At 42.7% G+C, this 135,173-nt stretch overlaps 3 protein-coding genes across 7 annotated transcripts; 1 reads left to right on the forward strand and 2 right to left on the reverse strand.

Moving 5' to 3' along the window:
* Positions 1 to 16,824: 16,824 nt before the first annotated feature.
* HADHB (hydroxyacyl-CoA dehydrogenase trifunctional multienzyme complex subunit beta) lies at positions 16,825 to 54,870 on the reverse strand. Of its 5 annotated transcripts, none has more exons than XM_081254989.1 (16): positions 54,197 to 54,266; positions 48,843 to 48,917; positions 48,691 to 48,735; positions 40,105 to 40,204; positions 35,756 to 35,800; positions 31,373 to 31,472; positions 28,189 to 28,276; positions 26,881 to 27,068; positions 26,359 to 26,539; positions 25,040 to 25,161; positions 22,958 to 23,037; positions 22,831 to 22,878; positions 22,040 to 22,127; positions 21,639 to 21,713; positions 20,403 to 20,567; positions 16,825 to 17,592 (listed from the first exon to the last, which is right to left on the reverse strand). In XM_081254989.1, exons 1-16 carry the CDS (start codon positions 54,204 to 54,206, stop codon positions 17,557 to 17,559), a joined length of 1,446 nt encoding a protein of 481 aa, XP_081111115.1. In that variant the 5' UTR covers positions 54,207 to 54,266; the 3' UTR covers positions 16,825 to 17,556. The 5 variants fall into 5 exon arrangements, with proteins under 5 accessions (XP_081111115.1, XP_081111112.1, XP_081111114.1 ...); XM_081254986.1 differs by lacking the exons at positions 16,825 to 17,592; positions 54,197 to 54,266 and adding exons at positions 51,642 to 51,739; positions 54,765 to 54,869 and having other exon boundaries at positions 20,304 to 20,567; XM_081254988.1 differs by lacking the exon at positions 16,825 to 17,592 and adding an exon at positions 51,642 to 51,739 and having other exon boundaries at positions 20,304 to 20,567; positions 54,197 to 54,282.
* A 180-nt stretch (positions 54,871 to 55,050) lies between these two features.
* Positions 55,051 to 96,893, forward strand: HADHA (hydroxyacyl-CoA dehydrogenase trifunctional multienzyme complex subunit alpha). The gene is made up of 20 exons (XM_081254984.1): positions 55,051 to 55,240; positions 60,286 to 60,327; positions 60,421 to 60,491; positions 62,219 to 62,352; positions 64,870 to 65,008; positions 65,998 to 66,117; positions 68,500 to 68,602; positions 76,279 to 76,401; positions 76,857 to 76,975; positions 78,938 to 78,994; positions 80,668 to 80,777; positions 84,627 to 84,761; positions 86,832 to 87,003; positions 90,233 to 90,319; positions 93,049 to 93,189; positions 93,604 to 93,672; positions 94,463 to 94,658; positions 95,364 to 95,478; positions 96,035 to 96,180; positions 96,265 to 96,893. Exons 1-20 carry the CDS (start codon positions 55,174 to 55,176, stop codon positions 96,408 to 96,410), a joined length of 2,292 nt encoding a protein of 763 aa, XP_081111110.1. The 5' UTR covers positions 55,051 to 55,173; the 3' UTR covers positions 96,411 to 96,893.
* Positions 96,894 to 99,485: 2,592 nt separating this feature from the next.
* On the reverse strand, positions 99,486 to 112,575 carry GAREM2 (GRB2 associated regulator of MAPK1 subtype 2; the record flags this gene model as incomplete). The annotated part of the gene is made up of 6 exons (XM_081254414.1): positions 99,486 to 100,525; positions 101,055 to 101,224; positions 102,223 to 103,272; positions 103,996 to 104,126; positions 109,319 to 109,459; positions 112,464 to 112,575. 6 exons carry the CDS (start codon positions 112,573 to 112,575, stop codon positions 99,496 to 99,498), a joined length of 2,634 nt encoding a protein of 877 aa, XP_081110540.1. The 3' UTR covers positions 99,486 to 99,495.
* Between the last annotated feature and the right edge of the window lie 22,598 nt (positions 112,576 to 135,173).

Below are 135,173 nucleotides of genomic sequence, written 5' to 3' on the forward strand. Positions count from 1 at the left end.
ACCGGAAGATGTAGGGTAGGAGCTGGTACCAGCGGGAGGGATGTACTCTGCCCTTAATGACTCTTGGGTTTTTACTTTAGAATGGAGATGCTGGGGAGAGACATGCACACATTACGAAACAGACCAGATGCATTAGAGTTTAGCATAAATCAGCCACTGTGAATGGAGAGGAGGGTGGGCTGGCAGCAGCGTCGAACACCGGATGGGACTGTGGGGGACAGAGCAGGAGCTCATTTCCTATGTGCGTTTTGGCTGTTAGACCTCTGTGCATGTGTTTAAAAAAAAATAGTAGAAAAATAATAGAAAAAAATAGTCAGCACTCACTTTTTGTCTTTAAATATTAAAATGATTCAAACTGGAAGAAAAAAAGACATTTATGTGGGGGTTTTTTTTTGACACCTATGTGTTTTTAAAGACATATCGTATATTGCATCATATATTTATATATAATATATATACATATATTTTAGCAGAAAAAGCATAAGGATGAATCAAATGCTGTCTTAACAGTCAAGGTCAAGACCAGGAAAGGTTCCTCATCCCTCTATCTAGCATCATCATCTTCATCATTATCCATCTTAACTATCACATATAGAAAGGAATATACTTGATATCCATATACCCACCACCAGTAACTAAGAGATGTTAATCTTTTGCCATATGGGCTTCATAGCTTTTTAAAAACTGTTTCAGGGGGCTTCCCTGGTGGCGCAGTGGCTGAGAGTCCGCCTGCCGATGCAGGGGACACGGGTTCATGCCCCGGTCCGGGAGGATCCCACATGCCACAGAGCGGCTGGGCCCGTAAGCCATGGCTGCTGAGCCTGCGCGTCCGGAGCCTGTGCTCCGCAACGGGAGAGGCCACCACAGTGAGAGGCCCGCGTACCGCGCAAGAAAAACAAAAAAAAAAACAGTTAAAAAAAAAAAACTGTTTCAGCTAAAGCTCCAGCTCTGCAACATCTCTTTCCCACTTGTTCCCAGAGTTAGCCACTATCTTGTTGTTTATTATTCCTATTCCTGTTTTATACTTCTATTACATATGTTCATATCCTGATTCAATATAGTACTGTTTTGTGCTTGTGTGTGTGTGTGTGTGTACTTAAATACTATCCCGCTGTTCCTAACCTCTTACAATATTTTTTACACTCAATATTGTTTTGAGGTTGATCTATATCAATACATATAGATCTAGTTCATTTTAATTTCTGTATGGTTTTAAAGTATGGAAGTAAAGCTATCTACAGTTTGTTTATCCATTCTACTACTGATGGATATGAGGTTGTTTTCACTTCTTGGGCCATTCTTTAATACATTTCCTGTCTAAAATTTTGTTTGAATTCACGGACTCTCAAGAAAAAAAATCTGAGAACCACTTTCAAGTAAAAAACAAATTCTTTGCATATTTCTTTTTGTGTGTATATTTAAGAGCAACAAGAAAAGTTGAGGTCATTTCATTTTTTTAAAAAAAAAGAGATCTAACACTTTTTTGGTAAACAACTCAAAAGCAAGGTATATAGTTTTGTTCATTTTATGACCAGAAAGGGAGCCATAAGTACTTTCAGTCTCTAAATTACACATTTCTCAATTGTTTTAGGTTTTTTTTGACAAGCCAGCATTGCTCTGATAATCCAAAATCAGAGCCACTTTAATTTTCTTACGTTGTTCGTTTGCTTACTTTCATATACATACATACATATATATATATATATTTTGGCCATGCTGTGCTGCTTGCAGGATCTTAGTACCCTGACCAGGGATCAAACCTGGGTCCACAGCAGTGAAAGCATAGAGCCCTAACCACTGGACTGCCAGGGAATTCCCTTACTTTCATATATATTTTAAAAATTTATTTATTATTTATTTTTGGCTGCATTGGGTCTTTGTTGCTGTGCGCAATCTTTCTCTAGTTGGGGCGAACAGGGGCTACTCTTCGTTGTGGTGCGTGGGCTTCTCATTGCGGTGTCTTGTCTTTGTTGCAGAGCACGGGCTCTAGGCCCGTGGGCTTCAGTAGTTTTAGCATGCAGGCTCAGTAGTTGTGGCTCGTGGGCTCTAGAGCGCAGGCTTTGTAGTTGTGGTGCACAGTCTTAGTTGCTCCGCGGCATGTGGGATCTTCCTGGACCAGGGCTCGACCCCGTGTCTCCTGCATTGGCAGGTGGATTCTTAACCACTACGCCACCAGGGAAGCCCTACTTTCATATTTTTAATGTAGATATTCTGTTGTTGCCCAAACACAGTAGGCTCTTAATTGAATACAAAATCCTATTTGGTAGGATTTTTCTTGAGCTCTGAGATAAAGGTCCAAACTAATTCTACCCAAGATACAAGGAGAGAGAGTGGTACCCAACCTCACTTTTATTTGACTTGGGTATTGTGTGGTTAATTTACTTCCCACTGGCAACTGTGACCCATGAAGTGGCCTCCACCTATCTCATTAAACCAATTAGACTTGAGGAGGCTGGATTTTATCCTGTAAAGAATATTTTAAAAGGGAATAACTTGAGTGTTCTAAGAATACTTGAGAATATTCTTAAACTGCTCTGTGATGCATTTAGAGAAGTGCTTTTTAAAACTGTAATAATAATGGTTAATGAGTGCTACCCACATGCTACAAAGAGAACAGTGTTTTGTTTTTGGTTTTGTTTTTTGTTTTTGTTTTATTTTAACATCTTTATTGGAGTATTAGTGTGTTAGTTTCTGCTTTATAACAAAGTGATCAGTTATACATATACATATGTTCCCATATCTCTTCCCTCTTGCGCCTCCCTCCCTCCCACCCTCCCTATCCCACCCCTCTAGGTGGTCACAGACCACCGAGCTGATGTCCCTGTGCTATGCGGCTGCTTCCCACTAGCTATCTATTTCACGTTTGGTAGTGTATATATGTCCATGTCACTCTCTCACTTTGCCACAGCTTACCCTTTCCCCTCCCCATATCCTCAAGTCCATTCTCTAGTAGGTCTGTGTCTTTATTCCCGTCTTACCCCTATGTTCGAGAACAGTGTTTTGAAGGAATGGATGTGGTTGCCATTCTCTAATTCATTTAAAGAAATGTTTAAAAACACATGTAATAAAGATGGATATAAGTGTGTTATGTGCATGCTACTTTGACAAGAGTATTATTTCAAGGGAACTCGAGTAACTTGAGAGAGAAGGAATTCAGGAAGATGACTCATAGAGTTTTATGAAGTCCTGGGAGCTCTCCCAGTTGTACGTGCACAGATTTGACCTTAAACAGCATACCATAAGCTTTGAGAACTGCACTAAGACATAGACCATCACCCAGGTCCCAGACTGGCCACTGGGTGGCACATATATGCAGTAGATCTGAATAGCATCACAAGGCTTTGAAAAAAGAACTGGTATTGAAAATACAGTCCACAGTAGATTGGTCAGAACTTGTGACCTGAACAAAACTAGGTCAATTACTTGCTGCGTCCTCCCTCTTTTGGAGTGGCCAGTCCTCCAGACTCATTCTCAGCTCCCCCATCCCCACAAGGGAGACCTGCAGATGCCCGGCTATGTCAATGACTGGGTAAGTAAATTCCGTTCAAGGAGGAGGTATTGGGAAGTGCATCTGGCTCACATCCAAACCACCATCTCCTACTCAGCTTTTCCAGTAATGAAGCTAATTTTGATCTCTAGTTGTCTGACTCCTATGTCTGCTTTTCCATTAGTTACCTCTTTGCAAACCTTAACATGTAGTTGTTCACTCAGAGAAAATTATTCTTCTTTCATGGAGTAATATTACCATCTTGGAGCCTTTTGTGATTTATATAAGACACCTCATATTTTTCACATTCAAATTGGTCATCTTGTCCTATATGGTTTTAGGATTTCATTTCATGCTTAGGAAGGCCATCTATACCTCCAAGTTATAAAATGATGCTCATAGATGGGTCTAAATAGATAGGGCATGTGCTTAATAGATAGTTAAATTTATTAACATTTTGATATCCTGAATTATACATTAAAATCAGCAGGCTCCTAACTTAGAGGATTTGAAATTTTTTTATCTTTAGAAGAAAAATTCTGTTCCACTCCAATGTCATAGTCCTCCCCATAGGTTTCTTCACACACGCACACACACACACACACACACACACATGTCAGCATAAAACTTCTCAGAAGCCTTGTAGGGCTCAAAGGTAGCATTGGAAATGCCACGAGTTTCTTCAGCTTCTTTAAGTTGTGCCCTTGAGCAAATACTTTAACACAAATGCTGAAGCAGGGTTTTCTGAACTATCCCAGACAGCAAGTATGGGATCTCATTCTAGGATCTAAAGTTAGATGCTTAAATCATAGGAGATCTGAAATTCTCACTACTCTCTCTAAGTCACTTTATACCAACCACTTCTTAAAATTTTTTGACATCAGAAATATCCTTAGTTTTTATGAAGACATATATAGCACCTGGCTTTTTTGTTAAAATACTTCTTATTGTCATATATTTCACAGGTCATACATTTTATGGCATCAAACAATTTTAAACATACACTTTCTGTATTAGAGCTTTCTGCCTCAGCCAAGAATTAGCTGATTAGCTCTTACTGAAACTGTACTGCATCAAGATTTCCAATTGGGTAAATAGCTGTACATTTTCCCCTCTGCACACTGTCCCATGACATGCCCTGACACTGACCAAGGCTTGGTGGCAACCAGAAAAAATACTATATTCCATAATAACTGTCATAGTCTTTGTGCCCAAATCTTATTTTGGCAAATGCACCAAGACACATGTAGTCCACAACACCACTGAATCTCTAGGAACTCGCATAGCATCTGACATCAGTGCTTAGTAAGTATTCATTTAATGGACATATGAGCGAATGGATTCACAACAGAATTTCTTTAAATTTTCTGTACTCCTATGACATTGAAAATATAGTTTGATTTATTAAATGGGAGTTATACTATTTGTAAGGAACACATCCACAGACCCATAATCATGGCAGTTTCCCAAACTTAATTTCTGGACTACAAATTTGCCTCCAGACTAAGGTTTCAAATTCTTAATTGTGGTCTTCATGGCCCTTCACAATCTGACCCGTTCCTACCTTTCCAGCCTCATTGATCATTATATTCCTTCAAGAAACCTTCCCAGAAAAGCCAAGTTTAAATGTCCCTCTTGGTGCTTTGTATCACCATGTTGCATATCCCTTATATTAATAATGTAAAATTTGACTTTTTTGTGTATAGTTTGAGACGGGGCCAAACAGGTTTTTTTGCATGTGGATATCCGGTTGTGCTATTCTCCCATTAAATTGTCTTGGCACCATTGTCAAAAATCAATTGACCATAAATGTGAGAGTTTATGTCTGGACTCTCAGTTCTATTATATTGATCTACATTTCTATCCTTATGCAAACACCGTCTTCATTATTATAGCTTTGTAGTAAGTTTTGAAATTGGAAAGTCTAATTCCTCCAACTTCTTCATTTTCAATATTATTTTGGCTATTCTGAGTTCTTTGCATTTCCATATAAATTTTAGAATCAGCTTGTCAATTTCTGTGAAAAAAGCCAGCTGGGATTTTGATATGGAGATTGTGTTGAATCCATAGTTAATTGGGGGAGTATTGCCATCTTAACAGTATTAAGTCTTCTGTTCCACCAACATGGAATGTCTTTCCACATATTTAAATTTTCTTTAATGTCTTTCAACAATATTTTCTTTTTTAGTTTTCAGTGTACAAATCTTGCACTTTTGTGTAATTTATTCCTAAATATTTTATTCTTTTCGATGCTACTGTGAATTGTTTTCTTAATTTCATTTTCAGATTGTTCACTGCTCCTGTATAGAAATACAATTGATTTTTGTGTGTGTGTGTGTGTGGTACGCGGGCCTCTCCCTGCTGTGGCCTCTCCCGTTGTGGAGCACAGGCTCCGGATGCACAGGCTCAGCGGCCATGGCTCACGGGCCCAGCCGCTCCATGGCATGTGGGATCCTCCCGGACCGGGGCACGAACCCGCGTCCCCTGCATCAGCAGGCGGATCCTCAACCACTGCGCCACCAGGGAAGCCCTACAATTGATTTTTGTATGTTGATCTTGTATCCTGCGACTTTACCGAACTTGTTTAACTAGCTCTAATAGTTTTTTAGTGGATTCCTTAGGATTTTCTAGATATAAGATCATGCTCTCTGTGAATAAAGATAATTTTACTTTTCCTTTCCAATCTAGATGTCTTTTAGTTCTTCTCTTGCTAATGGCCCCAGCTAGAACCACCAGTACAATATCTCTATGATCTCTTTTGGCTGCTCATAGGCCTTCTTTAGTTCCTTGTAAATCTCAGCTGTGTTCCAAATAGTCACATTTGCTGAATTAAGGACCTCTAGATAAGTAAGGTAGTCATGAGCTGGCTTTCCAAAGGACTGCTTGATTCTTATGCACGTACTTTCCACAAACACCTATTTTCACGTTATATGCATTTCCTCTCCTCCTCAGGAAAAGAAACATCCTTGAAGAACTGTCTTCCTTGTGGAATCAAATTCTATCTTATATTATTTTTAATTTATTTTTTTAGGCAGAAGTTCCTATTATTCTATATTTAAATTGACCTATCTTTTCCTCTCTACCTAGATTCCCTAGATTCAGGGTCAGAAGACCTGGCTTTAAGCTTCAGCTCTGCCATCAACTAGCTGTGTGATCTTTGGCAAATGATTTTCCCCTTTGGCTCCTTTTCCTCTTCTGTAAAGTGAGAGTTGAAGTGGATGATATATGAATTCAGGTCCCTTCCCATTCTAATAACCTACCATTTAATAGTTCTAATAATTTAGTGCCATGTCAGGTGGAAAGAGAACAAAAAATGAGGATTCAATTACTCAGCCATGAAAAGAAACTAAATTGAGCTATTTAAATGAGGTGGATGGACCTAGGGTCTGTCATACAGAGTTAAGTAAGTCAGAAAGAGAAAAACATATACCGCATGCTAACATATATATATGGAATCTAAAAAAAAAAAAGGTTCTGATGAACCTAGGGGCAGGACAGGAATAAAGACACATGTAGAGAATGGACTTGAGGACACGGGGAGGGGGAAGGGTAAGCTGGGACGAAGTGAGAGAGTGGCATGGACATATATACACTACGAAATGTAAAAAAGATAGCTAGTGGGAAGCAGCTGCATCACACAGCAGATCAGCTCGGTGATTTGTGACCACCTAGAGGGGTTGGGATAGGGAGGGGGGGGAGGGAGGGAGAATCAAGAGGGAGGGGATATGGGGACATATGTATATATATAGCTGATTCACTTTGTCATACAGCAGAAACTAACACAACATTGTAAAGCAATTATACTCCAATAAAGATTTTAAAAAGGGCTTCCCTAAGACCTAAATAGACATTTCTCCAAAGAAGAGATACAGATGTCCAAAAAGCACATGAAAAGCTGCTCAACATCACTAATTATTAGAGAAATGCAAATCAAAACTACAATGAGGTATCACCTCACACTAGTTAGAATGGGCATCTTCGGAAAATCTACAAACAACAAATGCTGGAGAGGGTGTGGAGAAAACGGAACCCTCTTGTACTGTTGGTGGGAATGTAACTTGATAGAGCCACTATGGAGAACAGTATGGAGGTTCCTTAAAAAACTAAAAATAGAATTACCATATGACCCAGCAATCCCAATATTGGGCATATACCCAGAGAAAACCATAATTCAAAAAGACACATGCACCCCAATGTTCATTGCAGCACTATTTACAATAACCAGGTCATGGAAGCAAACTAAATGCCCACTGACAGACGAATGGATAAAGAAGATGTGATACATATATACAATGGAATATTACTCAGCCATGAAAAGGAATGGAATCGGGTCATTTGTAGAGACATGGGTGGATCTAGAGACTGTAATACAGAGTGAAGTAAGTCAGAAAGAGAAAAACAAATATCGTATATTAACGCATGTATGTGGAACCTAGAAAAATGGTACAGATGAACCAGTTTGCAGGGCAGAAATAGAGACACAGATGTAGAGAACAAACGTATGAACACCAAGGGGGGAAAGTGGCAGAGGTGGTGGTGGTGGTGTGATGAATTGAGAGATTGGGATTGACACGTATGCACTAATATGTATAAAATGGATAACTAATAAGAACCTGCTGTATAAAATAAATAAAATTCCAAAAGTTTTTTCAAAAATTCAAAAAAAAAAAAAAGGGGCTTCCCTGGTGGTGCAGCAGTTAAGAATCCACCTGCCGGGCTTCCCTGGTGGCGCAGTGATTGAGGGTCTGCCTGCCGATGCAGGGGACACGGGTTCGTGCCCCGGTCCGGGAAGATCCCACGTGCCGCGCAGAGGCTGGGCCCATGAGCCATGGCCGCTAAGCCTGCGCGTCCGGAGCCTGTGCTCCACAATGAGAGAGGCCACAACAGTGAGAGGCCTGCGTACCGCAAAAAAAAAAAAAAAAAAAAAAAGACAGGATCAAGCTAAGAGTAGATATAGAGAAGAAATATTTAAGAAAAGCCTTTAGAGGACATCAAGATATCTAGCTGAATTATCTTACGGAATCCACAAGAGGATGCTGACAGGACTCTGAAAAATTTTTAAACTAAATAAATGAAAAAAAATCTGACGAATGTTTGTTAATTTAAAAATTCATGGATATTTTTATAAAGTGGAATGAGGATGTTTTCTTTCGAAATAAAAAAGTGATATGCTGGGGCTTCCCTGGTGGCGCAGTGGTTGAGAATCTGCCTGCCAATGCAGGGGACATGGGTTCGAGCCCTGGTCTGGGAAGATCCCACATGCCGCGGAGCAACTGGGCCCGTGAGCCACAATTACTGAGCCTGCGCGTCTGGAGCCTGTGCTCCGCAACAAGAGAGGCCAAAATAGTGAGAGGCCCGCACACCACAATGAAGAGTGGCCCCCGCTTGCCACAACTAGAGAAAGCCCTCGCACAGAAACAAAGACCCAACACAGCCATAAATAAATTAATTAAATAAATTTGAAAAAAAAAAAAAAGTGATATGCTAACCACATGCCATTGAAAATATTTTTCTTACATACACTATATCTCCACTTAAGGATTTGTGTGAATATTTTAATTGTGTATAAACCAGCTCAAGTATTTCTCTAAATGGATTCAATCATTCTTTCAAATAGAACATACCAACTCACCAGGACAACTGCAATGTCTCTGTGCCTCATACTTGTTCCAGCCCTCACAGGAAGCAGCAGCTACTGGAATCCCGTGGGGGCTTTGCCTTACTAGTTTCCCTGGCAACAGAGTCAGGTCTTAATGCCACTTTCACTTTTTTTAATATTTATTTATTTTTAAATTAAATTAAATTTATTTTTTATACAGCAGGTTCTTATTATCTATTTTATACATATTAGTGTATATATATACTTTCACTTTATTAACAATTTACAGTCTTGTTTTCATTATAAATTTTTTTTTGAAAAATTCAAGTAATATAGAATAGAAACAGCAGATTCCTTTCCTGAGTATGCTTCTGTAGATATGTGTGTTCTCATTTTCCTTCTCAAATGATTGCACATACTCAGTGCATGCTCTGCTGCTAAAAGCACACTTGAGAATGGATAAATGAAATGACATTAAGCCTTTGTTCACTTGGCTCTCACCATAAAAAAAAAAAGGAACGAAAAAGAATGCTCTGGAGGTAAACACAAGAAGGTGAGATATAGCAGCAATTCCATTTCTAAAAAGAAGGCTTAAAGAAATAAGTAAACAAGTGAACAGATAAATGTTCAAAGGGTGTGCACTCTAGCATGTTTACATCCTCAAAAAAGAGGCACTTGGTAAAACAAATTAGGATATATCCATACAAAGGAATGCTATGTGGTCATTAAAAATGATGACATATAGCTACACCCACTAATATGAAAAAATGCTACATAGCTAAGTAAAACAAAGGGGTTCCAGAACACCATTATACCAGGCAATTATGTTCTATATGTCCACATAAATATGTACACATTAAAAAGGAGAGATATCAAAATATAAACAGTGGGTATCTCTACTTGATTTTTCATTTTCTTCTTCTACTCTATATTGTTTGAATTTTTTACGATGAGCATGTATTTTTATATTGGAAAAAAATAGTTTTCAAAAAGTTTTCCTAGGGGCTTCCCTGGCGGCACAGTGGTTAAGAATCTGCCTGCCAACACAGGGGACACAGGTTCGAGCCCTGGTCTAGGACGATTCCACATGCCACGGAGCAACTAAGCCCATGCGCCACAACTACTGAGCCTGCGAGCCACAACTACTGAGCCTGAGTGCCACAACTACTGAAGCCAGTGCACCTAGAGCCCGTGCTCCACAAGAGAAACTACCGCAATGAGAAGCCCATGCACCACAATGAAGAGTAGCCCCGGCTCGACGCAACTAGAGAAAGCCCGTGCACAGCAATGAAGACCCAACGCAGCCAAAAATAAAATAAATTTATTAAAAAAAATTTTTTTCCTAAACATTTTGCATATTTAAAAATAGAATCTTGACAAGCAAAGAAACACAAGCAAAATACGCCCTGGAATTTAAGTTTGTACAGAAGGATAGACTATATTAGGGGTTCCTGGGGAAGCTGTGAACTCCCTATTTGGAGTTCTGCTTTGGGAATCAGTTGATCACTGACGGTTCTTTAAGTGTGGAAGGGAAAAGGGCTCCAATTTGAGTACGACATTGAGTACAAACACTGCCAACATGTCTAAGTGCTTCTTCTCTTTCACAATAATCTATTTATTTTCAGAATAATATGTCTACTCACTATTTTTGTCCTCCAATCCCCACATTCTCCCATTTCCTCTCCATCAATGATCCCTCTTCATTGAGGAAGCACAATAAACCAGTTCAGAGTCCCCCAAAACCACAGCGGATATAGGCAGAGGGACTCTGAGTCATCCAATAAAATCTGAGAAAGCCCGGGAGACCCTGCTACCGCCTTTTACTTCTCAAGAAAGACCGGAACTTCAGAGGCCTGGAGAAATAAGCAAAACTGAGAAAGGATGGGGGAGAAGACAGGCGGAGAAGCAAACAGCTAGGGGCAGGGAAGAGTGGTGGGGAGAGGGTGGGGAGAAGCTGGGGAGCTGACCTTCTGAAATTTGAATGAAAGAAGAGGGCAAATAAAGGCTCCACTCTCAATTGGTTATTTGGTGGAACAGAGGGTCTAATTAAAGTTTTACATGAAAAGAGAGACACTTTTAAGTTGGGATCTTTAAAAACATAATCAGTTTAAGATATTTAAGAACAAACATCAAGAAGGTGGCTATAATCACCACAGCCAAGGATGATCTTTTGTAGCAGTCACGGTAATGAAAATAACGTGGCTCTCTCTATACATATAAAATGTTTTGAAATAGTACATAACTTTAACCTGTGTGCTCCTCTCCAATCCAATTCCACTGCCCCCTACCTAGAGATAACTTCTGTTCTGAATGTTTTCCCTTACCTTAAAAAAATTTTTTTAATTGTGGTAAAATACACATAAAATGTTATCATTTTAATGATTTTTAAGTATACAGTTCAGTAGTGTTAAGTATATTCACATTGTAGTGCAACCAATCTTCAGAATTATTTTCATCTTCCAAAACAGAAATCCTATACCCATTAAACAACCCCTCATCCCCCCTCCCCCAAGCCCTGGCAACCACCATTCTACTGTCTTTATTAATTTGACTGTTTTAAATACCTGGGACAAGTAGAATCAGACAGTATTTGTCTTTTTGTGACTGGCTTGTTTTACTTAGCATAATATCCTCAAGCTTCATCCATGTTGTAGCATGTGACAGGATTGCCTTCCTTTTTAAGGCCACATAGTATTCTATTGCATGTATATACACATTTTGTTTATCCATTGGTCCATCAGTGAACACCTGAGTTGTTTCCCAGTTATTGTGAATAATGCTGTTATGATCATTGGTGTATAAATATTTCTGAGACCCTGCTTTCAATGCTTTTGTATATATACTAGACCTGGAATTGCTGGATCATAAGGTAATTCTATTGGGTTGGCCAAAATGTGCCTTTGGTTTTTAAGTAAAAATAAAAGACACATTTTTCCTTTTCACCAAGAACTTTATTGAGCAATGTATTCACCCTTTTATTCCATTACCTTCTGCCACTTTTCAGGCAACTTCATAATTCCATCTCCCCAAAACTTTTTATGTTTTTGAGCAAAGAACTGTTCCAGGTGCCTTTTACAGTCTTCCAGGGAATTGAAATTTTTTCCATTAAGAGAATTTTGTAAAGACTGAAATAAACGGAAATCCGAAGGTTCAATGTCTGGTGAATACAGCGGATGAATCAGAACTTCCCAGCCAAGCTGTTAACAGTTTTCGCCTGGTCATCAAAGAAACATACGGTCTTGCATTACCCTGACGGATGATTATGCGTTTTCTGTTGACTAATTCTGGACGCTTTTTGTCAAGTGCTGTTTTCAGTTGGTCTAAATGGGAGAAGTACTTGTTGGAATTAATCGTTTGGTTTTCCGGAAGGAGCTCATAATAGAGGACTCTCTTCCAATCCCACCGTAAAAACAACATCTCATTCTTTGGATGAAGACTGGCCTTTGGTGTGGTTGGTGGTAGTTCATTTCGGTTACTCGACAATCTCTTCCGTTCCTTCTGTTCCATATTTTTGTACAGTATCCACTTTTCATAACTCGTCACAATTTGTTTTATTGATGAAAACAGAACGTTTTCATTACGTTAAGTAGAAAATCCCATGCGGAAATATGGTCAAGAAGGTCTTTCTCGCTTAACCTATGTGACACCCAAACATCAAAGTGATTAACATAATCAAGCTTGTGCAAATGATTTTCAACGCTTGATTTGGATATTTTGAGTATGTCGGCTGGCTCCCGCGTGGTATTATGTTGATTGTTCTCAATTAATTTCTCGATTTAATTAATGTCTCAATTTGATCGCTATCAACTTCAACTGGTCTACCGACCATGGAGCATCATCCAGCAAGAAATCTCCCGCACGAAACTTCTCAAACCACTTTTGACATGTTTGATCAGTCACGGCACCTTCTCCATACACTGCACAAATCTTTTTTTTTTTTTTTTTTTTTTTTTGCATTTCGGTTGTGTTTTTACCTTTCCTGAAATAAGCATAATATGCCGAAAATGTTGTTTTCTTCCATCTTCAATACTAAAATGGCTACACAAAAATTCACCAATTTTGATTCTTTAAAAAATGCACGCTGATGTGACAGCTGTCACGTACAATCTAACAAAACTGTTTTGAATGAAGTTAAAGACAACTAAGTGCTACTAGAGCCATCTTACGGAAAAAAACCAAACGAACCTTTTGGCCAACCCAATGCCTTTAATTTTTTGAGGACCTGCTATACTATTTCCCATAGCATCTGCACAATTTTACATTCCCATCAACAGTGCACAAAGGTTTCAATTTCTCCATATCCTCACCGACACCTGTCATTTTCAGGTTTTGTAATAGCAGCCATCCTATTGGGCGTGAAGTAGCAGCTCATTGTAGTTTTTTTTTTTTTTTTTTTGCGGTACGCGGGCCTCTCACTGTTGTGGCCTCTCCCGTTGCGGAGCACAGGCTCCGGACGTGCAGGTTCAGCGGCCATGGCTCACAGGCCCAGCCACTCTGCGGCACATGGGATCTTCCCGGGCCGGGGCACGAACCCGTATCCCCTGCATCGGCAGGCGGACTCTCAACCACTGCGCCACCAGGGAAGCCCCTCATTGTAGTTTTGATTTACATTTCCTCAACAGTCAGTGACGCTGAACATCTCTTCATGTGCTCATTGTACATCTTCTTTAGAGAAATATCTATTCAAATTATTTGCTCATTTTTAAAATAAATTTATTGTTTCAGGCTGCGTTGGGTCTTAGGTTGCTGCGCGCAGGCGTTTCTCTGGTTGCGGCGAGTGGGGGCCACTCTTCGTTGTGGTTCACGGGCTTCTCATTGTGGCAGCTCCTCTCGTTGTGGAGCACGGGGTCTAGGCGTGTGGGCCTCAGCAGCTGTGGCATGCAAACTCAGTAGTTGTGGCTCGGGGGCCCTAGAGCACAGGCTCAGCAGTTGCAGCGCATGGGCCTAGCTGCTCTGCAGCACGCGGGATCCTCCCGGACCAGGGATCGAACCCATGTCCCCTGCACTGGCAGGCGGACTCTCAACCACTGCGCCACCAGGGAAGCCCTTTTGCTCATTTTAAAATTGGGTTTTCTAGCTCCTGAGTTGTAGTTCTTTATATATTCTGGATATTAACCCCTTATCAGATATGATTTATATTTTCCCCCATTCCATAGGTTGCTTTTTCACTGTCCTTTGATGTACAGAAGTTTTTAATTTTTATGAACTCCAATTTTTTTCTCCTTCCTGTTCTTTTGGTGTCATATCCAAGAAATCATTGCCAAATCCAGTATCATGAAGCTTTCCGTTTCCTTCTAAGAGTTTTATAATTTTAGCTTTTATGTTTAGGTCTTTGATCTGTTTTAATTTCTGTATATGGTGTAATGAAGGGGTCCAAGTTCATTATTTTGCAGGTGGATATACAATTTTCCCAACACCATTTGTTGAAAAGACTGTCCTTACCCCACTAAATAGTCTTGGCACTCTCCTAGAAAATAATTTCACTATATGTGAATTTATATCTGGGCTCCTTTTTAAACTATTAACTAAACCCCAGATTTCACCAGTTTTTTTTTTTTTTTTTTTTTTTTTTTAGTGTCCTTATTGTTTTAGAATCCAACCCAGGATACTTTAGTTCTCATGTCTCTTTCGCCTCCTCTGGTCTGTGACAGTTTCTCAGTATTCTTTTATTTTTCATGAGTTTGATAGTTTTGAGTACTGGTGAAGAATTTTGTAGAATGTGCCTCAATTAAGTTTTGTCTGACGTTTTCTCATGAATCGACTAGGTTATGAGTACTTGGAAAGAATACCACTAAGGTGAAAGGCCCTTTTGATTACCTCATACCAGGAGGTCTGTGATATCCACATGACAGCACCGATAACAACCTTGGTCATTTGGTTAAACTAGTGTTTGCCAGTGTTTGCCACTGTTAAGGTTGCCTTGTTTTCTGCCTTCACACTCTACTTACTGGAATTGAGTCACTAAGTCCAGCCCACACTGAAGAGGGGAAGGGCATGATCCACCTCCTGGAGCCTGGGGTCTACATATATTATTTGGCATTCTTCTGTAAGATTTCTCTTTTTTCTTAACTGTTTTGGAAAATATTTTCACCTTGTACATAGGCATCCTAGAAATGTACTTAGTTTTGCTTATTTTTAAAACTTTGCTGTGGATGAACATTCGTTATTTACAATATTTTGCTATTAAAGAGAGATGCTGCTATCAACACTCTTGTACATGTCTCCTGGTATTCATGTACAAGTTTCTCCAGGAAATATACCCAAGAGTGGGAAAGCTGGATTATAAACCACGTGTCATATTCAAATGTACAAGATAATGCCAGGCTGTTTTCCAAAGTGGTTGTATCAATCTACATTCTCACCAGCAGTGTATAAAAAGTTCCTACTGTTCTACATCCTCACTAACGCTTGGTATTCTCAGTCCTGTTCATTTTTGTCAGTCTAGTAGGTATAAAATAATACCGCATCATGATCTTGGTTTGGTTTTTCTTGATTACTAATGAGCATCTTCTCATGTTTATTCTGCATTTGTACATTATTTTCTAAAAAAATACCTGTTAATATCTTTTGCCATATTTTACCATGTTATCTTTCTTCTTTTTTTTTTTTTTTTGGCCTCACCGCATGGCATGTGGGAGGGATCTTAGTTCCCCGACCAGGAACTGAACCCGAGCCCCCTGCAGTGGAAGCCCAGAGTCTTAACCACTGGATCACCAGGGAAGTCCCTATCTTTCTTCTTTTTGATTGACAGGAATTCTGTATACACCCTGGATCCTTTGTAAAATATATCTATATCATATATATCTTGTAAGGTATCTATCATATGTATGATATGATAGAGATATAAAAGATATATTTTTGATAAGATATATATGTACATATATATAAAAGATATATATATATATATATATATGCACATCCTTTGTAAGTTATATCTGTATCTTCACCCCATTTGTGGCTTGTCTTTCCACTCTATCATATAAAGAACAAAGGTTCTTATTTCAACATAGGCCAATTTATAGATCTTTTCGTTTATGATAACACTTTAAATGTCTTATTTAAGAAATTCTCCCCACCCCAACCTAGGGTCATAGTGGTATTTTTTTTCTAAATTTTAAAAAGTTTTTTTTTTTTTTTTTTTTTTGCGGTACGTGGGCCTCTCACTGTTGTGGCCTCTCCCGTTGCGGAGCACAGGCTCCGGATGCACAGGCTCAGCGGCCATGGCTCACGGGCCCAGCTGCTCCGCGGCATATGGGATCCTCCCGGACCGGGGCACGAACCCGTATCCCCTGCATCGGCAGGCGGACTCTCAACCACTGCGCCACCAGGGAGGCCCAAAAGTTTTTTATCTTTTATATTTAACTTATCTAGAGTTAATACTTGTGATATGTAAATATAATGGTTTGCAGTATTAAAAACTCACATTAGGTGGAATTCACCAATGAAATCATGGGGAAATAAAGCTGGGACTCTCAAATAACCTTTTAAGAGGTTAGCACTTGCTCCCTTGCCCAATCTGTCCCTAGAACTAGAGTATGGTTCTGATTGCCAGTAACTTTCATAGACCTAAATGAAATTCACATGAACGGTTGCAACTGAGACTTTTGCTTCTGCAATGCACTAGCATATATGTTATTTAATGCAGTTTGGTTGTCAAAAAACTGAGAGAATTTTTAGTATGTTGACCAAATTTTTGAAATTTCTTTACATTTCATTAAACCCAGCAAACAGAAACATCTCCAAATGATAAAATAAATTTATTTCAATTGGGCACTGGGGAAAAAATGGTGTTATTCTAAAGCAGGACCTTCTTTATGTTCCTAGTGGCTTCATGGTTGACTAAAATGGTTAGAAGTTACAAATGAGTAATCCAAGGCAAAATCTGTCCCTAAGCCAAGAGAACCACCTTTTACCTCTAATAAAACAATGCAAATGGTTCTCTGATACTTCTCTACTTTATTAAGGTTAACCAACATGGTATTTATATATCTAAACATTTACTGTAAATTTTCAGTGATGTTTAGATTCTGAATTACCTTTCCATAATTAAGTTAAATTCAGGCACATTGGTTTGTATTTTATAGAAAACATTTATCTTTAGGTCACAAATAGGAATGAGCTATAATTTGCGAATGTTACAAAGGTGATTCCAAATCTCGGCTAAATTCTTTGCAAAACTGCAACCACTCATTCAGTCTTTCATAAAAATAGAGACCAAACACAATTGCTTAAACTTATCACTGTTGAGAGATTCTGGTAACTAAGAAATTCCTGAAAGAGTAATAAGCCATGATTATTGGAAAGCTCAGAACACTGGCAAGGCTTAACTGCAAAGTACTTAACAGAAGGCCACAAATTTTGTTTTCCTAAGAGGAGCTAGGAACTATAGATGTCACTGAGTAGTGCATTGAAATGGCATTGCCTAGGGTGAGTGTTGCACAGAAACTCCAGGTCACCTCTTCTTGCTCTATTATTTTGGATAAGCTTCCACTATCATAGCATGGCCCTGTAAAGGAAAAAAAAGTTCAATTAGAGCAATCAAATGCACAATGAATCCAGCCAGTACAGAGGCAGCATAGAACAATGGGAAAAATATAGGCTTTGGAACTTAATCCTGGCTCTGCCATTCAAACACTGTGCGATCTTGGGAAAGTTATTAGCCATTCTGAACCTCAACTTCCTCTCTAAAATGGGGTTCATGGTGCCCACTTCAAAGTGTTTTTGTGAGCATTAAATTAGATAACATACAATGTATGTATACACACACACATATATACATGTATACACATGTGTATCAGAGTCTATCTAGAAGAGTCTGACTCCTAGTAGATGCTCCGTAAGTGGTTACTATTAAAATAAGCCAGAGGGGCTTTTTTAGCTGTATAAAAATAAACGCAATACAGTGAATCCAACAACAGGCTTCTCTCTCTCCTAGATAAGAAAACCGAGGCTTTGAGAGGTTAAGTTACTCATCCAAATCCACAAAGCTATTAAGTAACAGGGCCAGGACTTGAAACCAGATGATTCCAAAACCTGGTCTCTTCTTTACTACTCTATGCGGGTGAAGATGATGATCTGAGGTCCCACAAAGGTAAAAAGGTAGAAAATCCCTTTCCTAGTACTAGGCATAGTGCTATATCCAAGTTATCTCCCTAGTTTAAACCTAGTATAGAAACTAATGATTTCATGAGTCTAAATCCTATCTGATAGTCATTCTATCTTTTGGACGGCTATCAAACTAGTTAATAGCCTAACTAATCTCCCTGCTTCTAGATTCAATTCAATCCCCACAAATATTTATTAAGCAACTATTATTTATAAGGCACCAAGCTGAACACTGCGTGGGTACAAAGTTTTGCTACATGGTCTGTATCCTCAATCTAATATACACTGTAGTTCAAAACAAACTGCTAAATACCTTGATACAGGCACAAGCAAACAAAAGAACATGGATGGGAAGGTTTGACTGACTTGGGGTTGTCCTAGAAGGGCCCATAATAAGGTAGAATATTCCTTCTCCTGTTTTATTTCAACTGTGTTGTTTTCATGTTCCAAATCTTTTATATTGCACTAGATGAGTGGTTCTCAATGGCAGTGATCTTGCTCCCTCCCCTCCCCAGAGGACATTTAGCAATGTCTGGAGATATTTCTGGTTGTCCCAACTGTGTGTGTATGGCAGGGGGGCGGGGGGTGGTGGGGAGTGAGGGGGTGGTTTGCTACTGGTATCTAGTGGGTAGAGACCATGTTAAGCACCCTACAACACACAGCACAGTCCCCTCACCAGCAACAAAGAATTACCTGGCCCAAAATGTTACTAGTGCCAAAGCTGAGAAATCCTAATCCACAATGATGGATTCCTCCTTTGATCTAATCATGTTTGTAGCACTCATTTGGCTCTTGATGAAACAATGCCAAGTTTAATCTAGTTTCTAAGATGCATCATCTCCTTCTTCACTATACTGTAAACTTCTAGAGGTAAGTAATAATACTGGATATTATTCTTTGTTCATCCACAAAAGCATCTAGTATTGTGTTATTAATCCTCTATGTGCTAGATTAAAAAATTAGGGAACAAACACTCAAAACCAAAGGACATTCACCTATGTGGACTATGCACTATGTACAATGCTATGCACTAGTTACCTCCCTCATTTAAACTTGGCATAGAAAGATAAGAGGGAGGGCTCCAGTCCTGATTTACCATGGTTTTCTGTAAATGAAGTTACAACAGATTAGAAAATACTTCTGATTGTGAAGTCTAAAATATTCCAACCTAAAAATAACTGATCCCTTGCTTCTTCAAAGTCTCTGAGAAAAAGCCATAAATAAAGGCTTTTAAATGTAAGATGTTTAGGGCTTCCCTGGTGGCGCAGTGGTTGAGAGTCCGCCTGCCGATGCAGGGGACACGGGTTCGTGCCCCGGTCTGGGAGGATCCCACATGCCGCGGAGCGGCTGGGCCCGTGAGCCATGGCTGCTGAGCCTGCGCATCCGGAGCCTGTGCTCTGCAAGGGGAGAGGCCACAGCAGTGAGAGGCCCGCCTACCGCAAAAAAAAAAAAAAAAAAAAAAAAGTAAGATGTTTATACTTTTACATATCTTATTCATCTTGGTCGGCAACAGAAAGTTTCTGTTATCTGGAGAAAAATCAAATCTGTTTCCATCAGGGTTGGGGAAAAAAAAAGATTACAACCAGCCTTATTTTTGGATTTTATTCCCCAGTGAAATGCTATAGCAGGTAGGAAGTTTCGTCAGTAACACAAGTAAAGCAGATAGAAAAAAATCTGTAGAAAAACATAATTTTCCTCAGCTAAATAGCAATAGGTTATCCAGAGGCAAATTAATTCTGCATTAAGGTATAGTTCAGTTCTCAAGAAAGACTTGGAGAGATTTTATGGATAAGGTCTCATGGTGACTAAATGAATAAAATTTTATTATTAAAGAAGAAAATAAAGTGTGAATAATGGTAGTGTCTGATGAGGGGATTATTAGTGATTATAATTTTATTTTCTAAATACTTTTGTATTTTCATAATTTCCATAAGGAGCATATATAACTTTTATAAACAAAAAACATAAACATTATTTTAGGGAAAAAAAATAACTTGGATTTAAATAGATTTTTCCTTTCAAAGTACTATCAGAGTTAAAGTTGTACTACCTCCCCACAAAAATGGGCTGCTTTTTTCCCGGTGGTCTGTCATCAGAAAAATCGCTCTAAGACTGTTTCAAATTAAGCTAAATCAAACATTCTTGGATGAATTTGTTTTGTTTCCAAGAAAATGACTTTCTGGAAGCTCCTATGAAGCTTCTGTGACATACCTGCCCTCCAGCTGCACAGGCGGCAACTAACCCATACTGGCCTCCTTCCTTCTGCAATCTGTTGGCAGTTGCCATGACCAACCGACAGCCAGTGGCTCCAAACGGGTGCCCCAGGGAGAGTGATCCACCCCAGATGTTAAACTTCTCCAAAGGAGGCGATCCAACCTGGCTCCCACAAAAATAGACACAAATATAAAGATGAGTTTACTTAAGAATCAGGCCAGGCTTGTAGTTAACAGGTAGTAATGGCAATAAAGGGAAGTAACTAACTTAAGACAAATCACAAGTTATTTTACTGCAAAAGAAATTCTAAATCAATTCTGAAAGCCAAGGGCCCATTTATTTTTCATCTAACATGAGAATGGATGAACAAAGACAACTTAAAATTTTGCTTTTATTTTTTAACATCTTTATTGGAGTATAATTGCTTTACAATGGTGTGTTAGTTTCTGCTGTATAACAAAGTGAGTCAGCTCTGTGTATACATATATCCCCACATCTCCTCCCTCTTGCTTCTCCCTCCCACCCTCCCTATCCCACCCCTGTAGATGGTCACAAAGCACCGAGCTGATCTCCCTGTGCTATGCAGCTGTTTCCTACTAGCTATTTTATATTTGGTAGTGTATATATGTCAATGCCACTTTCTCACTTCGTCCCAGCTTACCCTTTCCCCTCCCTGTGTCCTCAAGTCCATTCTCTACGCCGGCATCTTTATTCCTGTCCTGCCCCTAGGTTCTTCAGAACCATTTTTTTTTTTAGATTCCATATGTATGTGTTAGCATATGATATTTGTTTTTCTCTTTCTGACTTACTTCACTCTGTATGACAGACTCTAGGTCCATCCACCTCACTACAAATAACTCAATTTTGTTTCTTTTTATGGCTGAGTAATATTCCATTGTATGTATGTGCCACATCTTCTTTATCCTTGCTTTTATTTTTTTCTAAAGAATTTCCAGGAGGTATTTTTCAACTAAGAAATAAATATATGTAATGAAACACAAAATTCTTCATAAGCAGCAGCTTTCCTCTTCATACTTTTATTAGCAGGCATTAAAGCTCCAAATATTAAAGTGCTTTGGAAATTCAAGCTTTTTTTGGCTATGCTGCATGGCATGCAGGATCTTAATTCCCCAACCAGGGATCGAACCTGTGCCCCCTGCAGTGGAAGCGCAGAGTCTTAACCACTGGACCGCCAGGGAAGTTCCTCGAGCATATTTTTAACCAGAAACTTACCTTGGCTTTTCTACCCATGTAGTTTTGTGCAAACCAGTCAGAATCCATGGCTTTCAAATTAGCCAAAATCTGACCCTAGAAAGGAAAGTAACTCAGTAAGGACCTTGTTAGTAATGTCCCTCAAGGCGTTCTTTGAGTTTGTCTAACTTTAAAGCTAAGCAAATCTTTAATAAATCAGTTTTCAGTGAATATTTCCTAAAGAAACAATCTGGTACTTTTGAAGGGCCTCAAAGTGATAGCTTCAAAAGGTATGTTTATCAGCACTGTGTGTGTAGCCCTGGATTCCTCCCATCATGCCCTTCCCAGCAGTGTAAGTCAGTATTTCAAATATAAAGCTCCACTCTTGTTTTACTCATATTAAATGATTATAGTCCTTTGATATGTGCTTTAAAGTGACTTACTGAGAAAGCTTCATGAAATTCAAAAGCATCAATATCATTCATTGTTAATCCTGCCTTTTCTAAAACTTTTGGAGTAGCATATGTTGGTCTGAAAAGAAAAAAATAAGTGATACAATATTAAAACTTTAATTTTTAACCTAAGAGCTCCTTCATATTCCCCAAACTGAGTCCTACATAATTATCAGAGTGTCTTCCACTCACTCACTGATTCTACTACACAAATATTAAGTGTTGGTGATACAATATTAAACTGAACAGACGTGGCCTCTGCCCTTTGCAGTTGATATTCTGGACTCAGAGAAATAGATAATAAGTAAACAATTAACGAGAAGGACAAATTAATAATGTGAAGAGCTAGAAGAACACAGAGTTCAAAGGGCAGAGCATCAGAAGGGGCGTGGCTAGTTAAAGGACATAATGGAGGCTAGTGAGGGTAGAGCCTCGTGATGGAGGGAGAGAGTCTAAACATTAGGAGGCTTTTATAAAAAGCTATTCTGAAGACTGTCGCAGAGTGTGTGGCAATATGAAAAAAATGCTTCTGACATCTTAATGTAAAACAAGAATACCAAATTGTATATATACTGTAATTATAAGTAGAAAAGTACAGGAAAAAGTGGAAAAGACTCCAAACTATAAAATGATAAAGCAACATAAAAGATTATTATTATTTAAAAAACCCAACTCACAAGCCAATTATGAACTCAGGGCTTAATGTACTTTAAAATCTATGTAAGAAACATTGGTAACCAAATATTTTTCATTATAATCCTAGGATATACACTGCTACCTACCCAAGTAAAAGCTGATCTTTTGGATCCTGAGACACGTACATGAAATCCCTAGGTAAAAAAATAGAGGAGTTAGCTCTAGTACTAAAATAAAGAAACCAGAGGCAATTTATTTGAACACTTACTTTACCTCAAATATGCCTTCGGCTTATAACCCATGGCCAGAGCCTTTTCCTCTGCCAAAATCAGCACTGCAGATGCACCATCGGTCTGAAATGTTGACCGGAGCAAAAATGTTAAATTCTGCAGCCTCTCTGGTGGTCTTTCTTCAGCCACCTTCTATGCCCTGTTCCTAAATCTACCAACCAGTGACACTTATACAGTACCTCTATATAATAAAACCTTTTCATTTTATCCACCGTTAACTCAATTCAAACACACACACCGACCCACTTTTGGAAGACGAGGGTACAAGAGCCTATTCAGAAAGTACCGTAATTATCAAAATGGATGAGGAGAATAGGTAACTCTAGAAATAGGTGTTCACGATAAACTAAAAGTTTTTTGCTTTTAGTGCAGAATATGAGGAATTTTATGAATTAAAACAACCTCCAAAAAAATCTCTTATTTACTGATTTATTTTTACATTTTCTGGACTGTTTCCCAGCTGCTTCCTGCCTGTGGCTTCGAGGTGATTTTCTTCTATTTATAGACTATAACAATGGGAGAAGAAGAAATAGCTGAGAACATAAGAACCATGGCCTTCCCTCTCTGGACCTACCCCACATGCTTTTTTCCAACTGACAACTGAGAAGTTGGGGGACAAAGAAGTACCACTCACAAAAGCCCTTTACCATTGCTTCAAAAGAAAGAGCTCAAAAAAAGAGAGAAAAATCCAAAATTCCAAAGGAAAGGAAACTACTCTCTAGAATTTGCCAAATCAAAACAATTTCTACCACATCAGACCATATTTTTATAACTCAGTAACTGTGAAGAGGCTATGTAGCCACTACTGATAGGCAGGCATAAAGTCTGGAAACACAGGTGGCTATACATAATGATATCACATCAATAATATATTCAATGTGCAGTTGTGCAAAATTGCAGTGACTGTGGCGCGTTAACAAACTCTCTGAAAATCCATGTATTTGTGATGCATTGCCTCTGATGATTCGTGTTTCTGATTTTTGATGAATAAACCTGAACCTTTTGCACACCCCACAGGTAATCAAGGGGGTTCAGATCTGCCAAGAGTGTAACCCATACCATACGGCCCTATCATCCAACTTGGTTTTGGAAATAATCACCTAACCAGCCCTTCACCACTCAGGCTTTACAGAGTGGTACACCATCCTGTTGGAACCACTTCAGGCACCCTTGCCCGAGCTCAAGAGCAGGCATTAAATCATCACTTACCAAAGTCAAATATGTCAAACATTTGCCTATGTTTCTAGACTGTATATCTGGGTAGAGGAGTTACACTGTAAAAGAAACATTGACCAGATGAACTATATCCAGAAGACTACACCCACGGTAGTAGGAGAAGGGAAACCACATCTCCCAAGCAGAAGCAGAATCAGCAGGGACATTCAGTTGAGGAGAAGAAAAAAAACCCAAGCAAGGACATGAAGCTACCTGCATATAAGTAAAATAACAACAACAGAAAACGAGGGTAGATTTATTCCATGATGCTTATAGGAAAGTAATTTGGAGGCTGTCTTATACGACTCCCTGAATTCATATCCTATGTTCCAACCAAGCTTTTCCCTAAAGAGGTCCTTGCTCTCTTAACTCCTGATTTTGCATTTGCTGTTCCTTTTGCCTAGAATGCCATCTATACACTACCTGAATTGGCTTGTACTCTTCCTTCGAGATTCTCTGAGCAAGGGTCACCTCCTCTAAGAAGCCTCTTTGACTCACCCATCTATGTATCTTCCCCAAGAGCCTATGCTTATAGTGTTCACAGCACTTTCTCACTACATTACAATAAACTGTTCTTTTTAGCTCCAGTGCCTAGCACAGGCAGTCAAAGTTTTTTGACTGCTGAAGTGCCTGAAGAGAACAGCTTTTTTGTATCAGAATGGTGACTGGGTCAGGAGACTTCTATGGCTTTAAAAACTATAATTCTCTTTTAATATTATCTTTGTAATGAAGAAGTACACTTTTAAGTCTCTATTCATAATACACACAAATAACTCTATTTCAGGCTTTTCTATTGAGAGTACACAAATATAAAAGATCACTAGTAAACACATATAGCACACATAGTTACCAGAAAAGAAGAATTTGCAGCTGTCACTGTGCCATAGGGCTTGATGAATGCAGGTTTTAGTTTGGCCATTTGCTCCAGGGAGGAAGGACGAATGCCATTATCTTGAGTAACTGTATCTTTTCCTATAAAAATATGAAGTTTTTAACTCTAAGGCACAGCAAGCATTATATATCTTCTCCAGAGAAATACACTTTAAAAATTATAAGAACAGGGGCTTCCCTGGTGGTGCAGTGGTTGAGAGTCCGCCTGCTGATGCAGGGGACACGGGTTCATGCCCCGGTCCGGGAAGATCCCACATACCGTGGAGCGGCTGGGCCCGTGAGCCATGGCTACTGAGCCTGCGCGTCCGGAGCCTGTGCTCCGCGGCAGGAGAGGCCACAACAGTGAGAGGCCCGCGTACCACAAAAAAAAAAAAAAAAAAAAAAATTACAAGAACAAATAAAATGTAAACCACAGATATTCACTAAAAGGAAGCCTTTTATAGTTATCAAGATATTACCAAATTTGAAAATAAATTCTTAAGACTTTTGGGAAATAATCTAAATGATTTAACGTTAGAAAGGATACCCTATTTTCTTAAGATATTCATTCACATTTGGCTCTTCTATACAGAAGAGCTATGAATGAAGAATTTTAAAAACAGGCATGCACATAAGAACTAAAACATATCTGCAAGATCTAAAGGAGACATAAAATTTTCTCTTTTTAAAAGTTTTACCAGGGACTTCCCTGGTGGTCAAGTGGTAAAGAATCCACCTTCTAATGCAGGGGACGCGCATTCCAGCCCTGGTCAGGGAACTAAGATCCCACATGCCTTGGGGCAACTAAGCCTGCGCACCACTACTGAGCTCGCACGCCTCAACGAGAGAGCATGTGTGCCACAAACTACGGGGCCCACGCGCTCTGGAACCCGCGCACCACAACTACAGAGCCCACACACCCTGGAGCCCATGCACTACAACTAGAGAGAAAAAAACCCGCACGCCACAACTAGAGATAAGCCTGCGCACCGCAACAAGGAGCCCGCATGCCTCAACGAAGGTCCCGCATGCTGCAACTAAGACCTGACAGAGCCAAAAATAAATACATAAATAATAAAATAAAATCTTAAAAAAAAATGTTTACCTACTGTTACAACAAGGATTGAAACTTGAGTCCATGTTTAAGAATAAAGGCTGAGTGTTTTGGAAAGAGAACCATCATATTTACTGGAAAGTCACTCGGGGTCTTTGGAGTTTTAGAAGAAATTCAGAACTCCCTAACAAATATCAAGAGCATTAAGAGCATTCTCCTCTACAAAGTTAAGCAAACTGTTTTACCTGGTACTTTGAAGGGCACGACATCAGAAAGGAGTCCTTCATCCTGTGCCTTTTTGGCCAGGCTGTGTGAGCGCAGTGCATACTCATCCTGTTCCAGCCGAGAAATAGCAAAGGCGGCAGCCAGTCGGTCTGCAGAGTGGCCCATGGTCTCACTGGTGGAGAACTCGGCCACTGCTGGAAGCTGGGAAAGGAGATATTCAGGACCAGGCACACTGTTAAACAGGTACTATACCACACCTAGGGTTATTTGGGAAAGTTAAAGTCTACTATCAATCAAGACCAAGACAAGGGAAGTTCTTTCTGAACAGGGCATCTCTAAAAAGGGCTTACAAATTCAAATCTTCAAACCACTATTTTTTTCTTTCTTTCCAACTTGACCAAATAATTAACCTTTCCCTGTAACTAACAGAATCTGCAACTGCTAGAGCATAACTGAACCCACGCTGTCTCCCCTAAGTCTAAATCTCTGCAATGGGATGCTTCGGCAACACAAGTCTTTCTGTAAGCGTTCACAAGTCTCACCTCGGGTGACAGGAAATTCAATCTGAATTTAGAGATTAAAGACAGTCGCTGACCCAGAGTCTTGGCCCTACTGAGATCCAGCATCATCTTCCTCATTTTCCTTGAGTGGCGAATAGGGACATCAGACATTAACTCTACACCACCTGCCACAACCACGTCACACTGGCCGGAAGCAATCAAGCTGACAGCTGCAGGGCACAGGGCACAGGTACATGAGCATCTCTTGTATAGATAAACAGGCCATTGGTAATTTAAGCTGCTTTTCCTTTTTTTAAATTTAGGCTTCTTGATTTAAAAATTGTATGATAGTTACTAGCCTTGTACAACATGTGTAATTAAGGTTTTTACCTCTTCAGAGGGATTAGGGTAAGTTTTTTAAATGACTAAAAATACATTCAACGCACTGGAGAAAAACCAAGTTTCATTCAGGCTGTATGGACATCAACTTCCGGAAGTATCCACTGGACCAACCTCAAACAAATCGTATTCTAAACCAGAACTTTTGGCATATTTTATACGCTCCCACTTTAGTTTCCATAATGACATTTTTCCTATAAAGAGAATTTCAGTTTCTACTAGAAGCTAGAGAAATTCTGGCTTTTAGATAGAAGGCAGCCCCTTTCCCTCTTTATGGCCACTGGCAAGTATTGTGTCGCTCTACCCAGAAGCGGTCCCATGCTGCGTGGAGTGGAGAACGCCCCCATCCCTTCCTCTGGCTTCACCCCCTGCACCCCTTAGGTGGCAACCTGGCCTTGATGTCACTAAGAGAGCACGATGACCATATCTTTCACGTTTCCTGTCTTTTCACAATAAGGGTTGATGCTACAAAATGTCCCACAGATTTGCTAAGTTTTTTAGGAGAATTTCTAACTAATTATAAAAATGCCTAGATGTGGGGAAAAAGTAGAGGAAAAGAGTTGTATCATCTAAAGCAGTGACTTACCACTGCGACAGTGGTAGAGGGAGGAAGGCCACAATCTTCGTGGGGGAGTATCATATTAGAATCACCTAACTAAAATCTAGCAGGTTATAAACTTCTCATGCCTTAAATCTAGAAGTATCCCTCCAATAAATAATCCCTGAGATAGCCAGCCACACTACTGATGGAGAAACTACAAGAATGGTTGTGGTCCTCAGGTACAGAGGGCAGGAAAAAGGGTTGAGAACTACTGTCAAAAATCAAAAAATTCAAACATTACCTTACTTTTTGAAACACACAGAGATCATTTATTTCTGTTAAGAGTAGTTTTTGTCTTATAAAAGACAAAGGAGAAACAACATGTACCTTCTGCAGTCAAAAAACCATACCTGTGGTCATGGCTTGGTTGGAAGAGATGCAAGCCATGGTGACAGTGTGAGCAGGAGTCCTGTCAGAGAAGCCAGCTCCGAGGGCAGCCTTCAGGAAACAGAGTGAATGAAAGGATCACTTATGAAGGCAGTGCTACATGTAAATGGTGCTTTAAGCAATACTTCACTGTATGGTAAATCAGGAAAGGATTTGAGTTCAATAACCCAGAGTAAAATTTAAAATAAAACTAAGCACATCACAGAAATGGTTTACTAATTTTTTGTCTAGTCATTAACTGACAAGCACTCTGCCAAGTTCCTTGTAGCCATCTTCTAGTGTGGTATACAAGCCTACAACAGTCTTGCAGTTCACCTAATTTCTTAGCAATGCTTTTCTCAGAGCTTTAAGGACATTAATATGTAATTTGATTTTAACTTGTTTAAATCTGCAAGTAAACCTAAAGTAAACCTGCTACATATAGTTGAGGGAATGATGACCTATATCATGGTGTGGGGTTCTCATGATCTATGTTCCTGCAGTTATAAGGCTTAGTAGTAACGGAAGTCATCAAACATGAAAGTCATTTCTGAAGAACTGACTCCTCATGAACAGATTCCCACACAGGTCCCTGCCTGCTTACACGCGTCTCTACTTTCACTGACTGCCTGATATTTCAGACAGCACGCCGTGATCCAACGCAAAGAGGAATTGGAAAACACGCCAAACATGCAAGAGTTCAAGTTGATGAAAGAAATTTTGGAAAACTGCCTGAGCCTCAAATGAGCCTCTGACAAATAAGGGTTAGACCAGTTAACAACTGGAAATGAGAAAACTGGTCAGGATGATGACACAAGAGGTGCTTCAAAAGAGAGTAACTTGAGGGGCCTTGAGAAAAACTGAGGCCCTCCTTTAATCTAAAAATGGACATGAGGACATCTATTATTTTATTATACTATTTATTGAGTAAATTATGCTGCCAAAAAAACAATGAATGCCTGATTCCATTTTTGTTTATGTAAAAAACTAATGCATAGGTGCAAAAATAAAATACTTACTTTTATAATATTAAATTTTCACTTTAAAAACAAAGCTCTCAACAGCTCATCTCCCCCACCACTATCATTTACTATGAAATTCTGGTTCCTATTAAGGGAATTAATTTTTAGTGGCCTTTTTCTCAAACTATTTATCCTCAGAATACAAGATTTTCTATAATTTGGTAAGGTTAACATGTTTCCAAAGCTGAGATTAAAGGGTTCTGTTTCTTAACTGATTTTTATCTTCATACTTATACTACCTATACTAGTTACCGCATTTACCACCATTCACCATAATCCACAGGGACAGAAATGTGCTACAGTAGTGTAACATGCAACATGACCTTGCTCTGGTCTTCCCAGTGAGGCCTGATACTAAGTGCCCAACACTCTGTTGAAAACTACCCGCTGGCAACTGCACCTCAGCCTCTCAGTGTAAACCAACCCAAAAGGAAGAGAGAGGCAAGTCTCCAAGGGGAAGGGGAGGAGAGCTTCCCAGTGGGGCAAGTGTAAAGGGCACTGAGGTTGTAATGGCCTGATCCTCACGTGGTCCTTTCTAGCCTGTGTCACACCCTTGGCCCCAGATGACTCTCAAGACTGAAGGAACTTTAAATAGAAGTGGCTGCTGGTGAACCTTGTCCACATGTTTCTATTTAAAGTCTGAATAGCTCTCAAGGCAAGCTTAGGCTCTAGACAGTACAATGAGGGGAAAGGAGGAAAATGCCTCTTAGTTAAGCTGGAGAGCAGGGAAGTATGCTGAGGCCTTTCAGTGAAGTCAGGTTCATGGGAACTCAGCAGCAGAAGCCTTTCAGGATTTCATTATTACACTATTAATACAGACAACAGGTGCTTAAAGTTTTCTAGCTGGAAGTCACAGTAGCCTTTAGGTTACAGAACAACTATAGAGAGACATACTTATAATATATCCCCTCAATTTAGCCTTTAGTATTAGTACAGGGCTGGGAGAGGGAATCTACCACATGTCAATCAATAGCTGAGATTTGCATATGGATATAAAATTTCCAGAAAAAAATTTAGAAAAGCATTATGGCTTTAGTGTTGGGATAGAATAGAAATATAGAGAAAACTGAAACAGATTTAATATTTACTTTTTAAATGCTCTTTTAAGAGTCACTTTGATTTTTTCAGAATATAGAAGTTGAAAATGTTGACATACTCATGAGGTTATCATATTTGATACATTTAGGAAGTGTGAAGGTCCAGGGAACAACAAAAAAATAAGGATGGGAAAAAAAACCCTCTTCCTGTTCTTAATTCTTTCCTGCCTCCCTTAGAATATACAGTAGCTGATTACGGCAGACTTCGGTAACACCAGGCCTTCAGCAGTCTTAACATATACTGATGAGTAAAAAGGGGGGACAAAACAAATACTTTCAGTCCTGCTCATTTCCCCTTCTCTTGGCTGACAGTGGTGAAAGTTACTGACCTTCCAACTATACTGAACACAATAATATGGCAAGCACAAACCAGAAATAAAGAAAATGCTTAGCATACTGAAATGTACTTTGGAGCCAACTTTACCCAAATAGCCACTTTTGAATTGAAACAAAGCCCAGAAAATGTTTTTGGACTATTCATTATGAAATGCCTGTAGAACATGCTGCAGAAGTTCCAAGGCCTGTCATATCTCAGCTGCCCAATAAACACTACATGGAGCTGTGCCAACTAGGGTAAAAGTAAACACCTGTGAAATAGTTAAAAAAGAAACTGACCTATGTGTCATCTAGTCAAAGGGAACAAATGAATAAGCAAGGCTACCTCCAACAAAAACCGTGTTATGAAATAAGTTCTTTGTAAAATGTTGAAATTTTAAGTTAGAGGCCACAATATCTAGCATTACTAAAAGTCACATCAGCCATACTTTGCCATAATCTCTATTTTCCTAAGAGAAAACAAACTAAAATATCCCAAACCAGCTCAAATAATTGATTTGATGTATAGTATAAATATATTTTAGTATAGTGTATGTCATTTGATTTATACAATAATTCTTTTAAATATAAAATAATTCAAGTAGTAAAATCACATTTAAGTCAAATATAACTTTAATGAATTTTAAAAACTTTTAAAGAGTAAATTCTATTAATTAAAACTCAAATTGATTCTCCTATCAATCTTTAAACAATATAAAGTTTGTTTTACTCACCTCTCTAGCCACATTGCTTGTTTTCACTTCCTGTATAACTGTGCCGAAGATGATATAATCAACAACATCCTTTGGGACACTGGTGCGATGCAACAAACCCCTGCCAGCAGAAGTCCAAAGCAAAGAAACATTTCATACATTCAAGATAGTGCCATAGATCATCACATAAGGCACTACAGTTAACTTTGGTTAAAAGGTTAACTTTGGATTTAAGAGTAGAGACTGTATCTTTTCCTTAATTTGACAAGCATGTGGCACCTTATCAAAGAAATTAAAGTCTAATTTAAAGAGTCAACCTCTGGGGCTTCCCTGGTGGCGCAGTGGTTGAGAGTCCGTCTGCCGATGCAGGGGACACGGGTTCGTGCCCGGGTCCGGGAAGATCCCACATGCCGCGGAGCAGCTGGGCCCGTGAGCCATAGCCGCTGAGCCTGCGCGTCCGGAGCCTGTGCTCCGCAACGGGAGAGGCCACAGCAGTGAGAGCCCCGCGTACCGCAAAAAAAAAAAAAAAAAAGTCAACCTCTGATGCTCAATTGGCAATGAGAAGTTAAATGGGAAGAATCATAAATAATTCGGAATATAATCTATAAAAATTTTAAATCACTATGTTGTATGCCTGAAACTAATATAAGATTATAAATCAACTATACCCTAATTAAAAAATTTTAAAGAAATAATTTGAAATAGGATAAAACATACATAAACCAAAGTTTTCAGTCAAAAATCAAAGAGGGGGCTTCCCTGGTAGTGCAGTGGTTAGGACTCCGAGCTCCCAATGCAGTGGGCCCAGGGTTCGATCCTTGGTCAAGGAACTAGATCCCACATGTGTGCTGCAACCAAGAGTTCGCATGCAACAACTAAGGAGCCCACCTGCTGCAACTAAGACCTGGTGCAACCAAATAAATAAATAAATAAATATTTTAAAAAAGAAGAAAAGAGAAACAAATAGAAAATTAAAGAGTAAAATCCCAGTTATGTTAAATTTGAAGTATCAATATAAACACAATTTAAATAACATATATTTTTCTAGTTCTGATCACTGATAGAGACTAGAAGCAATAACACTCCAGTAGGAATGAGCACATCTTGAACTCAGACTTGGTTTCTAAATGCCATTTACTAGCAAAGGTATTAACTTTTCTTTTTTAAATTAATTACTTAATTAATTAATTTTGGTTGCATTGGGTCTCCGTTGCTGTGTGCGGGCTTTCTCCAGTTGCGGCGAGCGGGGGCTACTCTTCGTTGCGGTGCGCAGGCTTCTCACTGCGGTGGCTTCTCTTGTTGCAGAGCACGGGCTCTAGGTGCACGGGCTTCAGTAGTTGTGGCTCGCAGGCTCTAGAGTGCAGACTCAGTAGTTGTGGCCCACAAGCCTTGTTGCTCCACAGCATGTGGGATCTTCCCGGACCAGGGCTCGAACCCGTGTCTCCTGCATTGGCAGGCGGGTTCTCAACCACTGTGCCACCATGGAAGCCTTAAAGGTATTAACTTTTTTTTTTTTTTTTTTTTTTTTTTGCGGTACGCGGGCCTCTCACTGTTGTGGCCTCTCCCGTTGCGGAGCGCAGGCTCCGAATGCGCAGGCTCAGCAGCCATGGCTCACGGGCCCAGCCGCTCCGTGGCATGTGGGATCTTCCCAGACCGGGGCACGAACCCGTATCCCCTGCATCGGCAGGCGGACTCTCAACCACTGCGCCACCAGGGAAGCCCAGGTATTAACTTTTTAAAAAATGACTGAGGCCAGGTCTAAGGCAAGAAAAGTACAAAGTGAACCTCTCTGATCTTTTTTGTGCCAAAAATAAGAAAGCACTCAAAGATTAATGGGACCATAGCAAAAACAGGAACAAGGGTGTACACATTTGACAAAATTCATAAAACTATATACTTAAAAATATGTGCATTTTATTGTATGCAAATTACACTCAAAAAACAATATTATACTAAAAAACAAAAGGGCCATAGGAGCCAACCTGAAGGAACTCCCACAGATAAACTATGGGATAATCTGAGCTTCAAAAAGAACAGTGACCAAGCTTGGCTTTAACACAATTAATAAATAAAAATTTACAAGTCCACATCACTTAAAAAAAAAAAAAAGAAAAGCTGTTCTTTACAGAAAAATACCAACCAATAAATATAGGAGGAATAAAAGAATGATCAAAGTCATAATTTTGTAATCTCTAATGTAATAACTAATCTAGGCAAAAATTATCAATGAATGCTAAGACCATTTGGTCCAAGGTTGTTGGGGAACAAGATGTTTACATGGTGTTAAGATATCACTTTACAGGTGACTTACTAATTGCAAAGGAAAAAATACACCTTTATAATCAAGAGATCTAGTGGTCTGATCACCATGACCGTGTGGTTAGATTTAACATTACACATCATGCGCCTCTTAACATGATGCAATACCCATGCACTTTACCTATGAAGCATTCTTACCAAAAAATGTTTAACCTGAATCTAATCAAGCTTAGAGATCTAACTTCCAGTTTATAGGAAATTCAGAGGAAAGTTAAATATTACTACGAAGAAACATCCAGAATGTGGGACATTCTACAGGCCAGCTGGCCTGGCCTTTTCAAAAAGTCACTCTCATGGGGGGTGGAGTGGAGGGATATCCTAAATTAAAAGAGACCGAAGAGACATGTTCATTTGTAATATGAACTTTGACCAGGTCCTGGTTTGGAAAAAAAAAAAATTAAAAGAAAGGACATTCTTGGAACAAGTGAGGGGGATTTGACTATGAACTGGATATTAGAAGTTATCATACAATCATTATCATCTTAGCTATGGTAATGGTATTGTGGATAACAGAGAAGGTCCTCATTCTTAGGAGTACTAGCTGAAGAATTTAAGGCTGAAGTTATCAAGATGCCTGAAACAATGTCAAATGCTTCAAACCATATAGCTATAGAAAACATGGCAAAATAATAACACTTATTAATGCTAAGTGAGGGGTATTTAGGTGTTCACTTTCAATTTTATTGTATAGTTGACATTTTTTAAGACAGAAAGTTGAGGAAAAACCTGTAAATCTCCAGCCTGGGACCATAATCAGAAATAGCACCATTATCAGGAATGGGAAAGTAAGCTGGCTTCAGGGAAAAGATAATTTTTATTTTTTACATGCTGAGCTTGAGATACCTAAGAAAAGAGGTCAAGTTTAGAGATCTGGAAGTCCTCTACATAAAAAAATAAAGATTAAGTAGATGAGATTTTTAGGGAAAAGCATGCATACAGAGAAATGCAAAGTTCTAAGGACTAAAACTTACAAAATACCTTTAAAAAAGAGACAGAAGAAGGGATCCAGTTTTTTAAGAAGTAGAAAAGAATCAGTCAGAAAATGGAAGGAAAACCGTAATGGCCTAACACGAAGTCCAAGGAAGACAGTTTCAAGTAGAGCCGACAGTGTCAAATGCTATAGAAGACAAAGCCATTGAGGTCTGAGCAAAAATTGGTGCGCTTAGTGATTACACAGTCATTATTAAGAGACGCTTCCAAAGTATATTACTGTAGAGCAATGGGGATGGAAGCAGCTATGGGATTAAGCAGAATGAATGGACAGTAAGAAAAGAAAAGCAACTGCTGCTTTCATTTATGCTTAAAGGCTGGCAGGAAGAGAGCAAACAGAACAAGATGGGCAGAAAGGTGCAAAGAAGGGTTTTTTCAGACTATGAAAGACCTGTAGCTGCTTAAAGACACAAAGGCAAAGCATCAATGAATGATAATGCCTTACATGTTGACTCTCATCAAATTATTCTTCCATCTCAATCTCATGCAACCACATCTAATTTTACATTTTTATTTGGTTTGCCCAGGAACCTTCAGGTCTCATTCTAGGCTTTTTTCTAGATAAATAACCACATCCCCATCCCACCAGGGATACCAAAATCTGAGGATGCTCATGTCCGTTAAATAAAATGGCATAGTACAGTTGGTCCTCTGTATACACAGGTTCTGCATCTGTATTTGCATTATTTGTTCAGCTATCCTCGTACAGTATGAAGTTTCTAAGATAATCATCAAATATATGTATTGTATTTAGCCTGATCAATGTAGGACTAGCCTGATCAATCTAGCCCTAAATTGTTTACAACCGGCAGCTAGCTACAGTACTCATTAAGGAATACTGTCATGCCAAGAAAGAGTCACGCCTACAAAATAAAGGTCGCTGACATTCACCAGCTGCTTGAATTTGTGTAGCACATATGGCTAAAATGAAGAATAAATGAATCTTGTAAAATCTACTAAGTGTTTTTTCTCACCACATAAAAGTTAACATATCTTAGATACGGAAATTCCATTAAACATGCTATTTCAAGTGTAAAAACTGGAGAAAAGTACTTTTAATGAAGTAAGAACTAAAATGAAACTGCATTTACTCACGAAAGCGCCGCTCTAGCCAAATCATGTGGCATCAGGTCTTTATATCTGGGGAAAGAAAATAATTTAAACCAAAAGCCTAGAGCTTTAATAAAAAATGTTTTTCATTCTGTCTGAAATAACTAAAGAAATAATCTAACATATGATGCTATAAATGCACTTAACATCATTCCAAATGAAGAAATAGTGTGACTTTGCTATTTGTCATCCTTAAAAATCTGGCAAGCCTTGACTCCTTTTGAGCTGGCTAAGAATCGAACAAGAATCTTGCCCACTGTCTTATTGTTCAGCATGACACATGTTAAATATTTAACATTTAATATTTTATTTAATACAATATTTTTATTTAAACCCCACCTTTTAAGTTCTCCTTTATTTTATTTTTAAAACATTCATTATTTTGTGATGTCTCAAGGGACACGAGCAATATATTGGACTTTTAAGAAAATTTTGTTTTGAAGTAATTTGAGGTTTACAAAGAATTGGAAAGACAGAACAGAGTTCCTGTATACCCTTTACCCTGCTTCCTCTAAAGCTAATCTTACATAACCATGATGTACTTGTCAAAACTAAGAAATTAATACTGGCACAATACAATTCACTAAGCTAACTTTATCTGGACCTCACCAGTTTTTCCACTAATGCCTTTTTACTGCTCTGTTCCAGTAAAAGGGCATTATGCATTTTGTTGTCATGCTCCCTTAATCTATGCATTTTGTTGTCATGCTTCCTTAATCTCCTCCAATCAGTGACAGTTCCTCAGTCTTTCCTTTTCTTTCTTGACCCTTGACACTTGGAAGACTGGGGTTATGGATATGAGGGAAGTGTATCACAGCGGTAAAGTGCCCTTCCCACTGCTTCTTATCAGAGTGTACGTGATAGCAACATGACTTATTACTGGTGATGTTAACTTGATCACTTGGTTAAAGTATGGTTTTCTTCACTATTTTTCCCTTTCTGAATTCAATTTGTTAGAAATGAGTCACTACTCTGGCCCTTACTCAAGGGGAGAAGAACTAAGCTCTACTTCCTAGTGGAAAAAGTAACAAAGAAATTATGGACACATGTTAAAATCATCACAGTAGTTAATAAATACTTGAGGGGAGAGAGTTGAGGCTATGCAAATATCTTGTTTCTTCTTAACATTTCTCACCCACTAATTTTAGCATTCATTCGTAGATCCTGGTTGCAGCAATTATTCCTATGGTGTTCTAATGTTGCCTTATTTATTTATTTTCCTCATTCCTTCTGTATTTATTAATTGAAATTCTTCTTTAAGAAAGACTTGTCCTTTCTCTTTTATTTTTTATTCTATCATTTATTTATATCAGATTGAACTCATAGATATCTGATGTATTCTTTGGGTTATGGTATAATACCATCATAACTTATTAATTAAATTGTTCCAGGTTTTGTCATTGAAAGGTATTTTAGGCTGGTCCTGTCTCTTTTTTTTTTTTTTGGCAGAGCCGCATGGCTTGCAGGATCTTAGTTGCCTGACCAGGGATTGAACCCAGGCCCCTGGCAACGGAAGCACCAAGTCCTAACCACTGGACTGCCATGGAATTCCCGGTCCTGTGTCCTATTGACATGCTCCATTTTTAAAAATTTATTTATTTATTTATATTTTTGGTTGTGTTGGGTCTTCGTTTCTGTGCGAGGGCTTTCTCTAGTTGTGGCAAGCGGGGGGCCACTCTTCATCGCGGTGCGCGGGCCTTTCACTATCGCGGCCTCTCTTGTTGCGGAGCACAGGCTCCGTAGTTGTGGCTCACGGGCCTAGCTGCTCCACGGCATGTGGGATCCTCCCAGACCAGGGCTCGAACCCGTGTCCCCTGCATTAGCAGGCAGACTCTCAACCACTGCGCCACCAGGGAAGCCCTATATTTTTAAGCACTTCTTTACTTTCTGGCACTCCAAACTGCTCCAGGTACATCTTGTATTTTTTTTTTTGGCCCAGACCTAGTCGTTCTTCTAGGAAGCCTGGTTCCTACTATTGAAGAATGGGTATTTAGAAACCAAGATGTGGATGTGAACTCTGTCTATTTAAATTTAAAAAATAAATTCCCTTTATTTTTAAGCCAGAGATTTAACCATTGGATTAAATAAGAATATTCATTCTTTAAATTCCTAAAAATTAAAGCCTAAAAAATCCAAAAATGTTTTTATTTTTACTCTGAATCACAGAAGAATCATCAGTAGTTTTAAAAATCTTTCATAGGTAAAACCAGTTCCCTCAAATTTAGAGCAGAATAACTTGGGAAAAAGTCGTGTGTCAATTTTAAAATATCTGAACCATAATTATTTAGCATTTTACAATCTTTATTCTCATGCTCCTATACCCCTCTCTACCGGGATGCCTGATAAGACTCCCAAATGTCACTGTTGCAGTGTACTCCTAGGGGTGCTTCCAACGTGCTTTCTACCTCTAAGAAAAACCTGGTCTTTCAAATATCACTCAAGTTGAAAGCAAAGCTTCTTCAAATTAAACAGAAAAAGATCTTTTTCTACCTAGAAAATGATCTTCTATTATAGAAGACTCATTTGTCACCTCAATCGTAAGATTAATAATATGACTTAACTATTTGTCTTCTTTATACGTTCTTCCTTCTATATTATTTTTTGGTCACTTTTGTGCTGTACATGAATATTACCTTAACATTTTTATTCTTTCTTCTCTATTAACTATATTTTCTTACGTTACTCAGTGCTCTTCTCTGTGTCGCTAAATCACTCATGAACTTTATCTTCTTTCTAAATTAGGATCCTAAATTAAACTAAAACACAATAATAAAACACAACAAAAGGAATAAACCCTATGCTAATGTGCTGAATATCTCAAACTTCACGCAAATACCAATTATCAAAGCAAATGTTTAAATAATGTAAGTAAATAATATAGTTGAGCGTGTTTGTATTTTTTTTAACAGCTAGTAAAACAGTTGGAATCAAAGTTCTACACAGTATACAAACAGCCCTTACAAAAAAATGGTCTTCCTAGCCAAGAACTTTCTTCTCTTGATGGAACTTTCTTTTCCTACCCTGTTACTGCTGAGTACAAGGAGGATCCCCTCTCATCACTTCCCTGTGGCTAAAGCTTCAGATTCTTACTCTTACTGCTGTTGTGTCAGTACACGAAAGTTATAATACTATATTGAGAGAAGAGGGTGAATGAAGAAACTTCACCAGCATTCACTTACATAAGAAAATACTCTCTAGGTTCTAAACCATCGTTTAAAAATGAACATTTATTGTTTGTGTATGTATGCGCGTGCACACACACACACACAGGTCTGTATCTTCCACAAATGGTGGCATTATACACACTGCTCTGAACCTTGCTTTTTACACCTAACATATCTTCAAGATCTTCCCACATTAGTACAGAAAGGTCTCGTTATTTTTAGCAGATGCCTGACATTCCCTATTTTTTGACATCTCCCTATTCCAATATTTTTAAGTTAGTAACTGCTAGTTCAAAATACAAACAATGAAACAATCTAAACAGAATAGAACCAATGTTTCATTTAGTTTGCACCTAGTTCTCAAAGTCCATCGTCAACTTTTGGACAGCCTGGGCCTCACTTGGGGACAAAAAAGGAGGAGAAAAGTCTACGGAGAACAGCAGTTTGGTTCTGGGGAACTTGGGGGCTGGTCTAGGATCATTCTTATTCCATATACTTGGGGTTGTGCTGTACCAGGGTTTGGACCAGTCCATCAACTCCAATTCTGATAATTTCCAGGAAACCAAAGCCAAAGATTAAAGGTCCTTCAGAATGCCCATAGGCCCACATTCTCCATATTCAAACTTCCGAAGAGGCATAGAAACAACGCACAGTACTTATCTTCAGATGAGGAAAGGATATCTCTGTTAGAAGCAAACTATCTGGTCCCACACTAGGTTTTTAAAATATGACTGGTTCAATCTAACACTACATGAGGCTTACTCAGGAGAATGGATAAAAAACAAATTTTGTCACATTATTTCACCACTGGCTTGACTTATTCTGTATTAGTTTCATGAAAATGTTTTTCATATATTAGCCCACTAGCAATAGTATTACCTACTGGGTTACACTGACAAAGATCCCTTTTGAAAGTGCCTTAAAAAAAGGAATAAATAAAGTACATGGGGTGATGGATGTGTTAATTAACTCGACTGTGGTAATCATTTCACAATGTATATACACATATATATACATATATATAAAATCATCACATTGAATGCCTTAAAAAAATCACTGTGTACAACCTAAATATATACAGTTTTTATTTGTTAACCACACCTCAATACAGCTGGAGAGAAAAAAGAAGACAGAAAGAAAGAATATGTAATAAAATCATTTCATACTTACGAAGTGCCTGACAGCAAAAATGGAGTGCGGACACCATCCACCACCACAACATTCCTTATGTTGGGTTTGGCTAAGGTTTGCTTCGATTTTGTCTGGACAGCTTTAGGAGAAAGTTCAAAGAACAATTAACTAAAATATATGAAGTCAGGGATTTCCCTGGCAGTCCAGTGATTAAGATTTCACCTTCCAATGCCAGGGGTGCGGATTCGATCCCTGTCAGGGAGCTACGATCCCACATGCCTCAGGGACCAAAAACAAAACAAAAACATAAAACAGAAGCAGTATTGTAACAAATTCGATAAACACTTTAAAAATGGTCCACATCAAAAAAATCTTAAAAAAAAAATAAAATATATGGAGTCAAATGACTTTTTACATTTTTAAAGACAGACATTCAATGCCAAGTTGCATTTGTCATTTACCAAACCACTTCAACTAAAAAAAAAAAAAAAAAAAGGATTAAGAAATTAACTAGCATTTACAAATTTCCAAAAAATATTTAAGGTAAACACAGAGATTATACCTAATGATAAGGTTGTTTATGCCATTAACAAATTGTTTTTTGGGTTTTTTAAAATCAAATGTTTGACAATCTATTCCACTGAAAGCAACCAATTAAGTCTGCCCTTAATATTAGAAGTTACAATGACTGATATCGTTTAGTCTTCATATAGCTTAATATTCTTGCTTTTCTATGTAGAAATAAAGGCATTTGGTTGGTGACTACTGCCATTCTACAAAAACCCAGAATGCTTCCTGAATTCTGGCTCAATTTGTCTAGTTATTTTCTAACATCAAAAGAGCAACCTTGGGGCTTCCCTGGTGGCACAGTGGTTAGGAATCCGCCTGCCAATGCAAGGGACACAGGTTCGAGCCCTGGTCCGGGAAGATCCCACATGCCACGAAGCAACTAAGCCCGTGCACCACAACTACTGAGCCCGTGCGCCTACAGCCCACGAGCCGCAACTACTGAAGTCCGTGCTCTGCAATAAGAAGCCCGTGCACCGCAACGAAGAGTAGCCCCCGCTCGTCACAACTAGAGAAAGCCCGTGTGCAGCAACAAAGACCCAACGCAGCCAAAAATAAATATATAAAATAAATTAAAAAAAAAAAGAGAGCAACCTTTCTCTAATGTTTTAATTAAAAAATAAAACATGAACATATCCTGGTGGTTAAAAGAAAAGAAAAATAAACGTAACTAAAATATGGAGAGTAAAACTGAAGTTCCCTCTTTATGTCCTCTGCTGCCATGTAATTTCCTTCCCAGAGGTAGATACTGCTAATTTGGTGTATATACTTTACCACTTTTTTTCTTTTTATGCATGTACATGCACACACTTGTGTATTATGTTTACTTTTCTGACTTAACAATATAGCTGGAAGATCTCTGTGTTTGTGTTATCTACATGTGTCTCATTCTTTTCTTATTGCTGTTAATGTTGAAATTCATCTCCTATCACCACTACTTCATTACCAGAGATAGAGAAAAATCCTAAGAATTGGGAATAAAATTTTAACAATCACCTTACCACACCCACTTATGTCATAGAGAGCTGTTTATGATAAATATCTACAACCAACTTTAAGAAAATAGTAGTGAAAGCTAAGAGTCATGATAAAATGGGGTACAAAGATTCTCCTTGCAGCTCTAATTGGTTGGTGAAAGAGATAAAGGCACATGGAGATTATCAAGGAGACTGTAGCAAAAACAAGCATGTGGTGCTAACGGCCAAAATAAAGGCAGTATCATTGTGAATGGAAAGGAAGGGACCAATACAAGAGATTTTATAAAGGAAGACTATGTATTTTGGTGGCCAATCAGATATGGAAAGAAAGGAAAACAGGATTATAAAGGAAGCTTAGAGACTAAGAAAACCTAGCTATTCTACACAGAGTACGAACTGGTTTTGGAAGAAAAGTGACCTCAATTTTAAACATGCTAACTTTGAGGTGATGGAGAGACACCCAGGTGGATATGTACATTTGACAGTGAGCTAGAAATGCAAAACTAAAGCTCCAAAGAGAAGTGAGGTGTAGCTGGGAGAGCCATGATACATATGCATTTTAGAACACAGAAGAGGCAGATGCCCCCTTGGTCTTGCCTGGCACTCCCTTAGGTTGTACTCAATAAATCTCGCTTTCTACCCTCACTTCTGGCTTAGTAAATTCTTTTACCACCCGTGTTGCCAGCCCCATCGCCGCACTCTGTGGGCATTTTGATGGCCAGTACAGGGACCAGACCGCTCTCTCCTCTCTCTGCCTTTTCTGATCCATCTTCCAACAGGTAGCGATCGGCCTGGTGACTCGGGGCAAATGGCCATGTCTACTCCTTGGTGGGACCCAAAGGCCTCCAGGACGAGACTCCCAACTTGCTGTCGCCCTAAGGGGTACATTCTGGAAATGGTCTTTTCTCCTCTTCAACACTGCCGATGGTCTGAGGTCCCTGGAGACCGGGGACTGTGTATCCTGGCCAAGGCAACTCTTCAGTGGACCTAAAACCCAGTCCCATACCGACCAACCGTCCCTGCCTAATCGGGTGGCAGTGTCCTTTGGCCCTAGCCTTGGTACTCCTCACTTCCAACGCCTGGTGCAGTCGGCAGCAGCGGCTTGGCAAATCCAGGCATGCTGCGAGATTCCCCTTCTCTTTCCATCCTCCCTTGAGGACCGTCCATCCTGATGCACCAACATTTCCAGGTACTTCAAGTGAGTCACTACAAAAATGATTTCATTTCATCAAGCTACAAATGGTGACAAGGATTCCAACCTCTAGAATCAATACAGCTGACTACTCTTGAAAAGGCCTCCCCAAATTTCTATTCACACTATCCCACAGCCCCATAGCTGATCAGCAAAGCCAACCGGGACCCCACATCGCCCCTTCTCAGTAGAAGTAGCATGAGATGATGTTGTCACCCAGATGTTAGTGATTTGACTTTGCTGATCTGTTGGGGGGAAATGTGGAGCTTAACAATAGAACAGCCATCTTAGGCTGGGGAGGTCCTTTCAAGATAAGACAATCACACCCTCCCCCAATGGAAATTACCAATGGTCGCAAGCAGTTGGTATACCAGGAAGATTGAGCTATGACAGACGCAGCCCTAACCACCATATGGGTAGAACATTAACCCAAGGGTGATCAAAAGGGACCAAAAAGAAGCCCAGTTTCTCTTCCCCCAGGGAAGACCCCCTCTTGGTCTCGCCCGCTGCTCCCTTGCAGTGTACTCAATAAATCTTGCTTTCTACCTTCAAAAAAAAAAAAAAAAACAGAAGAAAAGCAGAGACATGTTTTGCAGTGCCTGCTCACCCATAGCCCCCTCTAAATGGAGCTGCCCTGCTTAGAGTCCCTGCAAAGGGGCAATCATAGACGTCATGTCCCTAAGCCCACACCCAAAGCTGGTTAGATTCAGGGTGGGTACTACCTGACTACCTGAAGTCAATCCATAGAGTGGCCAACCAGTAACCCATGTCATCTACCTACAAGTGATAAGCTGCATCTGATTCTCTCTCACAGGAATCTAAGCAAAGCATGGAGAAAAATACCAATTAGTTGAAGCTGAAAAATGCCACGAGGAAGAACCAGGGTGATAATAAACTGAAATTATTTTTAAGTCAGAGTTATGGGGCAGCAAAAACCCTGAGTGAGCAAAGAAGCCAGCAAGAGTGAAGAAGAATATAAAGAGAAGCAGGAAGGCCAGGAAAGTGACACACCATGTGGCCAGGACTGAGACAAAGTGGCTGCCACTAGAGCTGCTTGGCTCCTAATACCTCCCTAGCTGTAGTACTCAAGCCCTCTTATCCTTAACTTGCGTGGGCCCCTTACTCACAATAAAAGACCCTTGGTTTTGTGATCTCCCCACATGTAGAGGGCAGAGAGAACATGTGGGACAGAGGGTAAACTTGAGAGGTAGTAGGCGACTGAGGAGAAAACAGTACATGAAAGCAAAGGCAGGAGAGTATCGAGGAGCAGAGGATGGTCGACTATTTCAACACTCAGGAGAACGGGGACTGAAGAAAGGCCACTAAGCTTGAAGATTTGCAGACTACTTGTGACTGACCTTAGAGAGAATAAAGTGATGAGAGGAAAAGTCAGATGACATACCTTCACATAATTCCACTTTTTAAGAACTGACCGCATGTTCCTTTTACACACTTTCAGATAAAATTCAAATTCCTAACTCTGCTAACAAATTCCTTGCTTTACTTGGTTCCAACTGAATGATCCGAAAACGTTCTCCACCACTGCTCAACATGTAGCAAGATGAGCAAGCCCCCAGGCCCTCACAGCCTTGCCTTCATTCATATACCCTCCCATCTGAGTGGCTCCTTTCTGTCCATCTAATCCTTACCTACCCTTAAGGCCTAGTTCACATTCCACCTCCTAAATAAAGCCTTCCCTGATAACTACAGCTACCTGTAGTTCCTGCCTCTTAACTTCTATGGCAACCTATGGGGCAAAAATTGGCCAAACAATTTAGCATATTATAAAGTAATTAAGGTAATACTAGAAGTCACATTTAAAAATAATATTCAGGGCTTCCCTGGTGGCGCAGTGGTTGAGAATCTGCCTGCCAATGCAGGGGACACGGGTTCGAGCCCTGGTCTGGGAAGATCCCACATGCCGCGGAGCAACTGGGCCCGTGAGCCACAATTACTGAGCCTGCGCGTCTGGAGCCTGTGCTCCGCAACAACAGAGGCCGCGATAGTGAGAGGCCTGTGCACCGCGATGAAGAGTGGCCCCCGCTTGCCACAACTAGAGAAAGCCCATGCACAGAAACGAAGACCCAACACAGCCAGAAATAAATAAATAAATACATTTTGTAAAAAAAGAAGAAATATTAAATAATAATAGTAATAATAATAATATTCATTATATATTGAACAGTCACCCAAGGACTCTAATTCTGTTTCATGTGCACACTGGCTCCTAATCACATCAGAATTTTCTCAAAGGCTTTTTCTTATATATTCCACAGTGCTATGGGCACTCAGTAGCAATGTAGTGTAAGAATCTGAACAGGGGGTTAAAATATCTGGGTTCTAGTCCCTGCTCTGCCAAAAATTTCTTATTTGCAAATATGGGAGCTAGATTAGATGACCTCAAGCACTCCTCCCAACTCCAAACCTAGTATTCTATGGCTGACATATACATTCTCTATTTCACATACACAATTAAAATCAAAGCAGAGGGCTTCCCTGGTGGCGCAGTGGTTAAGAATCCGCCTGCCAATGCAGGGGACACGGGTTCGAGCCCTGGTCCAGGAAGATCCCACATGCCACGGAGCAACTAAGCCCGTGCACCACAACTACTGAGCCTGCGCTTAGAGCCCGTGAGCCACAACTGTTGAGCCCGCATGCCACAACTACTGAAGCCCACGTGCCTAGAGCCCGTGCTCCGCAACGAGAAGCCACTGCAATAAGAAGCCCGCGCACCGCAACAAAGAGCAGCCCCGCTCACCGCAACTAGAGAAAGCCCGCGCACAGTAACAAAGACCCAATGCAGCCATAAATAAATAAATAAATAAATAAACAAAAAAACCTTTCATTAAAAAAAAAAAATTAATCAAAGCAGAGAGAAAACATGCCATGTATTATACCATTGTTTTATATATATGTATGTCTGTGGATATAGATATATAGATAAACAGATGGTCCTTGACTTTCCATGGTTCAACTTATGAATTTTTAACTTTAGGATGGTGCAAAAGCAATACACATCAGTAGAAACCATACTTTGTTTTTTGTTTTGTTTTGTTTTTGCAGTACACGGGCCTCTCACTGCTGTGGCCTCTCCCGTTGCGGAGCACAGGCTCCGGACGCGCAGGCTCAGCGGCCATGGCTCACGGACCCAGCCGCTCCGCGGCATGTGGGATCTTCCCAGACCGGGGCACGAACCCGTGTCCCCTGCATCGGTAGGCGGACTCTCAACCACTGCGCCACCAGAGAAGCCCAGAAACCATACTTTGAATTCTGAATTTTCATTTTTTTCCCAGGCTAGCAATAAGTGGTATGGTATGATACTCTCTCATGATACTGGGCAGCAGTGAGCCATAGCTCCCAGTCAGTCACACAATCACAGGGGTAAACAACCAATGCATTTACAACCATTCTATACTCATACAACCATTCTGTTTTTCACTTTCAGTACAATATTCAATAAATTACATGACATTCAATACTTTATTATAAAATAGGCCTGTGTTAGATGATTTTGCCCAATGTGTTCTGAGCACATTTAAGGTAGGCTAGGCTAAGCTATGATGTTTGATAGATTAGATGTACTAAATGCATTTTTGACTTACAATATATTCTTTTTTTTTTAACAAACTTATTTATTTATTTATTTATTTATTTATTTATGGCTGTATTGGGTCATCATTGCTGAGCATGGGCGTTTCTCTAGTTGTGACAAGCGGGGGCTATTCTTTGTTGTGGTGCGCAGGCTTCTCATTGCAGTGGCTTCTCTTGTTGCAGAGCACAGGCTCTAGGTGCATGGGCTTCAGTAGTTGTGGCAAGTGGGCTAGGTAGTTGTGGTTTGCAGGCTCTAGAGCGCAGGCTCAGTAGTTGTGGCGCACAGGCTTAGTTGCTCCGCGGCAGGTGGGATCTTCCCGGACCAAGGATCAAACCCGTGTCCCCTGCATTGGCAGGTGGATTCTTAACCACTGCGCCACCAAGGAAGTCCTGACTTACAATATTTTCAACTTATGATGGATTTGTCAGGATGTAACCCTATTGTAAGTCAAGGAAGATGCATAGTATATATACCCATTGAACAAGTCAAAATTTCCATCAGACACATTTCCAGTCAATCTGATGCCTGGAAACATCAATAAACCTGTATGCCTCTATTCTAATTCCTTCATCCTAATAGCACTGTCAAGCATATTCACATGCAATTCAAGATGAATTAGTTACAAAATTATTGCAACCTAAAACCTGTTCAGCATGGGTACATTCCCACTCCCTCCCCTCAAATCAGCTGGTCACATTCCTTTGTCTTATCATGTGCCCTCTTGCACCACTATTACCATCAACGTTAACATAAATCGCTAGGACAGTGTTAGACACCAGGGACTCTAAAAGGCTTAAGTCTCAGAAGGGCTCACAATATAGTTGGGGAGACAGAAACACAAAACACTTTAAGAGCAATATGAAGAAGAATACTCTATATGCCAGAAAAATGCCTTCCCTCTGTTGGTATTCAATGTGACCTTCCGGTTGGCAAAGAATCAGATCTATCTGTCTGACTGCAAAGTCCTGGGTGAACATTAGAATTAGGGAAAAGGTGAAATGAGATAGAAAGGAATTATTCTTTGTGAGCCTATACAAATCTATATTCTAATTAGAATTTAGAGGCCACAGAAAATATATTTGTGACATGACAACTTGAAACTTTTCTAGGTGAGATTAGGCAACAGACCCCTGATAATATACTTATGTAAAACAATATAAAAATATCATCTTGTACACACACACACACACACACACACACACACACACACATATATATATATATATATATATATATTTTTTTTTTTTGGCCGAGCCACGTGATATGCGGGATCTTAATTCCCCAACCAGAGATCGAACCCACAGAGTCCTAACCACTGGAAGCACAGAGTCCTAACCACTGGACCTCCAGGGAATTCCCATCTTGTACTTATATTGAGTTTACAGTTTTCAAAGTGCTGTGAGATATCTTCATAGCTACTTGAGGTTAACAAGACTAAAATTATTATTCTTTTTTAGATAAAGAAACTAAAGCACAGGGAAGTAAAGTGATCGGTTCAAGGCCAAACTGTCCAGAAAGAAGTAGAACTGGAACAGAGCAGAGGTCTTCTGAATCTTAGTAAGATGCTTTTTCTATTAAGCTATTATTCAAGCAGAAACACCATAATAAAACCAAAATCAGAAGTCATAGCCAATACAGGACCCAGGCAAGGAGAACCTGTCTGGGTATTTTTAGCACTGGCCAGTGAAGATACATACCTACAGTAGGTTCTGCAAAAGTATGTATTCAACAGTGAAGAAGTCTTTACCAAGGGTCTAAAAGACCATATAAAATCAACAAATTTCCTTCCTTTTTCATTTCATATTGACTAAACAACCTTCTGTTATTAACTGGTTCCACAGTCACACCTATTTCATGTATGCATCCTCCTGCACATGGACTAAGAAGATATTCATTAACAGAGAAGCCTGTCACTGAAAGTTTAAAAAGTTACCTTTTGGCTCCACAGCAGTCTCCAAAGTGTTTGTAAGCTAATCATCTCTAGGACTGACAGCCAGTAGCTGATTAAACTGACCAGTAAGATTCATGGAACCTCCGTGACTCCATCAGGCTCCACATCCCAGAACCTCCTGTCAATATCCTCGAGCCCACCCTACACCATGTACTATCGTTACTGATTGGTCCTATATTGTTTTAATTTAAAGGCAACAGTGATGTTCATGTTGCTCAATAAAAGGGAGAGTTAGCAAACTAGTTTTGGTTTTTATTCAAAATTCACAAATTTAGATTCTAGAATCTATCTCTAAATCAGACTATTTTTTTCCTTTTTTTTTTTTTTTTTTAACAAATTACTGTACCTGCGGCAGCTTGTAACTGGGAGGAACAGCTCAGAGGCCTCACAGCTGGAAGACAAAATAAAGTGTTTACAAAAAGCAGTACAATTCCATGTCTGTGCAAGATGCTTACACAACCAATCTAATCTTAAAAAGAAAGAACAAATGAAACTTACAAAATCTGAGGGCCCATTGTGATGTACTGGGAAGATTTTTTAAAGTGTAAGTCAAGAGGGAAGTCATTCTTAAATCTAAAAAGAGAAGAACAAAAGGACTTTCTGGGTTATTTGAACAATTTGTAGCTTATAGTGTAGTCTATGATCTCTGATATCTCATCCATGACTACTATAAAATACTTTAAAATTTACTCTGTTACCAACTACCCTTCCTCTATTAATAGCTACACTGACATAGTATGCAAACCACTAATCTAAGCATTAACCCATCTAATCCTCACAAGGACCTATGAAGTACGCATGATTATTACACCCTTCTTAAGAGATGAGAAACGGAGGCATACAGGGATTGAAAGACTAGTAAGAAGCAGAGCTGTGATTTGAAGCCAGATAGTCTAGCTCCAGAGTTTATGCCTTTCTCTAGGGCCAAAGGAGTAGAGCCTGCTGGACATGATCATGAAGCCACCAAGGTGAACTTCCTGATTTTGATGGTTGTATTGTGATTATGCAGAATGCCTTATGGAATGTATTTGAAGGGGATACACACTAAAGTATTCAGAGGTAGTGCAGTATCACATCTTAACTGCTATAAGAAAAAAAAGTTCGTACACTGCACTTGCTACTTTTTTATAAGCTTGATATTATTTCAAAATAATACAAATATAAACCCCTCTATATTAAAAAATATATTAAATACTTCCCTAAATTCCCAAAAATGAGTTCCTACAAATCAGTAAGAAAAAAATTGGCAAAGGATATGAACAAACTGGTCACAGAAATAGAAATATCAATACAAATGGTTCTCAGATACATGAAAAGATGTTCAATCTCATTCATAAGGGAAATACAAATTAAAACGGCACAGAGGTATAATATTTGACTTAAAGGTCTGATATTCATTATGTGGTAGTCTGCACACACACAGACTCTTTCATATACTGCTGCTGAGGGTGTAAACTGATGCACCTCCACAGATGCATCACTATGGAGAGCAATTTAGCAATTACTGTAACTGTCAAAAAACTGCAACTGCACCTAACTTTTGATCAGTAATTCCACTTCCCTGATTTTTATTTACATAGTTGGTCTGTGTAAACAAAAGAATACATCAGAAATGATGAGATGTCACTTTTGAGATTAGGCTGTTAAGAGATCCTGCAGCTCCCGTCTTGGTCTGTCTCTCAGATCACTCGGTCTAGGGGAAGCCAGCTGGCACCTCAGGAGCAGCCCGATGAAGAGGCTCTGGTGATGAGGAACTGACGCCTCCTGCCAACAGCCATGTGACTGAGCTTGGAAGTGAATCCTCTAGCACAGACAAGCTTTCAGATGACTACAGCCCTCTCCAGCATTCTGACTGCAACCTCATGAGAAAGTCAAAGTCAGAACGGTCCAGCTAATTTGCCCCCAGATTCCTGACCGTCAGAAACTGTATGAGATAATCAATTTTTACTGTTTTAAGCTGCTACATTTTGGAGTAATTTGTTACACAGCAACAGCCAATATAAAAGCCTTGTTTAACTTTTCTTAGGTCTTCATTGACTAAAAAGAGATGCCCTGTGGCTTCCAAAAAGAAAAAAAAAAATCACATTTACCAAATATATGGATTGGAAAGAGATGGAGGAGTCCAACCTCTAGGCTTACCAGCCTAGGTATACTCAAGGGACTCTGGCCAGGGAGACACAAATTAGCCCGTGAGATGGGCACCACTTTACCAGAAGCTACATTTGATGCCACTTGAGTCTGGAATATAAATCCCCATAAGTAAAGTTCCTCTTGAAATAAAATTCATGAAACTAGTCAAGAAAATACTGATTGAAAAAAAGGGGGACCTTGCTCTAACAGATATCAAAATTTTCTATAAAGTACCAGTAATTAAACAGTTCAATTCTGGCACAGGAATAAATGAAACTAATCAACAGAACAGGGTGTAGCAAGTTCAGAAGCATACTCATGTGTATGAGAATTTAGTATGTAATAAAGATAACATTTCAAATAAGTGGGAGAAAGATAAATTATTCAATAGATTTGTTGAGAAAATGGCTAACCATCTGAAAAAAATTAGATCCATAGCTCACACTATAAGTACAAATTACAGATGCATTAATCTAAATATATACTTTTCTAGCTTACTACAAGAATATATCAGAGAATATTTTTATAATCTTGGGGAAAGGCTTCCAACATATGGTATAAAACCCAGAGGCCATAATGGAAAAGAATAACAAAAAGAACTGATTAAATAAGCATGTAAAATATCTACATAGCAAAAGACACTAAAATGAAGTTAAAAGGCAAACAATAGATTCAGAGAAAATATGTGTAACATGGAAAATAGAGGGTTAAATCCCATACTCCATAAAGAACTTCTACAAATTACAGGAAAAAGAGAAACAATCTATAATGGAATCTGTGGTTTTCACCCCAATATCCATTTCACCCCATTATGTAGCTGCCACATGTGGTTTACATGGGACTGAGTCCAGCTCAACTCCAGGGTTTAAACCAATCAGAATAATCTCATTCTCTTTGGCTCAGGCAACCAAGGCCTAAAATAATCGTGCATGGTATTGCCTTGACCACTGGTATCGATTTAGGGATGGTCTTAGTCAGTCTGACATTCAGGTCTTCTGCCTGGAATTCTGGAACATACATCTTTCCTTCTGAGGCTTGGCATGGCTACAGCAGTTTGCAAACATGATAAAAGCTAGTGTAAAGGTAGAGCTGGTCTCAAAGGAGGACAGAGCTGAAAATTCAGAAAAAAGAAACTAGAGCCTTGATTGAATCATATCTGAAACCCACCTTCCCACTGTGCTTTTCCGTTCTGTGAGTCAACAAATCCCCTTTATTAAGCCAATTTAAGTTTAATTTTCTGTTATTTGCAGCTGAAAGGCTCCTTCCTGAAACATGACCAAAAGGAAAAATGAGCAAATGAGCAATTCACAGAAGAAAAAAATGTCAAATAAATAAAAATTTAAATGTTCAACCTCACTAACAATAAAAATTTTTTTAAATTAAAACAAGGTCATTTTGGGGTTATTAAGTGGCAAAAATTAAAAATATGGTTAGCACACAATTCTAGTGAGAACGGATCTATTTAAGCACTTCCATATACAGTTGATAAAAGTATAACTGGTAAAGCCTTTTTGGAAGGCAATTTTTATCTCTCTCTCAGATTCTGAATTGTGAATTTCTGAGCCTAGTAATTCTTCTTATTGGTCTTTAAGCAACAGAAATATTCAAGTTGTATATGTAGCAATCATAGATCTCTAGCCAATAGAAATACTCAAGATGTAGATGCACATAGCAGGAAATGGTTAAATAAATTATAGTATTACAAACATACCATGGAATACTGTTCAGCAGTTTGTAAAGAAAAATGAAACATAATAACATACATGTATATACTGACATGGAAAGATGTCCACAACATATATTAAATGAAAAAGCAGGCTGCAGAATAATATATACATAGTAAGACTCCATTTTATGACAGAAAGAGATGAAAATCCATAAAGATGAATCTATATATGGAAGAGATAAAGAGGGACTTTCATTTTACATTCTTCTGTCTTCTTAAAATTTTTTTTACAATGAGCATCTTATTTTTAATGCACAGTATAATTCTAGTTTTATAGAAAATCTGCATATACTAATATCTTTATAGATAGATAAAAACATAAAAATGCATTTAAAAAGTCCAGAAAAATACACAGCAAATTTTAACAGTAGTTATCTTTGGGTGGTGGAGTTATTGGTATATTTATTTTCTTTAGATTTCCTGTAGTTTCTGGGAAAAAAATTAAATAGAATATACATCCCATCAAAAATTAATAAAAAGTAGAGACAGATTTCAAAAGAAAGAAGGACTAAGCAAAATATGACCTAGTTATTGTCATCTGCTTTAAGCTTTAGGAAATACATTTTGACTCAAGGATTTGGGGAGCCTGGGTAGGCTTGAGTAGGGTGTGAAACTATAGAAAGATGCATGAAGTTGCAGGAACCTAGGAGCAAGTAACATGAAGAAGGGGCTAAACAAGTAATGAAAGCAAGATGGAGTGGCTCTAACAGCTCATTATTACAGTATCATTAAGACACAATCCACAATATCCTTAAGAGCACAAACACTAAAGGCAAACCACCCAATCCAAATCCTGGCTGTACCCTAGTTGTATGACCCTAAGCAAGCTACTTAATTTGCAAAAAGGATTCTTGATGACCTCCAAAGGCCATTTTCTTTCTCTGTTTTAGGAGTAAGATGTAGGTAATTCATCTGTAAGATGAACCTGTGAACTGTAGATAATTAAAGTACCTACTTCATAGGTTGTTGTGAGGTATATATATATATATGGCACTTAGAACAGTGCCTGATACATAGTAAGGGTTATACATGTGTTTGCGATTAATTTTAGTGGGTGATGGTATAAATGTATTTAGTTCCCCTTTATGTAAGACACAGTGAGAAGCATAACATTTCTGCCCTTGATGGAGCTTATGGTTTTGCTCAGAATACAGGAAACAAAAAAATCAAGAGCCAAAAGGGTGACCTGAATCAGGGGATGGCAAACTTCAACCCATGGGCCTCTAGCTAACAACAGATTTTACATTTTTAAAAGGTTGTAGAGCAAAACAAAACAAAGAATATGTGACAGAGATCAATGTGGGTTGTGAAACCTAAACTATTTACTATCTGGCCCTTTACAGAAAAAGTTTGCCACTCTTGATCTAAACAGTAAGTGCTACACCGAATTAGATGCAGAAAGAGCATTATGTCGGCAGGAGGCAAGCTTTGAACTGTAAAAACCTTATGAGATGGAGGGCCTTTGGAGGTCATCAAGAATCCTTTCTGCAAATTAAGAGATCACTGCTCATGCAGTTTCTGCTTAAGGTGTTCACAGTGATGGGGGATTCACTATTTGACCTGAACTTTAAACAGAAACCTCTCTTCTTTCTTTCCACACTCCTCACTTCGGTCTCAACTTCCCTGCCATTTCCCCTTGCCTCTTCCTTCTCCCTCTCCTGCGGAACAGGCAATCTGGTGAACAGTGAGACTTAAATTTATGGCTGAATCCTGGCTCTGCCACCTACCAGAAAATTTACATAATCTCCGAGCCTCCCAAACTTCACCTACAAAATGTAAATAACAATTTTGGGATCGTGAAGATTAAATGAGATGGCAGTGAAAGGGCCTAGAGGGCCCTCAACATTACTTTTTGTAGTCAATCACTCGATTCCAGGACTCAAGCCTATCTTTCCAGCACAAAAGCAGCTTTCAGGCAATGCAGAGCTCTTGACTAGAAGTTAACAGACCTCTAGGCCTATTTCTACCACCTGTGGCCATGGGTAAACTCACTCACCCTGATTCATGGGCTTCACCCATAAAGTGAAGGGGATGATGAATTACCGGATGATCTCCGGGTCCCCTCTGGATTAGAAAATAATCTTGAGCCCTGGATCTCGGAGCGGGACACAGGCATGTCTCAGCTCCTCCCACATTCGAGTCCCGAAAAAGCCACACGACCGAGACCCACCCTCGGTAACATAAAAGGGGTAAACCCTGGGCCCTGTACCGAATCTCTATTGCCGCCGGCCTGGCTTCAGGCAAAGCAGGTGAAACAACAACACTGGAACACAGGCCAGCGCTTTAAACCGACACAAACACAAACCAACAGTTCGTTAACATACGGTGATAAATTAAAAGACACAGGCGACACCGCTGCTCTGAGCTACAGACAGAAGGCTGGGCCAAATTACTGCCCAAATTGCACTGGTACGGGAGACGCCCATTGAGAAACTTCCTTCCGCTCCCTCCAATTCCACTGCCCCAGGTAGAGGAGGCGGCCGCGGGCGTAGTAGGTGGGAAAGGAAGTGCGGACCTCGCCGGGGAAAGGCCAGGCGGAAAGCCGAGCACCCGCGCCTTCTCACCTTAGCTCTCGTGGGGTCAGACTCCTGCTGCCGGCAAGCTTTGGACCCGAGCAACGGGCCCCGACTGGACCAAGGGGCGGGCCCTGCCTAGAAAAGACCCTTCACCCTTCCCACAGGCTGCGCGGGCTTCGCAGGCCTTCCGGGCTGCCCTCCGGCTGCCTGACTGGAAAATCCGGAACTCTGTCCCCCTCTTCCCTGACCTTCCTTCCTCCCTACGGAGAAGGTGTCCTTTCCGCCCGGTTAGCCAGAAGCAAAGGGCGGGGTTAAGGAACCGGCGGCAGTTCTCCATAGCGGTTTTAGTCAGGCAGTACATCGGGCGCCTGGCCAGAGCCAGGCTATGGAAAGAAAAGTCCTCTGCTTGGCTCACCCGACTTGAAGCGCCTTCCACTTTCGTCCTTTGCTGCTCAAGATGGTGGCCTCCCGGGCAGTTGGCAGCCTCAGCCGCTTCACTGCCTCCAGGATGCTCCGCTGCCCAGGTGAGGCCTGGTTGAGGGCGCCCACCAGCCCCGGGCAGAACTCCTACGGAGACCCGAGCCTCCCCGGAGCCTCGTGTCCCCATCGCTGCCACCTCCCTGCCCCGGCCCAGGGTCCCAGCCCTGGATAAGGGGGAGGGATGCTGCTTTGGGATCTGGTCTCTTGTTCCCTGGCGCAGGGACTGACATTTCCTCTCTCATGAGTCCTGCAGCGATTTCGGGCTCCATAAGCCCTAACGTTTCTGAGCCCTGTCCACCCGGTCTGGCACTTTCCGCTGGTCTCCTCTTATTTCATTTAATGATGGCTTTGAGCCTGTTCTTACGAGATTGGGAGGACTAGGAGGACTAGGACAGTCCAGTGCTCCATTGCACCTTGCCTGTAACAAGAGGCATCTTAAAACCTTGTATGAAATTAACCAGCCTTACAAATTACTGCCATTCCCTGCCCCTTTTCCCCAAAACCTTTTCTGTACCTATTACCACACTTCAGTAGGAAGCTCAACTCTTGCAGTTCCAGTAATCCCAGTATGAACGTATAATATATTGATTTTCAAGCAGCAGATTCTGCAATTTGCTAGAAGAAGCATTTTTTTAAAAAAATACGCAGATACCCTCTTTCTTAAGGAGCAAGATGTTAGATAATTTTACAACTATTTCTACCCTTGTTTCTGACGATACCCAGTTAGCTTGCATTAGCTATATTGTCTTTTTGTCTTCAAACTGGCAGTGAAAGAGTTAAAGTGGGTGACTGTGGAAAATCAAGTATTTTCCTTCCATCTCAAATCTTAAGGTGAAATGTGACTTTTTATTGCATGTTGTACTTAATATCGGTTATTTAATTAGAAATATAATTTATAATATGCCTTCCTCCTTCTGAACCCCTGGGGTAATACCGTGTGTTGTTTTTGGAGGAGTGCCTGGAATCTCCCTTTACTGTAAGGGACTAATTTCGAATGATTGAATCTCTTCTGCTTTCTTATTTCGACCAGTGTTTTTAGTCTCCACAGGACTGCTTTGTGTGTGTGTGCGCGCGCGTCAATCATAAGATTACAGAAAACTGAAATGCTGTGAAGACTGGGGAAAGGGATTAAGAAAAAAAGAATCACCCATTCCCTTACTACTCACATACCTACTGTTAGCATTTGGTCATGTGACCTGACAGTTTGTCTATTTTCCACATTTTTGGTTTAACACTTTTAAAAATATCAAATGTGGGCTCCCCCGGTGGCGCAGTGGTTGAGAGTCCGCCTGCCGATGCAGGGGACACAGGTTCGTGCCCCGGTCCGGGAAGATCCCACATGCCGCGGAGCGGCTGGGCCCGTGGGCCATGGCCGCTGAGCCTGTGCGTCCGGAGCCTGTGCTCCGCAACGGGAGAGGCCACAGCAGTGAGAGGCCCACATACCGAAAAAAAAAAAAAAAAATCAAATGTATATTTTTGAGCTTCCCCTCCATTGATTTTGAGGTAATACAATTAAAAGCATTAAATTTGGAGTCTGACTTTTGGGTTTGAATCTAGCTCTGCCTTTTACCCTCTGGTGACCTTGGGCAAGTAATTTCTATGTCTGTTTTCTCATTTATGAAATGGGGAATAATATCACCTTGTGAGCTTTAAAGGAGTTATTTTAGGTGTAAAGCAGTTTTTCGTGGAGTAAGTGCTACTATTAACGTTAATAAACGTTAGCTGTTATAACTCTTCCCTGCCCTGAAGAACTATGATTCTATTGATACAGGTATGAGACTTTTTAAAAGTAATTTTTACATTTTACATGTGATAAAAGGTTACAAGCCTAGTTTTTCTATGTTTTTTATAGAAATATATATACACACATGTGTGTATATATATTTTGCATTGTGTTTTAACCTATAAGAAAATATGGCTTGGGGAGGGAGGGATAAACTGGGAGATTGGGATTGACACATACACACTACCATATATAAAATAGATAACTAATAAGGACCTACTGTATAGCACAGGGAAACTCTACTCAGTACTCTGTAATGACCTATATGGGAATAGAATCTAAAAAAGAGTGGATATATGTATATGTATAGCTGATTCACTTTGCTGTACAGCAGAAACTAACACAACATGGTAAATCAACTATACTCCAATAAAAAATAATTTTTAAAATTAAAAAATATGGCTTATTCTAGCGATTGCTCCTTTAGTAACAATGTATACATTTTGAAAAAAAGTCTAGAAAGTGAATTTAAAATTACCTGCACACCTGGATTTCCATTTAGACTCAACAGACTAACCCTAACCCTAACCCTAACTGAAAGTCTATGCTAAGGCATTGCCAAACATTTAATGAGATTATGACGTTTAATGGTGGATGATTAAAATCTCTTGATGCTGCTTTGTATTTCTTGAAGTTTTAACCCATTCCTGCCTGAGTGCTATAATTCTGAGTATGTCTATCAAATGAAAATCACATCTTGACCAAAATATCTTGTTTAATTCCCACTGTTACTCTCTCCAAATTCCTGATTACCTAAGTGGTAGAATAATTTCACAGGAAATGAATTGGAGGCAAATACTTTAGTAGACGGTGTATGTTTAAATTTGACTCTCACTTCCTTAATCCTGTCCCTTCCCCCAGTACTGAATAGTGAGAAAAGCTGTTGATTGTTACAACCAAAGTAACACTTTCATATTTGAAATTTGTGTTAACATAATCCAGCTCTCTGCACTGCTGTAGTCTTCGATCTTGTAGGTGTCTTATCGAGTTAAATTATTTAAATGATTACAAAGTAGGCCAGAGGTTTCTCTCTCTTTTGCTGGCACAGGAAATATAGGCTAAAGTTCACCCAGCTGCTCTACAGCAGGGGTCCCCAACCCCTGGGGCTGCAGGCCGGTGCCACCTGAACCATCCCCCACCCCACGGCCCCACCGGTCCGTAGAAAAATTTTCTTCCATGAAACCTGTCCCTGGTGCCCAAAAGGTTGGGGACCGCTGCTCTAAAGTAAGCTCTCCTAATTAGGAAGTGAGGAAGGCTGGATTCCAAAAGCAAAGCTACCGAGTACTTCAACTTGATTTAGTTGACTGTGGTTTGAAATTGTTTTCCAGACATGTTTGTACATTTGCTGTTTTTCTCTGTTTCTTGTCTCTATTGATTTAGGAGGTTTTGTGTATGTCTATATGGGGCGGGGGGAAGGTAGATTAGTGGATGAGAGTTTATGGTTTATAAGCTAATGCGCTCAAACCTGTTGTCTCAGATATTTGGTCTTCAGAATTACATCCCACGTCCAAGCCCCTTCACCTGCTCTGTTTTCTTCCCCCCACCCCCCCGTAGGCACTTATCTTCTAACATATTTATTAACATATTTATGTTTCTTGTCTTTTATCTGTCTTTCCACCCCATCTTCTCCCACCCTGCATTCCTGATCAGTTCCTTCTCACTAGTTCAGTTTACCCTGTTCTAGCTAGAATTGCCTATTATCTGGCTCCCCTCCCACAGAATTTCTACTTTATAGGGAAACTCCTTTCTATGCCAGGCCTGTTTTCACCTCCTCCACACAGACAGGGATTTTTGTCTTTCTGTTCACTCTAGGCCACACTAGATTTTTGTTGTGGAATAAATGACTATGAGATGATGTTGGAGGAGATTACAGTTTAGTTGGGGGAAACACCTGCTACAGATGCAGCGATTAGAGAACAAAACAGTGAGTAATAAAGATAAAAATTTGGGCAGGGAAGGCAAAGACCCTTGTAGACAGAATCTCAAGATAAGGCTTTGTGGAGCCATGATACGGATATAAAGAAGGAAGAGTCACAAATACAGATGACACAGATCTCAAATGATGGAAAAGCAAAGGGAAGTATATCATCAGTGAAGTAGAGGCACTGGAGATTGAGGAGATGGCTGGCTTCTCTTATCTTAATTTACTTTGGTGTAGGACTTTGACTTATAGGTACTTTTATAATCATTACATCACTTTTACTCTGTCTTTATAAGAACACTGAAATGCTCTGAGAGACTTGTACATGGTCATACAACTAGTAAATAATAAACTTGATGGTCGAACCAAAGGCTTTGGACTCTCGGGTCCTTTGTCTTTGCACCATGAGGGCTCACTTGGATCGCTTAAAGAAAAAAAAATGCAGACAGAACCAGCGATCACCCCACTCTGGTTCTGGTGCCATCTACAGTTGTTTTTTTTTAAATAGTACGTTGTTTTGCCTTTGAAAGCAGTATAAAGCTGCTTTTTTCTGTGCCTTCGCTTCCCCTCCCTTAAAGAACTGCAGGATAGAGAGAAACATGGAGCCTCTAAAGCCCCTTGATTTTATTTTTCATGACACTGGAAAGTCTGTCTCCATAGAAATGCAAGAGGACCTGGCTGGAGAACATGCTTGAGATATATTTGGAACAACATTATGGATTGCTTTGTAGATTACTTATTTCTTAGTGTATTTGTTTCCTATTGTGGCCCTAAATTTCCACAAACTTAGTGTCTGAAACAATAGAAATTTATTATCTTACAGTTATGGATATCAGAAATGAGTCTCACTGGGTTAAAATCAAAGGTGTTGGTAGGGCTGTGTTCATTCAGGATGCTCTAAGGGAAAATCCATTTCATTGCCTTTTCTAGCTTCCAGAGGCTGCCTGCATTCCTTGACTTCTTCAAAGCCAGCAAAATGAGTTCTCATGCTGCCATCCCTGGTTCTTTTGCCTTTTCTCCTCCTCTGTAATTTCATGGGGTGTACCTGAATAATCCAGGCTAATCACCCTGTATTAAGGTCAGCTAATTAGCCACCTTAATTCCATTTGCAGCCTTTATTTCCCTTTGCCATATAACCTAACATACTCCGTTTCTGGGGACATGGGCATCCTTGAGAGGCCATTCTTCCACCTACCACATTTAGTATCCAGATAATCATTTGACCTGATAATTGAAACAAAAAGATACAGCAGTGCTCACAATAATGGCTTAGAACACTTCGTTTTGTTGTGGTTGTTATAAAGTCTAGCTTTGTTATGTATAGCAGGTACTATGGAAATTCTGTTTTGTAAAATAACTAATTTTGAAATACTTTTTTCTTACAGGTTATATTTGCCGCAACTTTACAAGGTCCTCTGCTTTGCTGAGTAAGTTTAATTTCTCGTTGACATGCTTACATTGCTTTTTATACTTATTTAGCAATAAACATGTTTACAAATAAATTTTCCTTCTCTTTTTAGCCAGAACCCATATTAACTATGGAGTCAAAGGGGACGTAGCAGTTATTCGAATTAACTCACCCAATTCAAAGGTACCTAATTTAACTTGCTGCAGTTTATTTCTACTCACTACATTCATTAATCCAGTCCTGAATGGCAAAGAAATAAATCCACCAATTTGGCAGTAATCTTATCACATGAACTTACAGTTTTGATAGTTGCCCAAGGAATGCAGTTTTCTGCAGCAGAGATCCTTGTTTAAGAATTCCTCCTGGGCTTCCCTGGTGGTGCAGTGGTTGAGAGTCCGCCTGCAGATGCAGGGGACACGGGTTCGTGCCCCGGTCCGGGAAGATCCCACATGCCGCGGAGCGGCTGGGCCCGTGAGCCATGGCTGCTGAGCCTGCACGTCCGGAGCCTGTGCTCCGCAATGGGAGAGGCCACAGCAGTGAGAGGCCCGCGTACCGCAAAAAAAAAAAAAAAAGAATTCCTCCTAGTTGACTTTAGGTGTCAGATGAACATCAAGGATTAATAAAGCTAGCCTTTTGTTACACTGTAGAATGATAAGGTGGTTTATTAGGTAAGAAGCAAAGTATAAACTTTGTTTATAAGAATTAAAACTGACCTACCCATCTTAACTATGAGGTTATTAAATCGGCTTCCTTAACCTGCCTGACATAAGTCATTCATAGTAAGTTGGCTGGGTTAAATGTTGTTAAGTTTCCTACGGGACCTGAATGACTCGGTGCAGTTCATATATTAGAAATCAAGTTCTGTTCAAAGTGGAGCTTCATTTGTTTTTGGCAACTTCAAAAAAGCATGCAGCATTAATCCAGTCTTTTGCCAAGAAGAGCTTTATTGCAGGAGCTCATGCTTTTCCCTCACCTAAAGTTGGTGTAACGATTTCATATTTCAGAAATCTTATTACCAGAGGCCTCAGTGAAGTAGGAGGACCTAGATGTAAGCAATTAACAACTATCACAAATTAAGGAAAGTAAGAGCCAGTCCCCCTCACTAGAGTAAATCTTAGTATTTACTGAGCAATGATTCAACCTTAAGATATTTTTTGTAAGTTGACCATTTTTCCTGAACACAAGAATAACACATGCCTATAGTAGGACATTTTAAAGCAATAAAGAGGAGAATAACAATCATTCATACTCCAAACCCAAAGATAACCGCTTTTAACATTTAATCCAGTTTCAGCAAATAATATTCTAAAAATTAAGATCATATTATATGTCTAATTTTTTTTTTTTTTGTGTGGTACGTGGGCCTCTCATTGTTGTGGCCTCTGCCACTGCAGAGCACAGGCTCCGGACGCGCAAGCTCCGTGTCCATGGCTGACGGGCCCAACCGCTCCGCGGCATGTGGGATCTTCCCGGACCAGGACACGAACCCGTGTCCCCTGCATCGGCAGGCGGACTCTCAACCACTGCGCCACCAGGGAAGCCCTATATGTCTAATTTTGATTTCTTTTTTTCCTTAACATTATACAAACTTTTTCCATGCTGATAAATGTTTGTACACTTAATTATAGCCTACATATGATTGAAACTTAGGAATATGACCTCCTCAGGAATACGAGTTCCTCCTTTAAGTAGAACTATTTTTAGAGGGAGGGGTGCTTACAGTTGGCCAAGGCACCTGAATAGACAGCTGCTGGGTTGTTTGTTTGTTTGTTTCCCTGTCTCTTTCTTTTAACAGTATATTTCTCCTGGATAAACGTATTTCCTATAATCAAAATAGCATTTGATGGTGATTTGCACATCTGTTACTTTGAATTTAAACCCTTAGATTTATATGTATTTCCCTTTGGTAGGTGAATACTCTGGGTCAAGAACTGCATTCAGAGTTCATAGAAGTAATGAATGAAGTCTGGTCTAGCAATCAAATCAGAAGCGTTGTCCTTATCTCATCAAAGCCAGGGTGCTTCATTGCAGGTGCCGATCTCAAGTAAGTTTTAGGAAATTTGAAGTCGTCTTTTATCTTGGCTAATGGTATGTTTTTTTAGGCCTAATCATTTCTCATTTTAAAAGAAGGTAGGGCTTCCCTGGTGGCACAGTGGTTGAGAGTCCGCCTGCCAATGCAGGGGACACGGGTTCGTGCCCCGGTTGGGGAGGATCCCACATGCCGCGGAGCGGCTGGGCCCGTGAGCCATGGCCGCTGGGCCTGCGCATCCGGAGCCTGTGCTCCGCAACGGGAGAGGCCACAACAGTGAGAGGCCCGCGTACTACAAAAAATAATAATAATAAAAATAAATAAATAAAAAATAAAAGAAGGTAGAAGTAAATTTTCTCTGCAAGTTTTTTTAAAGTTATTTTCATGAGTGTAATAAAGTTAATAAAAAAGAGGGACTTGTTGCTTAAACCTTATGAGACTGAATACAGCCTTTCTTTAAAGAAGTTGAAGTAGTAGTTCAAGGATCAATATTTGAGTAGAATGAAAATAAACTAACAATGAGATGCCCTTTTTTTTTCATCCACCAGACCAGCAAACATTTAAAAGTTTGAAAATATATTAGCAAGGACTTGGGAAAATGAGAAAGTTAAATATTCCTAGTAGGAATGCAAATTGGTATAGCCACTTTGGAGAGTAATTTGATAAAATTTAGTAAAACTGAAAATGCACGTATCATATAATCACGTGATACCTCTTCTAGGTATATATGCTAGAGAAATCCCACTCTTTGGTTTTAAGGACCCATGCATGCATAGGGATGTTCAGTCCTGTGTAGTTTAAAATAGTGAAGAATTTTTTTTTTTTTTTAAATGATGAAAACTGGGCCAACCTTTTTTTTTTTTTTTTTAAACCCACATTTGTTTATTTATTTTTTGGCTGTGTTGGGTCTTCGTTTCTGTGTGAGGGCTTTCTCTAGTTGTGGCAAGCGGGGGCCACTCTTCATCGCGGTGCGCGGACCTCTCACTATCGCGGCCTCTCTTGTTGCGGAGCACAGGCTCCAGACGCGCAGGATCAGTAGTTGTGGCTCACGGGCCTAGTTGCTCCATAGCATGTGGGATCTTCCCAGACCAGGGCTCGAACCCGTGTCCCCTGCATTAGCAGGCAGATTCTCAACCACTGCGCCACCAGGGAAGCCCTAAAATAGTGAAGAATTTGACACAAGCTAAACGTCAGTCATGAGGGAAATAGATAAGTAAATGTGGAATATTCACAAGATAAAATACTACAAAAACAATTCAAAGGAACTAACTAGATCTATAGCATAATGTTAGAACTCAAAAACATAATGTTAAAAAAACAGCAAGTTACAGAATGTTTGATACTGTATATAGTTTATATAAACATTTTAAAACCATACATGAAATACTTCTCTGTATTATTTATGGATACAAATATGTAGTTGGTTTGAAGAATACACTACCAACATATGAAAATGGTTGTTTCAGAGTAAATGAATTGGCTGGTAGAACTTCAGGGGTCAAAGGCTACTTTACCAATACAGCTAATATTTTCTTTTTTTTTTTCAATGATATAACGTACGTATATATAACTTCTTTAGAATTCTTTAAAGCAAAAGTAAGGAGGAGAGATGATACCTTAATATTAGTTTACTGTGTTAAAATGTTAACGGTTGTTAATTCTGTCAAAATATGGGTATTTGTTATATTTGTTGTATTATTCTTTGCAGTTTAGGCAATGATAGCATTATTGGCTTAATAATTTGTATTTATGGTGTTTGTATATTTTTAAACTTTGTTCAATATTGTATACCCTTCTTTTTTATGTATAGTAATTAGAAATTCATAAATATTCTGTTTGTTTATGTTTAGTTTTTAGAAAAAGCAAAGTTATCTCCATCAAGTGCTTTTTCTTCTAGCTTGGTTATTTAAGCCTAGTAAGACATGATGTACCTGGTAGTAGCTACCTAAATCCATAGAAAAATACTTGTAGCTTGTGTGAGGCTAGCTGAACAACTCCCAGCATATAAAATGACAGAAAATTAGTTATCTTTGGTCAAAAGTAAAAAACCCACAGCTTAAATGTGTTCAGAAACAGTAAGTAGCAAATGAAACAAACTGAAATTAAAGGACATTGAGGACAACATTATTGTAATAGAAGCCTTTTTTTCTGTCATTCTGATGGATATTTAATCCGAAAGCTACCTGATAGTGAAAATGTTTAAGTTGCTTGTGAAAATATTTACCAAAAGATGATTTTCTCATGTACAGAGCTTTGTAATCTAATGATTTGTTACCAAAACAAACAAATTATTCAACATGTTTTGTTTCATATTCTCTGAATCCAGAAATTTAACACTCTTTATGAGAGATGATGTCACTGATATTAGTGCTATCTGAGGCAAAATCATTCTTAAACTTCTGAGTGTTTGAAGATTCACTACCAAATATTGATATATGATAGGATAAGGATATGGTGGTGAAGTATTGAACAAAATAGATTATGGTTTTATCTTTGGTTTTTTTTGGTTCTCTTCTCTCATGTTTACTGCAGCATGTTAACTGCTTGCACGACCTCTCAAGAGGTAACACAGATATCACAGGAAGCACAGAGAATGTTTGAGAAAGTTGAGAAGTCCACAAAGCCTATTGTGGCTGCCATCAATGGATCCTGCTTAGGAGGAGGACTTGAGGTACATATTTATTCCAAAGTCATTGAGACAACTGTCCAGCTCATTGTTGGGATTCACCAGCTGCAAACCTTTAGGCTACTATTTTGCCTTAAAAAAAGTTGTTGAGGGAGAAGCAGCTTTGTTTTTAGTTATCAAATTTCTGGATAGGTTTTTATCCTTATTCTCGTGGCACAATGCAAGTGAACCAAAGTGTCATTTTCATTTACAAACTGAGAAGATTTTGAACTAGATCTCTAAGGTCCCTATCAATTCTAAAAAAACCTTGTTCAAGTTTGCAAGGCAAAGATTCAGAAGTGTGATTCATGCTGTTGAGCTACTGAAGTCTAGTTGAGACACATAACGCATAATGTACGTCAAGTGTTTTGTGAGTAGTAAAGATGGTAAATAACACAAGATTTGAGAGAAGAGATGCTTACCAAACTGGAGCATGTAAGAAAGAAGGAGGGGAAAAGAAAATAACATTTATTGAACATTTATCACATGCTGGGTTCTATACTAGACACTTTCACATGTATTAATTAAGGAAACCTGTGTCTGGTCCTAAAAGATAGGCAGAATTTGATTAACCAGAAAGTAGTGGGAAAACATTCCACATGTGGCATGGTGTGAGCGAAGACAAGGATAAACAAAGCCTAATTAGGGCACCATAAGTAGGCCTGCTTGATTGAAGAGTCTTTGCATCGTACAGGGCTTCTTAGCCTGGGGTGCATATATAATTGTGTGTGCATTTTTCTGTTGAGAGCTTCCATACCTTTCAGCAGATTTTCAAGGAGATCCGCAACCCAAAAAGAGGTTGATAACTTAGGGGAAAGGTATGAAGTAAGGCCAGAAAGGTAAATTATAGAAAGCATCAAATGCCAGCCTAAGGAATTTCAGTTTATTCTGGGGGCACATTCCTGCTTTATAAGTAATCTTTAGACCCTCACATATCCTAAGATGTTACAGAGTTACATTTTTTAACACTCTGATTTTCTTTCATTTGTTTGAAGCTTGCCATTTCATGCCAATACAGAATAGCAACAAAAGATAAGAAAACAGTGCTGGGTTCCCCTGAAGTCTTGCTGGGAATCCTACCAGGAGCGGGAGGCACACAAAGGCTACCCAAAATGGTGAGTTTAAGATACCCATGTGAACTTGAGAACCTCGGTCCTATGTGCCCCTTTAGATCTATTTCCTCTGTACAAAAGGTATAATGTGGGTATTCATTGTAAAATTTAGAAACTGGACTTCCCTGGTGGCGCAGTGGTTAAGAATCCGCCTGCCAATGCAGGGGACACAGGTTCAAGCCCTGGTCTGGGAAGATCCCACATGCCACAGAGCAACTAATAAGCCCGTGCACCACAACTACTGAGCCTGCGCTCTAGAGCCTGTGAGTCACAACTACTAAGCCTGCATGCCACAACTACTGAGCCTGCGCTCTAGAGCCCGTGAGCCACAACTACTGAGCCCACGTGCCACAACTACTGAAGCCCGTGCACCTAGAGCCCGTGCTCCGCAACAAGAGAAGCCACCGCAGTGAGAAGCCTGCGCACCACAACAAAGAGCAGCGCCCGCTCGCCACAACTAGAGAAAGCCGGTGCTCAGCAACAAAGTACCAATGCAGCCAAAAATAAATAAATAAACAAATAAATTTAAAAAAAAGAAATTTAGGGCTTCCCTCGTGGCGCAGTGGTTGAGAGTCCACCTGCTGATGCAGGGGACACGGGTTTGTGCCCCAGTCCGGGAAGATCCCACATGCCGCGGAGCGGCTAGGCCCGTGAGCCATGGCCGCTGAGCCTGCGCGTCCGGAGCCTGTGCTCTGCAACGGGAGAGGCCACAACAGTGAGAGGCCCGTGTACCACACACATACACACACACACACACACACACACACACACACACAAATTAGAAACCAAATACAATGTGAATATATGAGATCAATAACATTTTATTCCTGATATTTGTTTATTTTTTCAATTCTACTTTTTATTTATTTTTTCAATTCCTTGATAAAAATGATTGATCAGGGTCCTTCCCTGAGGAAGGGAAGAGATAAATAAGATACATGTCTTGCCTTCTGGAACTTAGAGTTTAATTTGTTCCTTCTCTGCACAGTATGATCTTACCAGTTTTTCAAATCCCTGGGTCTTATTTCATGATAACTGTTAAGAGGCAGACCTTTCCACTGATTTGGATGATCTCACTGTTGTATTCTATAGACCCAAAAGAGGCCCATCAGACTTTTGAATTCTTAAGAGGAAGGGAAGGACAGTCAGACCTGGAAGCTGCAGAGCAATCTTAACATTAAACTTGAGGGCCCCCTGAACCTCATAGCCTCTGGCACTGTGGATTCTTCAGGGAAAACAACACTCAGCAGAAATACTCTTTGCAGAGAAGTTGGTATGAGTTGGACATAGAAAAATGGGAAAGTTTATGGTATTTGTTTTCTGATAATAAATAGTGTGCATTCCTTCATAGGAATTGCCAAGAGGATTTACTGAAAGAATGAATAAGCCTATATGTGTATAGAAAATATTGCTGTTTCTTTTGTTTTGTTATAGTTGGTTCTTGAATGTTGTTAGAAGCTGTTCTTCTGGCACCTACATGCAAAGCCCTAGCTGAGTTCTCTTTTTGTTAAGTCTAAGATCCTTTCTAAAGACATTGTCGGGCTTCCCTGGTGGCCCAGTGGTTGGGAGTCCGCCTGCCGATGCAGGGGACGCGGGTTCGTGCCCCGGTCCGGGAAGATCCCACATGCCGCGGAGTGTCTGGGCCCGTGAGCCATGGCCGCTGGGCCTGCGCGTCCGGAGCCTGTGCTCCGCAGCGGGAGAGGCCACAGAAGTGAGAGGCCCGCATACCGCAAAAAAAATAAAAAATAAAAATAAAGACATTGTCAAAACTATGAGATTTCTCAGTCTCTACTAATTCCAGTATAGGAATTTTAAATATTATACAAATAATAGAGAAGAAACTCAGAATGACATAAATGTACAATTTTAGGAAACATGACATTTTTCTCCACTTTATCAATCCATAAGACAGAAATCCTACATATTGAATTAAGAGATATAAATACATTTTTAACTTCAGGCGGAGGTTTCTAAAACTAAACTTTACCTAAATGTGTATCAGTATATAAAATTTCGTTGATGGATATATAACATAAAAATCTGGTTTGAGGGCTTCCCTGGTGGTGCAGTGGTTGAGAGTCCGCCTGCCGATGCAGGGGACACGGGTTCGTGCCCCGGTCCGGGAGGATCCTGCGTGCCGTGGAGCGGCTGGGCCCGTGAGCCATGGCCGCTGGGCCTGTGCGTCCGGAGCCTGTGCTCCGTGGCGGGAGAGACCACAGCAGTGGGAGGCCCGCGTACCGCAAATAAAAACAAACAAACAAACAAAACAATCTGGTTTGACTTTTCTCATTTTAATATTTATTTTGCTCAGTTGGATGATTTGTAAATTGTAATTGTCACTCTGATTTTTTTCCACCTTTGCTCTAATCCTTGCTGGCTTGTTAGGTGGGTGTGCCTGCTGCTTTTGACATGATGCTGACTGGTAGAGGCATTCGTGCCGACAGAGCGAAGAAAATGGGACTGGTTGACCAACTGGTGGAACCGCTGGGTAAGTGCTAACATGCTTCAGAATTGAGCCTTATGAAGTTATTTATTTTTTTAAAGAGTTAATATCTTGAATATTGGTTATAGTGAAACCCAAACACTTAAGAAATGAGTCATTATTCTGAAGAGTGAAGTTTTCTAAAAATAACTAATACTAAATCATTTTCAACATCACCCCAATTTCTATTTTACGTTTTTTATAATTGGGACATCAGGAGTACAGAATTGAATCGAGTCATTAGTTTTGGTTCTTAAATTACCTGTATCATTATCCATGATAACTATTCTTCAGTTTTTTGTGTCTGTTTTAATACTACAGTAAACATGTATGAAACAACCAACCTAAGGATATTAATAATTGACATCTACTAATGTGCTGCTTCCTCCCATACAATTTCCTTGCCTCTTCTCATCCAAGGAAACCACTATTCCAGATTGTATGTTCATGACCCTCTTACATTTCTTAAAAATCAGCATTATTGAGATGTTATTTACATGATAATAAATTTACCAGTGTTTAATGTACAGTTTGCATTTTGACAAACGTATATAGCTATGTAAACACCACCACAATCATACAATAGAACATTTCTAGTATGTATCTTTTTGTGTCTTTCATTTAGCATACTGCTTTTGAGATTCATCCATGTTGTTATATGTCAGCAATGTATTCCTTCTTGTTGCTGAATGTCATTCCATTGTATAGGTAAACCATAATTTGTTTATCCGTTCACCAAATGATAGACATTTGAGGTGTTTCCAATTTGGGGCGATTCTGAATAAAGCTGCTATGAACATTCATTGACAAGTCTTTATGTGGACAAATATTTCATTCCTTTTGGACAAATACTGAAAAGTGGATTGGCTGGACCATATGATAGATGTGCTTAGCTTTTAAGAACCTGTCAAACTGTTTTTCCAAAGTGGTTATACCATTTTACATTCTTACCAGCAGTGTATGAGAGTTCTAGTTACAACCACTTTACACGCTCAGTCTTTTTAATTTTAAACATTTCAATAGGAATGTAGTAATATGTCATTGGGGTTTAATTTGTATTTCCCTAAAGACCAAAGATACCGAACTTATTTCATGTATTTATTTGCCTTCTGTATATCATCTGATAAAGTGTTCAAATGTTTTGCCCATTTTGTTTGATTTAGCTGTTTTTCTTATTACTGAGTTTTCAGAGTTCTTTATATGTCAGGATATAAGTCCGTTATGAGACTTGTAATTTGCAAATATTTTCTCCCTGTCTGTGGCTTGTCTTTTCATTATCTAAGAGTAGAAATTCTTAATTTTGATGAAGTCCAATGTATCAAAGTCTTCTTTTATGGATCATGGTATTGGTGTTTTAGAAATCTTTTCCTAACAAGATTACAAAGATTTTCTCCTATGTTTTCTTCTGAAAGTTTTGCAATTTAGCTCTTACATTTTGGTCTGTGCTATTTCAAGTTAATGTTTATGTATGGTGTGAGGTAAAGATTGAGTTGTTGTTGTTGTTGTTGTTGTTGTGTGATTATGAATATCCAAAATGTCCTGGCACAATTTGTTGAGAAGACTCTTCTTTCCCATTGACACCTTGACACCTTGGTGGAAAATTAGTTGACCCTCTGTGTTTGGATCTATATCTAGGTTTCATATTTCCAATTATTTATATGTCTTTACTTAAGACAGTATCACACTGTCTTGATTATTGTGTTTTGTAGTAAATCTTGATATCTGATAGTGTAACCCCACCCTCCACCTTGCTTCTCTTCTTTCAATATCATTTTGCCTATTCTAGTTTCTTTGCATTTACATATGAATTTTAAATCATCTCATCCATATCTACAAAAACATCTGCTAGCATCTTGATTGGAATTCCATTGAATCAATGTATCAATTTGGGGAGAATTGACATTTTAAAAATACTGAGTGTTTTCATTATGAACATAATAGAACTTTCTGTTTACTTAGGTCATCTTTAATTTCTCTCAGTAGTGTTTTATACTTTTTGTTGAACATATCTTGCACACATTTTGTTAAATTTGTACCTAAGTATTTCATACTTTTGTGCCATTATACTTTTTTAACTTTAATTTCTCATTAATTACTAACATATATAAATACAAATGATTTTCGTATGTGGACCTTGTATTCTGTGATTTTGCTAAATTTATTTATTCTACTAGCTTTTTCTGTAGATTCCTGAGGATTTTCTACATAAATAATCATGTTATCTACAAATAAAGAGAGTTTCACTCCTTCCTTTCCCATCTGGTTGGTGTTTCTTTTTCTTGACTTATTGTAGTGGCTAAGATCTTTAGTACAATATTGATTTGAAGTGAAAGCAGATATTATTAACTTGTTCCAGTCTTAAGAGAGACATTCACCCTGATGCTGTAAGGTGTATAATGTTATGTAGATTTTTCATATATACCCTTTATCAGATTGCAGATGTACCTTATTTATAGTTTGCTGAGAACTATATTGCTTTTTCTGCATCTAATGAGATGATTGTTTGGGTTCGTCCTTTTAGTTTATTAAGTAAAGTCACTTACATTGATTTTTGACTATTGAATTCATTCCTGGAATAAACTTCACTTGGTTGTGATGTATCATCCTTTTTATAAAGTGCCGGCTGAATCAGATAAAATTTTGTGAAGGATTTTTATGTCTGGTCATGAGAGATAATGGTCTCAGGAATAATATTTTTTTTCTTGTGATATTTTTGCCTGGTGTTGATATCTGGGTAATTCTGACTTCATAAAATGAGTTGGAAATATTTCTTCCTCTTCAGTTTTCTGGAAGATTTTGTGTAGAATTGGTATTATATTTTCCTTAAATCCTTGATAAAATTCACCAGTGAAGTTATATGGACTTGGAGTTTTACTTCTTGGGAAGGTTATAACCTGTGAATTCAATTTCCTTAGTAGATATGGGGCTATTCAGGTTGACTCTTTCTTTTTTCTTTTTTTTTTGGCCTTGCCACGTGGCTTGCAGGATCTTAGTTCCCTCACCAGGGATTGAACCCAGGCCCCTGGCCATGAAAGCACTGAGTCCTAACCACTGGACTGCCAGGGAATTCCCAGGTTCACTATTTCTCTTTTCTTTCTTTCCTTTTTTTTTTTTTTTTTTTAAATTGGAGTGTAGTTGATTTACAATGTTGTGTTAGCTTTGGGTGCACAGCAAAGCAAATCACCATACATTTACTTACATCCACTCTTTTTTAGATTCTCTTCCCCTACAGGTCACCACAGAGCATTGAGTAGAGTTCCCTGTGCTACACAGCAGCAGGTCCTTATTAGCTATCCATTCTATACATAGTAGTGCAGGTTCACCATTTCTTTTCTTTTTTTTTTTAATTTTTTTTTAAAAATTATTTATTTAATTAATTTTTTTGCTGTGTTGGGTCTTCATTGCTGTGCATGGGCTTTCTCTGTTTGCAGTGAGTGGGGGCTACTCTTCGTTGAGGTGCGCAGGCCTCTCATTGTGGTGGTGTCTCTTGTTGCGGATCACGGGCTCTAGGTGTGCAGGCTTCAGTAGTTGTGGCGTGTGGGTTCAGTAGTTGTGGCTCACAGGCCCAGTAGTTGTGGCGCATGGGCTTAGTTGCTCTGCGGCATGTGGGATCTTCCCAGACCAGGGCTTGAACCCGTGTCCCCTGCATTGTCAGGTGGATTCTTAATCACTGCACCACCAGGGAAGCCCCAGGTTCACCATTTCTTGAGTGAGCTGTAGTTGTTTATTTTGCAAAGATTTTGTCCATTTCATTTAACTTGACAAATTTATTTCAATAAAGTTGTTCAGGGGACTTCCCTGGTGACGCAGTAGATAAGACTCCACACTCCCAATGCAGGGGGCCTGGGTTCGATCCCTAGTCAGGGAACTAGATCCCACATGCATGCTGCAACTAAGAGTCGGCATGCCACAACTAAGGAGCCTGCCTGCTGCAACTAAGACCCAGCACAACCAAATAAATAAATAAATATTTTTTTAAAGTTAAAAAAAAAAGTTGTTCATAATACTTTATTATTATTCTTTTCATATCTTTACACTCTATAATGATACTCCTCTTTCATTCCTGATATTGCTAATTTGTGTCTTCTCTTTTTTCCCTGATGAGTCTGGCTAGAAATTTATCAGTTTTATTGATCTTTTCTAAGAATCAGCTTTTAATTCCATTGATTTTGTTTGCTGTTTTATTGATTTCAGCTGTCTTATTATTTATTTCTTTCTGCTTGCTTTTGGATATAATTTGCTCTTCTTTTTTCTAGTTTCTTACTAGAAACTAGTTTCTGGTTTCTTTCATTGATTTTAGGCCTTTCTTCTTTTCTAACCTAAGCATTAAAGCTATACATTGAGCAAGGTTCCCTGTGCTATACAGTAGGTCCTTGTTGGTTATCTATTTTAAATATAGCAGTGTGTACACGTCAATCCCAAACTCCCCATCTATCCCTCCCACCCTCCCATCCCCCCTGGTAACCATAAGTTCATTCTCTACATCTGTGAGTCTGTTTCTGTTTTGTAAATAAGTTCATTTGTATCAATTTTTTTTTAGATTCTGAATACAAGCAATATCATATGATATTTGTCTTTCCCTGATTTACTTCATTTAGTGTGATAATCTCCAGGTCCACCCATGTTGTTGCAAATGACATTATTTCCTTCTTTTTAATGGCTAAGTAATATTCCATTGTATATATGTACCACATCTTCTTTATCCATTCATCTGTCAGTGGACATTTAGGCTGCTTCCATGTCTTGGCTATTATAAACAGTGCTGTGGTGAACATTGGGGGTGCATGTATCTTTTGAACCATGTTTTTCTCTGGATATATGCCTAGGAATGGGATTGCTGGATCATATGGTAACTCTATTTTTAGTTTTTTAAGGAACCTCCATACTGTTCTCCATAGTGGCTGTACCAATTTATGTTCCCACCAACAGTGTAGGAGGGTTCCCTTTTCTCCACACCCTCTCCAGCATTTATTGTTTGTAGATTTTTTGATGATGGCCATTCTGCTTGGTGTGAGATGATATTTCATTGTAGTCATGATTTGCATTTCTCTAATAATTAGGTATGTTGAGCATCTTTTCATGTGCCTCTTGGCCATCTGTATGTCTTCTTTGGGGAATGTCTGTTTAGGTCTTCTGCCCATTTTTTGATTGGGTTGTTTGGTTTTTTGATATTGAGCCGCATGAGCTGTTAGTAAATTTTGGAGATTAATCCCTTGTCGGTCACATCGTTTGCAAATATTTTCTCCCATTCTGTGGGTTTTTTCGTTTTGTTTATGGTTTCTTTTGCTGTGCAAAAGTTTTTGAGTTTAATTAGGTCCCATCTGTTTATTTTTGTTTTTATTTCCATTAGTCTAGGAGGTGGATCGCAAAAGATATTACTGTGATTTATGTAAAAGAGTGTTCTGCCTACGTTTTACTCTAAGTTTTATAGTATCCAGTCTTACATTTGGGTCTTTTATCCATTTTGAGTTTATTTTTGTGTATGGTGTTAAAGAATGTTCTAATTTCATTTTTTTTACATGTAGCTGTCCAGTTTTCCCAGCATCATTTGTTGAAGAGACTGTCTTTCCACCATTGTATAGTCTTGCATCCTTTGTAGTACATTAATTGACCATGGGTGCGTGGGTTTATTTCTGGGCTTTCTATCCTGTTCTATTGATCTATATTTCTATTTTTGTGCCAGAACCATACTATTTGGATGATTATAGCTTTGTAGTATGGTCTGAAGTTAGGGAGCCTGATTCCTCCAGCTCTGTTTTCCTTTCTAAAGATTGCTTTGGCTACTTGGGGTCTTTTGTTTCTCCATACAAATTGTAAGATTTTTTGTTGTAGTTCTGTGAAAATTTGATAGGAATTGCATTGAATCTGTAGATTGCCTTGGGTAGTATAGTCATTTTGACAGTACTGATTCTTCCTATCCAAGAACATGGTATATCTTCCCATCCGTTTGTGTCATCTTCGATTTCTTTCATTAGCGTCTTATAGTTTTCAGAGTACAAGTCTTTTGTCTCCTTAGTCCCCTACCCCTTTCCTGAGACTTCAGTCTCACATAGCTTAGATCACTTGATATTGTCCCAAAATGAAGCTCTGTTTCTTTTTTTCAGTCTGTTTATATTTCTCTTGCCATGTATTCAAGTTTCCTGATCTTTTCTTCTTCACAGTATAATTTGCTATTAATCCAATTGCCTATATTTTTTGTTTCAGGTATTGTTTTTTCTCATATTTAGAAATAATATTTGATTCATTGTTACATCTTCAATTTCTCTTCATTATGTTTCTGTTTTCCTCTGCCTTCTTTAACATATGGCATGAATTTACAGTAACCTTTCTAACATTGTGTCTGCTTATCCTATCTTTTCAATTCTGCATCTGTTTCTCTCGGTCAGTTTGTCTCCTAGCTGTAGACCATGTTTTTTCTTGCTTCTTTTCATGCCTTTATGTTGGTTCTTTCCCAGGCCTCAGGTAGTTTCCTCTCATGCATGTGCAGAATGATACTTCGCCTGAGTTTCAAGGGGCCCCTCTGTAGATCTCTGGAGCTCTCCTTTTGTGTAGCAACTGCTCTCCAGTGTTCTTCCATAAGTCCAGCATTACATTATGAGTTTTGTGGACCCTGTGCACTTTTGTCATTCAGAAGTTTGGGGCTTAGTTCATTTTCTTCCTTGTCCATGGAGGCTGAAAGTAGGGCAGATGTCTTAAGGGGGAGAATGGTTGCATATTGTTGCAGGCTTCTCCCTCTACTGGGATTTTGTTCCCTATACACCATAAGAAGGCACAAGATCGGCTTTTCAACCTCAGCCACCTCTCGCTCCAGTGTGGCTCTTAGAAGCTTTTGATTGAGAGCCTGGTAGGTGTCTGTTTTCATAGCTGTGTGAAAACAGCCTTTGGCTTTTTTGAGTCTTTGTCTCCTGCCTCCAGCAAGTTTGGTATCAGGCTCTGCCTCAAGCGAAAAATCAGGTGCATGTTTTTGGCATGTCCCTCTTTCTATACAAGTACTGCATGTGCTAAACATTATGACACTATAAGAGATCTCACTCTAGCTTCCAGCCTCTTGCACCACCTTAGAACTTCACAGATGTTCCATGCGGGAAAACTAGCTTTGCGTTTGCTTTCTTCTAGTACTGACTTGTTGTGTGTGACCACCAAAAACTCTGATCATTTCACTTTCCCTCAGTAGCATCCTTCTGCTTGAGCCAAGTCCAGTCTTCAGCCCACGCCCAAAAGCATCATGTACCCCCAGGCAAGACAATGTCCAGCAATCATCAGTTCACATTGGACAGGCTCTTCCCTCTGGAATTCTGTTCATATAACCTTTGTTGCTTCCACAGCTCTCCAGTGTCTTTACAAATGTGATTTTGCAATTGATTTTTTTGTTTTCCAGTTTTGCAGCAAGAAAACAGGCCTCATGAGACATAATACATCCTACTCAGAAGTGGAGGCCAGACTTAAATAGGGCTTAAGACTTGTTTTCTACCAGGAGGAGGTTGTTGCACCTTCACTCAGTGTGACTTCTCTTTTTGAGTCCATAGTTCATGACATTGCCACCTACCAGTCTCTAGTCAGACTTAGAAAGCTGCGCTGAAAGTGGGTGCTGGAGCCTTCGGCTTTGGCCTGCCTGGGTTTTGCCCACCTGGGACTGATCCAAGCCTGATTTACATTCCAGTCTGTTGTGTTCATCTTTACAGGACCAGGAATAAAACCTCCAGAGGAACGGACAATTGAATACCTAGAAGAAGTTGCAATTACTTTTGCTAAAGGACTAGCTGATAAAAAGATCTCTCCAAAGAGAGACAAGGGATTGGTAGAAAGTGAGTGTCATTATTCAAGAACTAAGGCAAAGCTTCTTTCCAGGGAATTTAATTTTATTTTCTATAAATCCGAAATGAGGGAAGAGGTAAGTGCATTGTTTACTCTGAAGTGTAAAGTCAGCCTTAAAGGATGCAATAACTCTGCTCAAGTCCTGGACCTTACACTGGTTAAAGACATTTTTTTTAAACTTTTTATTTTGGATAATTTTAAATAATACCAAAATAGAATAATGTAATAGTGTAATAAATACCCATGAACCCAACACCAAGCTTTAATGTTTATCAACTAATGTTTAAAGAAGTGCTTAGGTTGAAATTTAGATTGTTTATATCAGAGTAAAGAGCAGTTCTTTCAGATAGCTAGAATCACTGCATTTTTATGGAGTTTACAGAACAAACTAACAAAGGAGGCTGGGCTCTTTCCAGTAAGGATCTAAAAGCATTTTACCTTACAGAATTGACATCGTATGCCATGAGTATTCCATTTGTCAGGAAACAGATTTACAAAAAGGTGGAAGAAAAAGTACGAAAGCAGACCAAGGGCCTTTATCCTGCACCTCTGAAAATAATTGATGTGAGTCTTTACCCCATACTCCCACGTTTCTCATGTTTCTTCCCTTTGTCTAGAGCAGTACTCTTTATTGCCATTCTGCACCATGTGTGCCAGTACTAAAGTTCTTCATGCTGCTATCAAAGTACTTACCAAAAATAACACAAGAGCATAGCAAGCTATGAGGATTTATATAAATGGATATTTGGGGAAAATTAGTGCCAGGCATACTTTTTAGTTGATGAGCTTAAAATTACCAGTTACAAACCAGGAAAGGAACCTATGTCATATCAGTATAACAAAGCCAGTAACATATTGGACATTGATTAAGAGGTAGTTGAAACAAAATTAATGGCTGTATTCTGTCCTTAGTCAAAACCATTGTCATTACCTAAAATGTCTCATTGACTTTCCATTGCCATAATTATGAAAAAGATGTAATGATATAGAGAAGTTCTGGAAAAGCTCAAGGAGGATAATTAAAATGATCACAGAGTTGAAGTAACATCTGTCTAAAGGTAGACTTTAAAACTTAAAAAATCTTCAATCTGGAAAGTCCAAGATCAAAAGAGCAATAATTGAAGACAAGATCAATAATCAAAGATTTCAGAATTGGAGAATGAACTAGTCAACAAGTATATTTTGAGCCGAGGACACCAAAGTATATAAAATAGGAAACGTGGTCCCCTACTTCCGTTCACCTCACACAGTCTGGGTTGGGGAGATTAAACACATATATGTGGTAAGGCAGATGGCAGGATGGGGGCGATATGCAGCTGCATAGGGTTAACGCCAGCTAACTGGGACAGAGGAAGATTGCTAAATTCACTGAGGAGGGAACGATCCCTGAAGTTGTTAGAGAATACATGATGAGAAAGCCAGGTAGGATGGGCATTTTGAGCAAAGTTACAGAAGCTGGAAAGCATGAGGCTCTTCAAGGAACATCAAATCAGATCAGTTTTTGTAAGAGGATAATGCAATGTCTTCAGAAAGGCAGACCAAAGGTAGATTTTAAAAGGTAGACAGTAATTAATTAAGAAATTTGATCTTTGTCCTGTATAGATCATAGAGAACCGTTTTCATGGCAGTGAGTATAAATGGATTAGAAAGAGAGACAAAGTAAAGCAATGAACTAGGAAACTATTCTGGTAATTCAGACTTGAAGTTTGGATAAGACCCCGAAATAGAAGAGTAAAAGCAAAAATATGAAGGTAGTAAGAGACTTGCCAAAGAGAGTTAGGAGTTAAGGTTTAGAAGTGTTGAGATTAGGTATTCAGGAAATTCAAGCAACAGTAGTTTAGACAGAGAAGTCAATTAAGAATATAGATGGATATATTTGGGGTTTTTTTTAATCACCATTAAATTATGGTGATTGAATACAGGGTTATTTCTTTTATACTTGCTATTGTACTTAGGTTAGTACTTACCCCAAATGTTAAATTGAATTTCATGGAGTTCATGATTAATGTGATAAACTAAATGATTTTCCTGAAGAAGAATAAATAGAGGGAGAAATGTGCTGCAAGTGGAACTTTGGGGACCTGCCCACATTTGGAGAACAGGAGAGGAGCTGGAAGAATAATTCAAGCAGGAGGGAAGGGAGTTAAGAGGAAAAGGTAGACCTATTATTGGACTCAGAAAGGGGTGATGGCAGCTCTTTCTCTGACAAAATAACAGGATTCAAAGGATAAGGAGGTGGAGTTTGAGCTGTGGAACCTCTGTGTTCTTTTCCTATTCTGACTTCTTAATTCCCTTTCCTTCTGTTTTATTTCCTTCCATTTTATGCTAGGTTGAGCAGTAGCCTCAGAGATGGAGAATTAAGTCAGTCTTAAGCAGTAAGGCCCTCAGTCCTCTTCTCTTTCTCACTCCAGTCTAGACTTTTGACTTACTCTTTGAAGACTAACAACACTAGCAATTTTTTTCAGCATTACTGTATATCTTGCCGATCCATTCCAACAAGGAACAAGTACTTTATATGTTTTTTAGGTAGTGAAGACTGGGATTGAGCAAGGGAGTGATGCTGGCTATCTCTCTGAATCTCAGGTAAAGTTATTTCCTTTCAGTGTTTTATTATTAGAGACAGAAAAAGCGAGATCCACAATGCTGTGTAAAACTGAAAAAAGGTAAAGTATTCAAAGCCTAGTAAAAAAAAGTTTTCTTCCACTGGTTGTCGTTTCTTACGATTAATCTCAGTGAGCAAGTAGGTGCTAAGAAAACCATAGTAGTCCCCAGATATTTGAACTTGCTCTCAATAATGAGGGTATAACTAGGAAAAGCAGGAGCAGAGTTAGAATCCTTTCAAAAGGAATCATTTGGACTTTTTGTTCTGTAGTTGGGCTGGTTTTGTTGTGATAAAGTGAGTACATTGATAGAAAAATATGGTTCTTACTTGTTAGAGCCTGGAGATAAACCTGTGAAGCGCAGCCTCCCTTTGATGAATTAGGAAGTGAAGGGAAATGTTTTGCACCCACTAAGACAAGAAAACAGCAACACACGAACCAGCCTCAGCCCTTCCACTTCCTAACAAGTTGGTGGTATTGTAGATTTTAGTTGTTTGGGTTGTTTTGAAGTTTTAGGCAATCATTGAAGGATGATTGCTCTTCAATAATAGAATAAAAGATATCTGAAGAGCTCAGGACAAGTTCCAGAGAAAACATTTCTTATACTGGGTTGCTTACTGCAGTGCACTCTGATTAATTCTTTTACATTATCACTAGATACACATACACATATGTACAGAAAGATTGAAGCATATTTCCCAAAATAATTAGCCTGTACACTGTACTCAGTATTTTCTATCTGTTCTACTTATCACAACCTCCTAAATTCATGACCACTGATAGATTTCTACCCATGGTTTGAAAATCACTGGTTTATTGAATAGAACCTACTTTGCCAAGATTAGTAGAACATTGTTCCATGTTCTATTCAGACAGGAAGGCAACATTATTAGAGGGATTCCTTCTCTTAAGTGCTGTTTGCAACCATGTAATCGTACCAGTAAATTCTAATAATATTGATGATGGTAATAGCTAACATTGAGGCCCAGTCATTTTACTAGTGTTTTCATTTACTTCCCACAACAATACTGTAAAATAGGTATTGTTTTTCCCATTTTAAGGATGAAGAAAGGTTCACAACTGGGAAATGGCAGGGCCAGTCGTTAAATTCAGTTCTTTCAAATACAGACTCTAAATCTCATGCTGTTTCCCACTAAGTTGAGACTTGTTCTCTGTAAGTGTTAAGGTCCTTTTAAAGTGGTAGATATCACATGGGGCAGCCTGCTACCCTGGAAGGAGAACTGGAGTTGGGAGTCATACTGCCTGGGTTCAAGTTCTGTTTCTGCCCCTTTGAGGCAGTGTGGCTTTGAGCAAGGTTAAGTTCTGAGCCTCCTCTTCCCAGTCTTTAAAATGAGGGCGGTGGTTGAGATGATTGGTCCATTTTGGCTCTGACACTCTAATTCCATGAAAAAAGTTACCACAACCTCTGATGTAGAGAATCTGAGAGCTCAGTTATATCCAGAACCTTTCAAAGCAGTAGTTGGAAGTGGTACAGATGAGGGGAGTGAAAGAAAGACGCTCAGCAGAAGACCAACTTCAGCAGCTCAGGATCTGAGGCTTTGCATATGTTACCTCTGCTCTGCAGAGAAACTGACCCCAAAGAATCCACGTCTCCAAGACTGAGAAGTTCTACCTTTTCTTCTTCCCTTTTTCCAGAAATTTGGAGAGCTCGCAATGACCAAAGAATCAAAAGCCTTGATAGGACTTTACCGTGGTCAGACCCTATGCAAGAAGAATAAATTTGGAGCTTCGCAGAAGGAGGTTAAGTAAGTCAGCTCTGTATAGGAAGCCCCTGTGGATTTCAGCACATGCTATGCTTGTCAATGTCTCTGAAGATCCATAGAGCTAGATTTATGCCTTCAGTCTTGCCCTAAACCTCTTCTGTCCTGAGCACTTTAGATCCCTATTCCTACGAAGGATTTTTTGGCTTTCAGAGTTCTGCCTGTGCTGAGTTTTCTCCTGACCTCTCTAATGTCTCCTGTAGAGGCATTTTTGTCTCACTATTGATGTCCCCTAGAAATATGGTTTAGGTTTCCCCTTCCTAAACCAAATACGCACACTATGTGCTGTTTAATGACCTTGTCTCTCTCTGTGACTTGAGATACCATCTCTGGGAACTCACACTTCTCCCTCATTAAAAAAAGTAAAGCCTCATTGTAGTCATTAAAGTCTTGTCCTTCGTTTAGCTTACAGCCTAAGCGTTCGAGAGTCTACTTACCTGTTTCATATCTATTCTCTTCAGCGAGCCTTTCAGTGTTATGCTGCCTAAATAGCTCTTCAGCATCTTAAGTTTAGTAATGCCCCTAAACTCACCCCCTTGCTCAGTGGTTCTTAACCTGGGCAACGTTGCCACCAGAGGACACTTGCCAGTCTCTGGAAACATTTTTGGTTGTCACAGCTGGGGAGGGAGGGATGGTACTGGCATCTGGTGGCCAGAGGCCCGGAATGCTGCTAAACATCCTACAGCGCACAGGACAGCCCCACAACAAAGAAGTATCCAGTCCAAAATGTCAGCAGTGCTGAGGTTGAGGAACACTGTCTACCTGAATTACAGAGAGGGATTTGTGAAAGCAGCTAATGTTACTACCTTCTCCAGCCGCTCACCTTTAATGAGATTGCAATCCAAAGCAGAAGAGAAAATCAATAAGAAGCCTAGGTGAGACAGACAAGATTCTTGCCAAGAGGGCTGATTTCCAAATTAGAATATGAAACACAACTGTAACTGCTTCTCCAGCATACGTGGTGATCAGTATCGGTCGGGTTGTCTGTGTACCACCTAATGTTGACAATATCTCGCATTCAGTGGGTGAGATAAATTACTTCCATGCTGCAGTGGAGTGATGATATGGCCACTTAAATCTGCATCTCTTTACACATCCTACAAAAATTACTCTTAAATTTTAAATTGGACTTCCCTGGTGGCCCAGTGGTTGAGAGTCCGCCTGCCAACGCAGGTTACACGGGTTCGAGCCCTGGTCCAGGAAGATCCCACATGCCGCGGAGCGACTAAGCCCGTGCACCACAACTACTGAGCCCACAGGCCACAACTACTGAAGCCCGCATGCCTAAAGCCCGTCCTCCACAACAAAAGAAGTCACCGCAATGAGAAGCCTGTGCACTGCAACGAAGAGTAGCCACTGCTCGCTGCAACTAGAGAAAGCCCGTGTGCAGCAACGAAGACCCAACGCAGCCATAAATTAATTAATTAATTTAAAAAATTTTTAATTATAAAATGTTTACTCCTAAGCTAATTAGCCACTCCTGACTCCTACTCTGGTCTGCATGTAACTCTTACTGTTATATGCAGATAGCATATAATACCACCTGGAGAAGCTGTTATTGTGTACCAGTACACAGAAAAGACAGGCAGCATGCATGTGAATCTCCTGTAAGAAGAAATAAGAAAATGAGAATCAAAATACTTAAGCTTACAAAAATTCTCCCCCCAAAACAACCACAATGCAAAAGAAAACTATAGCAGGATGCTTCCAAACTTGAATTATATATCCTTAAATAAATATTTACAGATAAGAAAAGAATCACTTTGAATCAAAAGTTCAAAAACTCAGAATTAAATGGGCAGAAAAACAGGATGATATGAGTTGACCTAACTTGGGAAATAAATTGAAGAAAAGGTAACCTCATCTTAGAAATGAAGAATAAATTATAAGGTACGCAAGGCAGAATAGGTTGAACCGAAAATCTAATAAAGAACATTGAAGGAAGGGCATCGCCCTTCCTGCTTTCCCAGTTGTCAGTAATAGTTCCACTTCCGTCTCTCTAGGCCTCTTCTCCCTTGCCTCGCATAATAATTTGAATTCCTTATGTATTTTCTCTTTTTATAAATTAATTTTTTATGCAAAGAATGCATTCTTAATCTCCTTTTTAAAAAAACTATTATAAGGAAGTTTGAATACTAGATGAATGTTTTGTGTTTGTGGTTTGAATGTTTTAATATAAAAGGGATCCTTCAGTATGAATCCTATAATAATCCTTTTTAGTCAGTGGTATGACTTGGAGACTATGTATGTGGGTACATACCAGTTAACTTGTTCCTCTTCATCTTCTACTGAAAGATTGATGACTTCCAACTTTTCATTATCGTAAACATTGTATGACTGTTCATCACAGCATATCATCTTGTGCATAAGTGCATTTCTCTAGAGTAGATAGATAGTAGAATTACTGGGTCGTAGAAGATGCCATTTTTGGTTTTAATACATTTGACCTCCTATATAGGGCAAAGTATATACTTCCTTCAACCATGCATGAAAGAACAAAATTTCTTATATCCTCACTGTTACTTTTAAAATTTTTGCCAATCTGATGGGGAGAGAATACATTCGTTTTAATTGGCATTTCCCAGATTATTAGGGAAATTGGGCATTTTATTGGCAATTTGTTTTCTTTTTCTGTGAATTGCTCTATATAAACCCCTGCCCATTTTATTGGGTTATCTTTTTTAATTGATATGTGTGTTCTTTATATTTCCCCAGTAGTAATCCTTTGTCTGCTATACCTGTTACAAATTTCTTCCTCTTCTATGGTTGTCTTAATTTTTGTGGGGTCATTTGTCAAGCAAATTTTAATTTTGATGCAATAAATACATGAATAATTTTTTCAGCTCCTATTCTTTATGTTTTTCTACCCTATTTTCTCATGTTCTCCAGTTACTTAACACTCACCATATAAAAATGTGTATTATCGCAAAGCTGCATTTGAAAGATACTCCCAGGAGTTGAAGTTAGGGTGCCTTTTCAGGTCTTGAATATGATTTTTGAACATTATAATCAGAATTGTTATGAATGAAACAACTCTAATTTAGGTCTACGGTGTTGTAAACTTGGGCTTCTTTTATGAAGGAAGTTGTTCTGAAAATTTTTTTTTAGTTACTTATGGGAAAATGGCATATTGTTCCAAAACTATGGAAAACTAAAAAGAGTCATCAGACATGATCTCTATCCCTTCAAAAGCTTAGAATTTAGTTGAGGAGACAAAAATGATGTACATGAAGCTGTTCCAAAATACTGTGGGGTAAGCCAAATGGTCCTGATAAGTTCAAGAGGAATTCAGGGGTGGAAAAGGCAGTAATGTGCATGTATGGAGGTGTTTGAGGGAGGGGTAAGGTCTGGAAGCAAAGAAACCATCCAAGAGTCTTTTGAACCAATCCAGCTAAGGGGTGAGAAAGGCACAGATTTCAAGAGAAATGAAAGATGACTGGAAAATGGCAAAATCAGTAGCAAGTAAGTAGTTGGAAGAAGAGAGATTAGTCTTTAGGCCTATCACTGCAAGTTGGCTTTTGTTTGAAGAAAAATACTCGTTAATTTAAGCGTAATCCATGTTGTTTTGTTTTCAGTGATCTCAGGTATGATTGAAGATGAGTATAATTCTGTCTCCTTGGGTAGACCAATTCTTTTAGACCTAACGGATTTTTGCATTTAACTTTGAAAATCAGTCATTTATGAAAGATGTCTTTTTGTAGGTAAAAATTATTTTAAATACCTTATTGTTGTCCCTGCTTTAGTTGGTTTATTGGATAACGACCTGGGCAATCTCCCACTTTTACTGAATTAATTAAGATTTATACCAAAAGTCATTTCATCCTTTCCTTTCAGGCAGCTCGCCGTTCTTGGCGCAGGGCTAATGGGGGCCGGCATTGCCCAGGTCTCTGTGGATAAGGGCCTACAGACTATACTGAAGGATGCTACGCTAGCCGCGCTGGGGCGAGGACAGCAACAAGTGTTCAAAGGGTAAGCCTGCTCTCTGCCTTTGCTGGGAGAGTAGCGTGTGTTTTGGTTTTTGCCGGCACAGTTTCCTTTCTCCTGAACATGATCTGTATTGGATACTCCATAGTTAAGTCTCATGTCCTTTGCTTTTTAGACATGCTAATTCCTTCTTTCACTTTTTTTTCTTTTTTGCTGTTGTTGCAGACAATGTTATTATAAATCATTAACGTCATTGGAGTCTGTAGTCTTTGAGTGCAGAAGAGAAAACCTTATCTATTAGACGTTTTTAAATGCCATATAGTTTATACTTTGGTATCAGACTAGAAAGTCTCATGTTTGTGAATTTTAATTGCTGTATTGTTATAGAATATTGAAACAGCATGACTGTGTCTATAGAGAGAACTGAGATAAGGATATGAGGAAATGTGTAACTGCATCTTGAAGGTGGGGCTGGGATCAGAACTCATGAACCTCATATTTCTTGACCAGTGTTACCATAGAGAAGCAGTTAACTGATGTGGTTCCACAATATCTGGATCTTATGGACTGTGTCTCCATCTTACTTCTGAATTAATAAACGGGGAATATTATTCTCCCTCCTGCCCATCCCTCCCTCCTCTCCCTGACCCCACACACATACTGCCTGGTTTGCAGAGGGGAAAAATGGAGCAGCAACTTGGCCAAACTGGGAATTTGTTTCAGCTCATTTCTCTGCTCCAATGTAATAGACTGTCTAAGGCTGGCTGAACTTTGATGTCTTGCATGTGACTTTTAGTTGAGTTAGTTTTTTGTTTCTTAAATGGATTACGTAGCTTAAGTGTGTTTTTACCCCTTTTCTGCTCATATATTGCTACCATAATACTGTGCAGGACCTGGCAGGTTTAATCATGTTGGCAGATAGCAACTATCTTAATGTAAGATAGCAAGGCATTGTAGTAAAAGATTCTGATCCCCCAAAATGGCTGTGCTCGATAACACCATTGCCCTGAGGCCAGCACGCAAGTGTTCCCAGAGTTTCATACAGTCACCAAAATGAGAAATTGCTCTAAAATAGCTTTTCCCCCCTCGACCTCTTTTGGATCCAGCTGTCCCGGGTTTCCCTTTTTGCATTAGAAACATCGGGCTCTGGTGAGTGCCCCTCACTGTACTGCTGACTTGGGACATACATATTTCTTGTCCTCTCGGGAATAGTTTCATTAGGCATTAGAATTAGAGCAACTAATAATGTTTTGAACTCTCACAAGAATCTTGCTTGCTGACTGCTGACATGGTTGTCAGAAACCAAGATATTTGAATCCATACTTTTGAGACTTAAACTGACTACTTCTTTGAACTTACCTTGTGGCTTTAATTTTTCTTTTGGTTAAGGAAACTAGTGAATGGGGTGTAGCTTCATTCTTTCAGAGGAAAACTCTAGGTCATTTATTCTGAAAGTGCGGTCAGATTAAAACCTAAGAGAGCCTATTTTCCTTGGCAATAAAAAACTATCAGTTAAGTGTCTGAGTAGCAGGAATCCTTTTTAGCTCTCTGTGGGGAAGAAGAAACCTTGAGTTAATATTTTATGTAATCAATATGATGTGCTACTAGGTACTGACCAGGAAATGGATTAAGAATATATGACATAATGCTTGGTCTCTGTCCTCCGGTAGATCACAATTACAGAATAACAAAATGATATGTAAGCAAGTATACACTCGTGGTCTAGGGCCCGTGTTGGCTGTTTCCCCTATTGTAAGTAGAGAATTACTAGAGCTGCTCTCTTGTTTGCCATTTTAGTGTTCATGTTTACTCCTCTTGGCAAATTTAACTCTTTTATTAGTGATACCATTTATGCAGGTGGGGCATGTAGAAGCATCTTTTAGTAGAAAGAATATGGATGTGGGGGTCAGCCTGTTTGAACCCTAGGACCCTCCCTTAACTTGCTGTTGGACCACAGGTTCCTCTGAGTCTCCTTGAGCAGCTCAGCTCCCTCAAAGTGGGAGCTACCTCACTGAGTTGGTGAAAAACACACAGCACACTGTCTGGCCCATGGACACTCAATAAATGTTAGTTTCCTGTTCTCCTCCTCTGACTAGGAATGTGTTTTTTTCCTAGACTGAATGATAAAGTGAAGAAGAAAGCACTAACATCGTTTGAAAGGGACGCCTTTTTCAGCAACTTGACTGGGCAGCTCGATTACCAGGGTTTTGAAAAGGCTGACATGGTGATTGAGGCTGTTTTTGAGGACCTCAGTCTTAAGCACAAAGTGCTCAAGGAAGTAGAAGCGGTAAGTAAGGGGCCTGCTGTACTGAATCCTGGGTTGTGAGCGGAGAACACAGAGACAGGGTTTTTTAAAGGAACTCTAGGAAACTTGCGGTTCTTTTTATGGGGCCATTCATTCCCAGATGTAAGGGGTTTTGTATGTTTGTTTGTTTGTTGGAGGGGTGAAGTAGAAAAGAACAGCTTTATTGCTTTGCCAGGCAAAAGGGGACACAGCAGGCTTGCGCCCCTCAAAACTGTGTCCCCCAAATGCAAGTTTTTATGTGAACCCATGCACACTGTGTATAAAGGTCAAATCAAAGTCCTAAGGAAAGACAAACAAGTAGCTTATGAACTTAAATTAAGCACAGGGTTCATTAGCCTTATTTGGGAGTTCAGTCACCCAAACATACAAATAACCTCATGGACTGTAGCCAGACGTCTTGACATTATTGGTTGGCTGCAAGCTATAACTAAACTAATTCAGGTCTAGGCAGCAGAGGAAATAGGGAGAAACAGTTTCTCCAGGCAGGATTCAGATGCTCATTTTGTGGAAATGCTACTCTGGTCTTGAGCCCAAATGCTGTGCATAGTCAACTCTTGAGATGGGATAATATGAACAAAACAAGTACTTGAACTGGGCGGTGTGAAGAAAGAGGAAAGGAGGAAAGAAGAGATGGCAGTAATCCAGGCAGGGGGTAGAACTGGGGCCCCGACTAGCCTACAGTTAAATAAACAGAGTGTAGGTTAGTAAATGGTGAAAATAAAATGGCACTGACTCTGCAGCATTCTGGGGTGTCTTGAGTAGTGGGCTGTACTCCTAAGACGCCCTTCCATGGGAGGACAATCTCTGCTCTACTAAAGAATGAACCTAAGGAGGGTTTAGAAACTAAAGACAAACAGCTCAGTTTGGGATGGATTCCACTTGTGAAACACACATTCCAAAATCTATTCTTTAGGCAGAGTGTAATGTAGATTCAGCTGAGGGAGTGAATTCAGAAGAGCTGGGTAGGTGTGTGTTCTCTCTGTGCAAGGTGGCACTGCAGCAGAGAAAGGGACACAACGTTCCCGGGGCTTTGGGGGTCCTGCTGGGCCAATGGAAGGTAGACTGAGGGGTGGCAAAAACAGACAGATTCGTTTACCACTAAAAGAGCATTTGCCACCTGACTGGGTGATGGTATTTGCTTTTGGAAAATCAGGATTTGGGAGTATCTGAGTGTAGAAAAGTTTGTTAGTTTTAGCAGTTGGGAAGCCAGTGATCAAGGAAAAGAAAGAGAAAGAAGAGGGATCAGATCAAGAGAAGTGCAGACTATGAACAAATCAATACAGTAGTTCCCATTGAAACATAAAGGTTAAGGGAGAAAAGAAGGGAAAGAAAGAAAAGAAAAGGGGTTTTATATGTCCATGAAGTCCATGGACTGGGAGAAAGGGAGGATATTCGGGGAATCATGAATTTTTAGCAGATAGTAAGAAAAGACTAAGATTATTCCTAAAGGTAAAATCCAAAGTGTTACATATGTTGTAGTTATTTATGTAACATGTCACAGGCCTTTACCTTTTTAGAGAAGCTAGTGAAATCATCTAAGGTAGGAGATACTCAAAGAAGTTTTTCAGAAAGGGTGGAAAAGAGCAAGGTCCAGAACAGATCTGTATTTGGAAAATCAAAGAATTTCAAGTGAAGGATCTTTAGGAGGCCATCAAGTCCATCCTCTTACCTGGCCTCTCCTTTCTTTACAGGAAAATGGTAAAGCTGAATCTACATGTGTCATTCCTCAGGGATTTAAAACTTCTCTTCCTCTCCACAGAACTAAAGAAACTTACTCCTTTAATATCTTCATAATTCTTGTCTCCAGACCCCTCACTGTCTTGCTTGTCTCCTTTGCTGCCTTCACCATGTCTCAGTGTTCTCTTGGCGTGTGACAAACCACCACAAAAACAATGACCTTTTCACAGTTCTGCAGTTAGGGCAGGGCTCTGAGAGGCGGCTGGCCCTTAATTCCACGTGGCTTCCCAGTGGGGGCACTCGTGGGACTGCATTCAGCTGAAAGCTTGGTTGGGGCGCCTCCCTCTCCCTGTGGCCTGTCCTCACTTAGTGGTCGAGCCAGAGCTTCTCTGCAGCATGGCTGCTGGCTTCTAAGAAAGCAAGGCAGAAGCCAGTGGACTTCATAAGGCAAGGCCTGGAACTGGCAGAGTCACTTCTGCTACTTTCCATGGGTAAAAGCAAGTCATAGGCCAGCCCAGATTTAAGAGGAGGGGAAAGAGACTGTGCCTCTGGATGGGAGGAGAGACACACATGTACAAGAGGGGAAGGATTGTTGCCAGCCATCTTTGGAGACATTGGTTTGCTCTTCATAGAGAATTTTACCACCAACATTAGACACCATGCCATTAATAATGCAGCTTGAGACTATGTTAGCTTTCTGATCATCAGGCTCTACTTTTGACTCACATTATACTTTTTTTTTTTTTTTTTGCGGTACGCGGGCCTCTCACTGTTGTGGCCTCTCCTGTTGCAGAGCACAGGCTCCAGACGCGCAGGCTCAGTGGCCATGGCTCACGGGCCCAGCCGCTCTGCGGCATGTGGGATCCTCCCAGACCGGGGCACGAACCCACGTCCCCTGCATCGGCAGGTGGACTGTCAACCACTGCGCCACCAAGGAAGCCCCTATACTTTTGATTAAATAAAATCATGGGCTCTTTAACACAAGTTTACTGCCAAGCCCAGGTCTTGCCCATTAGGTGTCTACTCATTTATTTCTCTTTCTTCTCTTTCATAAAATCTTAATGCAGTACTTTACCTTTATCCTCATTATAATTGATCTTATTTTGCACTCAGTTTTTCAGCATGTTGAATGTATCTTGAATCTTGATTCTTATCTCTGATGTTAGGATTCTGCCTGCCCAGATTTGCACAAATTTGACAGATGTGCCTTCTTTGTTTTTCATCCAAGCATCTGAATAAAAATATGAATAAGCTGAGATTGTGGGCAGAATGCTGAGAGAATCTCCATTAGACACTATTCTGCAGGTTGATAAAGCTAATGGTTAATATAGTATTCATGCACTGTAGATATAATTATAGTGGTGTACCATTTCTTAGTAACACGTGTGTAACATGAAATAGGCATGCACATTATGGTTTGTTCTCTCAAAGGTGAAGGGTGGGCGGGGCCCAAGTGTCCCTCATTGGCTTTGCTTTGGACTCCAGTCATCTCCCAGGCCTACATGACACATTCTTAAATGCTTTTCTCTTGCAGGTGATTCCAGATCACTGTGTCTTTGCCAGCAACACATCTGCTCTCCCAATCAGCGAAATTGCTGCTGTCAGTAAAAGACCTGAGAAGGTAAATTCTGAACAGAGGAAAACCCTGAAGTGTTTTACTGCTTCAGGCTCATTGATGAAGGCTTAGAATATGAGAAGGGACTGGTATGGATTATGAAGTGGATGAGGGTGATGATGTAGTCCCAGAAACTGGGCACAAAAAAGCTAGTACCGTGACCAGTGTGAGATGCAGGAACAAGGGAACTACAACTAAAATATACCTTTATAGGTGATTTGCATCCCTAATGGGTATTATTATTCAGGTTCAGACTATAAAACCTACGTTTATTACATTTGGGTATTGAAAGATAGACCCTAAAATAAGAAGAGATGTTCCAAAATAATACTTGAGCTACAGAGCAGACTGTGGTGACTGTCTGGGATGGGTCTGGTTCCAACTCCAGATCCAGGAATGGAAGGTCTGGGGCTGTGGTGGGATGTGTCCACCCCGGTTTGCTTAGAGCTTCTGCCCAGGACATGAGAGGGGTGGATGTAGAAGCACTTACAGTGAGTATCTGGAATGATGCCTAGAAATCTATCTTTGGGCTTCTGCCCTCTACCAGGGAAATCAAGTGAAATCATTCAAGGAGAAATAAAACAGTTCGCCTCTCTGGAGGATACCAGTTAGCCTCAGCGAAGCAGAGCCAGCCAAAAGTAGGCAGGAAATATAAAAGGCCTTTAAGCAACTGAAACTGTTAATACAAAGTCCATGTGCTAAAACCACGAAAGTCTTTTTATTCCCATTCTAATAGCTTGCTAACTCAAGGTCATCTTGTTCCCTAGCACGCACCAGATTAGAAGTGGTGTGGGCCTGATAGAGGCAGGTTCAGTGATGGCAGGAGGAGGTCATGGGGAGAAGTGGCAGCTGGGGGAAGACACAGACGCGGAGTAATGGCAGATAGACAGTCTGGCCACGTCATGATCACTCACAGCAGCTCCTCAGCCCTGGAGGGCAGCAGAGGAGACCCTGTTGCTGTGCCTTTGATGCTAACCTCTCCTTCTCCCCCGTGGAGCAGAACAAACATCACACTTAGCAGTCCTCGCCCCCAGGGATCTTGAGCAGCTTTTAGCACCTGCTTGCCTAGGTCATTCATGTAAGAGTAAGGCCACGGAGGCACAAGTAGGGCGACCAACCCTCTCGGTTTGCCCAGCACACAGGCCCTCCAGTGCTACAACTGAGAAAGTCCCAGCAGTCCAGGACACAGCTGGCCACCTTTTGGCACAGCTTTTTTGAACGACGTCAATAGGTTTTGCTTGGGGTAGTGATTACGTGGGTAGATACACAGTTGTCAGAACTCATCAAACTGAACACTTTAAGATCTTTGCGTTTTATTGTATATAAATTATACATGGTAAAGGCTAATTCCTTTTGCTCAGGAGTACAGTCTGAATCAGGTCCTGTCTTTTAAAGTATTTTAGACATAAGTAGGATAATTTAGAGGTTAGAAGCAACTTTTGGATTGATAAGTTGATGTAACATGCAAGTGACCTGTGTGTTACACAACGGGAAGTGGGCAGGCTGTGGAGACAGGCCGACCTTGATGGCATCCCACTCTGCCATTTACCGACTGACCCTGAGCTACTAATTTTAACCTCCTGATGTCTTTCTTCCTCATCTAGGTAATTTGACTGACTAGTTCACAGAGTTGTAGTGGATTAAATGTAAAGGATAAATGATAAATGTGTTAATGAATAGTGGATAGTAAGCAGTGGCAGATAGTAGTTAATACCTTATAGCTAAAGTGGGGAGTGGAGGCAAAACTATAAATTAATGGATAGACTCCTTTCACAGTTCAGTTGTGAAGACTATCTAATTGTTAGCTTAATGAGGCTGTTGTCAAACTTTAGCATGTATCAGAATCACCTGGAGGGCTTCTTAAACACAGATCTGGGCCCTGCCCCTGGAGTTCCTCATTCAGTAGGTCTGGGGAGGCCCTGAGAATTTGCATTTCTGACATTCCCAGGTGATGCTAGTGCGGCTGGTCCGGGTACTTGACTTTAAGAGTCACTGGTTTAATGAGCCTTGAGGGAATCTGAGTGTTGAGAAATGTTATTTAAACCCAGTAAGGTCATCCCTGGGTATCTGTGGGGGATTAGTTCCAGGACCACCAGGAGATACCAAAATCCACAGAAGCTCAAGTCCCTTATAAAATAGTGTAGAACAGTGAACACGGGCAGCCCTCTGTATCCTCAGGTTTCAGATCCAAGGAGTCAGACTGATTCAGCCAGTTGGATCTGCAGTTGGTTGAACCTGTGTATGCGAAATCTGTGGATACGAAGGGCTGACAGTATCTTGGTGGTGAGATGCATGGACATAAAATCCAAATATATCTCTGACAGTCCAGCATAGTAAGTAATTCTTCTGCCTGTCTCCCCCCACACCCCATAAAAAGTGGACCTTCTCACCCAAACCATCAGCATCATTAATATAAATGGAACCCTCATTCATTCTTCCCCAGTAAATCTAATTTGGCCTTTAGCTGCAATTTTGGCATTAACTGTTCGTAGGATCCATTGCCCTTAGTGAAAAGCCCTAGAAGCAGATGGAAGAGAATTCCAGTTAGCTCTCCCCTGAACATACTGGACTTTTAATCAAAGAGCCATGGAACCAAACCACTTGACGATACCAAGCAGTATTCCTATATTACAACCGCCTTTCTCTGCAGTGCTTTCCTAGCAAAAAAAAAGAATGCTGTTAGTTTCCCCTCTCAGAGTTCTTAAATCTGCCGGTGTTTTGTCCCCCTTTGCCAGGTGATTGGCATGCACTACTTCTCTCCTGTGGACAAGATGCAGCTGCTGGAGATTATCACAACTCAAAAAACTTCTAAGGACACAACTGCTTCTGCTGTAGAAGTTGGTCTCAAACAGGGGAAGGTCATCATTGTGGTTAAGGTAAGGAGCTGTGTGTCAGAGCAGCAGATTCAGAAAAGTTCTATGAAGACTCCTTATATTTCCAGGTTTGTTTGTAACTCTTCAGTTTAAATATACCAGCTTTTGATATGATTTCCCCTTGGTGGTCTATGGTATGGGCAGTGGTGGACCACTGAGTCAGGGTCTGGGACATGGTGGGTTCTCCCAGCCATTCCAGACTTTTCAGATGACCGTGAGACTGTCTGCTGTGCTCCTGGATTCAAGCCAGGCTGCCCCTGGCTATGGCTTCCCCTGCAGTTTAATATTAAGGATTCTGATGGAGCTTATAAATCACCTTGAGTTTTGAAGTGGCTTCCGGGGGAGAGAGACCGCTTTCAGACCTGGGAAGTGCCCACAACTGAGGGGACCATGAGCTCATATTCTCTCCCTTGGCAGGACGGACCTGGCTTCTATACCACCAGGTGCCTCGCACCCATGATGTCTGAAGTCATCAGAATTCTCCAGGTCGGTATCGATCTCAGAATGTTTGAGGCATCGTCCATTCTTTAAACTAGTTTTCCAAACTGGTAATGTTAAGGTGAGAAGCAGGCTTCCTTCTAAGACACTGACTCCTGGCTCTTCTCCAAGAAGGCCCTTTGGTGCCCTCTCTTTCCACACAGGGCTGGGAAGTCGTGGGCTAACACTGCACTAAAATGGGCAGAATTTTAGCTCTGCTTCCTTAGCGTCCTCCCTGCTCCAATAAGCCAAAGGCCTCCGACACGCTCTGTGCGCGGTTTCTGCGTCCCCGTCCAGAACAGGGCCGATTTGGTCGGATTGGTGCTACACCCGCTTCTGCTGCACGCAGACCCCTCCAGTGGCCCTACAGGTTGGTCACTGGCGGGAAGGGCGTGGCCACTCCTCGCTGGGCTCTTATCAGACGTGGGCATCACGGGACCCTACAGTACTGCTCCTTAGTAATGTCTCTTCTCTCAGCCTCGGGATACTTAGCCCTGTCTGGCGTGGAATCTCGTTATTCTTGAGATCCAGGATTGCAAACAAGAAGGAAGTGAATAATTTGTTCATCTCTAGACTTCCTTAAAATTCTATAGGTTAGGAAAGGCTCAGACTTTCCCCTTGTGGCTCCCAAGCCTCATTGTGCTTCCCTGAGTGAAACAGTCCCAGGCCTGGGCCTGGCCAGGCGGCACCCAGAAGAGAAGTGGGTGCTGCACAAGGCCGTTTGTGAGGGCAGCACAAGGAGCCCTTAGGGGAATCTGGGACAGCCTTCCCCTGAGGTCTGGCTTTACTTCCCATCCAGGAAGGAGTTGGCCCTAAGAAGCTGGATTCCCTGACCACAAGCTTTGGCTTTCCTGTGGGCGCTGCTACACTGGTGGATGAAGTTGGCGTGGATGTAGCAAAACACGTAGCAGAAAATCTAGGCAAAGTGTTTGGCGAGCGGTTTGCAGGTGGAAGCCTAGAAGTGCTGAAGCAGATGATATCCAAGGGCTTCCTGGGTGAGTAGCCGCAAAGAAACATAACTAGCATCATTCGTGACAGAGTTCCTGAGACCAAAGAATTGCAGAAGGCCCGCCTGGAAGAGTGTGTTTTCTAAACATAGAGCCCACTGTCACAGGGAATCTAAAAATGCTTTCATGGCCACCTCTTTTTAGGCTGGACCTGTAGATTATGGACAAAAGGCAGAACTCTGGCCTCCTGAGGCTCTGCCGTTGCCCAAGCGACGCAAGATTGACAGGCATTTCATCCTGCCCAAGGCCTCTACTACACCCGTGATACTGCGGGAGCGTTGCGTCCAGGCTTTCCATGTTGTCTGACCACTTTTGTGGAGGAAGTAAACCTCTAAGTAGAGAATATAATTGAGGCCCACCAGAGAGGGGGCTTTCTCTCTCGGCAAAGTGGCAACAAAATCAACACTAGGACCTGGGCATCCTAGGGCCTGGTGTTGCATACCTGGACATTAAAACTCACCCACCTGGCCTCTCCTACCCAGATACACAGATTTCCAAGCTCCAGGACACACAAGCTCTTTTTTCCTTCGCTGTCAAGTCTTCTGACAAACACCAATTTCTAGAGTAGGCTAGATCTACAAATTCAGGAATACGGAAAAGAGGCTAGAGCTTTATAACAGACTAGCAGAGAAGAGAACTCTCAGGCCCGGGCTCTGAGAATTTGTTAACTCTCCCTTTTCTTGCTTCTTTTAGGTCGCAAGTCCGGAAAGGGCTTTTACATCTACCAGGAGGGTGTGAAGAATAAGAATTTGAATTCTGACATAGACAGTATTTTGGCAAGTCTGAAGATGCCTTCTCAGCCTGATGTGTAAGTTCATTTGAGGGGCTATTGGTGCAGAAGCGTGTTTCTCACCAGCCCGAAGCTTCTTGGACCCTCTGCCGTCATTTTTGTTATGATCACCATACGTGACCAGAGAGAACATTCCTGATGCTTAACACTTTTTGCCCTTCCACATTCCACCTCGTCCTCTACCAGGCCTCAGGGTAAGGACTGCAGCCCAGCCTTGGGAAGACCCCTTGGGAAGCCTTCCCTCTGAGGGTCCCAGAGAGCAACTAGAAAGACGGTTCTCCTAGGCCTGCTCACTCTCCACCCTGTTTATTATCATTTGTAATCAGCAGCTGCTGATGTCAAGAGATGCCATCTACCCCGCCAGACCCCGTTCTCAGTGCCCGGCTTCGGGTTAATTAGGGCAAGTAGCCCTCTGCTGGCTTTTTCCAAGGGCAGCACCTTCTCTAGCACTGGAGGTTCACTAGGGCTGGCCTGGAGCTCCAGCAGCACCAGCCCTCACTCCCGTTCAGCACTGGGGCGCCTGTGTCCTCCCCTTTTACCCTCCCCCTCCCTGAATGTCTCTCTCTGTTGGCAGCTCCTCGGACGAAGACATCCAGTACCGCCTGATGACCAGATTTGTGAACGAGGCTGTCCTGTGCCTGCAGGAAGGGGTCTTGGCCACGCCCACAGAGGGAGACATCGGCGCCGTCTTCGGGCTTGGCTTCCCACCCTGTCTTGGAGGTCGGTCTTGCAAGTCAGGAAGGTAGCTCGCTTTATCCCGGAGCTCGTTTCACTTCTTCAACAATGTCCTATTTCTCCCTTTAGGGCCCTTCCGCTTTGTGGATCTGTACGGTGCTCAGAAGGTAGTGGACCGGCTCCGGAAGTATGAGGCTGCCTATGGAAAACAGTTCACCCCGTGCCAGCTGCTTATGGACCACGCCAGCAGCCCTAACAAGAAGTTCTACCAGTGAGCAGGCCCTGACCCTGCTCACTCACCCACTAACGCCAACCGCAGCAGCGCTGGTTCTCGACAGAGTGGCATCTAGGTTTATCAGAGTGACCAGAAGGAAAACAAATTCTGGCATTGGGTGTGTGCCTTGATTAAAGTGCCTTCAGCTGTGAGCATCTCGCCCTCCCAGGGAGGTCTGGCTGTGAAGTCGTTTGTACTTCAGGATGGAAGGTGGAACCCTCTGTGCTCACGAATTTGTAAGCCCCGAGGCCCCGAGAGGCGGCGTCTCTGGAGCCATCCTTTGCTGCCTGTTCCTCCTGGGAGACCAGTGGTGGCCAAGGGTGGTGAGGGCAATTCTGCACCCAGCCAAATACTTAACGATAAAAATCAAACACTTTGCCAGCTTCTCTGCCTGCCTACTGCTTTCTCTTCTGTCTTTGCCCTTGTGGTTTAACCCCCTTTCCTTCAAGGGGTGAGCTGGAATAAAGCCCTGTGCTTCGCAGTAGGAATGTACTGGAGCAGCACCTTAAGAGAGAAACTGCGTTGATGGAAAGTGGGATTTTATGAGCCTAGAGCCTTTTAAACCAACTGTATTTAAATGCTTTGGCTGAGCTTCTGCTTACAGTGGGGAAGAGGCCCTGGCTAAGCAGAACAGTGGGAGAGGTGTGGAGGGCCAGCATATAAAAGACTCCTTGCCGTTGCACAGTTTTACCCAGTTCTTTTCTTGGTGTGACTCATTCATGTGTGCACCTCAGGATGTTTGCGGGACGTTGGCATTAAGCAGAGGAGGTGACGTTTTCCGGGCCAGTGTATCCTGCACGTCTTGGCTGCCCCAGAGCACAGAAGGTGGACGATGCCTGCACAGTGATCACAGGCATCCCGTGTGACCCACCACCGCCTCCCCTCTGCTAGAGCCTCCACTCTTCCCCTCCCCCTGCCCTCTGTGTGGAAAGTTCCCACACTTGTGTTCTGGCAGAAGCATTGCCCAGTCCAGGTAAACAGCTTTGGGCTCCTCACTGGGTCTGGAAGGAGGATCCACGCCGTGTGCGTGCGGAATAATTCAAGTCCCATCACACTGCGCAGTCTCATCTTGAGGTGTCACCAGTTCCTCCTGCCTCTGCTCCGGCTGTGAGTACTTCAGACATCCCCCTGGATAGCTCTGCTGTGGGGACTGGCAGGCGGGAAGCTCAGCTCCAGTTCTACTCAACACTCACAGTTGGTTGCTAGGAAGCCAGACTCTAAAACCAAGGCGTCTCCGAGTTGGGAGTTTTCAGGTGACCCATAGAAGGTAGAGAACTGCTCCTCCACACCAAGGCCATTAACAGGCTTCCGGGGGGTGTGGGGGGGTGTCTGAGCAGCCTCAAGGCAGGTATTTGGACAGGGCAGGAAGTTAAACCTGGGTAATGGCTTGGAGCTTTGAAGTATGACCTTTCCACTTAGCAGCACTAGGTAGGTGTGAATTATGTTGAAACATCAGTGGGAGTTGAGGGTTCTTGTAGTTGAGGGGCTGGTGAGGGCTTTTCAGAAGGGAATGAGGGCCGCTCCACCAGCTGCCTCTGAGGAACAAGTGGGCTGTGTACCCACACCATTTCCGAAGTCCTCTCCTGCCCGCAGGCATATACGTTGTGCCCGTCGGTCCCCACGGCCCTCTGAAAGAACAGTTGACGCCCAGAATTCCACCTGCACTACTCTTCAGTGGTCTAGCATTTATTTCACTAGCCCTTGAGGACCCACTGAGTGATCGGCAAGGAAAGCCAACGTCTCAGCATCCCAGTGTCTGTGCTCTACTTGCTGACTCGACTCCCCTCAGCGCTGAGGCAGCCTGCCTGGGGCATGAGCAACAGCACGGCTTCGATCCTCTTAAGATAGAAAAGCAGAGGAGATAAATATCTCGGTAGGGCAGACGAGAAGGCCGCTAACCCCTGGGCCTGACTCCAGGAGAATTAGTGCTTCTGGTAGGCGAGGCGGGGACGAGCACGGTGCAGGGGGTGGGGGTCGGACACGACAGCCGACCTGCTCTGGCTGCTGGCAGGTCAGCGCGCTCGACATACAGGGCACGAAGACCTGCTTTGAAGCAGGCGAACGAGTGCGAGAGGCCTGAGCTCCGGGAGGACAAGAGCAGGTTCTCCCAAGCCGTCGTGCTTTCTCCTTCCTCCCCATCCCACCTGTGCCGGTGACAGAAAACCAGGAAGGGACACCGTGTGTTTGCCAGGCTCAAGTGACGGGGCAGGAGACCGCTGGGAGTGATGGGAGGCCACTTGCCTCGAGAATCAGGGAGCAGCTGCCCTCAATCCACCCGCTCCTGCGCAGAGCCAGAGTCTTCGTGGACCGGACCCAACAGGCAGGATGGAGGGCGAGCTGCGGTGAGCTCGCGGCAGAAGCCAGTGCGCTGGAGACGGAGGGGGGGGGGGGGGAGCACCTGCCTCCCTAACTAGATAAGCAGGTCCAGAGCAGAGCTGTGCTCCTCCAAAGCCATCACCCAGGAACCAGAACCCACAGGGAGAGCCTCTGAGGTGTGGTGGCACAGGCTTGTACTTGATACACCTGTGTTCAGGGCCAGGGGCCCAACACACAGCAGAGCAGAGGGGAAAGGAGGGCACCCCCGACTCTGGGGCAGCTCGGCCAAAAGCCCACAGAGCACAGAGGAGAGCGGGCACTTGGGGAATTTGTGCTTAGATCATGGACCATCTTCTTCCCTTGTCTCCAGCCTGCACCTACAAGCTTTGAAGTGCGAGCTGTCAGTGGAGCTCTACAGCAAGACGGAGGGGGCTGTTAGGTCACCATGAAGGCCTGCTTTTTGAACCCCCGTGGGAATCGCAGCAATGTGTCACCAGGCCCGGGTGTGCACCGGTGCCTCCAGCCCCTTCCCCGCATACTCTACACACTGAAAGGCAAGATGCATGCAGGGCTCTGGCCCAGAGGACCCCCGTTTCCAAGTGTGTCTCCCCTGGATTCACTCTCCGTGGCTGCTTAGCAGCCTCAGTCTTGGCATAGATTCTTCCTGCAGGCAGGCCCCACTCTGGGAGTGCGGTCACCCTGCAGACCCAGGGCTGGCCCCCCAGGGCCTCCGGGCTAAAATTCCAGTTGTGCAGCCCCGAGCTGGGAAGTCAGATCTTGGGCCGCCAGCCTTTGATGAACTGCATGATCTTCTTGACCTGCAGCTTGGTGAGGTGAAAGTCATCTGCCAAGATGTCCTCACTGAGCTGCACGAAGATGCTGCCATCAATGCGCTCTCGGGCAAAGAAGCTCACCACGTCCTCCGAGAGCCCGATGAAACGCAGACTTCGCGAGACCTCCTCCAGGGAGAGTGCAGACAGGTCAGCGGGGGGCTGCCAGGAGGAGGCATCCCGGCCGCCCCAGCCTGTGGCCCCATCCCGGGGACTGGCCGGAGGCCCTTCTAGGCGCCCCTGGCTGAGAAGGAGTCGTGCTCTGCCTGCTTCGGGCCCCTGCAGGGCCACGGGGGACAGGGGGGCGGGGACCTGCCGCAGCACCACACCTTCAGGCTCAAAGGCCTTGGGGGGTCCAAGTGGCAGAAGGCCAGGCCCAGGCCCAGGAGCCCTCCCAGCTCTGGGCTCCTGACAGCGCAGCACCTCCGGCTCTGGAGAACTGCCCCGGCCCAGCTCAAAGGGATCAGAGGGCTCCAGGGCGGGTGTCTGCCGCTCAGAGGAAGAGGAGGAGGAGGTGGGACAGCAGGAGGAGGCAGCAGCCGAATAGGCCTGGCCTGGAGGGCCCGGGCCTGGGGAATGAGCGGGGCTGGAGGTAGCCAGGGGACCTGAGCTGGCTGTGGGCCCAGAAGAGGAGGCGGCTGAAGGGCCTGTGGGGTAGGCAGGCCCGGAAAAGGGGTTCAGAGCTCCAAGGGGAGCGAAGCGTTTCTGGGGGTGGGAGGGCTTGAATGGAGGCGGGCAGCTGCGGTAGGTCTTGACTGGGGTGTCGGCCCCCCAGAGAGAGGCAGCTCCACTGCTCAGGGGCTCTACAAGGGCCCGGGAGGCCTGGCTGGGCTGCGTAGTCGAGGGCAGGGGTCCCGGGGGTGGGCGGCTGGGGGACTCGCCCACCTTGCAGTCTCCCCAGGTGCATGGGTAGCAATAGAGGGAGTAGGTATCCGGTGATGGAGAGCCACTGCCACTGCGGGAGCCCGCCCTGTGGGCAAAGAGACCGACACAGACGGAAGGGTAAGCACAGCAAGAGGGAAACGCCACAGGGCCACACACACGACACAGCAAACCACTGCTCCACCAGGTCCCAGAGGCCGCTGCTCCGATCTCAGCAGCGCTGGCCCACACCCCAGCCCCCGAGGCCTGAGGCCCTCTGAGATTGCTCTATTCTTTCTCCCGGCGCCCCCCCTCCCCAGGAAAAATTAAACTAAACTGAATCACATAGAAAATTTTCAATAGCAAGGAGCACTCCACCCTGTGGCAGATCCCACTCTGGAGGGAAACAGAGCAACACTCCCAACCAATTGTCATCATTTAGGAGAGGAGCGAACTGAAGCAGGAAGCCCGGGACCCCGGCCCCCAGGGCCCCCTCCCTCAGGTGCTGCTCAGAACCTCAGAACCTCTGAACCCCGGGCCTGAAGTCTTCCTCTGCCTCAGCACTGGCTCCCCTCCCCACCCTCCCCTGCTTCAATCCACCTGAGGAGGCCCAGGACCAAGAGAAGGAAGGGGCTCACCCATCCTGGAGACCAGAGGAGTAGTAGGAGAGGCTGGAGCTGGGGGAGTGGACAGGCTGCAGCTTGGGGAAGCGCGGGGGCACCGGGGGACTGCCCGAGAGCCGGCCATTGGCACTGCCACCTCGGGGGGGCACAGGAGGGGCATTGAGCAGGCGGCACTCCTCCTTCACCTGCAAGCACAGGGCCATGATGCCACCCCCGGTCCCCAGGCAGCTGGGCCAGGGCGGCGTGTGGGACTGACAGTGCCCCACTTTGCCAAGAGCCTGCCTTGCCTTACACCCCAGCTCCTCACCCACCCACCCACCCACCCCTTCTCGTCTCTCCAGCCCGTTTCACTCATTGAGAGCTGACAACACATACACTGTCTCCTGTGGCCTTGGAAACCCATCGAGTGTAAGAAAACGTAGAGAAGTAGATGAAACATAACCGTCGTTAAGTAGACATAGTCCCTCCTCAAGGAAAAGGAGAGAATTAAGGGAAAAACGTGTAATGAGGAGAAGAAAGGGAAGGAAAAGTATCTGCCATCTGGCTCCCTGCCTTATAGGTCAGACACTCAAAAGTGGACTCCATGGGATGTTCATAGGTGTTGTCCATAGTCTGTGGACAAGCTCGGTCGGAAAATTCTGTGTTAAACACAGATAAACGGGCTTCCTTCGTGCAGGACTTCTCAGAGCCTTTATTATACCAACTCTCTGCGGCTCCAAAGTGAGGAGGGGGAAGGCTGGGCATCACAGGCTACATTTTCTAAACTTGCGTCACCATAGAACCTTCTTTACCCTGGACAACTTAAAGGGCTCCTTGTTCCACTCCTTGTGGAACCTTCTGGGTAACACTGTTCTAGGCTCATCCCCAATTCTCTGAGGCTGGGGACCTGCTGGCATCTTTGTCCCCACAACTCCCAATGCCACCGTCCCTGGTATCCCTTCCTACAAATGCTCCTGCGTTTCTTTCCTCGTTTTCTCCCCTTTCCCCACCTCGGCCACCCTCTGTCATACACTCGGGGGGCTGTAGACCGAGATGCCAAGGCTGGGGCCCAGGAGAACGAGCTTTACAAGCCCAAACCCTGACCCCTGGCTGGCCACCTCCCTAGAGGATGGGGCCCACAGAGCTCAGAGCCCGGCCTCCGCCCCCCCCACCCCCGCTCCTCGCCTCCAAGGCGTCCACTCACCGCCTCGGATTTGGGAGGCACTGGAGGCGGGGCCGCCTCGGACTCCAGGCGGGGCGGCCCGGCGGCCCCGAAGGAGATGAGGTCGGGCCCCGGGAGCGGCCGGGTCCTGCCCTCGGCGAGGCCCTCGGCCGCCTGGTGCGTCCACAGCTCCTCGTAGGGGATCTCGGCGGGCGGCGCGGCGGGCTCGGGCGCGCTGGCCCAGTCGGGACTCACGTACTCCTGGTCGCCGTCGCCGGGCGGGCCGGGGCCGGAGGCGGGGGCGCGGGCGGGCCGGAGGGCGCGCGGGGGCGCCGGCAGGCAGAGGCGCGCGCGGCGCGGGCTGGCGCAGTCTTCGGCCAGCTCGGCGGGCGCTTCGCGCACCGCGGTCGAGTATTCGTCGGGGTCGAAGCGCTCGCGGCAGTAGGAGGCGCTGTCGCGCACCAGGCGTTCGACACGCGGGTCCCCGGCCAGCAGGCCCTGCGGTAGCGCGAAGCGCGGCGTGTCGGTGAGCAGCAGGAAGTGCAGCGGCGCCGGGCCCTCGCGGCGCAGCGCCAGCCCCAGCACCACGGTCTTGGAGATGATGCTGACCAGCTTGTAGCAGTGGCCCTCCCGCACCGGGTGCAGGTCGTAGGGGTTGCGCGGCGGCCGGCTGGGCACCAGCACGTTCACCGGGAGCCGCACGCGCTCGATGATGGCGCGCACCGTGTGCTCGCCCTCCTGCATCTGCAGCTCCAGCGGGCTGCGCGTGCTGAAGCGGCCCTGGCACTGGAAGGGCAGGCTCAGGCTCTCATTGGTGCGGTGGTTCATGCAGATGAGGCAGGGCATCTTGCCTTTGATGGGCCTGGCGCCCCCGCTGCCACCCGCGGCCCCCGTGCCCCCCGGGCCGCCGCCGCCCACCCCGGCGAGCGCCCCGGCCCGGCCCAGCTTGCGCAGCAGGGTGGTGAAGCGTGAGCGCTCCTTGGTGGTCTTGGCGCACAGGATCTCCGCCTGGCCCATGAGAGTGAGCTCGTCGCCGGCGTGCAGCGTGAAGTTGTACACCTCGCTGTCCTCACTGAACTCGCCTGACACCACCTGGGGATCCCAGAAACGGCGGGAGGCCTTAGCCAGAGCCCCGGGAAAGCCACCGGGACGGGACCCAGGAGGACAGCGCTCCTCTTGGGCCTTTCCCAGGGCCAAGACCAGATCAAGAGCAGTGGACTGAGGACATTCCATCCTGGAGGGGCCACGTGGTGGGTGTGCAGCCTTCAGTGAGTTACCTCTCGGGGACCTTAGTTACTCTTACTTGGAAGAATTGCTGTAAGGATTAAATAGACTATATGTACAATGAAATACTTTGAAAATACTCAATATATGGCAACTTTTGTTATCATTTTTTACAATTAGGGCGATAACAATCCTCCACCTATTCAACAAGACTACTCTGAAAAGAAATGAATTGATGGATAAGCAGAGGGTTTATAAACAGGCAAGAACCTCCTGTACATAAGTGGGGGACCGTGTGCACTGTGTGCCCCACAGCTACACTACCACCACCAGTGGCTGAGAGGACGGCTGCCCTGAAAGACTTCCCAGTCAGGCCGTGACCCTCCACACACACTTCCTGCTTCCCCACCTTTTGCAGGAAGCTCCAGGAAGTTCATACACCTAGCCAGAGGCTTTCAAGGGGCTGCCAGAAGCCACACTGTGATACTTTTACCTCTTAGAGCTCAAAGGCCACCCTCCAACCAGGGTCAGGCTTGCCCCCGAGGATAATGGAAACCTGGGGGCACCGTGCCTGGTGCAGAAAGGACTAACCTTGACACTGAACGTGATGGCTTCCATCACAAAGATGCGATCAGGGAAGACGCTGGCCACCTCCTCCACGCTGCTGAAGTACCTCACTGGCTCCCGAACATCCCGGGCCTGCTCCAGGAGCTTGAACTTCCCTGCACAGGAAGGAATGCAGGCTGCTGCTAGGGTGGGCCTGCTTGCTGGGAGCCTAGCCTGTATCCGGAGAGGCCTCATTGTCCCCGCTTCTTGTTCCCCTCATCTCAGCCAGCCTCTCTGGAACTCAGGTGGTCAGAAGGGCAGGTTTGCACCAGTGGAAGGAGCTGGTCAGCTGATTCAAGCCTCAGCAGGGAGGGGAGCACAGATTCCTAGCAACTAGAGCCCAGCCCTCACCCAGTGGACAGCTTGTGGGTGTGTGATAAGGCTAGCAGCTGCCTGCCCAGAGAAACCCAAGTGCAAACCCAAACACTTGGACACAGAGCTATCCTCGGACCAAGCGTTAGTGTGGCATTGGGGGTGCTGATTCCTAGCTTGCTCCCAGCCCCACTCTGATTTGCTATGACCCTAGACAAATCCCTTCCCTTCTCTGGGGCTTTGAGTCCTCAGCTGAGGAAGCTGGAGCAGATGCTCTTGGGCCCCACCTGGATCTGGCATTCTATGTATCTGCATTGGATTGCTAACCCACACTGATGCAATGGGCAGACCAGGGGCCCAGCCCCAGTCTTTGGAGATCCAGGGAGAGCAACTCTGACCCCTAATCTGTTCCCAAATCCTCCTCTGATCCAACATCCAGCCCCATTGTCCCAGAGGCCTCTGATCTGAGCCCAGCAAAGCCTCCTCCCTTGGATGAGGTCTTCCCAACCTACAGTCCAGGGCTATGTTTTGGCTGGCTCGGCAGATGCCCCCAGCAGACACAGACTTTAAAGAATGATGATAATCCATAAAGCTGACACCCCTCTGTGTAAACTGTCTAACCTCACTGGCCACACATCTTTTATGTGCCCACCTATGTGAGCACAAAGACAGGCTGTGAACCATGCTGGCATCTGGACAGATGGCCTCTTCTTAGCCCTTACACAAAAGGAAGAGAGTCTTGTATAAGCTGAGAGAAGACAAGGTGACTCTAGCTTCTGTAGTGTTTCTGGTAGTTGCTACAGTCACAATCCATTCATTTATTCATTCCACAAACATTTGTGGAGCACCCACTATGTGCCAGACACTAGCCTTGCCCCGACAGGGTGTGCCAATCTGGGTAAGAGAGTCTGCCCACAAGGAAATCCAGATGTAGTGTGTGATGGCAGGATGTGACAAATGCTACACCAGACTCATGACAAAAGAGTGAGAAGACCACTGAGTTGGGGGAAATCTGCCTGGCAGTCTGAGGGGATCATAAGAATGAAAAGAGTTTTACAGAATGGACATTCCACATGGAAGAAATAGCATGACCAAAGACATAGAGTCACGGAAGCAGACTGCCTGCCCCAAGTGGTGAGTGCCTGGAGGGTAGGACTTGAGAGGGGTGATGACAGGGGTGAAGCAGACAGCAACTGGGTTATGAAAGGCTCTGAATGCCATATGGTAGGACTTTATTCCGTAAGAATGAAACCCCCTGGAGTGTTCTGAGCAAGGGAAGACCAAAATCAAAGTTGAACTCTATAAAGATAACAGGGACACCATTCAGGTAAATAACTCAGTAACGAGTTCTGGAAAAGAGCCAGGGCAGCAACTGAGGGAATAACAAAAATGAGCAGAACAAGAGGTACTGTCGAGGTAGGGAGCCGCATCAGACGGTGGTGAGAAACTCATCAGACTGACGAGTAGGTGGTGGAGGAAAGGACTCGGGTCACCAGCCTGGTCAGAAATGGAGACGGCAGAGCTGTTAACCAAAACTGAGACCCTGGAAGGAACGAGTTGTGGAGCACCGGCCAAACTGGGGAGGCCAAGTGAGGCCCTGCAGGGGGTGTTCCTAGGGCAGGCGAGCGTGTGGGTGCAGCGCTTGAGGATGCCTAGTCAGAAGTAACAGACAGAAGGTCACCAGCCCACAGGAGGCAGCGTCAGCTGTGGGGCAGGCAAGATAGCTCAGGAAAGAGGAAGAACAGAGGATCTTGACCCTTTGGGGACCCTCTTCCCAGAGAACTCCCACAGTGTACCCCTAGCAGGAACACACAAAAAAGCATTTTGTATATAGTACAGGGGGGCGGTTCTTGAAGCCCCCAAAGCCCAACCAGAAACCCGGATAGAGACACCCACTCCCTAATGCAGAGTATGAAGAGCAGAGGGCCAGGGGCAGAGCCTGCAGCATCAACATCTATGAGCAGGAAAAGTGACAACCCAGAAAGAGGGGGAAGTGCCCAGGAGAAAGCTGGAGGGAACATACCCCACGTCCCATCCCCCATCCTTCCCCAACCACTCTGAGACCCTAGTAAAAAGAGGCCTCGGATGAGCCACAGCCGTAGAGGGCAGCAGGGATAAATTGGGGAGGGGACCTAGCAAGGAATAGTGATCTGCAGGTCAGAAAGCAGGAGTCACACATCTGCTACCATCCAAGAAAAGTAGCCCCCGTCCCTCACCCAGTCGCCTCCCCAATATCCACACACAAACCCCCCAACCCCAAGCAGCCAGGCAGGGAGAAGTGCCCACTGCCCCCTGTGGGGAGAGCTGGAGCCAAGTCAGGGCTAGAGCCGGGGTGGGGGGGGGGAGGATGTGGCAGGGAAGATCGATGTAACCATGGTAGCCGGCACCACCCCCTCCGCCGCAGCCTGAGCCCAGCACCGGTCATCGCTGCCGGGAGGAAGGAAGGTAGACCTCCCGGGGGTGATGCTCTGGCCCCTGGAAGCCTTTTCCTCCCTCTGCAGCCCCACTGGGGGCAGCTTCCTCTCCTGCCTCCCCCTACATAAGACCCGAGGTCCTCTGCGGCTCTAGGGACCTGCCCCACCCTGGCCTGCCCCTCCTCCCTGTCCGTGACTCCCAGAGCACGTTTACGCAGCCCCGACCGTCCCTTCCAGCCTGAAGCAGGGTCTTGTTTATCACCCCTCCCTGCCAGCACCTGACCCATAACAGGCGCTCCATAAAGAATGGTGGGTAAATGCACGGACTTGGGAGTCGGACAGACCTGGCTGAATCCCAGCTCTGCCACCTACCACCTGTGTGGCCTTGAGCAAATTATTTAATCCCCATAGGCTTCTGTTTTCCCATCTGTAAAGTGGAAGCATGCTACTTGGCTCAAGGGACGCATCTGCCCGGTGCTCCGCAGGGTCTGCGGCCCGCGCGGGGAGAGGCACCGCGCAGAGGACAAGGCGGGGAGCTGGCGGGGTGGGGGTCGTCCCGGAGGAGTCCGGTCTCCCTGCCTCCCCGGGCGGTGGGCCTTGGCCTGGAGACCCGGCTCTCCAGCAGCGGCCCCCACGCCACTCGCTGCAGGGCATCGCCCTGAGCCCTCCTCCCCTCTCCCTCCATCGCCTCCCGAGGCTCTCTCCGCGGTCCGCCCCGCCCGCCTGCCCGCGCAATTATTAATTCATTAGGAGGAATCAGCTCGGAGCTGTGCGCTCAGAGCTTCCTCATTAACCCGCCGGCGGCCCAGCCCCTCCCCCTCCTGGGGGGCCTCGGCCACCCAGCCCCCATCCAGGCGGGGCCCGAGCGGCCCACCGGAAAGATGGAGCTGGGGATGCGACACCTCGGCAGGCCAGCTGTCACCCGCCTTACACAAGGGCACCGAAAGAGATGGGGGGAAAGGGCCAGGAGCCTCGTGAACGCAGAGTTCCCCAGGAGGCTCTGTACCTTGGTTTCCCGGATTTTTAATGACATAACCGAAATGATGCAGTAAGTCATATTTCTGTCAGTGAAGGCTTTTTCCAATCTTTGGTTTGTTTTTTTTTTTTTTTTGCATCGAACCTGTGCCCCCAGCAGTGCAAGCGCCGAGTCTTCACCACTGGACCGCCAGGGAAGTCCCCCAATCTTTGCTTTTTTTATCCTAAGAAGAAGACCTGGGACCTCTCCCTGGACCAAGGCCAGATACCCAGGCTGGGAAGTTTCTAGCTTGGGCAGGTCTCCCCAAGGGCTCCAGTCCAGGTCAGAAAGACACTTGAGACAGTTTCCTCATGTTTAAAATGGGCTGTGGGGCTACAGGAGTACAAGGTGCACAGGGCGCTGTAAAGAGCAGAAGCCCCGTAAAGGGTTTAGTCCTGTCCCACTGACTCCGGGGAGACCCAGGCAGCACCAGAAGGGGAACAACATACCTGTGAGGAAGGGACCGTGAGCCTTCCCAGCTCAAAGTATTCCAACCTTTGTTGGGGGGTGGGCAGCAGTTAAATACAGAACTGAGCTAACTACTAACTCCTGGAGCTTGATAAAACTCCCTCACAGGGCTGCTGTGAGGACGCAATGGCAACAACGCTCTGCCCAGTGTCTGAAACGCAGCACGTGTTTAATGTGCAGGAGCTGTGGGATCCTGGGCTCACGTGGGGGCGTCTCCGGGATGGGGCCACCAGACTCACATCCCTCCCACACAGGGGACAACAACCCTGCATTCCTGATGTGGCAGCAAGCAAGAGCCCAGGAGTCAAGACACCTGGGTGCTAGCCCTTGCTCTGCTGCTTTCTAGCTGTGTGACCCTGGGCAAGTCACTTCCCTTCTTAGGCTCTCTGTTTCATTGTGTGTAAAATGAAAGGGCTGTACTTTCTTTTTTCAGCAGCAGAATCCTTTCTTCAAACAAAATCTTTAGGACATCAGCATCATATATATAACAGATAAAAGTAGAAATTCATTGCAGAATCTTATTTAAAAGCCTAAAATGTTAACATTCACTTAAGTCAATCAGTGAAAACAATAAGTTTAACACAAAAATTGGGAAAAACAGGATTAGAGCAGGCAGATGCAGCCACATAATCAGCCTGAGCATCCCTTTGTTTCTGAAGTCTTTTGGTTGCACAGTACTGAGAGGATCCTAGCAGGAGATATTCTCTTTGAGGGTCTGTGCAAAAAGTGTTAATGAGGCAGAGATACCACCTGTATGTAATGGTACATACTGAAGGTCTCTAGTCAGGGTTAAGGTTTGATTTGTAGCAGTTGGAGGGTGTGGGTACTTTTTTTTTTTAACATTAGTTTCAAGTCTATTTTAAAACAAAATGGGAATCAAAGGTTTGCAACCAGAAACCCAGGGCTCCACAAAACAGTATGAAAACCACTGGGCCCTAACTCTAACCCTAATCACCACCCTGCCAGCCATGACCTTGCTCACCCCTGTGGCTCTAAGGAAAAGCCAGTCACCAACAGTTTCCTCCAAGACCTCCCCACCCCTACCCCGCTGCCTACACCTCCCACCGGCTCTGTGCCATCAGTCCCTGGCTGGGCATACCTGGGTACTGCAGGGGGATGTCAATCTTGGGCCCGATGACATAGTGACCCTCCTCCAGGGTGTGGGCTGTCACCGTTGTCCACTGGCGGCAGGAGTGGATGAGCAGGATGTCTCGCTCACTGACGCCCTCGGCGTACTCCCCTGAGAGGGGAAAGGGGGACAGAGGAGGAAGGACAGAAAAGAGAACATTACGGAGGGGGGGGGGGCGGCGGAAAGGACAGGCAGGGTGACCTGCTTACCTCCTCACCGAGACGCCACCGGGGACGGCTCCCCATGACCCCTGCCCAGACCAGCAGCGCTCAAGGGACAGGCAGGCTGCCAGCTGTGACCTCGGGGCTGAATCAGGCCCCCTCTCTCAGGGCTCAGGCTCCCCGATGGGGCCCCAGCAACCGGCCCAGCCTCCGTCCTGCATTCATCATTCGATTGGACCGCCTGCTGTCCCAGGCCCTGTGCTGGAGCCAGGGGCTCCCAGCGGATGAGCCCAGCCTCTGCCCTCCAGGAGCCCTTAGGCCCAGGGGGAGGTGAGAAGAGATGTGAACAGAGAACACAGGCCAAGTTTGAGGCGCTGAATGGAGGCTGTCCGGGTTCTCACAGAAGGGGCAGTAAACTAGCCGAGGGGGAGTGTGGGGCAGGAGGGAGGATGGGAGGCAGTGCCGAGCAGCAGACACCTGAGCTGGGCCTCAGACCACCTGAACTGAGACCAGAAGAATTCTCAGCCCCCGAGTCGGCTCCTAGGCCAGGAAAGGAGGGCCCTGGTGGGGCACAGAGAGGGCCGAGAAGGGGCCGTCCACGGTGAACCCCAGGGCTCTGGGTCACTCGGCAGGGCTCACAGGAGCTGACTCCTGGCTCTCTTTTCACCCACTGCCACAGACAGTCTGCCCACGAGGGACCTCAAAGGAGAGAGGAGAAAGTCTCAGATACCCCCGATGCCACCTCAGAGAAGCTGCTTCTTGGCTCTCCCTCCCTCGGCCCTTCATCCCCCACCCCACCCGCCCGGTCTTTGGAACACAGTGATGAAGGCCAGAGGGAGGGGTGGGTTTAGAAGAGTGCTGGGGGCTAGCCCTGGGGGAAGCTGCATGGGGGCCAAGCCGTCGGGAGGGGCCTGGGCCCCAGAGGCTCCAACCCCAGCACCGGTTTCCAGGAGAGCAGAAGGGCTGGCCCAGCTTCCAGGAGGCCTTTGAGCCGTCTCCTGGTTGCAGCTGGTGAGTAGGGTGGGTGAGGGATGCCTCCTTCCCAGCCCGCTCAGACGCAACTTAATAAATATCTGCCACCCAACCAAATGGGAAATGGTTTACTCTGATGGCTGGGGACTCCCTGAAGTGTGTGCATTTGGTCGGGGGAGGGGAGGATGTGTTCAGGACCTGCAGGAAGGGCCTGGCTTCCACCCTGTTTATGGGGCGGGGGGGGGGGGGAGCCTTTCTCCTCAATTCCTCACCTGAGGCACAGGAGGCTTTCCTACTCTGTAACCTCCTCTTAGAGCTCTCCTAAGCCCCAGGCTGCCCTTCCAAGGGATGCAGGCCACAGTCACACAGGACACACACCAACAACCATGGGTCATGGTCACCAGTAGTTGAGCCAGCACAGCCACCTGGCCCACAGTGATAGGGGCTTGCTTATTACCCCAATGACACAACTCAGTCCCATGGTCCCACTAAGGGGCCCCTCCCAAATGCACAGGCACACAGGGACCTTCAAGACTTCAAGACGTACTTTTGATCACATATTCACACTCACAGTTTTGATCACATAAGGTGACCACAGCCATAGCCACCATTGTCACAGAGAGACACCAGGCAACTGGGCCGTCACACCAGTTGCTCATTCTCTCATTCATTTACTCCTTCCATAATCTTTGTTAGGCAGGATGCCCTACCTCAAGGAGCCTGCAGCCCAGTAGAAGGACAATAAACTGACCATTACAACGGGTTACAGTAGGAGACAAGACAAGGGTGCCAGAGGTGTCAAGGGAGCCCAAAGGAGGCCTGCCAGATTGAGGAGCTCAAAAAGGACCCCCGGGGGTGGGGGAGATGCCAAAGAGGATGTGTGGGAAGTGGCCAGGCACAACCTAGGGCCAGCATATTCCATTCACACGCAGACACACACAGCCTTGCTGTTGACATGGGCAGTCTCGGCATCACACACCGACGATCCAGAAAACAAGACGTTGGACTGCCGGGCAACCCTGCCCCACGGCCCAGGCATAGACGTTCTCACCGAGCCCGCTCCTGGGACACGGTGACGCTCACTGTGCCCACTCCTCGCCGCCGCGGGTCGGAGGAGTGGCTGCTGGCCCCGCGGAGGGGAGAGGAGAGGAGCCTGTGGCCGCGGGCTCCATTAGCATTCAGGGAAGCGAGTGTGCCAACGCGGGCCAAACCCCTATTCTTCTCACACACAAAACCCCCGGCCTGGCTGCCAGCCCCGGCTCCTGCCCCTCCCCCAGCCAAGCAGCCCCTCTTCCCCCAAACGGTCCACTTGCTCGGCGCAGCCTCCGGGCGCCCCTCTCGGGCCCGCAAGCATCAGCAGAACAGCCCGGGCCCCCGGGCCCCAAGGAGAAGTGGGGCAAGATGTGGGGAGGTCCGGGGGCTCGGGGGCCCGCCCGGCGGGAGGACTCGCGCTCACTCAGGCCCAGAGGTAGTCTGCCGGCCCCCGGGGACCGGAGGCTGCTCCCCAGGCCGCGAAAGGAGGATGCGAGAAGGGTCCCAAGAGGGACAGAGCGGGGCTAGGGGGCGGCGGCGGTGGGAAGACAGAGTCCGAGGCCCAAGGGTTACGGGAGGATCGAGGTGAGAGGCCGGAGACAAAAGGATAGAGGGGGGCGCGGCCCGGGCGGGGGTCTGAGGGCGGCGAGGGAAGGGGGTGCACCGACGGCGCGGACTTGGCGGCTCCGCCGCGCTCCGGGCTCCAGCTGGGCCGAAGAACTCTGTCCCGGGCCCGGCCCCAGTCCCTGTCCCAGGTTTCTGTCCCTGTGCCCGTCCGTGGGGCCCAGAAGGAGGCGGCCCCTCGGTTCGTGGGCCCCGGCTCTCAGGGGAGGCGCTCCGGGAGCAGCGCGGGGCCCGCGCCGAGGAGCGGGAGGGCAGGGGTCGCATCCTCACGGCCCCGGGAGAGTCCCCGATGGTCCCCCAGTCGCCCTTCCCAACACCCCCGGTACCTGGCCCGAGGCAGGCAAGTGTGGGCAAGCGGCAGCGGCTGACGATGAGGTCGAGCGGGAAGGCGCCCATGCTCCAGCGCAGGCCCGCCAGCCCGGCCGCCAACTTCTCCATGGCATGGGCGTCCCCGGGGCCGCCGTCCCGGGGCCCCGACGGCCAGTCCCGCGCGGCCCGGGCTTCAGCGCCCGCCGCCACCTCCTGGGGCCGCCGCGGCGCTCCCCGCCTGGCGGCCCAGCCGGTGCTGCGGGCGTCACGTGGCCGGCCTCCCAGCGGGGCGCCGGCCCCCGCCCCCAGCCCCTCGCCCCACCCCCCGGCCCGCGCCCGCAGCCGCCGCCAAGGCCCGCCTCCCCGCCCGCCCGGCTCACCCGCCCCATTCCCGAGCGTCCAGGTGACAGCCGGGGACCGAGACCCCCGGCGGGCGCCAGGAGGAAAAACGTGGACGCGAAGCGGCATCCCCAGGGTCGGTGGTGGGGGTCGGCCTCCCCTTCCCCGCCGAGTGTGTTCGGATCCCCCTTTCCTCGCCCGCTGGTGCCCCGGCCTCCGGGAATCGCCTCCGGTCCCGCTCGGGGTCCTGCTTCACTTCCCAAAGCTTCTGCTGCCGCGATCCCGGCAGCGGTTGCTGCCTCTAGGACGTATATCACCTCCAGCTTCACACATCCTGGCAACGCCGCCTAATTAACCCCATTTTACTGATGAGCAAACAGACTCAGAGAGGTCAAGTAGCAGCTTGATTTGAAGCTAGGTTTAACTTCAAATCCCACTGCCTTCCCAGCTTGTCGCCGAAGCCTAATACAGCCCCCATCTGCCCCCACTTTCCAAGTTCCCGGCGCCTTCTCACCGATTGCCACCAGTCCGTGAGCCAGATAGCTCCAGCATAGACATAGGCTGGTGCTGAAAGGGCTCCATGGACTCTCGTCCTCAGCCTCGGTACCCCAGAGAGATCCCCCCTCAACACACACGCACAAGCGCTCTCTTCGGAGGTGACTGACATCCCACATCAGGTGACCTGAACCCCAAGAGAAACGGCACCAGATAAGATGGACACAACTTCTCAGAGGAAGAGACATTTCAGCTCACTGTTCAATCTCCATCTTTTGCAGAGGAAAGAAACGGAGACTCCAAGAGCAGAAATGTTTTGCTCCAAGGTCACACAGCGGGAAAGCAGCAGAGCTGTGACTGGAAGGCAGTTTGTCATCCAAACTGGGACACTTTTGAGAGTGCAGGAGGTGCTAACAGGGATAGGTTTATAGGCATAAACCAGGACAGAGGGTGTAAACCAGGACCAGACCACTCGTTCACCCTATCTCTGAGAGAGGCCTCTGAGCCCTGATGTAGATGCCACGCCTGCAGCTTCTAGTCCTCAGTATTGCTGGTTCACCTCAGCTCTAGACCTCAGTTTCCAGCTAAGCCCCTCTATCCCCACCGAGGCATTCCCAGGCATTCCATTTCAACAATCACACTTGAACCCAGTCCTCTTTCCTTTTCTATCCCAGCTAAGGACATCACCTTTCACCTGGTCCCCCAACCTGGAACTCTTCTTTTTTTTTTTTTAATTTTTTTTTTGATGTTGGGGGTAGGAGTTTATTAATTAATTAATTAATTTTTGCTGTGTTGGGTCTTCATTTCTTTGCGAGGGCTTTCTCCAGTTGTGGCGAGTGGGGGCCACTCTTCATCGCGGTGCGCGGGCATCTCACTGTCGCGGCCTCTCTTGTTGCAGAGCACAGGCTCCAGATGCGCAGGCTCAGTAGTTGTGGCTCACGGGCCCAGTTGCTCCGTGGCATGTGGGATCCTCCCAGACCAGGGCTCGAACCCGTGTCCCCTGCATTAGCAGGCAGATTCTCAACCACTGCGCCACCAGGGAAGCCCCTGGAACTCTTCTTAATCCTTACATGCAACTGGTCACCAAGTCCTGGCAATTCTGCTTCTGCCGTTTGTCATGTGGCCCTTCCTCCTCTCCAACCCTGCTGTCCCAGCCGGACTTCAGTTCCTCCTCTGATCTTTCCTCCAGGCCACACTTCATATTTCATGCCAAAACCCGTGTAACTCTGGATTTTGGCTGAGTCAGGGACCACACAGGTGTGAGAAATCAAGCAGAGCTACCTAGCTGGTTGGCCCCACCCCCTAATTGTTGTAGAATGTTCCAGAGCCTTTCTAGGGCTTTTTCACTGGTGGCAAATCTCCAGGGACCTCTATGTGCACATACATACACCCCTTGATTTGTTCAGGGCTCGAGAGCCATGTAGGAAGGAAGTCAGCCTCACTTGGAGTCAGAACTGCTTAGCTCTTTCCTTGGGCTGAGATCGCTGGAGGAGAGCTGGCAGCACAGAGAGCACAGGAAGCAGCCGGAGGGAGGAGGAGGCTTAACAGAGAGGCCAGAGGGAGCATCACCTGGGGGCCTAGGTGACGGGTGGAGCTGAGCCTGAGCTTCACCCTCTGGGAGAGTCTGTGTGGGGGACAGAGAGGGCTGAGGGGTGGAGGCAAGAGCTGGGTCACTGGGATCCCAGCTGCTCTGCTGTGGCTTCCCCCTCTGACAGGGCTGCCGGTGACAAGTAGAAGGGAAGACATACAAGAGGTCAGTGGTCTGAAGGAGGAGGCAGGGAGGGGGGCACGGCCCTGGCAGAGGCCCACTGTTGGTCCAGAGACCAGGCTGTGGCAGAGGTTGGCCAAGCTGCCCGTGAGTGGGCAGAGTGGTCAATGGAGTAGAAAGATGGTGGAAGTGGCCAGCAGCAGCTCAGGTTATGTGTAAAACAAACCCACTCCACCCCACCTAGAAGGACGGGTGGCCTTCTCCGAGCCCATGAGCTGGAGGAGGCCAGAAAACATTTGGAAAGCACCTCTGAAAATTCTAGGAAATGTTGTATCCAATTTTTCTTTCAGAAAATTCTAAATGTAAACTAGAGGTAATAGTATTATGAATCCCCCTGTACTCATCTCCCAGCTTTAGCACTTACCAGCCTACAGCTGATCTGATTTCTGTTTATTTCCCCTCCTTATAGAATTTTTTTAAACAGCTTTATTGAGTTATAATTCACATACTATACAATCCATCGATTTAAATGTACAATTTCAGTGTTTTTAGTATACTCACCATATTGTGCAACCATCATCATGATCTAATTTTCAAACATGTTCATCTTTCCTTTAAAAGAAACCCCTACCCATTAGCAGTCAGTCCTTTCCCCAGCCCTCCTCCTATCTGTAAACAATCACCAGTCTACTTCCTGTCTCTATAAATTTGTTGATTCCATACATTTTCATACAAATAATAAAATGTGTGGTCTTCTGTGACTGGCTTCTCTCATTTAGCAGAAGTTTCAAGATTCACCCATGTTGCAGCATGTATCAGTACTTCATTATTTTTATGGCTGAATAATATTCCAGTGTATGGATAACCACATTTTATTTATTCATTAATAAGTTGATGGACATTTGGGTTATTTCCACCTTTTTGGCCTCGTGAATAATGCTGCTATGAACGTCTGTGTACAAGTTTTTGTGTGGACATATGTTTTCACTTCTCTTCCTTGTGGTGGAATTGCTGAGTCAGATGGTAACTCTATGTTTAACATTTTGAGGAACTGCCAAACTGTTTTTCAAAGTGACTGCACCATTTACCACCAGAAATATATTGGGTTGGCCAAAAAGTTCGTTTGGATTTTTCCATTAACATCTTACGGAAAAACCCAAACGAACTTTTTAGCCAACCCAATATGAGAGTTCCAATTTCTCCACATCCTTGCCAAAGTGTATTGTCTGTCTTTTTAAGTGTAGCCATTCTAGTGGATATGAAGTGGTATTTCATTGTCAGTTTTTTTTTTTTTTTTTTTTTTTTTTTTGCGGTCCGCGGGCCTCTCACTGCTGTGGCCTCTCCCGTTGCTGAGCACAGGTTCCGGACGCACAGGCTCAGCGGCCATGGCTCACGGGCCTAGCCGCTCCGTGGCATGTGGGATCTTCCCGGACCGGGGCATGAACCCGTTCCCCTGCATCGGCAGGTGGACTCTCAACCACTGCGCCACCAGGGAAGCCCTTCATTGTGGTTTTGATTTATATTTTCCTTAATGACTAATGGTTCTGGGTAACTTCTCATGTGCTTAATGGATATTTGCATTTTCTTTGGAGAAATGACTATTCAAATCCTTTGCCTTTATTTGTCTTTTTATTGTTGAGTTGCAAACATTCTTTTTATATTCTGGATGTAAGTCCTTTTTCAGAGATATGATGTGTGAATATTTTCTCCCATTTGATGGGTTGTCTTTTCACTTGATGATATTGTGTGCATCACAAAAGTCTTTGCTTTTGATGAAGTCCAATTCATCCATTTCTTTCTTTTGTTGCTTGTGCTTTTGGTGTCATATCTACGAAAACATTGTCTAACTCAAGGCCACAGAGATTTACTCCTGTATTTTCTTCTAAGAAGTTTATAGTTTTAGCTCTTACATTTAGGTCTATGATCTACTTTGAGTTAAGTCTTGTGTACAGTGCGAGGTAGGAGTCCAACTTCATTCTTTTGCATATGGATATCCAGGTGTCCCAACGCCATTTGTTGAAAAGGTTATTCTTTATTCCATTTAATTGTCTTGGCACCCTTGTTAAAGATCAATTGAACATACATGTCCTCATAGAACTTTGAAAAGATCTTAGATATCATTTCCTCTATAAATATTTCAATATGTATATCTAAAGATAGGAACCTTTTTTTTTTACAAAATTTAACTGCAGTGATATTATACAACTAACAAACTAACAATATTTTCTTAGTATCACAAAATATGTGGTCGGTGTTCATATTTTCCCAACTGTCTTGTTGGAGAATTTATTTACAATTTATTTAAATCAAGTTCTCAGTAAGATCCATACATTTTTTCCTTGCAATTTATTTGTAGAAGAAATTGGACTCTTTGTCCTATAGTGTTTCTCACAGTCTAGATTTTGTTGATTCAGTCCCTGTAGGGTAATTTCATTTGTTACTTTGTCTTTTGATTTTCTCTAAATTGGTAGTAGACTGTAGGTAGTAAATCAAATTCAGAAGGTTTGAGTTTTGCTTTCTTGGCATTACTATGTTATAGGAGGTGGTGGTCCTTCTGTCAGGAGGCACACAGTGTCAGGTTGTCTCTGTTTCGTGATGTCAGCAGCCATTGTTGATAGTTGCCTAAGTGTCACCTTCCCTTTAAAACACCTAATTTCCCAAGATAGGACTGACTCATCTTTTCTCAGTGTGCACACCACACCACCCCATAGAATGTATTGCGTTGTACTATTAAATACACCTCCCGCATTTTATCTATTCACATGTGATTCTCCACAGGGACTAATATGTATCTGGCTTACAGCAGGCATCAACAGATAAGGCAAAATGGTCCTAGAGCTGAGAGGATGACATTTGAAGTCCAATGGCTGTACAAGTGACTTAATCTCTTTTCAGTGGTGGCAAGAGCCAACTGTCAAAATTTCAAGAATTTCACAAGTGGGTTATTAAACACAGCTATTATCAAAAATTAAATTATAAAAAGTTACAAATAAACACCTTATATTAAACAACCATAATAAATAATTAAAACTCATTACTTCCTCATTTTATTACATTTTACTATTTTCTATGCTCTAAAGGTTATTTTTGTCTATTGTTTCTGTATGGTGGCAAAACTATATAATGGTGTGCTACTGTTCATCTCTTCCCAACTCTGTGTTCGGTGATGTCATGCTGATAGCTCGAAATTGGCCATAGTGGGATTATTTACACCATGGAAATTGGTAAATGCTATGAATCAGGTTTTTTTCCCTAGAGAGTGGTTATAAAACATTTACCAGTACACCACTGTCTCTCATTGTTAAATGGGGATAAAAATAGCACCCACTTCATGTAAGATGTACATAAAGCACTTGGCACAGTTTCAGATACACATTTTAATAAATGGTAGTCATAAATTTTATTACTGGTATCTCATCCCATCTCTGGACTGGGGAGCTAAGGGAAGCTGTACTTTCATTAGGCATTTCTAAGGCAAATATACCATGGAGTACTACACACTCATTAAAAATTGTGCTATGAAAGTTAATAAACAGAAACCTCATTTAAAATGGAGTCGGGAAGCCAGAGGGGTAAGCTCTCACGCCCTACCGTTCCACTGTCAACTGCAGACCCAACAGGAAGAGACTGTACCTTTGTATCTCTAATGGGAAGAAGGTTACCACTTTACTACCTAGCAGAAGGAAGAATTTCTCCCTGCCAGGAAATAGCCTAGCCATTGAGAGACTGTCACAACTCAGCTAATGAAAAGCCATTACACTCTGAATTCCCAGTTTCCTCCAATGGACTCTTTATTTATAATAGCTCCTCCCAACTCCCCCTTCTCCTCTATAAAAGAGTTTTCTCTCCTTTGTTCTCCAGACTTGCCTGTGGTTCCCTGTAGATTGCATGTCCCAAATTGCAATTCTTTTTTTCTTTTATAAATTTATTTATTTATTTTTGGCTGCGTTGGGTCTTCGTTGCTGCGCACGGGCTTTCTTTTGTTGCCGCGAGTGGGGGCTACTCTTCCTTGCGGTGTGCAGGCTTCTCATTGCATTGGCTTCTCTTGTTGCAGAGCATGGGCTCTAGGCACGCAGGCTTCAGTAGTTGTGTCTCCCCGGCTCTACAGCACAGGCTCAGTCGTTGTGGTGCACAGGCTTAGTTGCTCCGCAGCATGTGGAATCTTCCCAGACCAGGGATCGAACCCATGTCCCGTGCAATGGCAGGCAGATTCTTAACCACTGCACCACCAGGGAAGTCCCCAAATTGCAATTCTTGCCAATTCCTGAATAAACCCATTTTGCAATGAAACAGATGAACTTAATAAGGTTGAAGGTCAATATATAAAAATCAACTGCATATTCTGTTCTTAAATTCATCTATTAGTTATTATAGCTGTTTTGTAGATTCCTTGGGATTTTCTGTGTGCCAGATCATGTTGTCTACAAATAAAGACAGCTTTTTTTTGATCCTGTCCAATCTGTAGGCCTTTTATTTTGCGTCTAACTGCATTGGCTAGGACCTCCAGCCCTATGTTGAATAGGAGAAGTGGAAGTGGACATCTTTGCCTTGTCTCTGATCTTAGAAGGAAAGTCTTTGGCCTTTCACTATTGAGGACGGTGTTAGTTGTAGGTTTTTTGTAGATGACCTTTATCAGGTTGAGAAGTTCCTTTCTTACCTACTATTTTATTGTTTTCTGTTCACCTCCTCCATTTTTTGTTCTTCTGGTTCTTCCTTCCTTGCCTCTTAAAGAAGTCTATTTCATTTTTTTCTATTGGCTTTTTAGTTATACTTTTTCTTTCCACTTTTTTTTTTTTGGTGGTTTTTCCAGGAATTACATTATTCATTCTTAAAGTTTCACAGTCTATATAGAGTTAGCAGTATACTAAATATAGAAAGCTTGTAACATATAGATCCATTTATCCCTTCTCCAATATACATAGCACTGTATGTATACATTGTATGTATGTACACACATTTACATGTATTTCATTAACCCCACAAGACAATGTTGTCATTTTTAGGTGTAAAGAGTCATACGTATTATAATAAAATGAAGAAGAAAACACAGACCTTTATATTTACCCACATATTTACTTACTGATGCTCTTTATTCCTCTCTGAGGACCCAAGTTTCCATCTGGTATCATACACCTTCAGTGTGTAGGAGTTCCTTTAGCACTTATTGTACTGCAAATCTGCTGGCAATGAATTCTCTTTTTTTTATTTTCCCTCTTTTATCTGAGAATGTCTATTTTCCCTTTTTTCTGAAGGATGTGTTCATGGGATATAGAATTCTGGGTTGACTTTCTTTTTCTTTTAGCCTTTAGAGATATTGTTTCACTTTTATTTGGTAACTAAATAGTTCACTCTCTAGGGGCTTTATTTGGCTGATTTTTTGTATAAAATCCAGAGTTTATCTTTTTTTAATTTCTCCCCCTGTGGAGGTTGCTTTCATAGGATTTACTCAACCATTACCAGAAGCGGAAGTGCCCCAACCTTATTTTTCTATTAAACATTTTATTTTGAAAAGAGCTAGACCTATAGAAACGTTGTAAAAATACTATAACAAACTCCCATGTGTCTTTCACCTCGATTCACAATATAATACGTATTATTCTTTTCTTTTCTGAGCCATTTGAAAACAAGTTCAAGACATCATGCTCCTTTGCCCATGAATACTTCAGTATGTGTTTCCTGAGAAGTAGGACATTCTCTTACACAGCCACAGTTCAATTATTAAATTCAGGAAATTTAATATTGATACATAATATTCAGTCAACATTCAATTTTTTATCCCAGTATTGTCCTTTATAGCATCTTTTCCCAAGATTTAATCTAGAATCATGCACTGTATTTAGTTACCGTCTCTAAGCTAGAACATTTTCTCAGCCTTTTTGTTTTTGTTTGTTTGTTTTTTTGCTTTTAAGACATTGGTATTTTGAAGAATATAGACCATTTGTTCTGTAGAATGACCAGTTTTGCCTGATGCATCACTGTCAGGAATACTCAGTGCATCATACCAGGAGGCAAGTGATGTCAGTTTGTCCCACTTTTTGTGATGCTAACTTGGATCACTTGGTTCAGGTTGTGTTTGCCAGGTGTCCGCACTATAAAGGCACCTTTTTTCCCTTTGTGATTAACAGAGAATTGGTGGGAAGATGTTTGTGACTGTTCACAACATCCTGTTCCCCAGCACACTTGCACCCAATGATAGCATCCATTGCTGATTCTTGCCTGAGTCAATTATTACTGTGATGTTTACTAAATGGTGATTTTCTAACTCTGTCATTCCTTAAACATGTATTAGTTGGCATTCCACTACAAAGAGGAGCTTGCCCTCAGCCCCTTATTTATTATCAATTCATGAATTCTTTTAAATTATTTAGTTTGATGCTCAAACTGTCCTACATTTGACCAAAGGGAGCATCTTTCAGCTAGATCCTGTGTGCCATTGGCATGCAGCCATAATTCTTTGGAATTTTCCTTACTTTCTGAAACAACAGGATGTTCCAGGGTCATTCTGCCCTTTGCCTGCCCAGCTCTGGATTCAGCCATTTCTTCAAGGACTGCTTCCTTTTAGTGATTTGGGGACTGTACTCCCGGCAGCACCATCTGTAGAGTCCAGGTGATAGAGGCTTTTCAGAGTTGAAAACAACTAAGAAGTCTGTGTTGTCCTCTGAAGGAAATATGTCCACGATTCTGTCCACTTGCTACATAGCTCTGTGGCTGGAACACCATAATCACTTCCCCCTCTGCTAGCAGGCTGGATAGACCAAAGAACAGTCTGGAAGTCTTCCTGTTGATGTTTGAAGCACCATATGGATATTGTCACCGTGTGTTCTTTTTTTTTTGGCCGAGCCACGCAGCTTGTGGGATCTTAGTTCCCTGACCAGGGATCGAATCCATGCCCTCGACAGTGAAAGCGTGGAGTCCTAACCACTGGACCACCAGGGAATTCCCATGTCATCATGTGTTCTTATAAAGGGCTGGGAATATTTATTTTAAAGCCATTCACTTTTTTCTTTTTATTTATTTATTTGTTTGTTTGTTTGTTTATGGCTGCATTGGGTCTTCGTTGCTGAGCGGGCTTTTCTCTAGCTGCGGTGAGCAGGAGCTACTCTTCATTACAGTGCACGGGCTTCTCATTGCAGTGGCTTCTCTTGTTGTGGAGCACGGGCTCTAGGCACACGGGCTTCAGTAGTTGTGGCTCGTGGGCTCTAGGGCACAGGCTCAGTACTTGTGGCACACGGGCTTAGCTGTTCCGCGGCATGTGGGATCTTCCTGGACTAGGGCTCGAACTCATGTCGCCTGCATTGGCAGGCTGATTCTTAACGACTGCACCACAAGGGAAGCCCGACATTTTTAAAATGAGCTCAATTTGTTGACTTTCAGCCCTCATTTTGTCATCGCATAACACTGTGTTAATTTCCCTCTCATAAGTTCTCTACAATTAAGAAGAATTCATTGACGATGTTCTTTCTTATTTCTGTGGTGTGAATTAAAAAGTGTCTTAGAATCCTGCGAAGTAGGAGAGAACCACAGTTTGGTTGACCTTTGTAATTTACCTAATGTAGTTCATTAGGCAAAAAAATGTAGAAAGGAGCCTATTCAAGGGGTGTGTTTTTTTGCATGTTTATATTTTATCATAAAAGGAGAGAATGTTATAGGGATAAAGAGGAATTGGAACCCAATCCTTATCTATAGGTTGTTCCTGAAATGCTCCTTCCAAAAAATAAATAACTCATGAAATATTTATTTTGGGAAGTTAGAATTTTAAGTTTTGGTCAATAATGAACACAGTAAATCAAACTACACGTCTTATAAGTTGGGTATTTTGTTAGTTGATACACTTTTTTTTTCAAGTAAATAATACATGTTTATCCAAAACAAATAAAACATTTTGACTCTAAATAGTATTTTAAATAATATTAGGAAAGAAGTAACAAATAATCAACATGTTTCATTATTTTCATTATTCCATATTTTTCATTTTGTAAAATTTCTTCTAATTAAGCTTCATCATCACTAAGATGTTTTTAAACTGAAGCTTCATTAGCCTTTTCATCTCTTGCTTTTAAATGGTGCTGTTTATGTTCACGACATAAGCTTCAGAATCCTTTAAAAATGACTTTATTCAAATTGTTTTCTAAAAAAGAAATTTTGTGCTACTTGTTTTTCATACCATTCAGAACCACACTTGCCTGAATAAACATTTCAGATGGCCTTGGTGTCATCTGGGCCCAAGCGACAGCAAATAACCAAGCAAAACTGTAGAAATTGTCCAACATCTTTTCTGTGAATCAAGTCAACAAATTAGCTGAGGCTCCTACAGCTTTGCTTTTGTCTGCTGAGACAGATTGTCCAATAATTCCACTGAAATTCCAATCTGAGCAATAAGACAAATAGATCAATGGAAGAGAATAGAGAGCCCAGAAATAGACCCAGGCAAATATGGTCAGCTGATCTTTGACAAATGAGCAAAGGCAATTAAATGGTAAAAGAAAGAATAGTCTTTTCAACAAATGGGGCTCGAACAACAGGACATCCACATGCAAAAAAGAGAGAGAGAGAGAGAATATAGACCCAGACCTTATACCCTTCACAAAAATTAATTCAAAATAGCCCATAGACTTAAATGTAAGATACAAAACTATAGAACTCATAGAAGATAACATAGGAGAAAACCTTAGTGACCTTATGTTGGGGGATAACTTTTTAGATGCAACACCAAAAGCGTGATCCACACTTTTGAAAAGAAAAAACTGGTAGGTTGGACTTCATTAAAATTAAAACCTCTGCTCTGCCCATCTGAGCAATAGAGCCTGGATAATATTCATGGGTCTGAAAGATGTGAGCTTCCTTCTCCAGACGTAAGATCTGACGTTTTGAAGATGGCAACACAACACGGTTGATATTTTTATAACCGGGCAAGTTGACTTATTACAGATCACAGATTTACCCTTACCACTTGCTTTGCTGCTGTTTTCACCAGTCTTCTTGCCACCAACCAGGCATCAGGGATGGAAGACAGCAACTGAGAGCCCTGGGCTTACTGTCAAGCCAAGAAGCTTCCAGAACTTGTGGGAGAGCTCCCACTCAGTCACTCACATAGCGACTGAACAGTTGGTAGGAGTGCCTTCTGGGGAAGTTGGATTCTTGACCATGTATGTGAGGGTTTATTTCTGGGCTCTCTATCCTGTTACATTGGTCTATATGTCTGTCTTTATGCCAAGACCATATTGCTTTGGGGTTTTGTTTTTGTTTTTTTACTGAGGTATAATTGACATATAACATTATTAGTTGCAGGTGTATAACATAATGATTCAATATTTGTATACACTATGACATGATCACCGCAATAAGTATCGTTAACATCCATCACCATACATAGTGGCCTATTTTTTTTCTTGTGATGAAGACTTTTAAAGTCTAGTCTCTTAGCAACTTTCAAATATACAATACAGTATTATCAACTGTAGTCACTATGCTGTACATCAACAAAATGAAAATGCAATCTACCAAATGGGAAAAAACATTTGCAAATCATATATCTGAAAACCCCAAACAACCCAATTTAAAAATTGGCAGAGGATCTGAATATATATTTTTCCAAAGAACACATACAAATGGCCAACAGGTACATGAAAACATGTTCAACATCACTAATCATCAGGGAAATACAAATCAAAACCACAGTGAGATATCACCTCACACCTGTTAGAACTGCTGTTGTAAAAAAGATAAAAAATAACAAGTGTTGGCAAGGATGTGGAGAAAAGAGAACCCCCTGGGCACTGTTGGTGAGAATGTAAATTGATGCAGTCACTGTGAAAAACAGTATGAAGGTCCCTCAAAATATTTAAAATAGAACTACCATATGATTCAGCAATTCCACATATGGGTATTTATCTGAAAGAAAGAAAAACACTAACTGGAAAAGATATCTATGCCCCCATGTTCATTACAACATTATTTACAATAGTCAAGATATGGAAACAACCAAAGTGTCCATTGATGGACAAAGAAAATGTGAAATATGTATATATATATGATAGAAATATATACACATACATACACAATGGCATATTATTCAACCATAAAAAAAGAAGGAAATCCTGCCATTTTCAACAACATGGAGAGTATTATGCTAATTGAAAAATACCATATGATCTCACTTATATGTGGAATCTAAAACAAACAAACCAAAAACAAATGAAAAAACGAGCTCATAGATACAGAGAACACATGGGTGGTTACCAGAGGCAGGGGGCTGGGGGATGGAGTGAAATGAGTGAAGATAGTCAAAAGGTACAAACTTAGTTATAAAATAAGTCCGGGGGTGTAATGTACAGCATTGTGACTGTGGTTAATAACACTGTACTGTATATTTGAAAGTTGCTAAGAGAGTAGATCTTAAAAATTCTTATCACAAGGAAAAGAAAATCTGTAACTATGTCTGGTGATGGGTGTTAACTAGACTTATTGTAGTGATCGTTTTGCAATATATACATACATTGAATCATTATTTTGTACACCTGAAATGAATATAATGTTATATGTCAATTATACCTTCATTGAAAAAACAGTATGTTGCTTAATTTTCATATATTTGTAAAATTTCCAGTTTCTCTTCTATTATTGATTTCTAGTTTCATTCCATTGTGGTCAGAGAAGATACTTTTTTTTTTTTTTTTTTTTGCGGTACGTGGGCCTCTCACTGTTGTGGCCTCTCCCGTTGTGGAGCACAGGCTCCGGATGCTCAGGCTCACCGGCCATGGCTCACGGGCCCAGCCGCTCCACGGCATGTGGGATCTTCCCAGACCGGGGCATGAACCCGTATCCCCTGCATTGGCAGGCGGACTCTCAACCACTGCGCCACCAGGGAAGCCCGAAGATACTTTTAAATATTTCAATCTTTTAAAATTTATTGAGACTCGTTTCATATAATGCTATTTTATAAATGACCAGAGTCTATTCTATTTGCTTTTTATGTGAGCACTTATTATTACAATATTATGGGAATTTAAATTTTAATAAAAGACATTTAATCAGTTCAAAAAAAAGGACTTGTAAACTCTAGTCAGTTGTGTATAATATACCTCTATGTGGTGCAGGGTCAAGTCCCATACTCAGTGATATTATAGTATACCCACGCCTCATATTATTTTCTAAAGTACTGCTCTATTTTTACAACAGATACCAAGGAGTGAAAGTGGCCCTCCATTAGGGCATGGACTTCCAGGGAAGGTAAGTGCCCAGGTATGGGAGTCAGACCCACCTGGGAATGGGCCTGAGTTTTTCTTTCTGCTAGTGTGATTCTGACAAGCTACATAATTTGCTGAGCTTGTATTTATTCACTTGCCAAATGCGGACAACAACACATACCTCATGGAGTATGTATCCTAACTCAGGATTAGCTGAAATCAGATTAGCACAGGGAACTCTACTCAATACTCTGTAATGACCTATATGGGAAAAGAATCTAAAAAAGAGTGGATATATGTATATGTATAACTGATTCACTTTGCTGTACACTTGAAACTAACACAGCATTGTAAATAAACTATACTCCATTTAAAAAAAAAGGGAAGGGCTTCCCTGGTGGCGCAGTGGTTGAGGGTCCGCCTGCCGATGCAGGGGACACGGGTTTGTGACCCGGTCCGGGAAGATCCCACATGCCGTGGAGCGGCTGGGCCCGTGAGCCATGGCTGCTGAGCCTGCGCGTCCGGAGCCTGTGCTCTGCAACGGGAGAGGCCACAACAGTGAGAGGCCCGCGTACCGGAAAAAAAAAAAGGGAAGATGAAGAGGACACCGGCTCTGACACTGAGGAGGGCAAGGGAGGGAGGGAGAGAGCAGTGTCCTGGGATCCAAGTGAAGGAGGTGTTTCAGGAAGGAGTGAGATTAATGAGTCAACATCTCAGATTCAGCACGGCTCTGACTTCGGCAAGAGCTTCCCTGATGGGGTGATGGGAATGCAGCCCTGATTTAATTGAGCAGAGAGGAGAAAGAGCAGAGAGGCATATAGACAGCCCTTCGGGTAGTTTTGCTATAAAAGGGAGTAGAGAAATGGGTGGCAGCTGGAGAGGATGTGGAGTTGGGAATCAAGGGAGGGTGCTTTTCTTTTTGGCAAGTATTAGAGATCTTCCAGCATGCTTCAAGTTGTTGTTTGCCCTACTCTTGTGTGAAACGTTAAAAGAGATTTCCCCTATTCTAAATAGTTCAGAACCACTTCTCTGGAAAGCATTTTCTTTCAGAATTCTCCACTCAGTTTTGTTCTCTTTAATTATTGTAACTGGTTTAAAAAGGGAAACTCAAGGGGCTGTTTCACCCCTGCTTTCTACATCCCACTGAGTGTGTGGATTTATCACAGCCCAGCAGTGGAGGTTTTAATATGGCCACAACCCCTGTACTTGGTTCCGCTAGTTCTCAAGTAAGTGGAGAGGCGCCGGGAGGGATAAAGTGGGAACAGCCTGGATTGGGAGGATGGCCACCTGGGCTCCCCGCCCACTCAGTTACTGTCAGCTGTGTGATCCTGAGCCTGCCATGTGGCATCTCTGGACATTTGTAAATTAAAGCCCTGCAATGATTTCTAAGTGACCTGTTTGTCCCTCAGTTGTCCTTGCTTTCTTGAGAATTTTGCTATGCATTTAAAATTACATTTATCCTGTATTTCTGGGTGTCTGCCGTATTGCCTGGCTCAAAGCACATACGTGAAGCTTGATCAACTCTCGTTTATGCGTTCTTTCGCTCACTCCTTTAACATGATTTACTGGGCACCTTCTATGTGCCAGGAACACTTAGGCACTGGAGATCCAGTGGCAAACCAGGCAGATTTCATCCCTGCTCTCAGACAGCCTGGTCCCTAGCCTGGTCCCTTTCCTCACTCTTTTCACATGCTCCATCAGCTCTGTAATGTCCATCACCTATCAATACTATTTCTCCCACTTGCGTTTCTGGAGACCACGTCCTCCGGGTCCACTCGAAATCGGTTGCTTCCTAGGCCAGCGGCACCGCCCTGCAGGATCTCAGGTCTCCCTCTTTCCTGGTGTACTTTTTCATTTTGCTAGAATATATCCTCCAATAGATTCCTGAGAAGGCCAGTAAGGGAAGGAAAGATTTACCTCTTTGCATATTTGAATACATCATTTCACACTTAACAGGTAATTTGAATGAGTATAGAATTCTACATAGAATATCCTTTTCACTCAGAATTGTTTTCGAGGTCTCAGTATTACTTTAGGAACATTTAAATCATTCAGGTCCTTGATTCTTTTGTATGTGACCTGCTTTTTCTCTGTTTTTTTTTTTTTTTTTAAATCATTTATCTTTGGAATTCTGAAATGTCATGATGACATTCCTGGGTGCAGGTAATTTTTTTGTTTTTCGTGCTAGGCCTTTTCAATCTGGAGACTAAAATCCCTCAATTCTAGGAAGTTTTCTTACATCCTCTCTTCGATAACCACCTTCCTTCAGCTTTCCTATTTTCTTTCTCTAGACCTCCAACTAATCAAATTTTGGCTTTTATATTAGCCTTCTAAATTTCTTATCATTTCCTCCTGTTTTCCATTTCTCACTCTTTTTTGTGTGTGTTTTAATTTCAGGAAGATTTCCTTGACTTTTATCTTCTAATTCTCTTGAAACTTTTATTTCAGTTGACAGTTTTTATTTTAGAGAATTCTATCTCATTTTTTTCTTTTTTTATGACATCCTAATCTTGCTTTTTGGATACAATATCATCGCATATCCAAGAATATTAATGAAAGTGAGTTTGGGATTTTTCTTTGATTTTCTGCATTTTTTTCCCTTTGTTTCCTTTTTCTATTTTTTTTTTTTTTTTTTTTTTAGTGTTTATTTTTACTTGTTGACAGTTTGCTTTATTTATTTATTTATTTTTGGCTGTGTTGGGTCTTCGTTTCTGTGCGAGGGCTTTCTCTAGTTGTGGAGAGCGGGGGCCACTCTTCATCGCGGTGCACGGGCCTCTCACTATCGCGGCCTCTCTTGTTGCGGAGCACAGGCTCCAGACGCGCAGGCTCAGTAATTTTGGCTCACGGGCCCAGTTGCTCCGCGGCATGTGGGATCTTCCCAGACCGGGGCACGAACCCGTGTCCCCTGCATCGGCAGGCAGACTCTCAACCACTGCGCCACCAGGGAAGCCCCCCCTTTTTCTATTTTTTGTTTGTTGTTTTATTCTCTCATCTATGTTAATGTGAGGAACTGAATATCTGATTGAATGCAAATATCTGTTAAGTCTGAGGATCAGGAACATGGATTTTTATTAATTTGTCTATATGTTTCTGTGTTTAAATGATCTCATATATATATTCTAGGTAGATTGGAAACTTTATGTATATTCATCTATCTTGATGCCTGGAGACCTTCAACATAGAATAATCTGCAATGAGGCTAACTTGTAGTTGGTGAATCTCCAGTATTTGTGAGTCTTTTCTTTGGGGACAGGTTTTCCAGAGAGGACATTCCAAATCTTTGGCCTGGCTATGTGTGTCTGGCTGCCAAAATTCTGGGAAAGGGAGGGGAGAAGGAAGGAATCTGAGGAGCTCATCATTCAAGATGCAGACACTGGGACTTCCCTGGTGGCACAGTGGTTAAGAATCCGCCTGCCGATGCAGGGGACATGGGTTCGAGCCCTGGTCCGGGAAGATCCCACATGCCGCGGAGCAACTAAGCCCGTGCGCCACAACTACTGAGCCTGCGTTCTAGAGCCCGCGAGCCACAACTACTGAGCCTGTGAGCCATGACTACTAAAGCCCCTGCGTGCCTCAAGCCCGTGCTCCGCAACAAGAGAAACCATTGCAGTGAGAAGCCCTCGCACCTCAATGAAGAACAGTTCCCGCTCGCCCCAACTAGAGAAAGCATACACGCAGCAATAAAGACCCAATGCAGCCAATAAATAAATAAACTAAAAAAAAAAAACAATGCATATATTCACTGAACTCCTGGTGTTCAACCCTCTGACTCACCTCCACCTTTCCCCATGCTGTGTCCTCGTCTGGAGGTTCTGTCATTCCATTTCTGCAAATAATAAGTCTCCAGGAAGAGTGGCAGCAACTCCTGGAAGCAAGAGGTGGGAGGGGACACCTGGGGATCCCATTATTTCTTACACAGACTTTCTACCCATCCCCATTTTTAACCCATCGCCACATGTTTATCTTCTCCATGGTCCCTGGTACCACTAAACTCTGGAACTCGTGGGATTCAGGGTGAATCTGCTTTTTATTGGCATCCACCTTTGAAAACACTTAGGTTGTAACTTCTGCTCTAGAATAGTTAGCTCTGTTTTCCATCTCCCACTTTTTAAAGACCTAGGTCAATATTTGCATAAGTAAAATTTTTTATTCTTACAGATGTTTCTTGCCTTTTTTTATTTGGTTTTTGTAGGATTGATTATACTTTGTAAATTCCTTTACTCCCATCTTATTGGAGGTTGGGAGAGAGATTTTAATTTTGTGTGGCTGTGTTAACCGTAAATTCTTGACGGATCTCAGCCTGATGGGCTCTGGAGAAGTTTCCGGTGCACAATGAAGAAATGCAGTTCCCAGGAATGGTCACAAGGTGGCTCAGTGGCTCCATTTAATTTATAATTTCTCCATAGCCATCCCTGCCAACTCGCAAGAGTTAGAGTATTTTGAGTCTTGGTTAATCAGGCAGAGGGGAACCACAGAATCAGAGAATACTTACACTCCGAGGGCTCCCTAGCCCACCTCCTCTACGGCAACGGAGATCCACGGAGTCATCCAGTTATCCTGTGTCTGGAGGTAGTCGTAGAAATAGATTGGGCTTGAATTTTAAGGTTATTTTATGGTTATATTTGAAGTTGCCTTTAAATTGGAATACAAATGTGAATGCATGAAAGTCGGGGTGGGAACAAGAAGGCCAGTGCAGAGGGAGAAAAGATGGAGAAGGCTGTCACTGGTTCACTGATCACACATCCTGAGCTCCTGCCGCTTGGATGGCAGTTCGCGGAGTACTGTGAAGACACAAAGGAGATGAGACAGGGTCCCTGCCCACAAGCTTACAGTCTGGTAAGGAGATGAGCCAACAGAAGACAATTAACCCCAACCAAGGAAGTCTGCAATACATGCCCAGTGGAAATGTAGCTCAGAACTGCTACAGAATGGATGGAGAAGGGCAAGGTCACTTCCCTGCTCAGGAGTAGGGAATATCCTTGCTGGTGGGACTTGGGCTGGCCTTGGAAGAACAGTGTAGATCAGTCCTTCTCAAATTGGAATGTGCATAACAAGCATCACCTAGGGCTCGTTTCAAGATACGATTCTAATTCAGTACAGCCATATTGTGTGTGTGTGTGTGTGTGTGTGTGTGTGCGCGCGCGCTTGCCTGGCATTGAGATTTTACAGTTCTAACAAGCTCCCAGGTGATTCCAATGTGGCTGACCTAAAGACCACACTTTGAGTAGCAAGAGTGTAGGCAATGGTTCATGAACTTGGCTGTACATGGCAATCACACAGGAAGTCAAACAAGAAAACCACTAACAGTCTCACCCTAGAGATCCTGTGTAATTGACCTGGGGTGCAACCTTAACATTGGTATTTTTAGAAACACTTCCCAGATATTCTAATGTGCAGTAAAGTTTGAGCATCACTGACACCAGGGGCATTTATCATTCATTTTGTCTGCCCAGCACCTGAATCCCCGACCCTTAGAGTCAGAGCCCACCCCCACTTTTGAAGCTGAAAACAAGAGATACTCCCTTTCCCTCACTTGCCTGGAATTTGGGCTCCACCAACCAACCCAGACTTTGCAGTGAAAGCTACTGAAAACAAAGAAACAGAGGCTGAACTATACAGACTTAGCAAAGATTTTGCATTGGTGGCAGCTATATTGTTTCAGTGACAATTCTTTTTTTTTTTTTAATATTTATTTGGCTGCGAGGGATCTTTTAGTTGCGGCATGCAGGCTTTTAGTTGGGGCATGCGGGATCTAGTTCCCTGACCAGGGATCAAACCCGGGGCCCCTGCATTGGGAGTGTGGAGTCTTAACCACAGGAACACCAGGGAAGTCCCTATTTCAGTGACAATTCTTGGGGCCTGATGCTCAGCAGCAGGGACTGTAGCGCCTTAGGAGACCAATTCTGCTAAGCTTGATTTTGAGCATTGGTCTTGGCTGCAAAGCCTCTCAGACTGGTTCTATAGTCCTGAAAATTGTGATATCATTTAAACACACACACACACACACACACACACACACACACACACACACGGAACCCTTTATGGTTAAATACAAACTTTAAAACCCACATAGGACAAATGTGTAGATTAATGTATTGCTATAAAGCAAACTCCCTTGTAAACAACATCCATGTCATAAGATAGGATTTTGCTATCCCCAAAACCCTTCATGTCCCCCTACAATGTATAACTCCTCCCTCCCTAAGAATACCCCTCCCTGACTTTTAATCGTTTCCTTAATATTCTATTATTTCTGTACTTCCCTAAATACATTAAGGTTTAGTTTTGCCTGTTTTTTTTTTTTTCCTTTTCATCTTTTGTTAATTTACAATCTGTCTCTCCATTGGAACTTAATTGTTGAAGAGACTGGATCAATTATCCTGTAAAATTGACCAGTCTGGATTTTGTTGACTGATGTAGTTTAATACATTCCTCTGTCCTTAGATTTCCTGTAAAATTGGTAGTTGGATCTAGGTAAGTTTGACCTGAGGTTTGATCTTTTTTTTTTGGCATGGCCTCAGCATATAAAGTATTGTGTTCTTTGTCAGAAGATACGTAAAATGTCTGGATTTCTCTGAACTTGCATTGGAGACATTTTCACTTTGTAGTTCAATGACAATTAATGTTAGAAGTTCCTGAATTTTTTGCTACAGATTTTTTCCTAAGCAACTGTTATTCTCCCTTTGACTAGATGCAACAGGAACACACCACCTCTTTTTATCTTGGTGCTGGAAGTTTCAGACCTAAATACGATGTCCCAGCAAAACATTTTGACTTGGAGCACTCACATCCCCCACATGGCTCTTGATCTTAGGGAGTCATACTGATCTCAAATCCACCTAGGAAGTTGGCATGAACTTATACCCAGCTGCCTTTCCCCCCCGCCCCTGTATTTTGACTTACTTCATTACTATTATTCACTGCTGTGGCCATTATTAAGTAACAAAAGTCCCCCTCAAAGTACATAGCCTCAGAAAGCCAATTAAGAGAATCGTGAAAAGCAACTTCATCATCATTTACTTCTAGCCAAGAGATGGTGTGAACTAGGAGGAAACAAAATTAACAAGATGGTAAGGGGTAATATAGGTTTCCAGAAAAGAAGTAGTAAAATGTGCTAAGTACTTTTCAAGGGCATTGTTCTTTGTTCGAGGTACCAAGGTTAGGCTAAATGGCTACATTAACTCGATAAGCTAAGGTTACACTCCAGCATTCTCTGTTGGCTCTGGCACATGTTTGTTTTATTACCCCCATTATAATCAGTATAACCAAACCTTAGGACCTTATCCTGAGAAACTGTGATATGGAGAAGGTGAAAATAGACTTGAGCACTGGCTTGGTTTCAAAGTCCAACTCCAGCACCAACTGGCAGTACAACCTGAAGCAAATTACTTAACCCTGAGAGTTTATTTTGTACAAATGATACTACTCCACCAGGTTGTTGATGACATAACCCAAAGAACAGTGCCACAAGTACCTAATCCACTTCCTAGTAGGCAAGAGACAGTCTTTCTCATACTCCCCTGTATATTAAGCCTGCCCTCTGCCATCATTTTAGTCTGGTCTTATTCAAATCGCAATAATTCAGCAACCTTCTGTCTGATCTCTAGAACCCGTTTCTCCTCTTCCAGCCCATCTAGACTCGCTTTCCTCAAACACGTTGCTCCCACCACTCTGCAGGGCTCACCAGGACTCCTATTGCCTATCACATTGTCCAACTGGACTTCTAGTCTGCCACAAAAGCAAAGCTTGTTTCTAATGTGCTCGTGGTCTCTTCTTAACCTCCCCTTAGCCCTAGCCATTCAATCCACATATCTGAGGACCAATTCATGTCCCTCCCTCCTCTCTCAAACACCACACCAACTGAACTTGCTCTTCTATTAATACAGCACTTGAATCTGGATCACAACTATTTGGCTCTTGTATATGTTTACCTGATCACTAATTCCTTTTGCTTTCTAAACTAGATCATAAATGTAAAGGCAGAGGCCATGGTCTGTTTTCCTATGCCAATCTTAAAGGCAGAAATCACAGGCCCCACCCGAGACACAAAATTCTGTGCTGATGGGAGTGAACGGGGAAGCATTAACATCACTCTAGGTGATCCTTATAAAAACTGCACTATGAGAAAACCTCTATATATCCTTCCAGCAGAGATAATCTTGTTAACAAATATTTATCTTTATTTATTGACTAATAAGGCCTTAATACAGGATCAAACATTTCTTTCATCAATACTACATATAAAAAAAGCCAAAGTAGTTTTTTATGGTTCACAAAAAAAGTAGGAAACACTTTACATTTTTCAGATAAGAGGACAGTCACTGCTAAAACAAGGACTCATCCTCCAGCATGGCAGCCTTACCTTGGTGCCCCCGGGTAATCAGCTGACTTCAGTTGTAGTTGGCCTCTGGCACATTCTAGCAAGTGTTAGCTGGGGAGTGACTACGGTTGTGCACATGATGCCAGGATGATTCTGCTTTTAAAATGCAGTTTCTTCCAATGATGGCCCTTGAAATTGCCTTCCCAGCATTCCCTAGTTGAAAAAGTTATTCTCCTTCTATTTCTGCTCCTCTAATACGCAGTTTGCTATTCTGCACTATTTTCAGAAGGAATCCTCCATCTTAAACCCCATAAATAAATGAAAACCAAGCCACGCAGTTGGAAATCAAGTTTTGTTTTTATATGAACAGAAATAGACCATCTAGAAATATTTCAGTTTATTTAAATTGTTAAGTAGAATATGAAACCGAATTTGTTGCTAGTACCAGAGAATGGACTTAACTGTTTGGTGTTGAATGAGAACGGCTTCTACACAGGATCCCAAGAGACTTACAGAAAAGGGGGCAAAGCCCTATTATTAAGCAAATAAAACTAATGTTTCAAACAGATTATACAAAAATTGATTTATACTCCATTTCCCTTTTTTTGATATTTAGAAAGTGCAGATTTAACAAAAGGTAGCCATATCCTTTCTATGTACAATGCCAATTATAAGTATG

This window comes from Mesoplodon bidens (genome assembly GCF_964165515.1).
Source record: "Mesoplodon bidens genome assembly, chromosome: 14".
Lineage (NCBI taxonomy): Eukaryota > Metazoa > Chordata > Mammalia > Artiodactyla > Ziphiidae > Mesoplodon > Mesoplodon bidens.

Bases quoted from the DNA above. Each gene is read 5' to 3' on its own strand.
- HADHB (XM_081254985.1), bottom strand. The intron at 28,277-31,372 runs GTGAGTAAAACA...TGTTTCCTGAAG, and splicing joins CAAGCAATGTGGCTAGAGAG to GCTGCCCTCGGAGCTGGCTT. The intron at 22,128-22,830 runs GTAGGTAGCAGT...TTTTCTTTTCAG, and splicing joins AAAGATCAGCTTTTACTTGG to ACCAACATATGCTACTCCAA.
- HADHA (XM_081254984.1), top strand. From the start codon at position 55,174: ATGGTGGCCTCCCGGGCAGTTGGCAGCCTCAGCCGCTTCACTGCCTCC. The intron at 60,492-62,218 runs GTACCTAATTTA...TCCCTTTGGTAG, and splicing joins TTAACTCACCCAATTCAAAG to GTGAATACTCTGGGTCAAGA. The intron at 78,995-80,667 runs GTAAAGTTATTT...CCCTTTTTCCAG, and splicing joins GCTATCTCTCTGAATCTCAG to AAATTTGGAGAGCTCGCAAT.